General features: G+C 41.3%; 2 protein-coding genes across 2 annotated transcripts; one reads left to right on the top strand and one right to left on the bottom strand.

Annotated features, from left to right (window-relative positions):
- Nucleotides 1-2695: 2695 nt before the first annotated feature.
- Nucleotides 2696-56633, top strand: LOC134588917 (BTB/POZ domain-containing protein KCTD20-like). The gene is made up of 8 exons (XM_063444301.1): nt 2696-2752; nt 38801-38973; nt 42907-43150; nt 48843-48945; nt 50586-50706; nt 51546-51743; nt 52306-52416; nt 56036-56633. The coding sequence occupies exons 1-8, from the start codon at nt 2742-2744 to the stop codon at nt 56323-56325; spliced, it is 1251 nt and encodes a 416-aa protein (XP_063300371.1). The 5' UTR covers nt 2696-2741; the 3' UTR covers nt 56326-56633.
- A 22970-nt stretch (nt 56634-79603) lies between these two features.
- LOC134607876 (serine/threonine-protein kinase 38) lies at nt 79604-140950 on the bottom strand. Its single transcript, XM_063450458.1, has 14 exons — nt 140808-140950; nt 128887-129019; nt 125298-125349; nt 122112-122234; nt 119649-119732; nt 105788-105911; nt 103276-103430; nt 101278-101380; nt 97227-97288; nt 94976-95093; nt 89452-89575; nt 88335-88430; nt 84583-84677; nt 79604-80226 (listed from the first exon to the last, which is right to left on the bottom strand). Exons 2-14 carry the CDS (start codon nt 129015-129017, stop codon nt 80096-80098), a joined length of 1398 nt encoding a protein of 465 aa, XP_063306528.1. The 5' UTR covers nt 129018-129019; nt 140808-140950; the 3' UTR covers nt 79604-80095.
- Nucleotides 140951-144179: the final 3229 nt, after the last annotated feature.

Genomic DNA, 144179 nt, shown 5'->3' with positions numbered 1-144179 from the left:
ACACACACACACACACATACACATTCTAACACCAACACACACTCTAACACACTAACACTAACACACACTCTCTAACACACACACTAACACACACACACACACTCACTAACACACACACACTAACACACACACACACTAACACATACACTCTAACACACACACACACTAACACACACACACACTAACACACACACTCTAACACACACTCACACTCTAACACACACACACACTAACACACACACACACTCTAACATACACACTCTAACACTAACACACACACTCTAACACACACATACTCTAACACACACACACTCTAACACACACACACACTAACACACACACTCTAACACACACCGACTCACACTAACACACACACACACTAACACACACACACACACTAACACACACACACACACTCTAACACTAACACACACACACTCTAACACACACTTTTTTTTTTAAATTAATCCCCCCAGCCTCCCTACCTTTGGCGTCCAGTGGTGTCACCCGGCGGGCAGGCTGGGGAGCGCGCAAGGGAGCACTCTCCCCTGAGTGCTTCCTGTTCAGCTCCCTCGTGCACCGCGTACTGATGCCGGAGCCGTAAGATTACCTCATCTTCCGGCTCTGGTATCAGTGTGGTGCGGGAGGGAGCTGAAGAGGGAGCACACAGGGGAGAGTGCTCCCTCGCGTGCCCACCAGTTTTTTTTACCTACCGAAAAAAGCTGAAAGCACTAAATTGGTCTATCAGCCAAATTTACTAATACTAAGTAAAGATTACTTAGTATTAGTAAATTCTTTCCCTACTTGCTATACCGCGAGTAGGGGCATGTCTAGTAAACAGTGAGCAGCCTATGGCTGCTCACTGTTAAAAAAAAAAACCTGAGCGGCGGGTGGGGGCCCTAAATTATAATAAGGGGTAGGACGTATTGTTGGTTATGGCTGAGGTATGAGTTGCAGGGGTAGTTGGTAGCTGGATGAGGGAGCAGGGCGTTGGGACCGTCTGGTATCAGCATACTAGTCTGCCCATTTGGCGGCTTCAGCGAGGCTCTTGGGCTTCCTATCCCTCACCTATTCCTGTGTTTCGGTGGAGAGTCTGTTAAGGAAGTGTTCCAGCAGGAACAGCTGAAGAATCTCCTTGGGGGACTTTGCGTACTGCGAGTCCACCCAATTCAGGGCAGCTCGGTGGATTCAGCATGCCACTCTGTATGGGAGTCCTTCTCCCCTCTTCTTATACCTCTGAACTTCTGCCGGTATGCCTCCGGGATTATGGCATACCTAGCCAGTAGGACCTCTTTCACCGCATCATAGTCACGGATCTGGTATCCAGGTACTGCTTGGTATGCCTCCGCCGCCCTTCCGGTCAGCTTACTGGCCAGGATGGAGACCCGATCTGCGGGACTGACTTCTAGCAGTAGGCACTACCGCTCAAAGTCCTGCAGGATGTCTTCAATTCCCTCTTCTGCTTCCCTGAACTCCTTGAAGGCATTATGGGACAACTTCAGTTTCTGGGCAGGGGTGGGCAGCCCTTCTCTTGTCCTTTGTTTCTCTGGTTGTGTAGGGGTCGCCCCTTACTTCTGAGTCAGGACGAAGGCTTGGGTCTCAGAGATGAGCTTGGCCAGGAGTTCCGCTGAGGGAGTCTCTTTGAATAGGGCCAAGCGCTGTCTTATTTCTTTGTCGAAGGCAATCAGGTCGGCTTTGTTACGGTTGCTGGCCAATTTCCCCATTGAGGAGGGGAATGGATTCCCTGTGTGGTGGCCCTCCCGTACAGGGAGCAGGCAGTTTAGACGAACACACAGAGTAAACCACAGTAGCACGATAGGGAAAATACACGAAAGGGAGGGAGAACCCCCGCCTGCAAGACAGTACACACACAACAGGGAACCCAGGGAAATTAACAGTTTAGCGGCAGTCATGCTACACTTAGTGCTTCCATCTTGGTTCCCTGTCAGTCAATATAATATGAACAGCCACATATCAGTAAACATAGAGAGAAGAGGAGGAGAAACAATAAGTGTTATCTATTAAGAGCAATTCTGGGGCAAACAAATAAAACAAAAACAGAAAACTCCCATCTAATTCGTGTTTAAAGTGGACAGCATGGAAAGTGATTTAGAGCCCATGGACTTATTGGTTTACTGTTTATTTTGAGTTACTTAATAGTATTCTAATGCTCTACTTAATCCATGTATTTAGTAATTTGTGAGGTCTTAAAATGTAAATCAAATTTAGTAAACCAGACACGCATATCCTGGAACTGGACGCCTCCATCTTAGATGCCAACATCTCCATCCTAGCTATCATTATTAAAAATATTGCCCTTTGCTGCCACTGGACATAGTTAACAGAACGTTTCTACCTCTCATTTGCATTGTATGCTCTGGTTCTGTTAGGACAGAACTGGGTTGTGATGTCACTTGCTAAATCTTTCATAAACATTTTAATTTAATAAAACACAGCATCAAATGACTAAGGTTACCCCAACTTAAAGGTAATTTTGTATTCCTTGCTGCAAACACCAGAAAAGTGTTGGCTCTTCTTTAAAAAGTTGTTTATTTTATTCCTGTCTCTTTAGATAGCTAACTGCGGGAGCTAGGACTTTTCTTTTGACATCCTGGCAACATGTTGTCTGTGGGTTGTTAATTGGGAGGAGTATAAATGTAAACAGCTCAAGCATTTCACTCACAGGGCTCTTAATGGTTTGATTGCTTCTCAGTTACCAGCATGAGTGCAGCAACACAGACATGGATAAACAGTGAGTACGGTACATGAACATGGGTCAGCTTAACCCTAGATTGGAAAAAACCAATGCTGCTTTATTATTGTTACAATTAAAATAGGTGTAAAATGTCTGTGCTGTCTTTTTATAGAGTGTTAAAGCGGATTCTTGTTATCTAGTGCTACTAACAACCAAAATAAAGTGTTTGTGTGTGTTAATAGAAATGTGAGTTGACAGACAGAGAGGGAAACAAAGAAAGAACAAACAAAAGAAAGAAAGATAATGTGTGTGTTCCATTTTAGTTGTTCAGCACAAGTTACTGTTTAGTGAATAAATCCCTATGTATATATTTGTTTGAATAGGAGAATGAGTATTTCTGGTTCTAAATGATAAACATAAAAATCTTTAGCCTATTTACTACCTAGTTTTATACACTTTAAAAGAAAACAAAAAAAAACTATTTAATTTTGAATATGTTATGCGTTAAATAAATATTCAGGTGATAAAATGTTTTGGAGATTATGCGATACTTCAGACTGGTTCTGCTATTTTATCTTATAAGAACACATACAATTGTCGCAAACAGAACAACTAACAAAATACTATATATGGACTTATTGTCAGCAAATGAGTATTTGTAAGGGGACTAATTCAATTTTTGGAGCTGTGTTTTTTGGAAATGCATTATCTGTATGACACCGCATGTGCAGAAAGTACAGTTGCCTGGCATAAAACAGGAATCTGTGCTATATAAGTTAAAGCAGACTGCTATTGCATCTTATACATATGCCCCCTTTCAATTCTTGGATATTGGATTGCAATCGTTTTACCTTGTGAGAATAAAGAACTTTGTTAAAAAATGCCATCACAAAATACATGCTCAATTACAATGGGACATGAGTTTAGTAACATATTAAACTTCATAAATCAGGTTTCACATTTTAAACCAATAGACTTTCTATCAAAATACAACTAGGCCATTAAAGGGACACTATAGACACCCAAACCACTTTATCTCAATGTCCCACTTAGTCCTGCAATGTAAATCATTTGACTGCCACTTGACTGCCTCTAGTGGTTTTCAATCAGACAGCCACTATAGGCACTTCCTGGTGGTTAGGCGACTTTACTAGTGGTTAGTCACATAACTGAAGCTGAACATCCTCATGCTCTGCACGAGGACATTCAGCATCAGTTAAATCCCCATAGAAAAGCATTGATGTAATGCCTTATGCACACACAGCGCATGGTGAGAATGCACATTTGTGACATTGATGGACGTTGAGTGATGTTGATGGACATCGCCGCTGGAATCGAGTCAGTGTTAAAAGCGTTTTTTAACCCTTGCAGTGCTGGGGTGGTGGGGAGGGGAAAGGGTGTGGAGGGAACTATACTATAAGGAATACAACTTTGTATTCCTTACACTATAGAATACTTTTAAGTGCACCCATTCATTTTACAAATCAGCTGGTAAAGCCTTCCTTGAGCAGAATTTAGAATACAGAAATTGAGTGCACCAGTCATTCATATTATCACTATAACATGTAAAGCCCATACAACAGTGACATCACATATGTGACACCCATCGTCTGTATAGTTAAAGCTATACATCATAGTGCAGTCATAGTGAAGATCCATACTGTAAAGACAATATGTTGGTTTCTGAAAGATGACTCCACATTTTAAAACATCTGTAGCAAGGCACACATGGCCCTACTTACCTTTTGTAATGTATAACAGTAAAGCAATAAGAGTGGTCTGTACCAAAAGAGCCGCACACAACATGCTAACTTCTATCATGGGCTGGTGAGGAGACATCGTCTGCAGGGCCAGATTAAGAGCCCATTTGGCCTGGTGCTGACAATTATGTTGGGGCTATTTACAAAATCCTATTGACCAAAAACACTAAAACAGTCCTACCTCCTAAGCGTCATGAATCTGATGGAGATGGTGCTGGAGGGAAACTCATAGAATGCAGCTATGAGAAAACACATACCCTATGCTAAACTCATGCTTTCATCTTTCAAGTAAACCCATACCCCCTAACAGCAGTGTCCAGTAAAGCAGGAAGTTTATGGATGGGATTAAAGGGTGGGCCACTGATACAAATCACATAACCAGGGGCGAACATACACAAAAATGGAGCATGTCTGTGTTCCCATGTCTCCCAGTCCCATATTGTCTGTGTCCCCATGTCTCCCAGTATTCCCATGTCACTAGGGGACATTGGGAGACATGGGACACTGAGATACTAGGAATACTGGGAGACATGGGGACACTGGGAGACATGGGGACACTGGGTGACTTTAAGACATGAGGGGGCACTGGGAGATATGGGGAACTGAGACACTGTGATACATAGGGGACACTGTGATATATACAGGACACTGGAGACTTGATAAAGACTTGGGTACAGGTCAAAACATTGCGGGGTCCAATAAACCTGCTTAAATCTATCACAGTGAGTGCCTGAGATTTTTTTCTTTTATACTAGGGGACACTGAGACACTTGGGGGCACTGTGAGAAATGGGGACACTGGGAGACTAGAGGATTCTGAGAGACTAGGGGACACTGAGACACTAAGGACACTGAGACACTACGGACACAGAGACACCAGGGATACTGGGAGGCATGGGGCACTGAGACACTCTGATACAAAAGGGACACTGTGATACATAGGGGACACTGGAAACTTGATCAAGACCTAGGTACAGGTCGAAACATTGCGGTGTCCAATAAACCTGCTTAAATCTATCACAGTGAGTGCCTGAGATGTTTTCTTTTATACTAGGGGACACTGAGACACTAGGAGACATGGGGACACTGGGAGACATTGGGACACAGACACTGGGAGATTAGGGAACTTTGGGAGACTAGGAAACACTCAGACACTAGGGACACTGGCACACTACCGACACTGAGAGACACCAGGGACACCGGGAGACATGGGGATACTGAGATACGAGGGACACTGGCTGGGAGACATGGGGACACTGGGAGTGCCCCATGTCTCCCAGGTCTCAAAGTCGCCCAGTGTCCCCATGTTTTCCTGTGTCCCCCAGTGTCTCCATGTCTCTCAGTGTCCCCTAGTGTTTCTGAGTTCCCATGTCGCCCAGTATCCCAATGTCTCAGCATCCCCAAGTCTCTCACTGTCCCCATGTCTCGCAGGCTTATCTCTGCCTCTCTTCACACAAACAGCGACCCCTACTGGTCGGCGCTGGTATTGCAGAATAATCTCTGTTTATACTGAGACAGACATTTGTATTGCCGGTATTAATGCAATACCGGCACCGGCTAGGCAGCCTCAAATACCTGAGAAATACTTCTGAGAAATATCTGGCAACCCTAAGAAATACCTGAGAAATACCTGGCAACCCTAAGAGTAGTGTGTAAAAAAAAAAAAAAATCAATGGGCCTGGGCCTGGAGCCATTGGCGGATCCAGGGGGGGGGCAACGGGGCAATTGCCCCCCCCGAGAAAATATTGCTGCCCGAGGCTCTCCCATGCCGGCCCATGCAAGGCTGGTGCTATCCAAGCACCAGCCCTGCTGATTGCCTTCACGTACCGGAGGGGAGATCAGTGATCTCCCTCCCCGGCCCACAGGCAGATTGCTGGGCGGCCGGCAGGGGAGGGAGGGAGAGAGAGAGAGCTCTTACCTACAGCTCCGCCGGGTTCTCCTCTCGCGAGCACGGAGCGTTACCATGGCAACGCTCCGTTCTCGCGAGAGTGAACTCTAGCCTGAGCTGCAGGTTAGAGTTCACTCCCCCACTAGAACCACCAGGGAATGGAAGAGAAAGCAATGTCTCCCCCTCCCTCAGCAAAGGTAAGAAGGGAGGGGGGACATTAGCTATATTTAGTTATTTAATAATTTTAAAAAAATATATTTAATCTGCCCCCCTACACACTGCACCACACACAGCCCCCCCTTACACACAAATATACAGCCCCCCCTTACACACAAATATACAGCCCCCCCCTTACACACAAATATACAGCCCCCCCTTACACACAAATATACAGCCCCCCCTTACACACAAATATACAGCCCCCCCTTACACACAAATATACAGCCCCCCCTTACACACAAATATACAGCCCCCCCCTTACACACAAATATACAGCCCCCCCCCTTACACACAAATATACAGCCCCCCCTTACACACAAATATACAGCCCCCCCCTTACACACAAATATACAGCCCCCCCTTACACACAAATATACAGCCCCCCCTTACACACAAATATACAGCCCCCCCATACACACAAATATACAGCCCCCCCTTACACACAAATATACAGCCCCCCCTTACACACAAATATACAGCCCCCCCCTTACACACAAATATACAGCCCCCCCTTACACACAAATATACAGCCCCCCATTACACACAAATATACAGCCCCCCCTTACACACAAATATACAGCCCCCCCTTACACACAAATATACAGCCCCCCCCTTACACACAAATATACAGCCCCCCTCTTACACACACAGCCTCCCTCTTACATACACAGCCCCCCTCTTACATACACAGCCCCCCTCTTACATACACAGCCCCCCTTACATACACAGCCCCCCTTACATACACAGCCCCCCCTTATATACACAGCCCCCCTTACATACACACACCCCCTTACACACAAATATACAGCCCCCTTTTACACACACACACTCCCCCTCTTACACACACAGCCCCCCTCTTACATACACTGCCTCCCTCTTACACACACAGCCCCCCTCTTACACACACAGCCCCCCTCTTACACACACAGCCCCCCTTACATACACAGCCCCCCTTACACACACAGCCCCCCCTTACACACACAGCCCCCCTTACACACACAGCCCCCCCTTACACACACAGCCCCCCCTTACATACACAGCCCCCCCTTACATACACAACCCCCATTACATACACAACCCCCTCTTACATACACAGCCCCCCTCTTACATACACAGCCCCCTTACATACACAGTCCCCTTACACACACACAGCCCCCCCCTTACACACACACACAGCCCCCCCTTACACATACATAGCCCCCCTCTTACATACACAGCCCCCCTTACACACACACACAGCCCCCCCTTACACACATCCCCCAATACACACATAGCCCCCAATACACTCACTGCCCCCCATACACACAGCACCCCTCACACAAAAACACACTGCGCAACTCACACACAAACACACTGCTCCCAATACACACACTGCTCCCAATATACAAATTGCTACCCCATACATACACTGCACTCCTCTCACAAACGCACTACCCTTCCATACACATACTGCGACCCTCACACACACTGCACCCCTCAAACACATACACACTACAACCCCTATCCCGGCAGACCTGGGTAAGTTATCAAACATTTTTTTAAACGGTTTGACTACTTACTCTGGGAGGGCGCCACAGCAACTCCTGGCACCAAAACCACTACAGAGAGCTGTAGTGGTTATTGTGCCTGGATTGTTTCTTAAAATAATCTGCCAGTGCCCCTCCCGAGATTAGCTTCTGGATCCGCCACTGCCTGGAGCTGCAGCTCCATCAGCCCCTATGTTAATCCGGCCCTGATTGTCTGTTCTTCTCATTGCATTGCACAAAATCATCTAGCTGGAAGCTTTGTTCCAGTGTTGTTGTTATTATATTTCTTTTCATGTTTTAATATAATTTTTGTTGTTTTTAATCTATTTGTATTTTTCAAAAGTATTAAAAAAATAAAAAATTTTTTTACAAATAAGTAATACAAATGTTTAGTTTCAAGAGAAAGCAAACTTTATGTAAAAGCCAATGTTGGCAAGTAGCTAAGCTGCAATTGGCCACCTTGTACTTTAAACAGGTTATTAGAAGGGAGGAACCCTTCGACACTGTGAATTATACAGAAAGGCATTCAGTTCTTCCAACCACACTGCTACAAGTAACAAAAAAAAAAGAGAAATCATTGCGTTTCATAGAAACATAGTCATCTTGAAACAGTGGGTTTTCTGTTCAGCCCATGGAACATGAAGTAATGTTTTTATTCCACAATTACGTTTGCAAAGAGTGAACAAACTATGTACTTAATGTACTAAATAAACGATGGCATTGAGCAACCTTTACACAACCATTAACATTTAAACATCTTGTTTGGTGTAAAGCATACAGTGTACCAAAATGTTGAGAAAACTGGTAACAATATTTAAGGTCAATTGTGAGGACAGAATTATAGATCTCAGAATTCACCCTAAATATTCTTACCAATTTTGTTATAGAAATATTTAAAGCACAATAGCTAACATGAGTTGTAGCGGTTCTGGTGCTGTAAGTCCATGGATGGTGCTCCCTCTCCCCCTTATTTTTTATTGAACATTTTTGGGTAATTTGACAAATCCTGAGACTCCAATACACTATGCCATCATTACATTTGATAGAAGCAATTGCTGGTGTGTTTATCACAGACAGAGCTGATGCTCCAACAAAACTGACCCAGCACTAGACTGACAAGATATTGAATTCTAATAAAAAACAGAGAGTGGGAGAGTCTAAGAACCTAAACACTATTAAATAAAACAAACAAGTAAATGTATTATTATTATTATTATTATTACGGTATTTTTTTTTTTAACGTAACAGTGTTCCCTTAACCCCTTAAAGACACAGCTTCAGAAGCTTGTCTTACCCTTAAGGACACAAGCCATTTTTTGCATTTTTTGCTGTTTGTGTTCAACCTCAATTTGCATCTCTCTCATTTATTGCACCAACACATGTTATATACCGTTTTTAGAGGACAAAAAGGGCTTTAATTTGATGTCACATATACATATATAAATTCTCATTAATTAAAAATAGAATAGCCCAAAAAGGTGGAAAAACAAAAAAAAATTTTTTTTCACACTTTAGGCAATATTAATGTGTGCATAATATGTCCAGCTTAGGAAAAGTAATTCAAAATAAATTCATTTATGTGTCTTGATTTATAGAGTACATCATATGTATAGGATTTCAGACAATTGTGAAAGTTACAGGTCACAAAATACAAGGAATAAAATAAAATGTCAATGGGAAACCATTTTAGAAGTTGGTATGTTTGTCTTGTAAGTTTAGTAGCCATCACAAAAAACAAAATTGGCACACAAAAATATATATTTATATAAAGTAGACATCACAAGCCTAACCTAAGGTAAGGTTTAGTCTTTTACGTAGCCATTCCATCGCTTATCTCTGCTAAATATTGGAGTAAAATTGTGTATTTTCTCTTTTTTAGCATATACACATATAACAAAGTTTTTTTAATGTGTATTTCACAAAGCTAATGTGTGCTATTCCTGTACAGAACCCCATATTGTGTTCAGATACATCTGCTGAGTACATCGATACCCCCATCGTATGCCTTTGGCACTATTCTGTGAAGCTACAATGCCATAATAGAGACAAGGCTATTTCAGTTTCTATAGTTAGAATTTTCCTAGATTGATTTGATGGGCCTATATCTCTTTTTGTGGCATTCTAGAAGTCTAAATGTTATAATAAACCCACAAAGGGCTTCCATTTGAGAAATCAGGCACTCCAGGGTATCTTACATGGTGTATATTGTGCCTTAACCTGTCACCATTTTTTCACCAATTTATGTTAATGTTTGTGGTAAGGAAACAAAATGAAATTTTTTACATACATGTTGCATTTTTGCTGAGTATTTTTTACAATTGATATGTGCCACTGTCATAAAATCCCCCAAAATAATGCTCAGTTACTATAACAAAACAATAAGCCCAATGTATGACCTAGACACTTTTCTGTGAAGTTTCAGTGCTGTAAAAGGGACGTGACAAGTTCAGGTTTTTAAGTGTGAATTTTCATTGATGGTTTTGATGGCTTTATGTTCCGTTCTGGAGCACTTCAGAAAGCAACATATTCCAACTACACCATAAAGGCATACATTTTATTTTGGAGTATTTTTGCAGGCTATGTATTTCAACTATCCCATAAAGGCATACCATTTCTTAAAGAAGACATCCCAGTGTATTTCAAAAGGCATATTTTGAACCTTAGCATGGGACCATTTTTCCGCTAGCTTGTACCAAGTGTACTTGTAGTAAGCATTGTTCCTGCCTTTTTGACACACATGGTGAGTTTGCACAGTATATTTTGCATATCGTATGTGTGCAATGGCTGTATCATATTTCATATGTTGTTCAGCTATGTCATCTGCGTACAACAAAACCCCCATATGTAGCTTTGCCAGGTATATGTGGATGCTGTAGGGACACATTTGAGACGCAGCCATTCAGTTTTTTTCTAACTTTGAAGTTTTACGCTGTGTCCATGTTTCATTTCGGGGTAGTTTAGCTGGTTGGTTATTCAAACTTCCCCACAAACACATACTATTTATTAAAGAACACACCCTGGGGTAATTCAAAAGGCATATTTTGAACCTTAGCGTGGGATCATTTTTTTGCTAGTTTGTTCCAGGTGTAGTGGTAATGAGCATTATTAAGGTGTTTTTTTTTTACTTTTTGAAACTTTGTTTACTTTTTAAAACTTGTTTTTAAACTTTTTTTTTATTTTATTTTTTACTTTTTTAAACTTTCTTAAAACTTTTTTACACTTTTAATATTGTTAGAAACATTTTTTTACTGTTAACCCCTAGCACCCTAGAACCCCTTAACCCTAGAAAAATTTATAATTTTAAAATATTTCAATTAATTAATTAAATAAATTGAACCCTTGAGGGTTAAAAAAATAATAATAAAAGTTAACCCTCAGGACTTAAAAAAGGACAATTAAATAAATTTTGTATGGGGTAAGACATTTAAGAATGTCTTAGATTCTAAGATGTGCCAGTAGTCAACACCACCAGTTGCATCAGACAGACTATTTATGTAGGTCCCTGAACTATTCCTATGTTTTAGTCACCCTGTGCCCAATATAGGTTAATTGTCTGTGTATAATGTGTTTGTTTATGGTTAAAGGAAAACTATAGGGTCAGGAACGCAAACGTGTTTCTCACCCTATAGTCTTAAAAATACCGATGAGGTGGCTTGCCCCCCCTTAGCTCCATTAGAAGGGGTTAAAACATACCTTATTTCCAGCGCTGCGCAGGACCGCCGGCACTGGCCCCACCCCCAATCCACCTCCTTGGCAGTATCATCAGAATTTACAATTTTTTGCCAATACAATACTTTCCCTACGGGAAAGCATAGGATTGGCTGAAATCGACAAGGAGGCAGGAAGGGGCAGGGCCAAATTCAGTTTTAGCCAATCAGCTTTAAACTTTCTTAACTTTTTTACACTTTTAATATTGTTAGAAACTTTTTTTTTACTGTTAACCCCTAACTAGCAGTAAGCAACACTAACAATAAATTCCCACCCAAGCTAGAAAAATTTATAATTTTAAAATATTTCAATTAATTAATTAAATTAATTGAACCCTTGAGGGTTAAACAAATAATAATAAAAGTTAACCCTCAGGGCTTAAAAAAAAAAAATCTGATAAAAATACAGATCACAGTGTTCACCGTATGCAGTGATCAACTGGCAGGGAAGGGGTTATTTTTTATTAGGACTGGGTAAAGGGGGGGGGGGGGGATTTTTGTAAACTTTTTTTAAACCTTATTAAACCTTTTAAAAAAAACGCTTTTTTTTTAATTTGTAAAGCTTTTTTAAAAACTTTTTTTTAATGTTAACCCCTAGCTAGTCTAACACTAAATTCCCCAATTCCCCACTAACGTGCACCCACCCTAGCTAGCTATATATACATACATATATATATATATATATATATATATATATATATATATATATATATATATATATATATATATATATATATATAATAAAATAACTTTAACTCCTGAGGGGGTTTAAAAAAAAAAAAAAAAGATTTTTTGCAGGGAGAAGATTATTGCTGATCCGTCTCCCTGCACAGAACATGGAAGCACAGGGAGGTGGACCAGGAGTCCCTGCAGCACATGTGCTTGCTCTGACAGCCTGTCAGAGCAATCACAGTTGCAGGGATAGCGCGATCGGGTGCTCCCGGTCTGCCTCGAATACCGCTGCAATCTGGGGTTAATTTTGGCGCATGATGGACCCAGTCCGTCATCTGTCGTTAAGTGCTTCCTCAGCATGACCGGCCGGGTCTGTCATCCATCATTAAGAGGTTAAAGAACTACACTCGTTTGCACAACAGAAACAGACCCAGACTATATGAATTGCCAAAAAACATGTAAAGATTTATCGGGTCTGCTAATAGCAGAGGGACTTATTTGCTGATAATGGGAACACCCCACTTTGAGCATAAGAGGCCAATCACTCAGTCAGTTATTGGGTCACTGTAATGCTTCACAGAGATGCTGAGGTTGTGGAGAGCTTGATAGAGATCCACACAAGAGATCCAAGCAACCCATTTATCAAGTGATTCCTGTTGCTCACCTCTGTCAGGTAGGGCCATGTTCAGTGGCCCCAGACTGACCAATGAGCAGAAAGTGAGTGCTGCATACAACCACATTGACTATCTCAGAATACGAGGGGATTCCAAGATAGCCTGCTAGAGAGGGAGAAACCAAAGGTCTGATAAGACCCCAGTGGGGTCTCTCCGCATGCCCCCTGCTGACAGTGATCTGTGCTGGGCTCTGCCTGTTGCCCAGCATCGACCACTAAGTGATCATCAGAGACAGCATGCACGTGCTGCAGCATGAGAGAGAGATCTCCCACAGAGTGCTCTATACTGTGTAAGCTGGGAAATTCCTCTGCTCATATCAGTACTGACATCGGCAAAGGGAATGCCTCTGAGTTAGGATTAGCATTAAGGTTAGAATTAACTTTAGAGTTAGGGTCGGTGTAGGGTTAGTGTTAGTGTTGTTACAGGGTTTGTGTTAACTGCCAAAAAATTAACTGAAATCCTAGACATATAGGCATTTAACAATCAGGACTGATATGTGAGGTTGTTTCTTTAGTTGTTTTTGATGTATGAACATTACTATTATAAGTAGAACTGTGAAAGCTGTTCCTGTCCTTTAAAAAAATTATATATACTGTAACAAACCACCTCTTTAACAGGTAGGGCTGTCACAGACCTTGCAGTAACCACCGCCTTCTAGGGTATATAAAGTCCAGGACACAGTCAGCTCGATTTTCCTTTTTTTCTTTATTCAATAAGAAAACAGGTGCTTTAAATAATAACAAAAACAAACAAAATCCCTTGCTCTTACTTGAGCTCTTACTAGACAGGAAATTGCTATCTGCAATTGGGCGGCTTTCCCACTTACCAATTTTCCAAACAAAAGCAATGCCTTTGCAATGAACACAGTTGTCATTCACTCTCCTAGCTGTCTTTTTCTCCCTCACTCTGCAGCAGGCTGCCCTCTTCATTTAAAGGTCTGTCTACTAATTGACTAGCTACAGGTGAGTGTCAATTTAGTTAACTCTTAAGTCAGACCTAAATTGTGGTTTGTTACACAGCAACTAATGCTGTTGGAGCATTGGCCCACCCTACTCTCCAAATACTCCACCCCAGGGACCCATACCATGTTTTGCAGAACCTCAGCAATGTAGATTGCAAACACTAACATCTTCCCTGGGGCATTTAACTGAAAATTCTCAGGTTGCAGTTTAGCAAATCAGGCCTGATGTATCTTCCATCAACCACAATGCCACTTTTACGCTCACATATCCTCCCCCCCAGCTCATACCTATTGGTTTGAGCGACCATGGAACTCAGAGAGTGTACCCTCGACAGCCCATCAGCATTACCCTGTCGCAGACCAGCCCTGTGTTCCACAGTGAAATTAAAAGATTGTAAACTCAAAAACCACCTGGTTACTCTGGAGTTATTTTCTTTGTTCTGATACATCCATGTCAGAGGAGCATGGTCCGTTATCAAGCGGAACTTTCTGCCCAGCAGATAGTATTTTAGAGAGTCTAATGCCCACTTAATGGCAAGACACTCTTTCTCAACAATAGAGTAGTTCTTCTCGTGTGGGTTTAACTTCCTGCTCAAAAAAAATATAGGGTGTTCTTCACCCTGGTATTCCTGTGAAAGAACAGCCCCCAAGCCAATATCAGAAGCATATGTCTGAACTATAAAGTCCCTGGAAAAATCCGGGGTCACCAAGACAGATAGCTTCCTTCAGACTCTTAAAAGCCTCTTCCGCTTCAGGGCACCACTTAACTATGACCAGGGATTTGGCTTTAATAAGGTCTGTTAGAGGTGCAGCCATGGTAGCAATATCTGGGATGAACCGCCTATAATATCCAATTAAACCCAAAAATGCCTTTACTTGTTTCTTTGTAAGGGGCTGTGGCCATTTTTGTATGGCTTCTACTTTGGCTTCCTGTGGTTTAACCAAACCCCTCCCAATAGAATAACCTAAGTACTTTGCTTCCTCTAAACCAATTGTACACTTGGAAGGGTTGGCAGTTAAGCCTGCTGAGCGGACGGCATCAAGCACCGCTTGAACTTTGGGGAGGTGGGATTCCCAGTCTGTACTGTGGATGACGACATCGTCCAAATATGCCGCAGCATAACGAACATGAGGTCTAAGAATTCTGTCCATTATTCGTTGGAATGTGGCAGGTGCCCCATGTAACCCAAATAGCAATACAGTGTACTGAAATAGGCCACTGGGTGTTTAAAAGGCTGTCTTTTCTTTGGCTCTTTCGGTGAGAGGGACCTGCCAGTAACCCAGGGTTGTTAGATAACAAGCTTTACCCAGTCTTTCTATTAACTCATCAACTCTGGGCATTGGGTAGGCATCAGATTTTGAGATGGCATTTAACTTGCGGTAGTAATTACAGAACCTCCATGTGCCATCAGGTTTTGGCACCAATACAATAGGACTACTCCAGTTACTCTGGGATTCTTCAATGACTCCAAGTTTTAACATGCTCTCAACTTCTAAGTTTATAACCTCCCTCCGGGCCTCAGGAATTCTATAGGGCTTGAGATTAACTATTTTCCCCGGTTCGGTTATTATGTCATGTTTGATCACTTTAGTCTTTCCTGGAACTACCGAGAAAACATCCCTATTTCTTCTGATAAAATCTCTGACCTCTTGCTTTTGATGCACAGACAGAGTCTCAGATACGTTCACCTCTGGCTCTACTATAGGGGGGTCTGAAGGTTTTAAAGCAATCAGGATCTCCCTGTCCTTCCATGGCTTTAACAGATTTATATGATACAACTGTTCAGGCTTTCTTCTCCCTGGTTGTCTGACTTTATAATTGACATCACTCACTTTTTCTATTATTTCATAGGGTCCATGCCAAGTCGCAAGGAACTTATTCTCCACAGTAGGGACCAGAACCAATACCCTGTCTCCAGGTTGGAACACTCTGACTCTAGCATTACGGTTATAGCTGCTTTTCTGAGCCTGCTGGGCTTCCAGCATGTGTTCCCTGACAATAGGCAAGATGGTGGCCATTCTATCCTGCATTTGAGCTATATGCTCAATTACACTCCTGTGGGGAGTAGTCTCCTGTTCCCAGGTCTCCTTAGCAATATCTAATATTCCCCTGGGATGTCTTCCGTATAACAATTCAAAAGGAGAGAAGCCCGTGGAGGCCTGTGGAACTTCCCTAATGGAAAACAGTAGATATGGCAATAAAAAATCCCAGTTCCTTCCATCTGCATCAATTACCTTGCGTAGCATACTCTTAAGGGTTTTGTTGAACCTCTCTACTAAACCATCAGTCTGTGGGTGATATACTGAGGTCTTAAGATGTTAAACCTGCACAACTCTTTTGTGACTCTGGACATGAACGGTGTCCTCTGATCTGTCAGGATTTCTTTAGGGATACCCACCCTACTGAACATCAACATAAGTTCCTTAGCTATTACCTTTGAAGAGGTATTACGCAAAGGAATGGCCTCAGGGTAGCGAGTTGCATAGTCCAAGATGACTAATATATATTGGTGTCCCCTAGCAGACCTTACCAGTGGCCCCACTAAGTCCATAGCGATCCTTTCAAAAGGCACATCAATTATGGGTAAGGGTACAAGTGGACTACGAAAAGTCTTGAAAGGAGCCCTGTACTGGCACTCTGGGCACGAAGAGCAATAGTTTGTAATAGCAGTAAACACTCCAGGCCAATAAAACCTTCTAAGGACTCTCTCTCTAGTCTTTTCGACTCCCAAGTGTCCCCCTAATACGTGGCTGTGAGCCAACTTTAGTACTATATTTTGGTAAGTCTGAGGAACCAACAGCTGCTTAATGACGTCTGAATCCCTTTTTTCTACACGGTACATTAGGTCATTTTGTACTTCAAAATAGGGGAACGGTAGGGCTTCTCCTGGCTGATTAGCAACCCCGTTTACAACTTTAATATCATTTCTAGCTGTCACTAAAGTGGGATCTTCCCACTGAGCACTTTTAAAATTACCTGTACTAATTCCAATATCAATTAGTTCCTTATCCTTGTCTGTAGTATTAGTAGGCTCCTCACTAGTTTGAGCTGGGTTATCTCCTATTAATACTGGTTTAGGGCAGTACTTTCTCCTTTTTCTTATTTTTCCGTCACAGTGGTCAAAACCCAAGTCCATATCGGAAAAAGGGAATACATTATCCTCGGCTGATTGACTAATTTCTGATCAATTTTGTTCCCTCTTTTGTACAGCTGCCCATAATTCTAGAAAATGAGGAAAGTCTCTACCGATCACTACCTCATGGGCCAATCTAGGTACAACACCCACTCTGTACTTTAAATCCCCATACTGGGTTCCAATATTTACTTCCGTAATGGGGTATTCTTTTTTATCACCGTGAACACAGATAATGCCTATTTTCTGTACATGATCGGGTTTTACCCAAGGTATTATAGACTCTGTTACCAACGTTACCATACTGCCTGAATCAAGTAATGCTTTAGACATTTTTCCGTTCACAGTCACACAGCATTTATGCGGGTTATCATCATAGTCATTGGTAACAGTACCATAACAGTTAAACAAACATGAACGGGCTCCCTCATCTTTGCCCATATTGCATTCCATAGGTTCATCCCCCAATGGACAGTCTTTGGCCATATGACCAGCCTCTTTGCACCTGAAACATTTGACAGTGAAATCTGTCCACCAATCAGTTCCTCTCCCAGGCCTATTAGACCTGGATGCCCCCCTGGTGTTTTGTATATAGAGCTGCCGCTCTTCAGCTCCCCTTAAACCTTGAACAGTCTTACCAGGTCTTGCCGAATCATGGGGCTTAGGATTGCGCAGGTTTTCCTTTGAAGTAGGACATAGCAGTTCTCCTGCAGCCACATATCTTTCTACCAAGGCAATCAGTTGGTCAGCGGTATGGGGGTCACTTTGGCTGACCCAGCGACGTAGGGCAGCTGGTAAACCACGCAAAAACCGGTCCATAACTAAGGTTTCCACAATGTGGCTAGCTGAATGGATTTCAGGTTGTAGCCATTTCCGTGCAAGGTGTATGAGGTCAAACATTTGGGAGCGTGCGGCTTTGCCTGAAGAATATGACTATGAGTGGAACCTTTGGGCACGTACTGCAGAGGTTACACCCAGTCGTGCCAAGATTTCAGCTTTCAATTTGCTGTAGTTACTTGCCTCGGCTGGTTCTAGGTCATAATATGCTTTCTGTGGTTCTCCACTTAGGAACGGTGCCAGTATGCTTGCCCACTCACCAGCCGGCCATCCCTCTCTCTCAGCAGTGCGCTCAAATGCCAGAAGGTACGCCTCTACATCATCAGATGTGGTCATTTTCTGAAGATAGTGGCTCGCCCGAATCGCCTTTGGCTGACCCTGGTATCCTCCATCAGGGTCTCCATTCAATTTTCCAGAGATAGCTCGGATTTCCTGTTGTAGCCCCTGGGTGACTTTTTGCTGCTCCTCACGGGCTATTTTAAACATCTCCGCTTGTGTCACAACAAGCTGTTTCACCAAGGACTCCATTTGTGTTTTGGCCAGGACTGTTTTCTGCAGCTCTCCTGTTAGTCTCCTGTTGCACAGAGGTGGACTGGATCAGAGCCTTGATAACATCCTCCATGTTGAGCTTTAACTGACTCCTACCCTCAGGCTTACGTGGTTGCCCGCATCCTCCACCATATGTAACAAACCACTTCTTTAACAGGTAGGGCTGTCACAGACCTTGCAGTAACCACCGCCTTCTAGGGTATATAAAGTTCAGGACACAGTCAGCTCGATTTTCCTTTTTTTCTTTATTCAATAAGAAAACAGGTGCTTTAAATAATAACAAAAACAAACAAAATCCCTTGCTCTTACTTGAGCTCTTACTAGACAGGAAATTGCTATTTGCAATTGGGTGGCTTTCCCACTTACCAATTTTCCAAACAAAAGCAATGCCTTTGCAATGAACACAGTTGTCATTCACTCTCCTAGCTGTCTTTTTCTCCCTCACTCTGCAGCAGGCTGCCCTCTTCATTTAAAGGTCTGTCTACTAATTGACTAGCTACAGGTGAGTGTCAATTTAGTTAACTCTTAAGTCAGACCTAAATTGTGGTTTGTTACACAGCAACTAATGCTGTTGGAGCATTGGCCCACCCTACTCTCCAAATACTCCGCCCCAGGGACCCATACCATGTTTTGCAGAACCTCAGCAATGTAGATTGCAAACACTAACATCTTCCCTGGGGCATTTAACTGAAAATTCTCAGGTTGCAGTTTAGCAAATCAGGCCTGATGTATCTTCCATCAACCACAATGCCACTTTTACGCTCACAATACTATATATGGGTGCACTTAAATAGAAACATACCAATAATTCTAGGTTTGTTTTAATTCAAAGGTTGGACATTTGCCTCCGTCTTACAGGATTAAGGCTGTGGTGAGATAAAAATGACCAGGACTTAAAACATACCTGCCCGTCCATCCAGCAGCTAAAAGATAAAGTACAACAGTTTTATGTATATGATAGGATGTCCACAGACACTGCTCATGCAACCACAAAATTAAGGGAGACGTGAGGGGGTGTGAGAGAACTGGTATAACGGAGGGGGACATAATGTGGAGTAGGGGAAGGCGGGGGAGAGAAGAGGGAGACAAGAGGGGGACGCAACCACACATAGGGTGCTACTCCCTGATTGATGTAAAACGGGGTAAATGGTAGATGCCTAGTACTACTCTAACTAGTTCATGCCTTTATGTATGGTTTTGTAAATACCTTTGTTACGTTTGATTTATGTTCTTATCTTATGAAGGCCCCAGAATGGATTTAACTAATTCCCAACTTTTCTACTGTATGTAGTCCTCAGTTGCTCCTCCTATGCTATATCATCATACTGTGTCGATGACTGTATACATGTCCTTATTAACTGAGTTGTAACTATGTACTGGATACATATCTATGAAAACCTTCAATAAAATACAATTGATAAATAGAGATGTTCCGAAGAGTTCGCTGGCGAATAGTTCCTGGCGAACATAGGTTGTTCACGTTCGCCATGGATGGCGAACATATGCGATGTTCGGTCCGCCCACTATTCATCATCATTGAGTAAACTTTGACCCTGTACCTCACAGTCAGCAGACACATTCCATCCAATCTGTAGCAGACCCTCCCTCCCAGACTCTCCCACCTCCTGGACAGCATCCATTTTAGATTCATTCGGAAGCTGCATTCTTTTTTTTTTTTTTTGACAGAAGTGTGTTATATTTGAGCATGCTAGGCTGAACGTGTGTATATCATGGCTAGTTGCACTGAGGGTTTAGTATATAGCAGTACATTGTTGTGAAAGATGGCTGTCATGTTTAGGGTGTAGCTTGCACGTTATCAACTGTGTATTTATACCAGCAGCTCCACCACTAGTTATAAATCAAGTGTGAGTTGCCCCATGAGATGAGACTAGTGAATAACATAATACATGAACGGTTAAGGTAAAGGCATGTAAGGAACTACGACAATAAACTCTTTAGGAGGTGAAATAATGACATGTTTAAACGCTTGCTACTTTACGATTAGTTAATGTGCAGAGACCAGTTCATGTGATCAAAGGCATGGTGTGGAGGATCGGCTATAGTGGGACATGCTTGGCAGGCTGCTGTTTACTGCTTGTGCTCATCCGATCCCTTCTGGGCGCCAGGTGCAGACCCTGGGAGTCCCTGATACCTGGAACAACAAAGGCAAGTATCTGGCTGAGTGCCGGGTTCGCGGCTTGAGGTGGTGGAAGCTTGTTTTGTTGGTTGGTCGGATCTGTCCCGGTGGTGCTTCACGTCCGATGCGGGATTGCGGTGGCTTAAGGTGGAGGCGAGTGCTTGACGTGGGGCTGGCTCTGCATTTCTGTTTGTGCCTCCGGTCCCGTCTTCGACGCCTTTTGCGTTGGTGGATTTTAATGGGGACTGCTTCGCTTAGCTGTGGTGGAGTAGGCATGTGCATGGGGAAAATTTTCGGTTCGGTTCGGCATTCCGAAATTCGGAATTTTCGCAATTCGGGACTTCGGCAATTCGGCATTTCAACACTTCGGCAACTTCGGAACTTCAGCACTTCAGCACTTCGGAACTTCGTCACTTCGGCAGTTCGACACCGGAAATTCAGCATCTTCGGAACTTCGTCACTTCAGCACTTTGGAACTTCGGCACTTTGGAACTTCGGCACTTTGGAACTTCGGCACTTCGGAACTTCGGCAACTTCGGCACTTCGAAACTTCGGCATTTCGGAACTTCGGAATTTCGGGACTTTGGCACTTTTATTGCAGCCGCTTAGTAAGATAACTCCCTAATTCCCACGGTATTAGGGAGTTATCTACCAAAAAGCTGAAAGACCTAAATTGGTCTTTCAGACAAATTTACTAATACTATGTAAAAATGACTTAGTATTAGTAAATGTTGCCCCTACTCGCTATACCACGAGTAGGGGCATGTCTATTAAACAGTGAGCAGCCTGTGGCTGCTCACTGTTTAAAAAAATAAATAAAAATAGGCTCCCCCCCGGCGGGAGGGGGCCCTAAAGTAAAACGATGGGGGGGACCTATTGTCCTCCCCCGGCCCCCACCCCTGAACGGTGGGTGGGGACTCTAAATACTAATAAGGGGGGGACCTAATGTCCTCCCCCCTGGTCCCCACCCCTGAGCGGCGGGTGGGGGCCCCAAATTGGTATAAGGGGGGACCTCCCCCCCGGCCCCCACCCTAAGCAGTGGGTGGGGGCCCTATAGTAAAATAAGGGGGGATGACCTAATGTCCTCCCCCTGACCCCCACCCCTGAGCGACGGGTGGGGGCCCTAAATCCTAAAAAGGGGGGGACCTAAGGTCCTCCCCCCTGACCCCCACCCCTGAGCGGCGGGTGGGGGCCCTAAATACTAATAAAGGGGGGGACCTAATGTCCTCCCCCCTGGCCCCCACCCCTGAGCAGTGGGTATGGGCCCTGAAAAAATGAAAATGCCCCCCCAGGTGACTAGAGGTCCAAAAATCCCTAGTCACCCCCTCCCCCCCAAAAAAATTATCCCCCTACCTACCCCCCTCAGGCTGCTCACTGTTTAATAGACATGCCCCTACTCACGGTATAGCGATTAGGGGCATAATTTACTAATACTAAGTAATCTTTACTTAGTATTAGTAAATTTGGCTGAGAGACGAATTTAGGTCTTTCAGCCTTTTAGTAGATAGCTCCCTAATACCGTGGGAATTAGGGAGTTATCTACTTATGATGTAGAATTATTAAAAAAAACCTTTATTAAACCTGTATTAAATTTCTCCATTAACTCCATCTAACTTCATTATATGACAAATTTTCCTAACAGCATGTAGAATATTAGACAGAGAATGTATTTTCTAGAAGGATATGACTAACACCGGAATTATCAAGTTCCTGTAATATGTAACAAAGTATACCATAGCTAGCCCATGCTAATGAAATGTTAATTTACTAAAAAGCCTGAGAAACTAACCTTGAAGCTAAACGGTGCCAAGTACTCAAAATGGCTGGCTGCCAGATTCCCCCTCCCATCAAGTGAGCCTCGTGCTAATCAACAATGGCGACTGAATCTCATGTCTCATCCTTGTCAGAAATGACGACATCCCATGATGGGAGGATGCCCCACTAGCTACTCAAACCCCTAAGCCAATTACTAATATAGATGGGAGGGCATTTAACTGACCACTTAATACATAGACCAATTAATGATGTTTATTTGTTGTTATCTTGATATTCTATGATGATGTAATATTGCCTTTAAAAGGGTCTGCATACCCGTTTTTTAACCAGATGCCATTAAATTTTCTGAAGTTCTTTTTAACCTGAACTCCATGTGTCAGTGTGAATTTACTTCTGCGTATACGCAATTTAATCATCTCAGATTTGGACAGGAACAGATAGACATTCAAACATATTTGTTTGCTTAAATTAATCTATGTCAATTTGGCGCATCCAACGTGGAGGCTTTGGGTTATGACCTATCTGGCAGCCGTCCAAGAAGACCTGGGTAGATGAATCCTAGGGGAAGGAAGGAGATTGATCACCTCTGAATACACGGTGGAGACTGCAGCAGGCCCGGTATGTTTCTTTTCCCCTTTGATTTATCTGTTCAAGTGTCTGTGACTGCTGCCAAGAGGACATCAAAGACAGGTAATATCTTGCCCAGAGAACCTATACCTTATTTGTTAATACTTTTTACCTGCATTTTGACTATCTGTTGCCTGGGTGTGTTTGTATTGGTCTGTCTCTAGCTTAAGTGCCCGGGTAGAGTGTTTGTCTGTTTACCCCTTTTTGGGATAAAGGGGGGTGGACCTGTGGTAGTTTGCCTGGGGGTCCTTTGTTTGTCTGTTTGCCCCTTTTGGGATAAAGGGGGGTGGGCCTGTGGGTGTTTTCCTGTGGATCCTCTGTTGCCTGTTTACCCCTTTTAGGAGCCACGTGGCTGTGGCTGCAGGGAAAAAGGGGGGTGGACCTGTGGAAGTTTTCCTGGGGGTCTTCTTTGCCTGTTTACCTCTTTTAGGTGCTGGGTAGCTGCAGCAGTAAGGAAAAAGAGGAGGGGGGAGTCTGTGGAAGGGTGTAGACTCATTGCTTCCTGGGGATTCCCCATGGTGTCACTTTGATAGCCTAGCTAGCCTCATTGTGCACATAGCTCTGCTTGCAGAGAGGTGGTACCCTCCAGCTTCGAGCGCTGAGGCTGGTGGCATTCCAATTTTATTTGTGGTGCGTGGATTCGGGCAGGCATTGCTGTCTCCATCACCACGGGGTAGTGAGACTTACGGGTGGGTTCGTAGGGGCGCTACGAGGGTGAGGATAGTGGTGGCCACACTTAGTGGACCGCTGTAACGGGGGAGGCATACGGATCTCGGGCCGGTGTTAGCTGTTTTCCGTGGCCGCTGGTAGTGAGACTTGAGGAAGTAATTCTCCGAGCGGGGACACTACGAGGTTGAGGGAGGTGGCTTTGGCCACATGAGTAAAGGAAAGGGATTACTGTTGAATTTATTTGAACTGTGATGCATGCACTGTATTTCAATTGAATTGTTGTCTTAATTGGGAGTCATTCAAACTCCTGTGTCTGTCTCTACTTTCACTTTACTTTTACTTTTACTATACTTCCTGTGTTATTTACACTTTCCACTCCTATTTCTCTTGTGAGAGAAGTGATTGGTCACACACTTCTCACCTCGCTCCAATCCGTGGCTACCTCGGGTAGGCGGAATTAGTGACTAGTCTATGTTTTGGGAAGACGCACTTGGGGACCCACCCCTTAAAGTGGCAGTCGAGCATTGTAGACACTCTGTTTAAAACCTTCTTTCCTCTATATCTGGGACGCCTTTTATAGGGGGGGAATGGGACAGGGATTATAAAAGCCCAGTAAGGGCTGGTTAGCGTGTGATCTAGTTGAAGACAGAGAGGGTGAAGAGATAGTTAAGGGAGTTGAAAAGATTGCTAAGGTGTGTAAGATTGCTGTGCCTTCATGTGGTAGATTACAGCCAGAAAGCTGGCGTAGATTACTGAAAGAGAAGAAAGGCAAGCTTACAGATAATGCTTTACTGGTACAGAGTAGCAAGAGCTATTCAGCAGGAAGGTTGGGTTGAGGAAGAACTAGATCACAAAGGGTTAAGAATGTATGTATATCATAATAATTGTGTTACTGGAAGGCTCTCCCAGCCAGAGCCCTGTCATGGCGTCCAGGAGGTGACCACTCCCATCATCCCGTCAGTAATGACCGAAATGTAGCTGGCCACGGTCACCGTCCCCATCCAATCTTAAATGCTGTGGGGTTTTTGTATTTTGTGTTAGCCATTAGATGGTAGAAGCCCACCCTAGTAGAGGGTTGGGGTTTTGTATTGAGTTTCACTGAGAGTATTACTAAATGTTGTGTTTTTGTGTCTCTTTGCTTTTGCAATAATTGTAATGCAACTATCCTTCTGTCTTGTTACTGTCCTTCCAGCATTGACATGGTTAAAGAGATTCATGCTTACAGTCTCTCTCTCTCTTGTTCCTCTCTCCCACTTCCCCCGCCTCTCCCTCCTTGCCTTCTGTGAGACGCGAGGGGGGGGGGAGTGAGGGGGGTGACATGCGTGCGATTCAGTTTGTGTCTCATCAGTGTTAGCAATGGAATTTTTGCTAGAAAATATTCTAATTGTGTATTTTGTTATTCCAATAGAAATTGATGGGATGGTCAAGGAGTGAATCTGATGCAAGAATTAGAAGTTGTTAAGTTAGTATTGTAAGGGTACATGTTTTGTAGAGACAGCTTTACGGGCTGTTAAATGTATAATGTTTTCAACTGTCTTATTTAATCCGTCAAGTCTGTCCATAGTTTAGTATTTCATTTTGCCGAACAGAATGTTGCTTCTCTGATTTATTTTATTAGGCTATAATTTAGTGTAAAGCTGAAACGCCCTAAAAGAAAATGGCCCCTAGAACAAAAGAAGGTTGTCCTTAAGTGACATCAGTCCTGGCTCCTGCCCTTACTTCTGCCCTTACCATATAAGTGAGGTAATTTCCGCCCATATATCGTGTCACTTCATGGCTGACGAGACCTACTCCTATCAAGCTTATCCTATCTTAAGACATGCTGCCTTCCTTAAATCCCACATATTATGAACAGGAAAGTTATAATTACAAAAGGGAAAAGCCAGAGAGTTTCAATAATTTAATTTAATGGTAATACAATTAAGGATTGGTCTCAAAATTTTTTAATCTAATTGAAAAGGAACCAGTAAACATTACAAGCCTAACTATTAACAAATGGATAAGGTGGGAGTGTGTTCCAATCTGTCTTTATTGGATAATGTTTGCCTCCAAGATTAAAGACTGACTAACATAATTTTTGTTGTAAGCCCAGATATTTTATTATTGCATATGCATAGAAGTTGAGACTTTGGGCATTATAGTGTATTGATTCTAGATCTGTTACTAGCAGCAAGTGCTTTACATAGAAACATGGAATGTGACGGCAGATAAGAACCATTCGGCCCATCTAGTCTGCCCTGTTTTATAAATGCTTTCATTAGTCCCTGGCATTATCTTATAGTTAGGATAGCCTTATGCCTATCCCACGCATGCTTAACCCCTTAAGGACACATGACATGTGTGACATGTCATGATTCCCTTTTATTCCAGAAGCTTGGTCCTTAAGGGGTTAAACTCTTTTACTGTGTTAACCTCTACCACTCCAGTTGGAAGGCTATTCCATGCATCCACTACCCTCTCAGTAAAGTAATACTTCCTGATATTATTTTTAAACCTTTGTCCCTCTATTTTAAGACTATGTCCCCTTGTTGTGGTAGTTTTCCTTCTTTTAAATATAGTCTCCACTTTTACTGTGTTGTTTCCTTTTATGTATTTAAATGCCTTTATCATATTTCCCCTGTCTCGTCTTTCCACCAAGCTATACATGTTAAGATCCTTTAACCTTTCCTGGTAAGTTTTATCCTACAATCCGTGAACCAGTTTAGTAGCCCTTCTTTGAACTCTCTCTAAGGTATCCATATCCTTCTGAGGATATGGTCTCCAGTACTGTATACAGTACTCCAAGTGAGGTCTCACCAGTGTTCTGTACAATGGCATGAGCATTTCCCTCTTTCTACTGCTAATACCTCTCCCTATGCAACCAAGCATTCTGCTAGCATTTCCGAATGTCCGAATTGCCCGAAATTCGTCCGAATTCATATTCGGACCGAAACAAATTGCACATGTCTATGGTGGAGCTTGTTATTTGCTTCCAAAATTGATTAAAGAGTCTGTCCAGCTTAGACTCAATATCCTGCCATGCTTTGCTGGTACCAGGAGGACACGCGGCTGCCGCCATATTGGGAGAGTCGCAGATGAGTATGTCAGCCTGGGCGGCTGTGCTCTGTGCGTCCATTAGCTCCAGACAGCCTCTCAGGGGTGGACCGAGATAACCCCCACCGGTCCGAGGGGGGGTTACGGAGCTCCTGCCGGGAAGTAGCTGCTCCTGGGCATCCCAGGATCGGGAGATCGGCCGCCTCTCCCGCCCGGTGAGCACCAGGCCACACTTGCCACGCGGAGGTAAGTAAGACTCTGTTGAGTTGCTGACCGCTATTAAGCATGTCGGGTCGGTCAGGTAGGAGCAACATTGCTGGGTCATCCTTCTGGGGTGAAATTTGCTTGTTGATAGCTGCTTAAAGTGAGATATTGAGGGAGCTCACATGAAGTGCGTCTTTCCTCCATGACAGCTAGGACCCGCCCCCCGGAAGCTGCATTCTTAGTGAGAGGAGGGACAGTGTAGCTGCTGCTGATTTAATAGGGAAATCGATAGCTAGGCTAGTGTATTCAGTGTCCACTACAGTCCTGAAGGACTCATCTGATCTCTGCTGTAAGGACAGCACCCCAAAAAGCTCTTTTTAGGGCTAGAACATCAGTCTGCTTTTTTTTTTTCTGTGTAATCTAATTGCAGTTGCCTGCCTGCCAGCGTCTGTGTCAGGCTCACAGCGTATACTGTGCCCACTTGCCCAGTGCCACCACTCATATCTGGTGTAACAGTAGTGTACATTAAAAAAAAATAGAAATTTGACTGTGAAATAATAGCAGTCAGTTTCCTTCACACGTGTGCGTTTCAGGGCCTGCCAGGGCACAGTGTCACACCAGTGCAACTCATATCTGGTGTAACAGTAGTGTACATTAAAACAAAAAACTAGAAATTTGACTGTGAAATAATAGCAGTCAGTTTCCTTCACACGTGTGCGTTTCAGGGCCTGCCAGGGCACAGTGTCACACCAGTGCAACTCATATCTGGTGTAACAGTAGTGTACATTTAAAAAAAATAAATAAATTGACTGTAATAGATTGAATAGCAGTTAGTTGTCTGCAAGCGTATGTGTCAGGCCTACAGCGTCTACTCTGCCAACTTCTGCCAGTGCACAGTGCCACTCATATCTGTTGTCACAGTAGCTTGCACGCATAGTACCACTAATCGCAAAAAAAATGACAGGCAGAGGCAGGCCACCCCGCAGGGGCCATCGTGGTCGTGGTGCTGTGATTCCCTTTGGCCCTAGAATAATGCCCAGTGTTCAGAGGCCACGTACCCTGAACTCGAAAAGTTCTGAGGACATAGTTGACTGGCTAACACAGGACACCCAATCTTCTACAGCTTCCGCTCGGAACCTTGACGCACCATCCTCCTCCAGCTTAGCTTCGGGCACCTCTCAAGTTACCACTCGCCCGCCTGCCGCCACCACCAACACTAGCACCACAGCCGCTTCACTTGATCTGTCAGAGGAGTTATTTACACATGAGTTGGAAGAAATGAGTGATGCGCAACCATTATTGCCAGAGGATGTGTCTCAGTCAGGCAGCATTACACACATGGACATACGGTGTGATGATGATGTTGTACCCGCTGCTGCTTCCTTTGCTGAGTTGTCAGATACAAGTGAAGCGGTTGATGATGACGATGCGTCCGTGGATGTCACGTGGGTGCCCGCTAGAAGAGAAGAAGAACAGGGGGAAAGTTCAGATGGGGAGACAGAGAGGAGGAGGAGACGAGTTGGAAGCAGGGGAGGTCGTCGCAAGGAGCTAGTGGCACAGTCAGACAGCATGCATCGGCACCCGGGGTCAGCCAGACAGCACGCCAATCAACGCATGCTGTTGCCACCACCAGAATGCCGTCATTGCAGAGCTCAGCAGTGTGGCATTTTTTTGGTGTGTCTGCCTCTGACAACAGTTTGCAGTGTTTGCGGTGTTCGCGGTGCGTTAAACGGGGAGTTTGGTCTGTCACTGTGAAGCGGGCATAACCCTTACACTACCTGATCGATACAACATCATACCTGATGTTTGTTGTATAATCCTTCTCTCACCACCAATACTTCCAATTGGTATCCTTTTGAGAGAAATCCACTCTGCGTTGTGTATTAATAGTGAATGTAATATCCCCGTGTCACTCTTCCAAGAACTAACATATATCCTTATCCCCTTGCCCAGATAAATATATGACTAGCACTACTAAGGTATTCTACTCAATATTACAAATAAACAGCCAACACCATAGTTCTTACCAGAGAGAAATCTTTACTTAGAATCTGCCCAGTTAAATATTACAGAAGAAGAATGGTACAGAGTTATAGTATTACAGAGTTACAATACATTCATAACACTCATACATTCCATCTATCTAATAATATCGGCTACATTGTGTATGTGCTGTGAGATGTTGTGTGCAGCATATGTGTCTTACCAAAAACCTAATCTAATGTGATGTCAGTATCTTCTATTTTTAAAGGAATTGGTTCCTATGTTGTAAATAGCAAACTCCTCAGCTCAATTGATATGTAAATGTGATTTACTTTCCCAAGGCCCAAAATTTTATCTATCCTGTTATTTTGCCACAAAGGAAGTGAGGATAAAGATGCTGCTGGAGAGAAATTTTAAATTTTCCCAGGATGGTGTTGTAACATGCAGCCCCCATCAGACTGGATTACGTAATACAGTTGACCCAGCAATTAACATAAGAATTATAAATTCTCAGGACTGTCCAACTACCACCCTGTGGCCAGAGCATGGCCTTTTCTTACAACCAACACAAACTGTTGCGTATACTGATGTATCTTATGTAACATTACCATTATTGTTAAATTTTCATTATTTAATATACCAGAGAGTTGCCCAGAGATGATGAAAGAATAGTTTAAAAATGTATTACAAGCACATATTAATCTATTCTGGGATGCAACACAAGGGCTCCAGTTTAGAGAGAGAGAAAAAAGGGATCTGGATACTGATATAATCTCAGGACTCAGTTTGGGAACATCAATTTGGAATAGGGCAGACATAGAGGGTCTTAACTCACGAGAACAAAATTATGTTAATGGGTTGCAGCAAATTATGCTTAAAGAGGGACGAGTGGATTTTAACACTCTAGCTGAAACTGATGTCACAATACAGAACATTCACACAGTTGCTGCAGATTTGCAGTGGATTAATATATTGGTGAATGCTCTCAGAGAATCAGTTAATAACAATAATGTATCTAAAGCTATGGTATGTGGTATAGTTGTAAATTTATTAGACGAACATCTAAATTTAGGCCTCCAAGAAATAAAACGAGGGGAATGACCCAGAATAATCAATTCTACCCTAGTCTTTGATCTGGTTAGGGAATATGGCATAGATTGTCAGAATGTAGACCTTTCCAAAATTAAAGGTCTGCAGAGTTGGTGCAATAAGTGAAAATTAGGAAAAAAAAGGTAATTCCATTAATAATTGACATTCCAGTTTGGACAGAACAGCCTGTACCTGTTTATAAGATGACTATGTTTGGTGAGTTGGAAGTGGCTAATCGCATTAATGTTTTAAAGCAATTCCTTCCACAAACTCGCTTAGTACTAAAAGAAGAACAGTTCTGGAAAGTTATCAACCCCAGTTGCTGTGACAGACGTGGTAATGCTTGGCTTTGTTCCTGTGTATTAGAACCACTAGTCCAGGCAGATGGGTGCATGGTGGAAAACTCAGGGAGCTGCCCTGTTCACCTTCACAAACCCATAAATGGTTGGAAAAGAGTGGTGCACGGACAGGGTCCCATGATCTGCGCACTGGGAGTATCTTCAGTTCTGTGGCAGCAAACCATGCAATGTAGGGTACCCCCAACAGCATGGTGTGTTAATCTTACCTATGGCTCCATTAAAGTGGGCAAGGAGGTCATAAGAGCCAATATCCAACTCACACAAAGATCTATGGACGTGGTACAGGAAGATCTAGGAAATTGGAATAAAATGGCTCCCTAACTTTTTAAGAAAATCCCACCACTTAATGTAGATTTGGATACATTATTTAAAAGAAATAATCGAAGGGTTGTGCAATTGCAAGAGCTGGTGAAGGAAAATGTAGCCAGCCTTAATGATTTAACAAATAGTTTTCAAGAGCCCTGGTGGAGCATACCCTACAATACTTACACACACCCAGGATTAAGAACTGCTTCTGTAGTATTTGTTTGTCTACAATTTGTTTTAATCTGATCTCTATTCATTTTATATTGCTGTTGGAGGAAAGAACTAAAAAAAAAAAAATCCATACAAAGCAGGAGAAATTAGAGCTCACATCCATTTTAGGGATATACAATATATGTGTGGGTTCATGTCTTGCCTTGATTTTTTTTTTAATATACAGAAATCAGAGTGGGTGGCGGGGTTGTATGTGAATAATCTCCTTATTAGATCTTATTCAAGTGGGGGAGTGTTGGGGAAAATATTATATATATATATATATATATATCTGTTTAATATGTGCTTGATTAAGTCTGTGTGTATGGGAGGTCAGGAATTATCTTCAAAGGGAGTTTCTGTTTAGATAGTTGGAAAGATACAGCACCTGAAAGGCACCGATCACATTTACATATCAACTAGTCTTCAAAGGAGTCTCTATCTAGGAAAACACACCTTAGGTTAGAGACAAAGGGATGGCTGGGAGAGTTAACACTTAAATAAAATAACAGGATAGATAACATTTTGGGCCTTGGGAAAGTAAATCACATTTACATATCAATTGAGCTGAGGAGTTTGCTATTTACAACATAGGAACCAATTCCTTTAAAAATAGAAGATACTGACATCACATTAGATTAGGTTTTTGGTAAGACACATATGCTGCACACAACATCTCACAGCACATACACAATGTAGCCGATATTATTAGATAGATGGAATGTATGAGTGTTATGAATGTATTGTAACTCTGTAATACTATAACTCTGTACCATTCTTCTTCTGTAATATTTAATTGGGCAGATTCTAAGTAAAGATTTCTCTCTGGTAAGAACTATGGTGTTGGCTGTTTATTTGTAATATCGGGTAGAATACCTTAGTAGTGCTAGTCATATATTTATCTGGACAAGGGGATAAAGATATATGTTAGTTCTTGGAAGAGGTGACACAGGGATATTACATTCACTATTAATACACAACGCAGAGTGGATTTCTCTCAAAAGGATACCAATTGGAAGTATTGGTGGTGAGAGAAGGATTATACAACAATGTTTTAAAGCACGTTATTCCAAACAATTTAGGAATGTTAGGTGATTTATGCCCTTCATGGATTAAAACCAGACTCTGCATCAACTATGTAATTTTCCATGGGAGTTTTGCCATGGATCCCCCTCCGGCATGCCACAGACCAGGTGTTAGTCCCCTTGAAACAACTTTTCCATCACTATTGTGACCAGAGAGTCCCTGTGGGTTGTAAAATTCACATGCCCATTGAAGTCTATGGCGGTTCGCCCGGTTCGCCCGTTCGCGAACATTTGCGGAAATTTGCGTTCGCCGTTTGCGAACGGAAAATTTTATGTTCGTGACATCTCTATTGATAAATAAAAAAATGACCAGGACTTGCACTTACTGAGCCTGCGGGTGCTTTCACATTTGGTCAGTGGGGACTTAAAGTTGGCCAGTAGTGGAGTTGCCATTAATCATTCTGTCTGATTTTAGGAATGACTGAATTGTTTAGAACAGTGTTTCCCAACCCAGTCCTCAAGGCACACCTACCAGTCCAGGATTTAAGGATTACCCAGTTTTGTCTAAGGTGTTTTTAGAAAAAAAAAGAAAAAAACACCTTAGACACAACTGGGTCACCCCTAAATCCTGGATTGGTAGGTGTGCCTTGAGGACTGGGTTGGGAAACACTGGTTTAGAACATGTTCATCAATCCGACTCATATGGCTGCTAAAGGGATAACATTTCTTTAGCAAAACAGCTGCTATGTTCCAGGGTGTGCAATGCTTTCAAGCAATAAAAGAGCAGAAATAGAAATCAGTCATTTTCTCTCAGTGAATGTGAACATATTTTTTTTTAATAAACTTTACGCATTGTCAAGTGGAAAGACAGTCGTAATGCTACCATGATTATTGTTAGAGATGCTTCCTGGGTCATGGCTGCCTAAAATGCATCCAAACATTCAGTATCTCCTCCCTCTGCATGCAGACACTGAACTTTCCTCATAGAGATTAATTGATTCAATTCATCTCTATAGGGAGATGCTGATTGGCCGGGGCTTTGTTTGAATCATGCTGGCTCTGCCCCTGATCTGCCTCCTTGTCAGTCTCAGTCAATCCTATGGGGAAGCATTGTGATTGGATCAGGCTACCACTTCTGATAATGTCAGCAGACAGCTTGTTTTTCTGAGTCTAACAGCATGCAGAGTTACAACTTCAGGCTTGAATACAGTAAGATTTTTATTATATTTATGGAGGCATGAGGGGCCCAGGGGGGCTAGATGGTGGTTTTAACACTATAGGGTCAGGAATACATGTTTGTGTTCCTGACCCTATAGTGATTCTTTAACGTTTCTAAAATAAATTTTGTATGGGGTAAGACATTTAAGAATGTCTTAGATTCTAAGATGTGCAGTAGTCAACACCACCAGTTGCTTCAGACAGACTATTTATGTAGGTCCCTGAACTATTCCTATGTTTTAGTCACCCTGTGCCCATTATAGGTTAATTGTCTGTGTATAATGTGTTTGTTTATGGTTAAAGGAACACTATAGGGTCAGGAACACAAACGTGTTTCTCACCCCATAGTCTTAAAAATACAGATCAGGTGGCTTGCCCCCTCTTAGCTCCATTAGAAGGGGTTAAAACATACCTTATTTCCAGCGCTGGGCAGGACCGCCGGCGCTGGCCCCACCCCCAATCCACCTCCTTGGCAGCATCATCAGAATTTAACATTTTTAGTCAATACAATACTTTCCCTATGGGAAAGCATTGGATTGGCTGAAATTGGCAAGGAGGCGGGAAGGGGCAGGGCCAAATGCAGTTTTAGCCAATCAGCTCCTCCTCATAGAGATGTATTGAATCAATGGATCTTTATGAGGAAAAGTCAGTGTCTCCACGGCAGTGCTGCTTACTGTGCAGCACTGCCCCAGCAAGCACTTTCAGTGGCCATCTAAGGAGTGGCCACAGGAGGTATTCCTATGGGGCAATATAAACAATGCTTTTTCTCTGAAAAGGCAGTGTTTGCATGAAGATTTCTGAAGGGAATGATTATACTCACCAGAACAAATAAAATAAGCTGTAGTTGTTCTGGTGACTATAGTGTCCCTTTAAATGTTTTGTCTGCTCTCCTGTACTGCTGATGATTGCTACCAACTAGGTGGATTTGGCTATGGAGCTTGTATAGCACCCTCTGTTGGTAGCAACAGCAATATGCACTACCTGAATAGCGAGGGTTGTTAATTTGCATATTCAGGTAAATTAGCATATTGCTAATCCAGCAGACAGGAGAGATATTTTTTTGTTAAATAGTGTCTTCTCCGCCCCTCTATGAATATATTATTAGGTCATTATAATTCCCTGTATGTTTTCTGACATGTTTTGGTTATTTGTATTTTATTAAATTTGTCACAGCAAGCTTGATGTTATAGGCAAATGGGCTAAACCCAAGTAAAAAATAAAGCTATGTATGTTAGCTCCCTTTGGAACTTGTGTGGATTTTTACGGATCCCAGTAACAGAGTCTTCGAACCTGTTGGCTGGCTCCAGAATCCTTCTACCCCTGTGATAAATCAAGGAGGGGACGATACCTGCCTGGAAGAAGAGCTGCAGCGGAATAGGCAGGGGGGATGATACCTGCTTTGAAGGAAAGCAGCAGAGGGGAGGGAATGATACCTCCCTGGGAGAAGAGTCTGGTCGAATGGAAGAGTTCCGGAGAGATCCCAGTCAAGCTTCAACGACTGGGGCAGAAACATACCAGGTTCCCTCCCACACAGCTAGGAAACGGGTTGGGCGAAGGCACATAAGATATTTACGAATCTTTTGTCCATTAAATTTGTGACTTTCATTGACAGTCACTGCCTGCTCTTGCCTCCAGAAGCTCATGTGCGGAACTAAGTTCATTGGTGGAGGGAGCTGCTCATCGGCTGATAGGAGAAAGACTAATGTTTTCCACCAATGATCTGGCCCTGCATGGAAGGGCTTAGCTCAGTGGAGCTAACAAAACCTGCAATAGCTTCTGGCACCACACAGGCATTAATGGTGCCTGGTGGACTCAAGGTACATTGTCAAACCTCACACAAACAGTCTGCCCACTAATTCTGAGAGGGCTCTAGTGCAGCTGGCTGGAGTGTTTCTGATACTTGGGGTATACGTAAGTGACCTACATGCAGGATATGTCAGCCATTACTGAGGTACTTTGAAGTAGCAATATCTACTTATATCTGTAAAATCACTGTGTTAATTATTGGACAGTAAAGTTAAATTCACAATAAAACCGTTGATTTTGTGTTAAAGAAGCTTTTTGTGGTAAAACCGATGCATGAAAAATGTAGAAATGCCTGTTCAGATATACCCTTGGGTGTCATTATTTTAAATACATACATACATAAATATGATTTCTCAGAATTACTGTGTTACTTTTCCCAATGTCCGACTTCAGATATGCAAGTAATGTACAACTGTGGTTTTTACATTTGTTTAAATCTGTGGAGAGTTTCATTATGGTTGATCTCACCATAACTTACTTAGTACTTAAATAGATAAAGACATACTATAAATAGATAAGCAGACAGACATTTTTACATAATACACTTTTTTAATATGGATTTCTTCAAATGGATAGAATAAAGCTTGGAAACTCTAAAGTGCATGTCCCACATGTGTCTTTCAAACCTACGCAGGTTGTGGATTTGTGCACTTGGGTATACCTCCCAACATTGGGAGGTATGATAACAAAAAGGAGGGTGGGTATATAGGGGGTGTGCCAGTAATGCTACTTGTGTCACTGGTGAAGGATTAAACGCACCTGAAAAGGAGGTGGGGTGGTCCAAAATGGGGCCTGTCTGCCTGTTGTGCATACCTCCTTGATTGACACAAAAATCTATGTTGAAGATCAGACTTTTTTCTATCTATGATTAACATTCCTCCATTACATGAAGCCCTCGTGTATGCATTTGATAGTGGAATAGTAGGGAGCCTAGAGCACTCTTCTAGCTACATACCTCCCAGGTTTTCCCTATTTAGGAGGAACAGTCCCTATTTTGGGCCCAAATCCTTCTATCCTGCTTTTCTATCATAATGTCACACTTTTCTAGGAGCTCCATATTGTTGGTGTAGAAAAAAAAGGAAATGATGATACAGTGTTGACTTTGAAGGCAGCAGAGCTCTGTAACTTGGATACCCTAACAATCCAAGATGTTCTGCCCATATAAAATTCTGGTGCTTGCTTACAAGTCCCTACATAATGCTGCTCTAACCTAACTATCCTCCCTAATACACAAGGCCCCTACGCTCTGCCAAAGACCTACGTCTATCCTCTGTCCTTACTCCCACCTCTGATGCTCGCCTCCAAGATTTCTCCAGGGCTGCACCTCTTCTGTAGAACTCCCTTCCTTTCTCCGTAAGACTTTCACCCAGTCTCCACTTATTAAAAAAATCATTGAAAACTCACTTCTTCAAAAAAGCATATAAATTAAACTGATAGCAGGTTTTAATCCCCCACCTCCCCATGACTTCTCTCCTGCAACTGTCAAAAATTACCTACCAAGCCCTCAGTGAATACTTTTTTAACAACCTACTTCGTACCCCTACTTTTACCCTTTGTGTCACTATACCCCACTCCCTCTAGAATCTAAGCTTATTGAGCAGGGCCCTCCACCCCTCTGTTCCTGTGGTTACAATTACATGTATGTTAGTCCACCCATTGCACAGCGCTACGGAATCTGATGGCGCTATATATATAAAAAAATAATAATAATATTGTTGGTGTGACTTAGTGTATAACTGAGCTCCACAACAATAATACTCACAGTAATGTGTCTTTAAACTACAATAAATGTGTTTAGAAATTAGTCTTTTTACATAAGATGCATGGTTCATGCTCTATATTACATTTTAGTTGTATAAATAAGTAAGTCACCTACAATTTCTCAGAACAGATCCACACAGGGCTGCAATCCCACTCACACCATTAGCATTAGAGTATTCATCTTTGCCTATTTAAAATGTTGGGAGATGTGTAGCTATAAAGTGGAAGAAGGAGCTCATCGACAGCCATAGCTCCTCCGACTTGGCATTAAATTCCTGATCTCACTTTGGTTGAAATGACGCACTGTGTAGGTCATTTAGCTGGACCTTCCATCATATTAAGAAATCTTGGGGACTTTTTGGGTGGGCAAAGAGGTGGGTGTCATAATCTTGGGGATCCATGTTTCTGCACAGACAGTGAGAGAACTGGAAGGAGGTTATCCTGGTTCCTCCATCTATACTATGGGATCCCAGAGACCTCCATTAAGATTTTTATTACATTGCCATCATGACTTATCACCAGTCATTTGCAAATTGTCATGGGATTAATTCCTGGTTGATTCCTATGTTACGTGACCTTATTTTAAGGATTACTGAGTTTGGTTTATTTGTTAATTTAGAGAATTTGTTACTATGGCAAATCTAGCCCTTGTTCAATAACCTTATAGATAAACACAGAAAATGCTCCTGTCTTTACAATAGATTATTTTCTATATAATTTATAGCTGCATACTATTTTGTATGCACATGATAGATTGAAAAAATAATCAATATTTTGACTTCCGGGCCTTGCTGGCATGTGGTGGTGACTAGCCCGGTAGGGTAAGGGGTCACGGGACACGCGCAACCCCGTTTAAGAGTAAGCGAGGAAGATTCTCCTGACCCAACAATCCTACACTCGCCCTTGAGGGACACCCGAACAAGTGGAGCAGGAAGGGAACTTAACTTGGTGTATGCTCATGTGACTTCTGTTTATGACTCGGATGTGTTCCCTGCACAGAGTACCCACTCCTAGAGCTGCACTATGGTTCAGCCTGATTTATACATTTTGTATTGTTTTGCTTTTGTTTTGCCTGTGCCCCGTCTATGAATAAAGGCCCCGACTCACTTTACCTGCTGTCTTGCTGGCTCCAGGTGATGACTCAGTTCTTAATTCTTCTTGAAAGCCCAGATGGCTGTTCACCCCGAACACGGTCTACATCCCCAGGAGGATGCTTGTTTGGACTCTCTCCAGCCTGGTTGCCTGGATTGGAGGGGATAGTGTACTTTGTGTACCTGTTCTTGTTAAGGCCTGGGCATAGAGGTGTGGGCCATCTTGTTAAGGCTGCTATTAAAATGGTTTTTTGTTGTGCTGTGTCCAAGGTATGCATCATCTCGTACATTATTCTTATGTTCAGTTAGATGCATAATTGGTGATCACTTGCATGTTTTATTCTGTTTCAAGTCTAGCTATTATTATTATTTTATTTCTTTAAAATGTGCACATAGTTTACTATATGTAGGCTATGATGTCAGATATTTAACCAGATATATATTTTGCCTTGTATTAATATATTAAAATATGTGATGGTATCACTTGACAATAAAAATTTAAATTAAACGGTATAGATATGTATATACGTTTTTTTACTATATCAATACTATACTTTTAGTATATTAATGAACATGGTAAAGAAGTAATGAAAAATGAATCCTAACTGTTACATCGCAGTTATGCAAAGGGTTTCATTTTTTCTTTTTAAGCAAGTTCTGTTAAGAGATACGATTACATAGCATCATTGGTACATAATAACACTTATAATAAAAATAATAAGTAAAATAAAACTGCTAAAGTATAAGCAAACCAGATGTCATAAAAGTCCCAGAAACCTAGTAATGAATGGCCAATTGTTGATACGGGGTTTCTGGCACGTGTAACTCACCCATACCACCAGGATATTCTTGGAAATGTTTTTCATTTTAATTCCTTTCCCTTAGGACTTGTTCGCTGCCAGTAAAAAAGCATGTGGTCTGGAGAACCAGGATGAGCACAAATAGTTCTGAAAGTGAAAATGAAGACCAGGCTAAGCAGGAACTCCCCCGTCCTAGTAATTCTAGTGGAGCTCTGTGTAACCGAACGCTGAGTTGCTGCTCTGGTCAGAAGAAGAATGGTATGTAATATGTTACTGTGCAGTGATCCTTTCGATACCGGGAACTCATTGAATGTATTGCTCACTTAACTATCACATTTATTTCCACATTTGTTTTTAAGTAAGATTCTTTAGTTAGCAGAGTTTTCATTCCAAAACAGAAACACAAAGAAATAAAAAGTTATCATCAGAATATCATCCAAATTAAAGGCACATAAAGAAAAGAGTACAAACAAAAAATAAATAAAACAAAAAAACAATAAGTAATGAAGGTAAAGGGGAAGAAAATATATTTACTCTTCTGACTCCATAATGACAGCAGTTTTGGCAAGCCTGAAAAGTCAGCTGTCATTAAATGAATAACACATTAAAAGGACACTCTAGGTAATGTAAACACTACATCTCGTGGTAGTGGTTATGTTACAATTAGTTACTGGGTGGTGTTTTCCGGTTCTTTCTCAAACTGTTTAGCTGCTGTCTAAAAAAAAAGTGGGGCCCTTGCCAGCTCCTACGGACTGTACACCTCCTCTAATGCTGAATTTAGAGTGAAGCATTATCAATGACATACCTTAGTGTTAGCTGAAAGTGCTGGGCTCCCAAACAGTTTATTAACAAATTGCTTGCAGGCGCCCAGTATGGCCACTATTACAGCTTAGTGTCTCTCTGTGCCATCTCCAAGCCATCTTTACACTTGGCACCACCCACTGGACATCTCTAAATAGGGGCCCGGTTAGGCTCTGTGGCCCTTTAATAATGTGACATGCCTCTGTCAGACCAGCAGTGCTGGGAAGAGGTAAGTTCTGGTCATTCTTCCCAGCTTACACAGAGAGCCACGTAAGCTTGGAGGAGGCACAGAGAGGAGGGAGAGAGCCTGCACTAGCCCCAGACTCTCATAAACAGACAGAGTCACTGCTGTACCCAAAAGCTATGGAAAAAGGAGGGTGGATAATAATATGGAAATCTACACACACCCTGCATTATAAACTCCAACATGGAATACAAATACACCATTACAAACGGCAAGACCACACACAAACACCAACAATACATACAAACACGCCTCTTCAATCAAATGGCAGCACTAAATACTAATACACTCCTGCATTCAAACACCAGAAATTGTATACACTGCACACAGATATACAGCTATATTCACACACACACACACACAAATATACCTACACCTGCAACAGCGGGCAAAGCATTGCGGGAGTTGCACAACACTTCAGGGTCTACCTTTTGCCCCATTTTTGCACTTCTGGATGAGGCCTAACAATTCCTTGCACCAGGGCCGTGAGGTATAATTTTACTAGTGATTATATTGCTTAGAGTGCCCTATTAAAAAATAAAACAACTTTGAGTTTGGGTCGATACTGGTTTTGCCTGTTTAGAGTACATTAAAGGAACACTATAGTGCAGGTGTAGGCAACCTTTTTGTAGTACTGTGCCAAAACAAGATCTTGAAGTCTCTTGGCATGCCAGTCCTTTCTTATTAATAATTGAGATGTGTATGTTGCCGTATTCTGCTTGTGTTATATATGGGCACTGCAGTTGCTTCATCTTTGTGTGTATGTGGGCTGTTGTATATATTGTATATGTTCATGATTAGTTTCTGATATTGTGTAGGATACATATGAATGTTGACTGTGTATGGGGGCTGCTTGTAGACTTGTGTGTGTGAGAGGTTGCTTATGGAGTTGTGTGCATGCATGTGGATTGTCAGTAGAGTTGTGTTTATAGGGATTGAGTGTGTGTTTGTGTGTGGGCTGTTTGTATTATTGGTATGTGGGGGAATCTTCTGCATATCTGTGTATGGGGTCCAGTGAGAACCAGGCTGGCCAGATGCAGGTCAAGGAGCTCTACTCCAGTGCGGATTCCCTTTCACAAGAGCTGGGAGGAAGTGATCTGAGATCACTTCCTATATTTGTAGCAATGCGTTCAGTTTGCACTATCATATATCTGAAGTACCACTGGTACTCCTAGGAGGCCAGAGCCTGTTTGTCTCTGGCAGCCTTGAGTGCCATGCAAAAGCACCTCGAGTGCCAGGCATGGCACACATGCCATAGATTGCTGACCCCTGCTATAGTGTTAGAAATATAAACATGCATTCCTAACAATATAGTACTGGATTAAATAATTAGGTTATTATTTAATAACTCTCTGTGGAGATAAAATGTAATTTACTTAAGATTTTTCCATCATTCCGCCGGTCTTGTAGTGGCTGGTCCCACCTCCAAAGCTGAGGTCATCGATCTTGATGACCTCAGCCAATCTAATGCTGTCCCATAGGAAAGCATGTGCAGTAAAATGCACCAATTGACCCCTTTCTTCCCCAAAATGTATCTCATCATTGCCCTGCAATGAACCACTCCCTTTCCTACACTAGATTTGCATATTGTACTGCATTTAACCCCTTCCTGCTGACTCAGAACCATTAATTTCCCTGCCATTATCACCTTTCTTTCCTACATTAGATCTCTAAAAACTACAATTTACATCCCTGTAAATATTTCCTCTCTCCTTTGCCATACACATACAGATACATTCAGAATATGTTCACAAACTTATAAAGACAACTGCTCCCACAGACATACATTCACAATATCACTCTCATTTATGCAGACACATGCACTATCCACCATTGCAAACACGTTGTCACACTTACATAGTAATACAGACATGCACTAATTCATATGTGGCAGATAGTAACTGGGTATGAGAGCACAACTTTTTATTTCACCTATCTCAATAGCACGCTGTCTTCTGCTCGGGTTGTGTTTCCTGTAAACTGTTACAAGCAGAGTGGGTTGCAATAGAAAAAATTATAATGAAGATTAAAGGCATCAAGAGGCCTTTCTGGTTTCTGGTATTTTATCTTGGTAGCTTGGGGGACGAGGGAGCACATGCCATGGTACTCCCCCCCCCTGGATCCACCAGTGATCTTGCCAGTCTTGATGTGCCAAAAGAGTATATCTAATCTAATAGAGGAGATGATATCTGAAGACTCTTTGCACCATAGGAAGTACTTGGAAAGTTTAATAAATATGTAAAGTTTTCCAAGGGTCCTTGGTGGCAAGGAAATCTTTGAAAAAGTTAGGTTGTTAATATATAACTGTAAAATACTGATAAAAAAGCAAAAAGAACCAAGCCTGGGGGTTTTAATTTAACAATTGTTTTCACTTTTGAGACAAAGGTAGAAGGGGGAAAATAGAGGTGCTAGAACAATGTAATATTCACCTGCAATAAAAAATGCGTACAAAGTAGGTTATAGAAAACAAAAAGGTTCATGTGATAACCAAAAATTGGCTTAGTAAAGTGAGCTTGCAGTGCAGAGGAGATGGAGAAAGGTGTATTGGAGGTGAAGTGTGGTGTAGCCATAGTAGAATAGAAGTTAGCAGGCGTGTAGTCAAGGCCCAGATGGGTGACTGACCAACTGGAGCCTATAATGTAGAAAAAAAAAGCCAACAATTTAGAGGAGGCGGGGGGAGGGGGGAAGGGGGAAAGTGCTAATAACAGGCCAACAATTACATTTTAAATTACCTTATAATATTCACTATTAAAATGTAAAAAACGGACATACTAACCCATAATCTTAGCTAATTAGGATCATTTAAACATGGTCATCCCAGCTTTGATTAAGAATATTTAGATGCAAATCTCAAGTAAAATGTGGGTTTCCATCATGTTTATAGTGCACTTTGCTTGTTTGATAACAAATAATGCATTCCAACACTATATCAATATTCTTATTTTATTCATCACGGATTGAGAGATTTGTTTTTTCTATCATTATTTTTTTTATCTCCTACCAATGCGGTATTAAATTATTTAAATAATCTTAAAATGTCCCATATTTATTGCTGGATACTACTTTAACATAACAAGTTATTGACAATAGCTAGACATCATATCCCAAAATACTTAATGACATCTTTTGGCCTTTGTTATTTCTAGAAGCTCTACGCCTACCTCTATGTGTTAAGATTAAGAGAAAACCCTGGGATTCAGACATTGATTCTACAGACATACATCTCGCAGAGCGAAGAACTGATTATGAAGCCGCAGAAAAAAATGGATTCTGTCAGGTTACATCCAGTTACAGTGAAGATGAAGATAACATCACATTGGTTGTGGATAATGTAAAGTTTAGTGTTAATCCACAGATTTTTTCTTCTTACCCAGACACCTTGTTAGGAAGGTAGGTACTATACATAACGAATAGTACAGTCGAAGTAAATGACCCAGATGGTCAATTACCAAGAATGTATAGGTTGAAGGGCATTAGGGCATAACCCAAAGGAGTAATAAATAGAGAAGAGGCTGAAATGGGTTAAACTTAAACAGTGCTCCCAAATACAGTTTCTATACCCTGAATACAACGGCTCCCCTAGTATAGAGCAGTAATTTGCTAGTCTTAGGAGCCTAAATAGAACTAAAAAAATCATACATTTTATTGAACAGAATACAGTGTAGCTTGATAAGGGAGTGAATAACGGTAATCCCTTTGATAGAGTAACGTGCATTCACTTGCACTTGTAAATGTAGCTTTGATGGCATCAACACTGGCAATTAAGTTGCTTCTTATGGTAATGGGGACTCTAAAAGTCAATAATATACAAAGAGGGTGCGAAAAAGCATTTGGAGTGGAAGACGGCAATATTAGCGATCTCCACGCTCCGTCGGCACCCTAGTATATAGCCTACCTTAATGCAGTGAGAATGGGCAGTTTAATAGGTCCGGCCGGACACTTATAAAGAAAAACATAAATCTCTTATGTCCTATACACTGCCTACAGTTTCCCCGTAAGGAGCATTTGTCAGTAATAAGGATTTGGTCATTGAATACTCAGATAGAAAGGAAGGTGCTCGGTGGAGTCAGTGTACCATATATGGGTATACTGCTCTTTTTATCGCCAGCCTAAGTAGATAACGAAAATTCCAGCAATTCCCAGTATGTCAGTAGCCCGCACCCTACGAGTATAGATCTCTAAAGTAAACCAGTTCCTGAATATTACAAGTTATAGAAGTCCCCAAAACCAGACCCAAAATAGTGTTAAAAGCGGATATCCTCATTAAAGTACATAGTGTACAAGGTTAAACTCAACGTGTGTTTCGGCGCTAACCTGCGCCTTTGTCAAGAGCTAACCAGTTATGACCAATTAATGAGAACAATCTTAACCTAAGGTTTACCTCCGAATTTGGTGGAAAATCTCTTAATTTTCTAGACTTGACAGTCTCAATTGACAAGCAAAGGTCTATCCAGACAACACATTATAAAAAACCAACAGCGTCCAATAGCCTCCTGACCTGGGATAGTTTCCATCCTAAGCCCTTAAAACAAGGTATACCTATTGGGCAATACCTTAGGGCACGCAGGAACTGTAGTACTATCCAGAAATTTAAAATCCAAGCTAATATCCTGCGACAACAATTCAAACACAAAGGTTATCCTAACCGTTGTTTGAAAAAGGCATACAGGAGAGCTTTGGAGTCTGATAGAAAGACACTTTTGACCGATAATAAACTACCTACACCCACTAACCCTCCTCCACGTCTTATTGCAACCTACGACACAGGATGGGAGAAAGTGAAATCTGGGATCCAGAGGTTTTGGCCCCTCCTAACTGGTGACACCCATCTAAAAAAGATCCTAGGTCCCAGAGTGGAAATGACAGCACGAAGAGGAAAAAATCTAAGAGACATCCTAGGTCCCAGAGTGGAAATGACAGCACGAAGAGGAAAAAATCTAAGAGACCTCTTAGTTCCTAGCCATTTCCAATCACAATGCAGCAATACGAAGACATGGCTAAGCACTCCAATTGTTGGTTCTTTCCAATGTGGGCGACGTGTCACCTGTAAGTATATCAAACGGGATTCTAAAATGACAGTGAGAATAAACAATTTTTTAATATCACCTCATTTTTTAACTGCAAAACCGCAGGCTTAGTGTACTTACTTACCTGCGAATGTGATTGCAAGTACGTAGGCAAAACCTTTCGCCCTTTCAAAGAAAGGATCAAGGAACACGTCAGGTCACCTAAACTTAGCATTGTATCTTCAATAGCTCGCCACCTAAGAGAACACCATTCAGACAAATCACACGGCTTACGGTTTTGTGGTCTAGAATTGGTGAAACGAGATAAAGAAGAGGTGACTATGACAGGTTCCTTAGACAGCGCGAAAGCTTCTGGATTTACCGTCTTAAAACCTTACAACCCAACGGGCTAAATGAAGGTTTATCCTTTGCACCCTTTATCTAAATACTTTTGAGTATATAGTGTATGATCTGTGGAATTGAGAACATTCATAGAATGGATCATTTATCTGAGTGGCCAGTTTATATTTATATTTGTTGTAATCCATTTGTATGTAGTGAATTTGCTTTCAGCAATATCACATCTTACTCATTATACATCTGGCTTGTACAACTTACCATACTGTTTTAGTCCCATCAATACTGACTACTCTGGATACCAAGGACAATGATCTGTGTTTTATTTACAACCTATAATCCACCTTTTATTTATCCATCCTATACTCAGTCTTTAAAACTATACACATCTATTAATCAGCTTAATTTGTTTTCCACAAATGAACTATATACATACATATACTATTGATCCCCTGGTTTGGGACCTACAATATGTTAGACCTCTCTCTGGCACTGTGGGGGTTAAACTCCCCTCATGCCGAAATGAGTTTATCGTCACTCCCCTAGCCCCCCCCAATATTAGTGCCGTCTAAAGACTACTATGACGTCACGGGAAAAGGGGCCGGCAGTACAGGGTTTAAAATGTGGCGCTTTTTTCATAATTGGTTCCCACTTGACAAAGGCGTAGGTTAGCGCCGAAATGCGCGTTGAGTTTAACCTTGTACACTATGTACTTTAATTAGGATATCCGCTTTTAACACTATTTTGGGTCTGGTTTTGGGGACTTCTATAACTTGTAATATTCAGGAACTGGTTTACTTTAGAGATCTATACTCGTAGGGTGCGGGCTACTGACATACTGGGAATTGCTGGAATTTTCGTTATCTACTTAGGCTGGCGATAAAAAGAGCAGTATACCCATATATGGTACACTGACTCCACCGAGCACCTTCCTTTCTATCTGAGTATTCAATGACCAAATCCTTATTACTGACAAATGCTCCTTACGGGGAAACTGTAGGCAGTGTATAGGACATAAGAGATTTATGTTTTTCTTTATAAGTGTCCGGCCGGACCTATTAAACTGCCCATTCTCACTGCATTAAGGTAGGCTATATACTAGGGTGCCGACGGAGCGTGGAGATCGCTAATATTGCCGTCTTCCACTCCAAATGCTTTTTTGCACCCTCTTTGTATATTATTGACTTTTAGAGTCCCCATTACCATAAGAAGCAACTTAATTGCCAGTGTTGATGACATCAAAGCTACATTTACAAGTGCAAGTGTATGCACGTTACTCTATCAAAGGGATTACCGTTATTCACTCCCTTATCAAGCTACACTGTATTCTGTTTAGTTTACAACTTATACAAAACATTGTTGCTATAGGTAACTTTGTTCATCCTATCAACTATAGCCTTTATCTTTTCTAACCCCAAGAGTGATTATACATTCTGTGATTATATCACAGTTTAGCGGATTTACCCCTTCTTTCACTACTCTTTGTAAATATCACTGTTTATACTTATTTTCTATCTCTATTTTTATGATAGATTTGTCTTTTTTCCTTTTTTCTTCCCCTAAGGGGGTCCAATAAAATGTATGATTTTTTAGTTCTATTTAGGCTCCTAAGACTAGCAAATTACTGCTCCATACTAGGGGAGACGTTGTACAGCGCTACGGAATTTGTTGGCGCTATATAAATAATAAAATAATAATAATAATAATAATAGAGACTGTATTTGGGAGTACTGTTTCAGTTTAACCCATTTCAGCCTCTTCTCTATTTACTATACATAACTAAATGTTTTGAAATTTTGAATATATACCAAACTGTGCCTTACTTAATAGAGATATTAGGTAGCAGGGGATAAGTGATACAAAGGATTGGGAGGGCGAAGTCTCCTATTTAGATTGATCTTCCCAACAATTGGCTCTCTCAATTTATACAAAGGATGCCTAGTAGGGGAGGTTGCTCCAATTTTCATAGTTAACATTTCTGTTCTTTGAGTAGGATTGGGAAAGGGGGTATTTATGTCAGCTAGTATTCCCTAGAATGTAAGTTTGTTTGAACAGGACTGTTCTTGTATTTCCAACTTGTCTTTGAATGTTCATTCATCCATTGTACAGCACTGCAGAATTTGTTGGCGCTTTATAAATAATAATAATATGCTACCTATGTCAGCATACAGTCATGGGAAAAAGAGTACACCCTCTTTGAATTCTATGGTTTTACAAATCAGGACATATTAACAATAATCCGTTCCTTAGCAGGTCTTAATATTGTGGTAAATACAACCTCGGATGAACAAAAAAACATGACATATTACATCATTGTGCCAAAATTGAGAAACCATGTGTGAAAAACTAAGCACACCCTCACTGCTTCCATAGGAATTAAGAGGCTAAATAGCAGACAGGTGCTGCTAATCAAATGCCCTTGATTAATTGCTCTTCAGCAAGTGTGACCACCTCTATAAAAAAGATGTTTTAACAGTTTGCTGGTCTGGAGCATTCTGGTATGTGTTAAAAAAATGCCAAGGAGGAAAGTCATCAGCAATGATCTTAGAGAAGCAATTGTTGCTGCCCATCAAACTGGGAAGTGTTATAAGGCCATCTCATTCTACAGTGAGAGAGATTATTCAAAAGTGAAGACCATTTAAGACAGTTGCTAATCTTCCCAGCAGTGGACGTCTCAGCAAATTTACCCAAAGGTCAGACGTTGCAGTGCTCAGAGAACTGCCTCAGTTAGTATGTTAAATGTTAAAGTTTCTGACAGTACAATTAGAAGAAGACTGAACAAATATGGCTTGTTTAGAAGGGTTGCCAGGAAAAAAGCCTTTTCTCTCTAAAAAGAACATCGCAGCATGACTTATGTTTGCAAAGTTGCATCTGAACAAACCACAAAACCTTTGGAACACTATCATTTGGACAGACGAGACCAAAGCGGAGATGTTTGCCCATAATGCACACCGCCAAATCTGGTGAAAATCAAACACAGCATATCAGCACAAACACCTCATGTCAAGCACGGTGGTGGAGGGTGATGATTTGGGCTTGTTTTGCAGCCACAGGAGCTGGGAATCTTGTAGTCATTGAGTTGACCATAAACTCATCTGTATTCCAAAGTATTCTAGAGTCGAATGGGAGATCATCCGTCAGACAGCTAAAGCTTGGCCAACATTGGGTGATGCAACAGGACAATGATCCAAGCACACCAGCAATTCTGCAAAAGAATGGCTGAAAAATAAAAGTATCAAAGTGTTGCAATGAGTCAAAGTCCAGACCTCAACCTGATTGAAATGCTGTGATGGGACCTTCAGAGAGCTATGCATAAACAAATGCCAGCAAACCTCAAGGAACTGAAGGAACCTTGTAAAGAAGAGTGGGCCAAAATACGTCCACAATGATGTGAGAGACTGATAAAGTCATACATAAAACGATTCTTTCAAGTGATAGCTGCTGAAGGTGGTTCTACAAGCTATTGAATTATAGGGGGTACTTAGCAATTCACACATGGCCTCTCCAATTTGGCTTAATTTTTGTTAAATAAATCATGATAGTGTGTTGTTCATCTGAAGTTGTTTTTAACTAATTTTAAGGCATAGGTGATTGTTATTATGTTCTGATATGTAAAACCATAGAAGTCAAAAAGCTATTTTCCCATCACTGTACCATGTCACTTTGTTCTAATATTGTACCATGCTATCATTGATTCTAAACAATGTAATATTTTTCAGAATGTTCGGAACTGGAATAAGATATAATATTACTCGTCCGAATAAAACAGGACAATTTGAAATTGCTGAGGGAATTAGCCCACATGTTTTCTGTGCAGTCTTGGTATGTAGAAATATTTTAAATATAGTGTATATTGACAAAACAAATCCTACATGTATAATTAGTTTTTTTCCAATGTCATCCCTAAACAATCATGACTTGGCAATGGTGCGCAAACCACAGAAAGTCACTTAATATTCCACCTCCTTTAGCAGGGTTGCATGTGCATGCTGTTGTGATGAAGCTACTATAGCGCATTAACCGTTCACTGTGCCTAGGAGTGCAGGACTGAGATAGTCAGCTGAACGCTGTCAGTCATTAAGCGCATCACTGTACATTTAGGCCGGTATCATTGGCTGAGAGTGCCAGCCAATGAGTATAGCCATGTATGGCCAGACCTAGCTCAGTGTCAGGACTTTTCAACCACAGGGAGGTGTCAGTGGGTGCCCATTGAGACTCAGGTAAGTTGTCAAGCTGTTCTTAAACAGTTCAAATTCTTACTCTGGGAGGGTGTACTACTGGCACCATAACAGTTACAGTTGACTGGAGTAGTTCGGGTACTTGGAGTGTTCCTTTTAAGACTGACCTGGGAGGCTGTCACTCTGTATTTTTGAGATAAGTATTGATTCTCACTCTTTGGGCATATTCAGTGCCTATATATTGGTTTTATATGTTTTTTACATGTAGGGTGGCTGTAACTGTTGTGTCTCGGCTGACTTTGTGTGTGTTTCAGGTGACAGCATGTGTGTTTATGTGTGTGATGACAGTGTGTTGTTTAAATTTAGAGTGGCTGTATGTATTGTAGCTGTGTATTGCTGGGCCTGGGTACAGTGAGAGACGTGTAATAGTAGCTGTGAGTGTTGTACGTGGCTGTTTGTGGGTTGATACGTTTGATATTTGTTACTGTGTGGTTATCTGTGGGTAGCTGTGGTAAGTGTGTGTAGCTGTTAATGATGTGTGCTGCTGTGCGTGGGTAGCAATGAGTGATGTGTGCTGCTGTGTGTCGATTGTCATGGTTGATGTGTGTTGTTCTGTGTGGGTAACTGTGAGTGAAGTGTGTGTGTGTAGATGTGATGTGCATGTGTGGCTGTGTGTGTGTGTGTGTGTAAATGAGTGTGAACATGTAAGGAGACTGTGTTTGTTCCAGCTACCCACAATTACAATGAATTTTAAAAAAAATGATAAGTAAAATTGCCATTTTTGCCACACTCCTTTGCTTGCTGTTGGGTGAGGTTTGTTGATATTTTCACCAATGACAGTGTCAATGTCCAATCCTTGGGAGCACAATGGGTCAATGTCTGTTTCCTTTTGGCCCAGTGTGGTCTGCACCTCTGACTGTAAATGCTACTTCTGGTTTGATACTTCGAGGGAGCAAGGGTGTATTCCCCTGAGGTGCAGGCCACAAGTCTTTTGATATTCCTTCTGGATCATGTAGCAGCTGGGGCCTCCCTCTAAGAGCCACTGCTCCAGATGTACTAGGATGTGCCTAAGGGCACACTGGGTATATGATGTGTACACACCTATCAATATATTCAATTTAATCAAATTATGTTTATCCTACTGTATTATAATTCATTGCTATATTAATTTCATAAGGACTAAATTGTACTCCCAAATATGTCATTGTAGACACATGTTTGTACTAATGGGTCTAAGTTCTCTTGTAATTTTTATTATTGCTTTTTTTTTAAATAAAAAATTAGGACTACTATAAAAATGGCTTTATTCAGTGCCCTGATCACGTGTCAATCCCTGAGCTCAGAGAAGCCTGTGATTATCTCTGTATCAATTTTGACTGCAACACTATTCGATGTCATGACTTGAGTAAGTATGTTATGCAGTGGTTAGGAAAAAAATATGACTTTTGTTCTTTCTATAAACACAGATACTGAAATTTAGATATGGAAATTGCAAGTTCATGTAAGCGGATCAATGATGTTTACATATGAATACAGTTCACTCCTTGTAATATTTCTCCTATAATTTCCAAAATATAACTTAATTCTGGAAATTTTAACAGTCAGGACTAATAAGGAAAATTCAAATTTGAGTTATTTTTATTTGGTGCACAAGTTGTTCAGAAATTATTAGCAAAGCTGTGAAACAAATGTGTTTATTTACATTTTTTTTGTAATTATTTAATACATTATTGACGTATAATAATATGTTGTACATACATACAGGGTATCAAAAGAAAACGCTATATATCCTTTAAAGGACCACTCCAGGCACCATAACATCTTAATCACAACGAAGTTGCTTTGGTGCAACGAGGTCCCAGGGTCCATCTTATCTTAAGGGGCTAAACCATCTACCTAGAAGACATCATCTGATTGCTCTCAATCTCCAGTTCTTCTGTTGGTCCAATGCTGCAATTTTAAAAAGGTTGGACTGGGTGCCACGGACAGATTTAAAGCATCAGCTGATGCTCTCTGCCTATCACTAGTTCCTCATTCATAATACAGAGTAAAAAAGGTTTTTACTGCGTTATCTGAATAGGAATCTAGTAATAGGCTGATAGTGTCAGTTAATGTTCTCAGCCTATCAGCGGCACCCTGTCGTAAGATTCCTGATTCACAACTATTTGTTAAATATAGGGATAATAAAACCTATTTAAATTTTTTGGGGAAATTGACAGTTTTCCATCAATGTTCCCAATGCAGGGGCTTTGTTACATGAGCTGTCAAATGATGGAGCATATTCACAATTTGGAAACTTTCTAGAAGAGTTTATTCTGCCTGTAATGGTTTGCTGTGCCAATCGAGGAGAAAGAGAGTGCCATATTGTAGTGCTAACTGAAGAGGACATCGTGGAATGGGATGAAGAACATCCTTCACCAATGGGAGGAGAGAATTCACAAAGTAACTGTGGTAACACTTTTAAATAGAACAAAAATATCTAGGAGTAGTGGGAATCTCTATATGGAATGGGAGGTATGGCCATCGGATGGGTGGGTGTGCAGGCAAGAAGGTGGAGATGACCTTGGATGGTCAGTCAGGTTGTGGCCAGTCCATATTATAAGAGGGGGTCCATGTGAAAAGGAGTGCTGTCAGCCTGGTTTAAATGAATTCTAAAATTACATTTTAGAGAAGATTTATCAGTTTCCTGTTTTAATAGGTGGTCTAAAGTACTAAAACTTGGGAAATCACCACGGAAACCAGCGAACCAGGAGGCAAATTCCATTGGTGACTTCCTTTTTACATATTTGCACAAGTTTTTAGAACTGAGCATTTTGATAAACCTCCTCCAATGGGTGTAAACTGTTGCACAGTGAAACACAAAAAATGGAAATCAGATAAATATATATATGCAATTTTGTTCATATGTTGCAGAAATGTTTGTTGGATTGACAATATTTATGAATATTTATAATAAAAATATTCCTTTTGTAACTGTGATTTAATTTTTTTTTTTTTTTTGCAGTTCTTTATAGTACTAAGCTGTACAGATTTTTTAAATACATTGAAAATCGTGATGTTGCCAAAGCTGTCCTGAAAGAACGTGGCATGAAAAATATTCGAATTGGAATAGAAGGTACCTAATAGTATTTGAACTTGTATTACATAAATGCATATTGGTAATGTATTTACATTATACAAAAATCAGTATGTTACAATGAAATGTTGCCATTTCAGTATTAATTTTGCAAATGATCTCAAAATACCATTCCTATATATAAGCATTTTGCTACAGAAAAATAAAATACAGCTATATAGCTGCTTATTCTACCATCAAAATTTGACCTAATGATAATTTGTACACAAGAGTCTTTGTCTTACCTTAAAATCCAGCATCAGTAAGTGATCAATAACATTTCCTGAATTTCATCCAGATTTGCATGACAGTTATAAAATCCATAAAAATTAAATTGTCACAGTCTTCTGAAATCACAAGCTGTTTTGCCCCTGTCACTGTCTCTTAAAGTGTTAATTCAAAGACCATGAACACTTCTGCTTTTACAAGTGATCATGTTGGTAGGCGTCTGTATACTTGAAATTCTGCGCATACTGGAACTACAGGAGTCGCTAAGGTTGCAATTGCAACAAGGCTCTCTGCGTTCCGATTGTCACAGGGAGCCCAGAAGGGGCCTGACCAGCAGGTGTCTACTCTGCTGAAATATACAGAGTCCAGGGGTGGACACTTGGTGGTGAGGGAACTATGATCTCTGTGCTTTTCTTGCTTTTGCTGCCTTGTGTGTTCTGTGGTCATACCAGGAGTCAGGATATGACGTCACTCTGGCCCCGGTATTACTAATTGGCGTGCGAGGGAGCAGAGCATGGAGAAGACAGCAGCTCCACACGGGACGCCAGGTAGAGGGCCCACACCTGCTCTCCCAAAGGTAGGGAGGCTTGATGGACCTCAAAAAAATAAACTAAAAAAGAGAACACTATAAATAAAATTAATTTGTGAAAGAAAGTGTCTTTGTGTGAGTGTTTCAACACAGTGTGTGTCTGTCAGTGAGTGTACAATTGGGTGTCTGGACGTTTGTGTGCCTCAGTGTGTGTCAAATCAGTGACAATTAATATTGGTAAAAATTGGAACAGTGGGATTGTAATCACTTGGTTAACAGTTTATCAGCATCTGATAACATGTCAATAAATATGTGGTTTGGTAGTTGATGGCATATACATTAGGCCTGATTTACTGAACAGCAGTCTGAGGTTTGAGAGTTAAATGTCCCAGGGAGAGATGTTAGGTTTGCAAGATGCATCACTGGTACTCTGCAAACCAAGGTATGGGTCCCTGGAGCGGAGCACTTGGAGAGCAGGGTGGGCCAGTGCTCCAATAGCATCAGCTGCTAAGTAACAGTCGGACCAGAACTTTTATTTTGCTTAATAGTTTCATTTATGTCTAATTGCACCTCACCTGTATCTGATCAATTAGCTAGCAGGCTTTAAAAAAGAAGGGATCAGCATGCTGCAGAGTGAGGAGGAAAAGCCAGAGGAATGGTGTCTTGCAGTTATACTTTTTGTAAATTGGCAAGTGGGAAAGCCACCCAATTCCAGATAGAGATTTGCTGTGTATAGTAAGTGCTCAAGCAAGAGCAAGGAATTTTGTATTGTTTATTTTTCATTTTGGAACACCTGTATATATATTTCACTGAATAAATCTGAAAAACTGAGCTGGATGTGTACTGGGCTTTCATTACCCTTGAAGGCTGTGGTTACAAGATATGTGACAAAATCCTACCTCGAAAAGAGGTGGTGTGTTACAACGTACATTTGTTTAATTCCGAATTCCGGAATTCTGGAAATCGGAAGCATCTGAATTGCTACTTAACGAAATAGACCCAAAATGAAAGATTTCATAAAGAATCAAGGAGAACTTTTACGGATCCATTAATTTTCATAAGGACAGCAAATTATGGATTTATCTGTTAAAGGAACACTTAACGCTGCAGTCCTGAAGCTCCTTACCAATTCCTTCCCCTCCATCTGTCTGCAAAAAAGAAAATTATAAACAAATTACTCACCCTGCCATGACCTCCACCTTGGGTTGTGTCACCCTGGAGGCATGCCTCCTGGACAGCGGGCCAACCAAATGCTTCTCATAGAGAAGCATGGGTAAAATAGGTGCATGCACAGCGCTCACCGTGATGCACATACAATTTCTCCAAAGAGAAATATTGTACTCTATGAATCTCTATGGCCGATCGTGATGGCACTACGCATGCCCAGGTGATGTCAGGGTATAAGAGCTGGGGAGTAAGATGCTCTCTTACCCAGTTAGCTTAGAGGTGTGTCTTAAATCCGCGTTTTTAAGCCTTCTGCTTAGTATAATATTGGGTATGGAGGGTAGGACAGGAGTTGCAGATGCAGACAGTATAACGACTTCAATAAGATGAAGTTGTTAAAGTGTCTACAGTGCGCCTTTAAGCAACTGAAACAGCAAAATTGTCTTTTTCCCCCCTTTATTTTTACATTTCAGCCGTTTAGTAGATATCTCCCTAATTTGGCATTGTTACCTGAGATTGCCATAATTAAGGGTACCAAATTAGGGACTTATTTACCAAACAACTTAAATAGCAAAATTAAGAAAAGGGTTTTATTTTGCTCGTTCAGCACATCGCACCCTAATTTAGTATCCTTATGTGGGATTGCCATAATAACGAAACAAATTTTCAGCCATGCACAAGACTCATAAACACTGAGTATAAAATTCTAATTTCTCTATTTGTTACGTCTTTCTTTTATTTCTCAACGACAAAGTAAGAAATACTGTGGCAACACATGGGCAGTGTCTAATCATTTTTTTAAAAAAAAATTTAAACACATGGGTTGGTCCTCAATACTTCTTAATAACCAGTATGATGCCTGTAGCAGTCTTCCCTTCTGGTTAATAAAGGTGCTGGGTGGCACCCCTTACCTTTTTTATTTAACCACACTCTAAATTATTTAATTATTCATTTTCTGGACTTAATTCCTGAAATATTCCTGAACTAGTTATCCCTAATTTGGGGATCAATCTACTCTATTTCAATGATAATTTTCAGTTTCCACTCAATATTTGGAATACATTGAATATTTTTGTATTTATTCCATCCATTTCTGTGAGTTTTACTTAATTTCTGTCTAAGCCTACCTACAAACACTTATGTTTATTTTATGTTCTGTTCTGTTCTATTCTGCTTGTCCTGTTATCATTAGGCTTATATTGCCTAAGAGGTAAACTGAAGATCAGATTATTAATGTAGTAATGTTCCTGGCAAAATATGAGAAATATTCTCTGAAACTGACCAAGGAATTGCAAATTCTCCAGCTACAGTTGTCCCAATTTCTGATAATTCCAGTTTTAATGAACAGCCTTGTGAGTGTTTATTACATTGAGCAGTTAGTGTTAATATTTTACAAATTATATACTAAAACAAGGAAATATTACGTTATAAGTTAATTTATATGATTCTAAATCAGGGATAGGCAACCTTCAGCATTCCAGATGTTGTGGACTACATCCCCCATAATGCTCTTACACCCATAATGCTGGCAAAGCATCATGGGAGGTGTAGTCCAAAACATCTGGATGGCTGAAGGTTGCCTATGACTATTCTAAATCAACATCACATGTGGTTTATCAGTCTCAAAAAGCATCATCAAAAGTCAATATTTCGTCTGCCCATAGATATAAATATATTATTTGTAATGTTTTTTCCTAGGCTTTCCAACAAATAAAGAAAAAGTAAAATGGAGACCTGGAGGTAAAACCGAGGTTATCTACAATTATGTGCAACGTCCTTTTATTCAGTTGTCTTGGGAAAAAGAGGAAGGAAAAAGCCGTCATGTCGATTTCCAGTGTGTGACCAGCAAAATGGTTTCTACCTTATCAGTAACTGTAGCTAATATTTCAGAACATTCAGATGTTGTCATCAATCACCCTCCCAAAGTGGATGAACTTGACAAGTTAAAAAAATCCATTGGCTCGAATGAAATGTTGAAACAACTCTAGTGCTGTTGATATAAGAAAGGGAAAACAAATCTATAGCAATTTGTAATTTTTCCTTACAAATAGGAATTTGTTCATGACCTTAAGCAGTCACTTAAATTTCTAACTGGATCAGGTAGCACTTATTAATATTTAATATTATTGTATACACTATCTAATAGAGCCTGATAGATTTTGCTCAACAAAAACTAAATGTTATCTTTATAGATGTTTGTTGATTTTAATAGCACAACCTGTAAATATATTGCAAATGCTTACTGATGTGCATAATCATTTTAGATTTAAATGGACCAACAATTCTATTTCTTAATGTTTTGGCATTATCCTTCTTTTTTTTTTTTTTTTTTTTTCAATTCTTTATTTTTGACGTGCAAATACATAGTACAAGCAGACGAGAGGTGCCCCAATAGCAGTCCTCAGGCTTTTCCACGTGGAACATGTGGGGTACATGAATATCAAGCACATTTTTTATATTGTTATCAGGCGTAAACAATTGGATTTAAACATAGAGTGAAGGTATATGAACGTTAGATCGTTGCGAAAGCCATACTAGAAGCCACATAATTAGTGCGGTGATGTGTCATTAGTTTTACAAAAAGCCTTTCATTTTAGTAGTAACAACATATTGGACTAATCACAATGCTGTATCATACATATTCGGTGGCATTAGGTATTTCTGCACATTCCAAACACATATGCAAAAGGTGCCACTGGTAGGCATCAACACAAACATACATTTTATATTCAGGTTATCTGACGGTGTGCAATTCGTTGAAAACAATAGTCGAGGATCATTAGAATAAATATTTAGGCAATGCGTGTAAACAGGGAGGTACATGTTTAGTCTAGCATGTTGTTAGAAAATTAGAGTATTTAACGAACATTAACAATTTTAGTAGGGGGGCTTACGTTTTGCGCGGATAAAACAGGCTCATAGGACAGGCTAAAAGAAATGCTAATAAAAGAATATGAAATGTTAAACGGTATGTTTGACATTGGCATTTCGTTATAAAACATGCTAGGTATACGATTCAACTATACTTAATAGTAGTTTGCCATGCTTAAGTAAGGAGACAATTGCGCGTTTTACATTTTTAAATGGAAGTTTAACAGAATTACATTAGTAACAGGTGAATTAAAACAGAGTGCCGCTAAAGGTCAATGAGCCTACAATCCAAATAACGTTTAAGCATAAGCTGGCTATACTTTAGTGTATATGTGTGGACACATAGTTGGGTACATTCGGTCATTGTTAAGGGTATGCAGGTCGTCGTTAAGTGATGCTCTATGCTTATAACTCTCTATTAATCTTTACATTTAAGGGGAACAAGCTTAGTCTAGTAGTTAGTCTCCCATTGCAGGGATGCTGGTTAGTACATGCTTACATTCTTAAGGTGATCGATATTGCAAGGTAAAGCAACTGGCAGGCGATGTATATTAAAGCTAAAGGAACTGAACAACAGAATCTAATACATTTGAAATAATAATAACAGGAGCTTATCATTAAGAACCGTGTGCTCTACAGGAACCTCACAAGCTCGGCTCTGCTGTCGTCTAGTTCAGTGACCACTCGTCCACCGTTTAAAGGTAGTCCATGGGTAGTGTCGTTAAGCCAATGTCAGTGGGTGGGAGACCGACAGTGGGTGGATGCCCCAGACCGGAGCATGTGATGATGGCTTTGTGGCTGCTCAACCTCCCATCTGATCATGCAGTTGTGGGTGGAAGAAGCACTTAGGAAGAAGTGGGTTCGGTAGCAGGTGAACGGTCCATGGTTCAGATCAGAGCCGTCACCCCACTCCCAGGCACGGAAACTGGAAGGCATTGTCCAAGGGGAGAGCCGGGCTATGGCTCTGTGTAACAGCTTTCTCACCCCCGAACCCGTGAAGGGTCTGAGTTGTACTTCCATCCTCCATTGTGTTGTTCTCTGTAAAGGAAGCTCGGGAGTCAGGGAGTCCCGTGTGGTGGTCGGATGTGTCCGGTGCCGCAAGGTGGGTGGCAGAGAGGAGGCGATGGCTGGACCCACTCTGGCTCAGGCTAGAGGAATAGATGGCGCCCGAGGGGTTTGTCGCTTTTTCCCGCCATCTCCTGTTGCGGTACGTAGTATTTGGGTCTTTGGTTGCTGGGACCACTGATTGAGGGGTAGTTTGGGCCGTGTTCTGTGGCTTTTGAGCGTGCGTTTCGGTATTCAAGGGGCCCGGCACTGGTTCTCGCCTTTTTGAGCTTCGGCTCTGATGCAGGCTGGAGGTCGCCCTGGCGCTGTGAGGGGGGTCCCACTGTAGGGCGCGTCGGGTGGTCGGGCGTATCCACGCCGCCACCTCTCTCATCGCCTGCCTGTAGGGTTGTCTCCTGGCTTTGAGTAATGCCCAGAAATAGGTGCGTAGCCGGTCAAAGAAGGCCCCTGTGTGCTTAGGCGGTTTAACATTTGCGTGCTTGAGCCCAGGCCGCGTCCGCGCCGCCATCTTGGTTGGGCCTACGAGGTCCCGTTGGATTGAGGATTTCGTTGCTTGGCCTGTTGTGCTTGTGGGGGTGATCGACCCCTGCGAGGACCGGGATGACCCCCGCCGGTCCAAAGGGGGGGGTAGCAGGGCTGCGATAGGTTTCCGCTTAGAAGCTTGACCCGCGCCAAGAGATCGGCCGCCTCTCCCGTCCCTCAGGCTCGGCTCTGGCATAGGCCGCGCGGTCAGTCTAAGTTGTGTCGCGGCACACCGGTGCCGGACAGATGTCATTTTGGTCCTGGTGCCTTCCTTCGTTTGGTGCCGGTCCCTGTTTGCCGGTAAAGTATATATTTCGGTTGGTAGCTTAGCAAGTTTGCCCTTTGCTGCAGGAGCTCTTAAGATGTGCGACCGGCCATGTTGGCTGTCAGGCCCCGCCCCCTGGCATTATCCTTCTTTTTAGTAAAGGTTTTGATTGTTTTCATTTTCTCATCTAACTTTCCTTTTAAAATTCTTAATTGGCTACCCCTCTGACATATTATAGAGACATTATAGTCACCAGAACAACTGCAGCTTAATGTAGTTGTTCTAGTGAGTATAGTCAGTCCCTGCAGGCCTTTTTCTGTAAACACTGTCTTTTTACATTACAGTCTAGCTCTAGGGACACCTCCAGAAGTGCTTCCTGGAGCAGTACTGCACAGGGTGTTGCACTGACACTCATTGTCTCCATCGTCTGCATGGAGACACTGAACTTTCCTCATAGAGATGCATTGATTCAATGCATCTCTATGAGGAGATGCTGATTGGCCAAGGTACGGTTTGGCCCCACCCTCAGCCCGCCTCCTTGGCTGAGATAATCAGAATTGACAATCTCAGCAAATCCAATGTTTCCCTATGGGGAAGCATTGTGATTGGCTGATATCATCACTTATGATGATGCCAGCCAAGAAGGCTGATCAGGGGCAGGGGCAGGGGCAGAGCCAGCACCAGCAGACTGGAATAAATGTAAGATTTTATGATAGTGGAGCAGGGGGCTAGATAGTGGTCCATTATTTTTTTTGTTTTGTTTCTTGCTAATCTAGTTTTAATTTTTCCTTTCTTATATTTGTTTAGAGTACACATTCGTAACCTGAGATTTTCCACTTATTCACAAATATGGTTCATCTCTTGCCAGTGTAATCTATAAAGATGCCTTTTGCCTTATACAGTTGGCTTTGTTAAAATGCAGCATTTTTGAGTGCCTATATTAAATATTTTTAACTTATATCAAATTACACCTTGGTGATGTAGTAAACGTGAGTGTTTTATTGTGCAGTTGTGCTTATATCTTGGACCATGATATAAAGCTTTTCATGGGTTGAGTGAGAACTGGCGGCATGAGCTATCAATCTGACATTTAGTATCAACAGCATGGTAAAAAGAGAGTGTTTTAAATTATATATGAAAAAAAATAATTATGTATAAATATATTTTTGATGTCAGTTACTCAAATAGACATCTGACTCTGATCTTCTCTGCTGTCTGGAGGGAGTTTCTGACCTTCAGCTAGAGATACCAGATGAACTAGGTCGTCTGGATTATATACGGGCAAAATGACACTCCAACAAGTTTTTCAGCCAAACACATTGCTAAGAGGATCATAAAATCCAGCACATACATTGACAGTACAATGGGTCTTGCTGAAGAGTTCAGGGACTTTTCATGTGGAACCATCCAAAGAATGCTGACTTTGTCCCAAGTCAGTTTGACAAATGTCTGCCTGGGTAAACTGTATTATTTATGTGAAGAAGCTTTGAGGAGCAACAATCCAGCCATGAAATTGTAGACCACACACAGAGCGGAGGTATCGAGTGCTAAAACTTGTAGCGCATAAATATCACCGGTTGCATCATTCACTATAGAGGTCCAAATTGACTAAGAGTCAACATCCGCACAAGAACCTTATAAGTTTTACATTATGGTTTTCCGTGGCTGAGCAGCTGTACTCAAGTTTCGCATTTACATACGCAAAGTTTGGTGAAGTAGGAATAATTATCTGGGACTGTTTTTCAGGGTTTGACTAGGCTCCTTAGTTTCAGTGATTGATCATCTAAATACATGATGCAAAGACATTTAGACAATTGGGAGCTTCCAACTTTGTAGTGACAGTTTGTGGTCCTTTCCTATGATTATGGTACTTCAAGTACTCCTTTATGAATTTTTAGAATGTATGACCCATGCACTACTACTTTTTAAATCACTTATCACTAAAGAGGATTTGACACATTTCTATTTTGAAATCTGAATGTTAATACATTTTGATATTTTGGACTGAACAGTCACACTCACTGATTTGACACTCATGGACAGACACACACATTCTCTCACACACTCACAATTATAATTTTATTATTTTTAGGTCCACCCAGCCTCCCTACCTTTGGGCGCTGCTTATTCATGCTGGGCCAAGTGACATCGTAACCCGGCTCCCAGCATCATTGCAGGTCGTGCGAGGGAGCAGTGTTGGAAGAGAACACAGCCCCTTCTCTGCCTGGCTACAGCTGCCCATAGAATGCTGTATTTGGGCAGAGTAGGCAGCTGCCATTCAGATAAGCAGGTGCCTACCCTGCCTTATGGTATAGCCTCCTGGGGAGCCTGAAGGTGGCCAGCTGGCAAGCTCTGGGCGTACCTCCTGGGATACACGTACCACAGGTTCAAAAACCAGAACCAACTTCACATTGCAGCTAACATGTGCATGTTGGGCCATGATTCCACATTTGTTTATTCAACATTCATTAAAAAATAAAAAAAAATAACAAATGGTGTTTACAAATTAAAATGACATGCCAGCACTTGAAGTCCACATAATTTATATGCAAATGGGAACTGAAATCTCCAGTAGTTGTCACAGAATTTACAGTTATTTGTTCACTTAAAGTTCTTCATCCTCTATGATGGTTAAATAATTAGGTCTATTAGGTGGAGCTAACCGCTGAGCTGAATGGTCGCATACTAGCTTAGCTCTCCTATCCGGTGTGCGGAATCCATTGTAATCGGTCGAAATCAGCGATCATGGGACACATTAAAACGTCCACATCAACACAGCAAACACCAGCAAGACCCTGGTGGGCAAATCTGGAGCTTTAACAAAATATTTCCATGACAACGCGGACCTCCATGCCAGCCAGCTAGGCCCCAATATGGCACCGGAATCACCACGATCGGATACGCCGCCATCTAGCTCGGGGGGTTCCGAGGCCTCCGGCCACCACGTAGACATGGAGGTGAGAGACATGCTGAGAAATATGGCCTCCAAACAAGTACTGGCAAGCATGCTAGGAAAATTTGAGGTAGCATTCCAAACTAAATTAGATGCCATAGGGGCTGACATTCGCCATGTGGGATATAGGGTAAGCGCCCTGGAAGATACCAGGGACATGATTTACACACAACTGCACTCCCTACAAAACACAGTAGCTGCATAAAACACTAATTTGACAACTATCCAAAGGTCAATTGATGATTTAGATCAGTGTTTCCCAACCCAGTCCTCAAGGCACACCTACCAGTCCAGGATTTAAGGATTACCCAGTTTTGTCTAAGGTGTTTTTTCTTTTTTTTCTAAAAACACCTTAGACAAAACTGGGTAATCCTTAAATCCTGGACTGGTAGGTGTGCCTTGAGGACTGGGTTGGGAAACACTGATCTAGATGAACCCAGTCCTCAAGTAACCCCTGCCAGTCCAGGATTCAGGGATTAATCCCTAAATACTGGACTGGTTGGGGGTACTTGACGACTACACTGATCTAGATAATAGAGGGAGGCGAAGAAACCTCAGGATTAGGGGGCTCCCCGAAACCGACTAGGATGATGCTGAAAGAGCTTTTTAACTTGATCTTACACAAACCTCCAGACTCCTCAATACTACTGGACCGGGCCCATCGCACCCTGCTCCCCAGAGGAGTGTCGGCGGATAAAGCACAGGAAGTAATGTGCAGGCTTCATTACTTCCACTGCAAGAAAGACATATTGGCAGCTCTACTAAACTCATCTCAGCTGCTATTGTTCCACAATGTCCCTATCACTATATATCCAGACTTGTCCTGGCTTACACGACAAGGAGGAAGAGCACTGAGACCAATAACAGACCAGCTCAGGGCCAGAAAAATACGTTACCAGTGGGCTTCCCTTTTGCCTTAAGCGCCACATACAAGAATGCTCAACATACCATTCACACTGTTCAAGACATGCTGGTCTTTCAACAGGCAATGGACTTACCAACATCTTCAATCAGCGACTGGTATGGCCCGGTTCTGACACCTGAAAGGCCACAACTCCCGCAAAGCCAGAGGTGGTAACAGGAAGCAAAGAAAAGGCAGACAGATGCAATAGAGGACATTTCGAACACGAGCGCATCGACCAGTTGATAGACCCGGAGGAATGCACCATTTCATATGACGGACAGTTGATGGACCTTACTGAGGGGTACACAACCATGGTTTACCCTAATGTACCGATATATTTTGACACTAGTTACTGTGGACGTCTTATGACTCAAGCCAGAGAAATTAATACCCAGCCATTGATGCACTGGTGTTTCGAAAGTTATATGTATTATGTATGTGTTTATACTTGCCTGGGAATGCATCACTTGCGGGGAGATAGGCCATCACAGGGCTCAACCACTGCAATCTCAATTTATCTTTCTATCCCATTTTATTCACAACCACACTCCTCCTAAGCTCTCTGACATGGTTACCCATAGTTATATATTATTATTATTTTTTTTTTTTTTTATTTAAGTTATACATCAATATACTACAAACAAACCTCACCCTTAATCACTCCTGAAAGAGTTGCATAAGGATTCTTACTGGGAATAGATGGTTCCTGCGACCATATAGATACATGCCATCTATTCTCTTTAACTCCAACCCCACCGCACACCCTGTACACGAACCCTTACATCCCCTCATCCCCTACCTTTCTATAGGTATTGAACCTTTCCTGCAGTGACAGAGAGGTTCTCAGTCCACTGAACAAGTGGGACTTGAGACAGCCACCGAGGGTTCACCCAACGCCCTTTAGTGTCAGGGACACATTACATAACACTTCAGTTATATTTTTCATTATTTATCTGTATATAGTTGTATTTTGATTTTTCTTTCTGTTCACATTTGATTGTGATCTGCTGGGGGAGGGGAACACACCTCCCACCCCAATCTCAACAGGTGGCCACCCTCCGAGTCATAACTCTTAATGTTCAAGAAATAAATTCTCCGGAAAAACGCTCCTTCACTTTAACAGAGTTTCATAAGTTGAAGGATGACATAGCCTTTGTTCAAGAAACCCACTTTCGAAAAGAAGCGGCTCAAAATTTTCATAACCGTAAATATCCAATTAGCTATTTTGCCCATTACTCAGAGGCAAAGGCTCGTGGGGTTGCCATTCTATTTTTATGCACAGGTGCCGTTCACTTATGTCGACCACAAGACAGATGACTTGGGAAGATTTTTTACCAGTGAAAGGCCAAAATATGGTTACATTTGTAAATATATATTTGCCTAATAGGAAACAATGTAAAGCGCTCAAGAAATATATGCATATAGTGGAGAGTCTCATGGAGGGCGACTTTAATGTCTCACTTGACTCAGTCCTAGATACGACATCTAAAACATCCACTCAATTAACATCTGTACGTAAACAATTCTCACACTTCTTGCAGCTATGGGACTACAGGCGAATCACGCATCCGAACATGAGAGACTATTCCTACTACTCGCATGTCACATACATACTCAAGACTAGACATTTTTTTTTTCCCCACACAGATTTCTACACTTAGTCAGCTCATGCTCATATGGCTCAATGACATGGTCAGACTATGTGCCTATGTCTTGCCATTCAGACCCATTCTCTGCCACTGAGATCCTATCAGTGGAAGTTGAACAATCTATTACTTAATGAACAGGGCATTACTTCACAAATACACACCTCAATCCAACACTACTTTGAGGACAACATAGGAACAGACACTTCACAAAAGACCACATGGAGGCACACAAATGTGATGGCGCTATATGAATAATATAATAATAATAATAATGTACATGCTTGAGGGTGGTTGGCCGCACTGGAGGGCCATTTTTACGACCGACTGAGAAAGTGGCCAGACATGGGAGCGGCCATCAACCAGGTTACGGCTTAGGCCTTGGCAATGTACTTATGCATGATATTGCAATAAAGTGGTGGTACCAGGGTGCGCCGTAAGATTCGGTGCATCACTTTAATATGTCGCTCGTTTGAACTTACATTGCGTAGTTTCACCTAATAACATATAACTATATTACTACTTCTACATGACATTGATGTAAATATTAAGTTGATTCATTGACAATGTTGCAATATATACCTTTTCCTGTACAATGTCACTACCATCTTGTACAATAAAAATAATTATATATATATATATATATATATATATATATAAGAATTAGGTCTAGAGTCCATACAGACCCGATAAGAAGTTATGAAGTAAAAAAATACCGAAGCACAAAGTCGGGGGAGTATTCGCTGCTTGGGCTGTGTTACGTGTGGGCATATGACACCATCCCATACTTTTCAGCACCCACATAAGAAGAAAACCTTCCAGATACGGCATACCATCACTTGTAAGACTCCGTATGTGGTTTATAAGTTGTCTTGCCCCTGTGGACTTTCTTATATCGGTAAAACTGAGACACCCCTATGTGAAAGAATCAGGGGACACAGATCGAGTATACGGGTGGCCTACCGTGATGGTACATCTGACCAACCAGTTGCCAAGCACTTTCTCGCCCTCCAACATCCGCTTTCAGCACTTACGTTTTTGGCAATAGACCATATTCAAACCCTTCTCTGCTAACATTGCTGTTATTTACCGTCCCCCTGGTTCCCCTCTTCTCTTCCTTGACCACTTTGCTGCCTGGCTACCCTATTTCCTCTCTTCTAACATTCCATCCCTAATTCTCGGGGACTTCAATATTCCTATAAACCCACCTTTGACCTCTGCAGCCACTAAACTACTTTCAATTACTTCCTCCCTCGGGCTATCGCAGTGGGCAAATTCTCCCACCCATGTAGCTGGCAATACCCTTGACCTAATCTTCACTTATGCATGTACAGTATCTAATATCTGCAACACTCCATATCCACTCTCTGATCACCACCTCTTATCATTTGCTCTCACATACCCCCTCACCCAAAAACCTCAGCCTAACCCCCCTCAACTCAGGAGGGACCTTAATTCTCTTGATCTCCAACAGTTGTCAGCTGACATTGATTCTCAACTGCTGTCCATCCCTTCCCTCTCCTGTCCTTCACGGGCCATCTCCATATATAACTCTACTCTTACATCTGCCTTGAACACTGCAGCACCACTCCAAACAAGCACCTCGAGGAGGACCCGCCCCCAACCATGGCATACTAAATCAACGTGCTACCTGCAAAGATGCTCCCGTTGTGCTGAACGCTCCTGGAGGAAGTCCCGCACCCAGGCAGACTTTCTCCATTATAGATTCATATTGTGTTCATACAGTGAAGCAAAACAGTCCTATTTTTCAGTCCCTTGCCAAACAGTCCTATTTTTCCGCTCTCATTAGTTCATGTTCCCGCAACCCCAGGCGTCTCTTTCACACCTTTAATTCTCTTCTTCGCCCTGCTGTGGCCACCCCCAAAACTAACCTTACTGCTGATAACTTTGCATGTTACTTCACTGACAAGATTGAACAGCTAAGGAAAGAATTCTCCCCTCCTTGCCTTTCTGTTTCTCAATCACACATAGATCATGCCTTTCCTACCCTTCAGACATTCTCCCCAGCTACTGACCAAGAGGTGGCTGCTCTTCTTTGCTCCTCTCGCCCCACCACTTGCCCGCTCGATCCTGTCCCATCTCACCTTATTAGATCTCTCTCCACTTGTCTCGTGCCTTCTCTAACACACATCTTCAACTGCTCGCTCTCTTCTGGCATCGTCCCTGCTGACCTTAAACATGCCACTGTAGTACCTATACTAAAAAAAAACATCCCTCGACCCATCCACCCCCTCTAACTACCGTCCCATATCTCTGCTCCCTTTTTCCTCAAAGCTTCTGGAAAGACTTGTCTTTACCCGTGTGTCTCATTTCCTCAATTCCAACTCTCTCCTTGACCCCCTTCAATCTGGCTTCCGCCCTTTCCACTCTACAGAGACTGCCCTTATCAAAGTTACTAACGACCTAATCGCAGCTAAATCCAAAGGCCACTACTCCATACTAATTCTTCTTGACCTCTCAGCGGCCTTTGACACCGTTGATCATGCTCTCCTTCTTCAAACTCTTCAATCGCTTGGTCTCTGTGACTCTGTCCTCTCGTGGTTTTCCTCTTATCTCTCCCAACGCTCATTCAGTGTCTCTTTTTCTAATGATACCTCCTCCCCTTGCCCTGTCTCGGTTGGAGTTCCCCAAGGCTCCGTCCTTGGTCCCCTTCTATTTTCTCTTTATACTGCCTCTCTTGGCAAACTTATTACCTCTTTTGGATTTCACTACCACCTGTACGCTGATGACACCCAGCTATATCTCTCCTCCCCGGACCTCTCCCCTGCCGTCCTGCAACGTGTCACTGCTTGCCTTTCTTCCATCTCTGACTGGATGTCATCCCGCTTTCTGAAACTCAATCTCTCAAAAACTGAGCTCCTTGTCTTTCCTCCTCCTAATACTGGTCCTCCTCTTTCCCTCTCCCTCCAAGTTTGTGGTACCAACATCAGTCCACCCTTGCAAGCGCGCTGTCTTGGCGTCATACTTGACTCTGGTCTCACCTTTGAGCCTCACATCCAGCATGTTGCCAAATCCTGTAGATTCCATCTTAAAAATATAGCCCGCATCCGCCCCTTTCTTGCACCAGATACTACCAAGGAGCTTGTCCATGCTCTGGTAATTTCCCGCATGGATTATTGTAACCCTCTCCTGATTGGTCTTCCCAATAGCCGTACTGCACCCTTACAGTCTGTAATGAATGCTGCTGCTAGATTGATTTTCCTCTCTAGTCGTTTCTCTCACACCTCACCCCTCTGCCAGTCCTTACATTGGCTTCCTGTATGCTATAGGAGTCAATTCAAGGTACTAACTCACACCTATAAAGCACTGAACAACTCTAGCCCCTCTTATATCTCCTCACAGATCCATAGGTATGTCCCTTCTCGGTCTCTCCGCTCTGCCCGTGACCACCTCCTGTCCGTTGTCCGCACCCGTACGGCCAACTCGCGCTTGCAGGACTTCTCGCGGGCGGCTCCCTTCCTATGGAATAGCCTGCCTACCGCCATCAGACTCTCCCCTAGTCTTGCATCTTTTAAGAAGTGCCTTAAAACCCATCTCTTTAGGAAAGCTTATGGCCTCCAAGACTAACCCTTACCTCACATACCGGTCTCTTGCCCTCTCCTAAAGGGCAGCTCACCTTATTTGATTGTAAATTCCTGTCCTAATGTGTTTTACACCCCACCTCCTATAGAATGTAAGCTCGTTTGAGCAGGGTCCTCTTCAACCTATTGTTCCTGTAAGTTTATTTGTAATTGTCCTATTTATAGTTAAATCCCCTCTCATAATATTGTAAAGCGCTACGGAATCTGTTGGCGCTATATAAATGGCAATAATAAATAATAAATAAATATTCCACTGCCAAATCGTGGGGGTGATAGAGGTAAACTTCTCCTGATTCGAGAGACATTCTGGGTATATACACTGGACACTATAGCCCCGAGAGGACTGAATGAAATTATTTTGTATCATTCATTCATATAAGTCACTTGTAACATACGTTTTCATAATTTTTTATTTTAACAAATGTTTTGTGAGATTTACTTTTTAACATCCTTTAGTATTATTTGACTTTTTATCTTTATATATGCCTCTCTCTCTTTTGCCTCTGTTTAAGATGCCCTAATCTATATAATGGATTTACTCTGTGCACTTTAGAATATTATACTTGAATGCCACTATTACTTTCATATACATTATGGCAACACTTGAATTCATTGATCTATTCACTATGCACTTTCATCATTGCACTTTTGCAATTAAAGATCCCAGAATTAAAGATCCCAGATGGGCTTTATTTCTCGCTGTTCTTTTACACAAACGCTTATATTTGCACATTTTATGCGGACTCCATGCTTTAAATTATGGCTGTTGTCTGTCTCTTTAAATATGAATTAAGCTGTGACTGACACAAATTCTAATGTGGTTACTTTGAAGGAGTATAGATAGTTGCCCGCTTTATTTCTATATATGTTGATTCTTTTAGGCATAATATACATTGCACTTTAAACTGCACTTGATTTATGTTGTGGCACGTATTTCGGACTCTTCACAGTATTCACGTCGTGACCAGGTTGCCATGGTGACCGGGCTTGTTTCCGGTTCCCATGGCAACGTACGTTACGTAGTCACGTTTTCGAGGGGAGGAGCACGCACACGCATGCGCACTGGGGACTCTGGGACGCATCAGAAAGTGTATACACCTGGGGTAAGCTAATTTTCTAATGATTTCTTTCCTTTATATATGTTTCTTTGTTCTGTGTATGGCTAGTGTTCCTGATGAAAGTCCCAGGAGAGGACTGAAACGTTGAGCTGCTATTTTTAAATATGTTTAAATAAAATCTACAGATTTTAACCCTTCAACAAAAACGTGAGTGCTGGTCATACCTTGTATTTGGAGATATATATATATATATATATATATATATATAAATTAGGTCTAGAGGCCTTTGAAAGGGGAATAAGAGAAGGAGGTAAGTTCCAGAACTAATTGGTCATGCAGATTTGATCTTCGTAACACAACGCAGCTCTGTGTATGTAAAACTGTGCACAACCTTTACAAGAAGTACATGTTCATTTTTTTTGCTATTCAAATCAATGGTTTTGAAAAGTAAATAAAAAGTTACAAGTGAATATTATACCTTATCCCTATAGTGTTTGTTAGGTATGAGAAAAACATAAAATTAGTAATCCACACTGCTCTTTCCTAGAACTGAGTGCCTCCATACTGGCTCCCTGCCAACCACTGCTCTACGTTCTACCCATTTCGGTCATCAAACACAGTAAGGATTCTGTTTCTTCTTCTGCAACATAAAGTGTGCCCTGGATGTGACTGGAGTCCTGGACTGAACTAGATTGTGATGTCAGTTGCCAAGTCTTTAATGATTGAATGTAAATACAGCATCCAATGAGGGGTGAACAAGTTATAGATTATTTAGATTTATCATACCCTGCAATTTCCAGAGAGGTGACATCTCCTCTCAGATAAAGAGAAGGCCCGCTTTAACATCAAATATATAAAAGTGTAGACTGTAGATGGAGTTGAACAAAGCTTCAGCCCTGTTTAGTAACAAATACCATCTACAGGTACATACATAGACAAGAGGGGAAATTGTTTAATTTTTTGCTTACCAGTGGTTGAAATTAGCCAATACAGCAAACTGAAACCTGTTGACTAAACCAATGTTTATAGACTTTAAGATGAAGGAGGCAACAAGGCTCCTTCCTAAATATGTTCATTTGTTCAATGGTGCAAATAGAGAATTAGCATCATCTAACAGCCACATGTCAAAGCAGGGAATATCATAACAGCCCTCCACAATTTTATCAAATAACTCCCATCTATAATTAGCAGAAGTCAGTCTGATAGATAACATGTAAAACATAGCCTAATGTCACTAGGAGTACTTATAGCATATTCTAAATGCATGAACATATTGGAATAATCTGAACAAATGTAGCACACTTACATTACAATTTGTTCAGTAAACCTGAAAAAGAAAGTCATGGAATTTGTACTTTAATGGGACACTATAGTAATCAGAAGAATTACAGCTTATTGTATTTGTTCTGGTGAGTATAATTCAGTTTAAGGCAGTGTTTACATTATAGCCTAATGATACCTTCATTGGCCTCTTCTCAGATGGCTGCTGGAGGTGCTTCTTTGGGCAATGCTGCACACTGTGCAGTACTGCCATTCAGTGTCTCCACCCACTGTATGCAGACACTGAGCTTTCCTCATAGTGATGCATTAATTCAATATATCTCTACGAGGAGATGCTGATTGGCAAGGGCTGTGTTTGGCTTGTGCTGGCTCTGCCCCTGATCTACCGCCTTGACAGTCTCAGCCAATCTGTTACCGAGTAAACTAACAGAAGCCAAACACAGAGAGATGGATGCAGGTCTTCAGGAAGTAAGAAGTCTTTATTAACATAGCGATCAGGCCTCAGATGAACTATCGTTCCAAAACAGATCTGAAAGACCAATACATGGTGTACATTCCTTTTATAGTACTATAACTCCTCCCATTAATAGCTACGCCCACATATACCTTTAACCAATCGATGAGCAGAGTATAGACTTGTTCATCTGGTCAGACCACATGGCTCATCCAAGACAAAGGAGAAATAAGCGCAATTTCAGTTCCTGCATTCCTGCACATGCTCAGTACATTGATGACAATATCCTAGCTACGTGTAGCTAACTAACTGACACAACATACACATATGCCACGTGGAAATCTCTGCCTACTATATTTACATTCACTGAAATTCCACCACAAATCCTATTGGAAAGCATTGTGATTGGCTCAGAATAACATTTCTGATTATGTCAGCCAAGCAGGCTGAACAGGGGGCATAGGCAGCAGCTGCAGACTTGAATACAAGTAAGATGTTACTATATTTAGGGAGGCAAGGAGGAGCAGGCTAGATAGTGGTTTTAACACTACAGGGTCAGGAATACATGTTTGTTTTCCTGACCCTATAGTGTTACATTAAATTTAAAGCTTACTCCAATCAAATGACCACTTCTGCTTTTTTTTTTTTTTTTTAAAAGAGGGGTGACCTAAAAAATAATGCCCAAGCCAATCCTCATGGCCCACCAACAGTCCATGTCTTGTTAGTATCTCCACTGAAATAAAAAAGGGGAATACATACAATACTACAATTGAACTACAATCCCCATGACTCCTTGCATTAAATAGATAGAGAATCATGGAAGTTGTAGTCATGGGAGTCAGCAACATCTGGGGGCCAGAATTTGGAGAACCATTATATGACGGAACAGTCAGCGTTCAAAATGTGTCCATTTTGGTGGCAGCAATCTTTACTGTATTTGCATTATAAGTACTATATTAATTAATTCAACTGATTTGGGGGAAAATAATATGTCCTGCCTGCTTCGAAAAGAGAGGTTGGAGCAGGTTTGTCAAAACTACAACTCCCTTAACTCTCTACCAGACTCAGGAGATCAAATATGGGGTTAAGTTTGACAAACCTACACTAACATTTTTTTAACACTACATACAGAAGCTTGAGATACCCCCTTCCCCAACCAATGGGGAATCAATGATTCAAGTCATGTCAGGATGACTGCCCCAAGATGTAAACAACTGTAATGACAGACTTAAATTCAATTTGTACAAATCATCTGTGTATCAGTCACTATCCCCTATACATTATTTATTTAATGAATATATGGTTTTATCACAGTGTTATTAGCAGCTTTCCCTCGGTGCCCCTGGTTCGGCACTTTCCCTTCTCACGAATGGAACCGAACGCTAGCTCCCTGGCAGCTGTTTGCATGAACAAACCCACAAAAGGTCCTCAGCAATACTTAGCAGACCGTTATGGAAATAATTTCGGCATAAGGACCTCGTGGTTCCCGGTCACCTCATCTGTAATTAGCCGCGAATGTTATGGGACTGTTTTCGACTAGGTGACCTTGCGGTTCCCGGACAACTTGATCCATGGTTTTGAACCACCAGGAGAGCACTTTTTGGAGGGAAGGTGCCTGAGACTAAGAGGAACATAAAACGCTCTGGAACTATTTTGGGCTATGACCACGTGTGCGGCCAGTCATAACTTTGCCCCAGTGGCGTTGTCCTAAACTTCATGGATATGAGCGCTATTTGGATCATCAGATCAAGGCTTTTTGGGGATGTGGGATATGCAATTATGTTTTTATCATGTTTTGGGGGTACTTTTATGTTTTTGTGTTTGGCTCTCTGTTCCTGGGAGATAATCGGCTTACAGTCTTTAACTCAATAATCTCCCAGGCCCAGAGATTCCTGGGTGGGGCTTGTATTGTATTGTTTGGAGACCTACTGTTGGGGTCTATGCATAAAAAGGCTTAGTTTGGCTAATTAAAATCAGTTGTAATCCCAGAAATATGTTGTCTAGTTACTGGGAGGGGAAATGACTATTCACTACTCAGCATTTGGTTCCAGCTTGTGGAGGATTCAGCGGTGAAAGTCCTTGTAAGGACTATAGCTCCCAGGACTGTGTATTGTCCAATCCCTCACAGGAAATAGAGCTAGTCCCCTATCTTGCTCCAGAAGGATCCCAGTCAAGCGGCAGCGACTGGGGCAGAAACGCTGAGGTCCCCGGTTCCAGCTAAGAAGCGATTCTTGGCGGAGGTACCCAGCTGGGGTACAGGGAGCTCCGCTACAAGTTGGAGCTTAACCACTTTTACAAGCCTTTGCCCAGTTTATACATCTTGCTACAATATTCATAGATCAAAATCTGCTTACTTACAGTCCTACAGACTGACGTCCTATTTCCAAGATGCTGTATGTGATCGGTGATGAAATGGAGGGGCATCCATCTCCGGGTCTTGGTGGAGGGTCTGGAAAGTGTCCCCTTTGCTGTGAGCCCTGCTGGTCTGGGATAATGTAGCAGACCGGTAGTCAGGGGCTGTGTGGAGCTTGACTCAAGACGATGGGAGATATTTGGAGCCACTTGTAAATGTATGCTGAAACTTTATTGGCCAAATGGAGGTGCAGGAGGCTGCTGGCCAAGGAACCCTGTGGACATGGGAAGGAGGGGCAAGCTGTTCAGGTGGATTTCCAAGTGTCCCCTATGTCATAAATGGTTCCACAAAGTGCCTGAACTAGCTTACACAATTCTGCTAATTTCATGCTGTGCGTTTCACCGGTGAAGAAGGAAGACTATCACATGTCGGTGGAGCTGCTCACTAAATTCTCTAATGTGGTCCTCTGGCTTTCTTACCTTGCTGTGCATATAGTTTGCTGTTCTCTTGCCTCCTTTACATTCGGGGAAGAGGCTGAATAGTTTAATTTGATTTAGGTTGCTTTTATTACTTTTGTATTCTTGTCCACTAGCCGCACATTCTAGAATTCAGATAATCTGGTTTGTCCCGGGATATCTTTTGCTTGCTCACCGGGACACACCGTTATTAGATCTTCACGCAGGCTATTTACATAGCTGAAAAAAAGACTTGCGTCCATCAAATTCAGCCTCCCTCACATTTTTGCTGTTGATCCAAAAGAAGGCAAAAAACTGTTTGAAGCACTTCCAATTTTGCGACAAACTAGGGGAAAAAATCCTTCTTGATCCCAGAATGGCAGTCAGATTGATCCTTGGATCAAGAAGCTATTACCCTACATTGAAAAATATTATCCTTAAATACTCTGTTTTTGCAAGTATGCATCTACTGTTGCATCTACTGTTGTTACTGTTTAAACATCTGTATGGACTCTGATAAAAAACACTTCTTCAGGCAGAGAATACAATATCCTTATTGCTCTTATTGTAAAACAAAAAAACAAAAAAACTTTTGTCTTAGATTAAATCTCCTTTCTTCCAGCCTAAATGTGTGACCTCGTGTCCTATGTATAGCCCTGTTTATGTATAGATTTCCAGATAATGGTTTGTACTGCCCCCGAATATATTTGTATGTTATTATATCCCTTTGCAGGCGACGTTTTTCTAAACTAAACTAAAGAGGTTTACATTTGTTATCCTTCCATTATAGCTGATATGTTCCATTCCTTTTATTATTTTTGTAGCCCACCTCTGCACTTTTTTTCTAGTGCCATAATAGCCTTCTTTATAACAGATGCCCAAAATTGCACAGCATATTCAATATGTTGTCTTGCCAGCGATTTATAAAGAGGCAAAATTATATTCTCATCCTGAGAATGAATGCCCTTTTTCATGCATGATAATACCTTACTGGCCTTAGCCACTGCTGATTGACATTGCACATTGTTGCATAGTTTGTTGTCTATAACAATTCCCAAGTCCCTTTCATGTGTTCTCTAATTTGCTTCCATTAAGGGTATACGTTGCTTGTGCATTCTTTACGCCGAAGTGCTTAACTTAGCATTTTTCAACATTAAATTTCATCTGCCATTTGAGTGCCCAGTCCCCCAGTCGATCTAAATCCCTCTGCAGCAAAGTAATATCTTGCTCACATTGTATTACTTTACAGATTTTTATGTCATCTGCAAACACTTAAACATGAGTTTCGATGCTTTTTTCAAGATCATTTATAAACATGTTAAAAAGAAGGGGTACCAGAACAGAACCCTGAGGGTAACCACTTGCCAACTCTGTCCAGCTTGAAAATTTACCATTAATGACAACTCTTTGTACTCTATTGTTAAGCCAATGTTCTACCCAAGAACAAGAATTTGCATCTAGACCAATGTCTTCGAGTTTGAACACTAATCTATTGTGTGGAACTGTATCAAATGCCTTGGCAAAATTCAAATAGATCACATCCACTGCAACACCCTGATCTATACTTCTACTTACTTCTTCGTAAAATGCAATCAAGTTAATTTGACATGACGTGTGCTTCATAAAACCGTGCTGATTTTTGCTGATAACCATGTACTGCTCAAAGAATTTGTGAATATTATCCCATAATAACCTTTCAAATACCTTTACAGCCACAGAAGTTAAGCTCACATGTCTATAATTTCCAGGCAAGGGTTTTGAACCCTTTTTGAATATAGGAACCACATCTGCCTTCCTCCAATACTCCGGAACACTTCCTGAAAGAAAAGAATCTTGAAAGATTAAAAACAGAGGTTATTTCTTTTCACGACCCATATTCTATCCTTTTCTTCTGCTTCTTTTCTCTCTCCTTTGCACTCTTTCCCATTTGGCTACTCAATCCTTCTCTATGGCATATGACTTCACAACTTACACAATATTTTATTGTTACTTTAATATGGCAATGCCTAAGGTCTTCCTACTGTAAATATGTCTATGTGCCCTATTCTTAAGCCATATTTATAGAGCCAAGTTTGGTCTACAAACTTATGTCCCTGTGGATTGGCCTATATTGGAAAGACCGACCTACCGTTAAGGGAACGGATCAGGAATCATAGGTCTATTATAAGAACTGCATAGAGGGATAACAAAACAGAACTTCCGGTGGCGAAACCTTTTTTGGAACTGAAGCATACATTACATCCCTGAAATTGATGGCCATTGATCATGTTCCTCCCCCAGGAAGAGGTGGTGATCGCAAAAGAATGCTTTTCCAGGCACTGTATTGGATAAGAACTTGAATGAGAAGTATACACTGTCTGCCTTTCTATAGTATGATATAATTATGGAATATGTTAAATGTCCCCCGTAGCCTGACTAATACTGGAGTGGGGTGATTGGGGGGGAGGAGAAATACTTCCTGCAGGGTGCTCCAGAAACGGAGGGCCAATCACTGACGACAGGTCTTCAAGTTTCCACTGCCTAGTTTCAAATAAAAACTGCATTTTAGAAGAAACCTCAGGATATTTTTTTTTTTCATTCATTCACTTTGTGCCCATTATAGGTGCAGGGTGTGTGCAAAATATTTAGTGTGCTCTCCTGTCCTGCTGATGATGATTGCTATCAACTAGGTCAATTTGACTATGGCGCGTGTATAGTGCCATCTGTTGGTAGCAATGGTTGTGTGCACCACCTGAATAGCAAGACTTGGTACTTTGCATATTCAGGTAGATTTGCATTTTCAAATTCTGCAGACAGGAGTGATTTTGTGTAAGTTATGGTCTTTCCCACCCCTTTTTCAATATATTAGGTTATTAAAAGTTCCTGTATGTTTTCTGATATCGTTTAGTTAATTGTATTTGTCACAGCAAGGTTAATGTAATGAACTAGTCCAGAGTAAAAATAAAGAATGTTATGTTAGTTCCTTTTGGCTGGCTGCACGATCCCTCTAGCCCTGGGAAAAATAAATAAATAAATCAATAGAGCTAGACCTGGGAGCCACAAGTGCCTTTATAAACGCTATAGCAATCACATTGCAGGCAGAGGTGGATACCTGCCTGGAGATGGGCTGCAGCAGAATAGGCAGAGTGGATGATACTTACGTGGAAGGAGAGCTACAGTTTGGGCGCGTGGAAAGCTCCAGAGACCCCCAGTCACTGGGGTTGAAGAGTTCCAGGCTCCCTCCACAACGGCTAGGAAGCGGATTGGGCAGAGGTACTCGTTTGGAGTACAGGAGCTCAGCCATAGTGAGGCTGAGGATCTTGCCAATGTCAAGGAATAGTCCAATTATTGGTTCATATTTTATTTTAATAGTAGTACTGCTCTTGATCTCCTGAGAAATCCATTGCAAAAGCAAGATAGTTGTACTGTATTATTATTAAGTCAGGTTATTACACATTGGAACATTCATATTAAAAGGGAGTAGAGTCAAACATCTGCCAAGAATTAACTAAACTAATAGTAGGAGAGTGCAAACAGAAAATAATGCACAGAATATGCAACACTGTCTATTTTAGCCAGCAGCTCCATTATTGTACTAATAAAACAATTCTAAAAGATGCTGTACCACCCACAGAATAAACTATACAATATTGTATCATTAAACATCATGTCTGACATTCCAATGACAAAAATATGCACAAAAATAAAGAAAATTCCTCTGGATAAGCATGTGCCATTTTTATTTTCTCTGGGCTTGTTAAAAGATTTTGTTGTAGAAGAAGAAATAAAACATGACCTTTTAGAAAGATTTTTATGTTAAAGCTTTTGGAAACTAATAAAATGAGATTACAAGATCTGTCATTTGCTTAACTTGTTAGGGTAATCCTTTAATATTTTGTGTACGCTGCACACCAAATTTAAAGAGATACTATAGTCACCAGAACAGCTACAGCTTAATGTAGTTCTGATGAGTACAGTCAGTCCCTGCAGGCTTTTTGCAGTAAACACTGACTTTACAGAGAAAATGCAATGTTTACATAACTAGGCTGACACCTCTAGCGGCAACTTCTCAGATGGTCACTAGAGGTGCTTTCTGGCTCTGCATGGAAATGCTGAGCTTTCCCCATAGAGATGCATTAATTCAACGAATCTCTAAGAGAAGATGCTGATTGGCCAGGGCTGTATTTGGCTTCAGCACCCACCTCCTTGGCGAAGATCATCAGAATTGACGATCTCAGCCAATCCAATGCATTCCTAAGTGAAAGCATTGTGATTGGCTGAGATGATAAATTCTGATGATGTCAGCCAAGGAGTCAGGGCAGCGTGAGTGCCAGCAGATGCACACATTGCTCGAAATAAGGTAAGTTTTCTAATTATTTAAGGGGGTAAAGGGGGTATTTTTTTTTTTTTTTTTAATACTATAGGTTCAGGAGTACACTTTTGTGTTCCTGACCTTATAATGTTCCTTTAAGGTTAGAATGACTCTAAACTCGACTACTGAAATGAACCAGTTTAAGCATTAATAGAGGTTCATTACAACATTTGGGCACTGATGCTCAAATTAGACCGTTCAGAATTCATTGCAGTACTTAAGTGACAAACAAATACATTGGCATACAAATAATACATGCAAATCTTGTAAATGTTGGCAAAAGGTTTTTTTTCGATGACTTATATACACAGAGTTACAAAGAGTTATAGACAAAAGCAATGAATCGAAACACTCACACCAAGTTCAGATAGCATTTAAAATGTTTGTGACAACATAAAATTCATTGTTATGAAATAGATTGGGGAGAAGTTTAAACATGCACGCTAATATTCTGGGACTTTTAGCATTATTAGCATGAAAAGGCCTTGCTTTTTAGAGAAAGCAAGTAATGAAATTTACACAGAGCTATGCAAGAGAAAATAAAAATTGTTCAATTTGCAAACAAAAACTTTTTATGACTCTTCATGGCTGCATGCTGTTTTTCAGCCAATCAGTAAAAAGGTGAATTAAAGCCATGGTCACTGACCAAAAATAGTGCGAGAAATACATATCTGGGCACACATAGGCTCTATCCAAGATGCATACTTTATTTAGAACCTGTTCCACTCTGAATAACATCTGCATCTTGGGAAGAGCCTACGTGTGCCCAGATATGGATTGTTCATTCTGGAATATACTGAGGGAATTAAAGGTTCCATTATCTGACTGGCACCACAGAGCTGCTCCATTTACCTGATTGGCGAGTGCCATACCCAGTTTGGATTTCTGTGACCAAAAAAACGAGCGGAGAATTAATGGCAGTCCTCTTGTTTGATTGTTATTATATGCAGATTTCCCACAGTAATATGTAAAAATAATTATGTTTCACAACATTTACATGCATATTTAAACTTCTATAAATGTACTTTCTTAAATAATCCAAACTTTCAATAAATCATTCCTGTCCCTTTAAATTAAAACCCTAATCATCCAATTTTAATAGAGGGTTGCAATGATCTGTTATAAATACAACAAGCAGCATGAATTTTCTAATACTTATGTACTATCATAAAATTAAATCCCAGCAGTCCCTTTTCAGAGATAAGGCACCATATTAGTTTAATGCTTAAAAATAAAAAAACAAGAAAAAACAAATAAAGCAAAGAGTTCACTACTTTATAGCGGATGAAAATCCTCAAAGCAAAACTGTAGAAAATGCTAACACTTCTGTTTCAGGTTTTTTCATAACTTGAACATGCGTCTTGTAAGGCAACTGTAAATAAATAAAATAAAACATTTTTCACATGCTTCCAAAAGACTCTTCCTTCTTACAATCTCCAGGAATGACAAAAAGTATAACAAACAGCAACAAAATCAGGCACTCTAATCAGGGCATACTACTCTTTAATGCATTAAATAGTATCGTAATGCTAAATGTTCATAGTAGAATCAAAAAGCACTCATTTTCCCCCACACACAAAACACCCTTTTGCAGAGGATCCGTGAGAAATCTCCCATCCTGGTGAAATTATTTCACATTCATCTATGGAAGCAATTGGAGATATAACTGAAAAGTTTCTCAAATACTATAAAAAGCTCTAGCAGATGCAAGACTGATCTAAAAACTTGTGCATTTTGCATGATCAACAGTCAAAAGAAAAAAGGTGTTATCAAGGGACACGTGTCTGTTTTTGCAAGATGAATCCCTTGTTCCATGAAAATGACAGTTTTCCCAGAAACGTACAATATAAAAATAAGAAATTCGGGATAGATTGAGTGTCTTGTTGGTGTCCTTCTTAGTATAAAAGCACCCACATGCTCCAAAAGTTCAGGGCAATGAAAGAATAATAACAAAAAAAAGTCCCACTTTGAAAACGCTTCATTTCCTCGGTTTAATAAAAGTTGGAAGAGCTCCTCTAGCTGTAAGTCCTTCAAAACGTTTATATGTGTAGTTAATAAAGACCCAATCCTTGTTTTTGAAATCTGTATCAGGATGGCTGCTTGCAACACCTAAAAACCAAAGGGACATAATGAAGATTGACATTTCAATGAGATATGCTTATATTTTCTGCTGAAGACAAACAATACAGAACACTATAATAGGACCTTTTCTATTACACACTATCAACTATTTTGTCCTATATAAAACAGGAAAACAAAAAACACCTTACATTTTTAATGCTAACCATCAAATTATCAAGTCCATTAAACTGTTTAGCACAGGTATAGAAGCAAAATATGGTCTATAATTGGATAACACAGAATTGGTTAAATTAAAGTACACCATATCTACTAGCATAGTCAAATTCTTGCTAGCATAGCTCCATTTCTAGGTAATGGGAAACTATAATCACCAAAACATCTTTAGCTTGCCTCTGAAGTTTTACTGCTTAATACTCTGCCATTTAGGACTAAAATCACTTTTATTCCTGTTCATGCAGTCCTAGCCACACCTCCCCTAGCTGTGACTGACATAGCCTGAATGAAAACAAGATGGTTTCATTTTAAATCAGATGTAACTTACTTTAAATGTTTTTATCTCTTCTCCTGCTCTGTAATTGAACTTTAATTACCGTATATACTCGAGTATAAGCCGACCCGAATATAAGCCGAGGCCCCTAATTTTATCCCAAAAAACTGGGAAAACTTATTGACTCGAGTATAAGACTAGGGTGGGAAATGCAGCAGCTACTGGTAAATTTCTAAATAAAATTAGATCCTAAAAAAAATATATTAATTGAATATTTATTTACAGTGTGTGTATAATGAATGCAGTGTGTGCGTATGTGTGTGTGTATGAGTGCAGCGTGTGTGTATGAGTGCAGTGTGTGTGTGCATGAATGCAGTGTGTGTGTGCATGAATGCAGTGTGTGTGTGTGTGCATGAATGCAGTGTGTGAATGCAGTGTGTGCAGGGCCGGTGCAAGGATATTTGCCGCCGTAGGCAAAAAAATTTTTGCCGCCCCCTCCCCCCCCCATATGTCCTGACTTCCCCTCCTCCTCCCTCAGTGGTCCTTACCTCCCCACCCCCGTGTTCCTTCACTCCCCCCCCCCAGTGGTCCTGACTCACCCCTCCCCTAGTGGTCCTTACCCTCCCCTCCCCTAGTGGTCCTTACTTCCCCCTCCCCTCCCATAGTGGTCCTTATCCCACCCCCTCCCTCTCATAGTGGTCCTTATCCCCCTTCTCCCTCCCATAGTGTTCCTTATCCCCCCCATCCCTCCCATAGTGGTCCATATACCCCCCCCTCCCTCCCATAATGGTCCTTATACCCCCCCTCCCTCCCATAGTGGTTCTTATCCCACCCCCTCCCATAGTGGTCCTTATACCCCCCCTCCCTCCCATAGTGGTCCTTATACCCCCCTCCCTCCAATAGTGGTCCTTATACCCCCCTCCCTCCAATAGTGGTCCTTATCCCCCCCCTCCCTCCCATAGTGGTCCTTATCCCCCCCTCCCTCCCATAGTGGTCCTTATACCCCCCCTCCCTCCCATAGTGGTCCTTATCCCCCCCCTCCCTCCCATAGTGGTCCTTACCCCCCCCCCCCTCCCTCCCATAGTGGTCCTTACCCCCCCCCCCTCCCTCCCATAGTGGTCCTTATACCCCCCCTCCTTCCCATAGCGGTCCTTATACCCCCCTCCCTCCCATAGTGGTCCTTAACCCACCCCCTCCCTTCCATAGTGGTCCTTATACCCCCCCCCCCTCCCATAGTGGTCCTTATACCCCTTTTTTTTTATTATTAATTTTTTTTTATTATTTTATTTATATTTTTTTTTTCGTCCCCCCTCCCTGCTTGATATATGGCAGGGAGGGGGGCTCTCCTTCCCTTGTGGTCCAGTGGCAGTTCAGTGGGGGGAGAGGGGGGCTGGCAGAGCTGTACTTACCTTTCCTGCAGCTCCTGTCAGCTCTCTCCTCCTCTGCGCCGTCCGTTCTGCTCTTCTGTCAGCTCCCAGTGTAAATCTCGCGAGAGCCGCGGCTCTCGCGAGACTTACACTGGGAGCTGACCGAGGTGCTGAACGGACGGCGCAGAGGAGGAGAGAGCTGACAGGAGCTGCAGGAAAGGTAAGTACAGCTCTGCCAGCCCCCCTCTCCCCCCAGTCTGTATTATGGCAATGCAAATTGCCATAATACAGACTCTGACTCGAGTATAAGCCGAGTTGGGGTTTTTCAGCCCAAAAAATGGGCTGAAAAACTCGGCTTATACTCGAGTATATACGGTACATAAAAGAGGCCCCTGCAGGGCCTAGCAAGCTATTAATAGAGTAGGAGATAAATTCGAAATTAAACGGAATTTGCAGTAAACATTAGATGACTCTTTGCAGGAAGTGTTAAGGAAGGCTGTGTAAGTCACTTGCAGGGAGGTGTGGCTAGGGCTGCATAAACATGAGACTGCATGGGGCATGATCTATACACAAAAACTACTTAATTAAGATGAAGTTGTTTTTGTAAACTATAGTGTCCTTTAAAAGAACAAAGATGTGCCAGGACTGTCAAAATAAAGACATTACAAAACCTTTGTCCTAAAGGAGAATTTTTTTTTTTTTACATTGGACAGCTTCCTCTGTGAGAATATCACATACATGCAGAACTGCTGAAGAAGGCTCACAAGCTTTCAAAGTCTATTGGTTGGAATCCAATTACTATATGGCAGCTTTTACCAGAAGAATATATACACACCTGAAGTCTGTGGATAGTTAATACAATGTTAAACAAAATTCTACACAACAGTCAAGCCATAAGACTTGCTTTTCCCACAGGAATCACAAATTTGCAGTGATATGTAACGCAAAGTATTCTGGGTGGGCATATGCAAATTAGTTAAACAACATGTATGCGTCATTCCATTTTAAGCATGGACTCCTTTGATTCTGTGTTTGTTGTATACAACAGCTTTGAAACACAACTTAGGAAAAGATGCATTGTATTAACTATCGACAGACTTCAGGTGGAAGGTGTTTTCAATCACAATTTTTCCCCACCATACCTTTTTTGTTTTTTGCTTCATAAGCACTGCCAAGCCTCAATGGCCAGCCAGTAACCAACCTCATGCTGATGATTTCAATAAAACAGCTGTCCATGAGTGGTTCACTGGTTTTGCATCTTTTTCTAAGTTGTGTTTGAAAGCTGTTGTATACAGCAAACACAGACTCAATGGAATCCATGTTAAATATGGAATGAGGCAAAAATGTGATTCTTTGTTAAACTAACTTTTCCGGTGGGAAAAACAAGTCTTATGGCTTGACTGGTGTGCAGATTTTTGTTTAGCATTGTATTGTTAATAAAAAAATAAATATAATAATAATAATAATAATAATAAATATATATATATATATATATATATAATATGTATTTTATTTGTGGCAATTATGTTATTCCTGATAATTTAAGCCAGAATGTAAGGAACCATTTGCCAACTAAAAACAGATAATACTTTAATACTTTTAATAAAGAGTTATTTCTCTAATGAGATTATTACATACACTCGTCGATTCATTTAGGACCAGAAATATGTGCAATGTATTGCAAACAAATGAGTTAAAAAGAAATCTTCTATATTCAATAACTTTATGACACAGGGATTATTTGGTTGGTTTATCTCTGTTGAATAGTATCAATAAGGATTAAGAGTGTTTGAAATATTAAGCCTCATTTGAACTTAACTTAAAATCCACCCTACTTTCATCTTGCAGAATGAGGGCAAACTAAGGTTATATAACCGTCAGATAATAAAAAACAACACCAAAGATCTATTTCCATTTCAGAAGAAAATTTAAAGTGATAGGGAAAAAAAAAAAAAAAAAAAAAAAGAGATGGATACAGATCAAACAAGTTAGGAAGATATATAGATCTCGTGGATCACCAAAACAAAAGATTATATATTCAAAGAATTTTTGCTTAAGACACAAAAGAAGCGAACATGGCCCCCCCCCCCCCAACCCCCTCCCCCCAATAAATAAACACACAACAGATTTAATTTAGAGGATAGGTTAAGGAATGCAGCGACCATACACCCTTTGAAGGGCCAAGTCCAAGGTCGATGGGGGACGACAAGACAGCCAAGTTGCCCAGAACAATGTATGTCAATTGTACAAAACAATGTCTAGATAAATTCTTAATATACAGAGTTACACCATGCCCGATTTGTAACCCCACTATGATTTTATATTCTTTGATGAACAATATTTCATGTTCTAATGCTATTACATGCACAGGTTTAAGAATTCAATACAAATACATTTTTTTTCTTTTTTAAGTGCCCCCAAATTTGTATTTATCAGTATAACTTGATAAATCGCCCCCTTTTGAACACAATATAGACTACATATCTAATACTGCTAGATCACAACTCTAAAAACTTCTCTTCAACTTACCCATGGGTTTAAGAATATCAGATTCTGGAAATTCATCAAAGTTCGAAGTGTCGTCAATGCTTTTTATTTCAATAGGAATTGCAGCTGGTCTTTCCCTAAACGGAGTGAAAACAAATGAAAAAAAAAAAAATGAAATAAAAATAAAATATCAACAGAAAGGACTAAAATATTGATAAAGTGTGTGTGTGTGTGTGTGTATATATATATATATATATATATATATATATATACACACACACAATGAACAAACAAACGTATGAAAGGAATGGTGATGACAAGAGATTTTTTTTTCTTTTTCTTAAAACTGCTATGCTATATCACGGAAACTGTTCTTGCTCCGCAAACTTAACCTTTTTTCTAAAACATTGTGTTTTCTTTATTTATATGTTACATGGATATTCACCATTCACAGCTATATGTTTTAGGAAACAGGACTGGCGAGTGCTGTATTCAGAAGCTATTGCGCCAAGGTTCTTCTACAGATTAGCAGCAATCAATTTCTGTTCACTGTACCACTCCTCAGAATGGGTTGGGGCACCATAAACTAGTTTCATACTATTTACACAATACATTCATATAGGTATTGGGCTTTTGGCTTTTACACGGGTTTTACTTTGAACTTTTTTTTATTTAATATATACAGACATGAAGCATACATTTTGAGCAGTACAGTTGGAGAGACATCTAGTGGTGGATATTTGAAAAACCAATTAACGCCCCCCCCAAAAAAATAGTTCCTTAAAGGGACACTATAGTCACCAGAAAAAGTACAGCTTAATGTAGTTGTTCTGGAGAGTATAATAGCTCCCTTCAGGCATTTTTATGTAAACACTGCCTTTTCAGAGAAAAGGCAGTGTTTACATTGCCCCTAGGGACACCTCCAAGTGACCACTCCTCAGATGACCACTGGAGGGGCTTCGTGGCTCAGGGCTGCACAGTAGACAGCCCTGCTGTTCAGCGTACCCACGCTCTGCATGGGGACGCAGAATTTTCCTCATAGAGATGCATTGATTCAATGCATCTCTATGAGGTAGTGTTGATTGGCCAAAATTGTGTTTGGCCCCGCCCCCTTGCTGATTTTAGCCAATCCAATGCTTTCCCCGTGGGATACAAGTACACAGTGTCATATCAAGGAGTTCTAAACAGGGCGGATTTGATTTACATTAAGTCAATTTAAATCACTAGTCAGTAAGGCTTTGTTCAAGTCATAATATGTAAGAGTAAAGACTTTTGTGCTGATTTTATATTTCTAATATTTGCAACCAAATTAAGATTTCATATTTAGAATAAAAAAAAGTTTCATATCAGAACTAATTTTGTTACAAACCATTAGAAATACATAGTGCACACTGCAATGATTTCAGAATTGTCTATCTACAGTTACATAGGCTAATCGTTCAATATTTGAACATTTTTTAAATTTTTATTTACCTAAAATAATATATTATAAAGCATAAATATTCCTGTATTTGGTTACAATAACTTAAAAAAATAAAAACAGAAAACGTGAACTGCAATCATTATCCCTCCTACCTAGATCCCCCTGGGGGCCAAGCCTTCTCTAATGCTGGGCGACACACTGGCTTCTGTGCAGCTGTAGATCAATATGTCGATCCCATTAATCCCAGATTGGCTGGAGGTGTGAGCTGAGCACGCTCAGCCAATGGTTTACCCATTGAGCGACAAATATGCACAGAACTATTATGGAGTCTGGTACTCTGGTATTCTGAGCTGGCTACTGAAATACTAAAGACACTGCTGGAAGTGGACAACAATATAAAATGTGCAGAGTTTTGTATTGAAAAGCAAACTCCAAGCACCATGACCACTTCACTGAAGGGGTCACAATGCTTGGAGTAATCCTTTATGGTTAAGCTATTCATTGTACATAGATTTGCAGAACAACAACAGGATTAAGATCTTTTTCTGAACTTTGTATGTTTACTTTATAAAATTTTTGCTCTAAAAAAGTGTATTTTATCTCTTCAGACACAAGTTCACTTAACTTGGATTAAATAAATTAATTTACTAAAAATGTAAATATTGCTTGAATATATAAAGCTGCATGCTACTTAACCAATTCATATTTCATGCTGAATAACCTTTGAACTATAAATGTATTTTAAAGAGATGGCTATCTATAGACAGATTTTTCATTCAAAAAGTATTTTATTATAAGAATTCAAATTTAAAATTAAAAAAAATATATTTAAATCCACCCCTCCCTCAAAATCTTTATATATTTTTTTAAATTTTTAATCAGCAATTTTTATCCACCCTGGTTATTATTCAGCCATTAGCTCACTTAAGATGCTGTATAGCATGAGGATTTAAAGCAATGCATGGACTTTTATCATTATTATTACTTTAAGCACAATCCATACAATTAATTAAAAAACAGAACTTTGTTAAATCGAGCCTGCAATAGGTATCTACAGATCTGATTGTGATGAATGTACAGAATACGGTTGGACCATAAAATATAGAAGTATTTGTTTTGATTTGTGATAACATGCCATCTCCAAATGCCTAGAACAGCCTGAGGAAGTCTGCTTGGCTTTTCATGGATACAAAGGTCACTATTCAACAGCAGGAAATACTTTGTTTGTTTTTTTTTATCATAGGTACCATAAACACCGATTCATTATTTCAACTTGTGGTAATATTCTGTAGCAATATAATGGTTTATCTTTGCGTTCCTTGTAATTATTTCTACTATTATAATGCGTAGGGCTGTATAATTATCCATTTATATGGATATTAAAATCACAAAAAAATGCATATAGTGATTTTTAGAATAGTCCATGCAGAGGCTGCTAACTTAGTGAAAAGAGATTTAAAAAAAAAAAAAAAGAAAGAAAAAAAAAAAAGACCTATTTCTGAGCAAAAAAGAATTGCTCAGAAACAAAAATTTAGAAGGTGCTTTTAACTACCGTATTTATCGGCGTATAACACGCACAGGCGTATAACACGCACCTCATTTTTAGAAAGAAATTCCAGGAAATTTCCCCCCTCATCCCATAGTATTCCCCCCCCTCATCCCATAGTATTCCCCCCTCATCCCATAGTGTCCCCCCTTTCCATAGTATTCTCCCCCCTTTCCATAGTATTCTCCCCCCTCCCATAGTATTCCCCCCTCCTCCCATAGTATTCCCCCCCTCCTCCCATAGTATTCTCCCCCCTCCCCTCCCATAGTATTCTCCCCCCCTCCCCTCCCATAGTATTCTCCCCCCCTCCCCTCCCATAGTATTCTCCCCCCCTCCCCTCCCATAGTATTCTCCCCTCTCCCCTCCCATAGTATTCTCCCCCCTCCCCTCCCATAGTGTACTTTCCTCCCCCTCCCCTCCCATAGTGTACTTTCCTCCCCCTCCCCTCCCCTCCCATAGTGTACTTTCCTCCCCTCCCATAATTACTTACCTGTCCTGAAGCGTGGGCCGGCTTCACACCGTGCACCGCGGAACAGGAACTTTAATTTAAGGTTCCGGTTTCCGGCGGGACTGAAAGGAAGTGTGCACACTATTGTGCACACTTCCTTTCAGTCCCGCCGGAAACCGGAACCTTAAATTAAAGTTCCTGTACCGCGGTGCGCGCTGTGAAGCCGGCCCACGCTTCAGGACAGGTAAGTAATTATGGGATATCGGCGTATAACACGCACCCACGATTTTCCCCCTATTTTCAGGGGAAAAAAGTGCGTGTTATACGCCGATAAATACGGTATATAGATTAAAATAAAATTCACTATTCATTCTTACCTTATATGTTCCCAATCAACAGCTTCAAAGAAAGGGTTGGCCTTTATCTCTTCTACACCTGGGGCACCAATTCTTTGCTCCCATTCACAGCAGAAACTGAAGAACACATATGTTATTAGAAGGATTAAATGCACTGGTGTTTTTAATTGATCAATATGTTTCATTCAGACATTTAATGGTTTATTTGCTAAACAGTAAATTATGGTGATCAATAATGTGTCCGTAATTTCAGTAAACCTGCAAACCCTAGTGAACAATAATGAAATAAACATGTATTATTTAAACCTGTTCGCAGGACCCATTAAAGATCACAATTTCATAACAACCCTGCTACAGCACAATGTATGGAATAGGAAGGAAACACCTGCACATCAGCCGGGGTACCTTCATATCTTGGTCTGCTGGTCCAGAACAGAAGCTGGAGATGGCATGAATCACCCATCCACGGTTTTGTTTTTTGTTGTTTAATTCATTATGGACTACACAAAATAAAGATACTTCTACAGCGTTATAAACAGAGTTTCTCAGCCAATCCTATTCTGCAGAAAACTGTACACATATCCTCGTAAACCACTATCCAGCAGCTTCTATCAGCCTGCTGAATAACATCACTCTTTGTTTCATAGATTAAACTTTTTTTTTTTCACACTTGCACAGCTGTGATTGCAATGGAAGCCAAGAGTGAATAATAATTTGAGGGATACAATTGGCTGCGGCTATCATTAACCATAAAAAGACAGGTAGTTATGTTTCATAAAATGCCCACCTGGACCTGGTTTATTCTGTCTGCCCACCTTTTTATAACCCTTCTGTCATGATGCACAATGACCTAAACTTCAAAGGTTAGCTTTTATCAAGTCTCATTCTACATAAAGTGCAGACATATATAACACTACTATTCAGATTGTAATCAGTAAGGGTCTAAGTGATTTCCTTTTATCTATTAACACCCAAGAACACCTAGCTCTAGTATTACATTAGTGAGAAAATATCTTAATATTACAGTTTGAAAGGTCAAAAATGACTAGGAAAATAAAATGCATTGGAAATCTGCTCTGAAAACCAGGTTTCTTCCATCAGAAAGGCAAGTATGATTGATGATCAGACAGACACTTACCGTAAAATAAGATCCTTCGCTTTTTCGGATATAGGGACTTCAGGTGGGAATGTTAATGTCTCTTTCCAGTTCATTACTTTTTTGTATGTTTCTTGTGGTGTCTCCGAACAAAAAGGAGGATAACCTTTAAAAATAAAATATCGGTAAAGTGGAATTCTTTAACACTAAAAAGGTTATATGTTTTAAGGAGCCATATTTTTTTTTTTTTTTTTTTTTTTTTTTTTTTAATTCTTTATTTTGGTTCTGCACTGATTGAACAAACAGCCGGCGTGGGCCACAACAGCGACATCTGGTAGAGTAGGTAAACATTGGCATAATATGTTACGGCATTAGATATACAGGCACATTTTTTTTTATATTATTTGAAAAGTAGTTCAGGATCACGTTTATTTTTAACTATGGTAATATACTACGCTTGACATGAAGAAAGCTAGATGAGTAGATTGCTAAAAAACGATAGGTACTGATTGTAGACATGTTTTGATGAGGAATACAGTATAATATTCGAGAAGAGTATACCACCCCAGACCGCCCCCTATGCACATGAGCAACACATTATGGGTATGGCAGTATGATAAGACAGGTTTGCCACGCCACCACAGTGAATGCTGACATTTCGAGAAGCAGGAGACTGTGGCATGTACTGCACATTTTTAAAAAGGATAAACTGGTTAATGCATATTATGTCACTTAAAGCGGCACTGTCATGCCGAACTTACCTTTCCTCAATCTCTTCCTCTTCTCCGCCTCTCTCAGGATCTGTTATTCTTTTCTTCCATTCTTCTTTAGTTTTCTTTAAAATTATAAGACAAAGTAGGGACTCTTTGCCTTATGGAGGATTCCTCCGCTTGACCAGCTCTGACCAGCGGAGGAGCAAAGTGTGCTTCATTTCCGCTGGTCAGAGCAATTTTCCCATGATCCCTAGCTTTCCTCCCAGTTCTCACAATACTTCCTGTCAGTATTGCCGAAAGTCCTGTCACTTAGACAGAACGCCGGCAAAACTGCCGAATTGCATCCTAACAGAATGAGAAGAGTTTCTCCATTGGTGTTAGGATGCAATTCGGTACTTTGTTCGTATCGGAATTTCATTCTAATGAATGAAACTCCGATCCTATTCATTGCTGTGGCTGCATCTTGCAGCCGCTTAGTAGATAACTCCCTAATTCCCACGGTATAAGGGAGCTATCTACTAAAAGGCTGAAAGACCTGAATTGGTCTTGAAGCCAAATGTACTAATACTAAGTAAAGATTACTTAGTATTAGTAAATAATATGCCCCTACTCGCTATACCGCGAGTAGGGGCATGTCTAGTAAGCAGTGAGCAGCCTGTGGCTGCTCACTGTAAAAAAAAAAAAAAAAAAAAAAAAAAAAAACACCTAATAAACCCCCCCCCCCCCCCGCGCGGGGGTTAAAGATGGGGGGGACCTACTGTCCTCCCCCCTGGCCCCCACCCCTGCGCGGTGGGTGGGGGCCCTAATAAAATAAGGGGGGGGGACCTACTGTCCTCCCCCCCTGGCCCCCACCCCTGCGCTGTGGGTGGGGGCCCTAATAAAATAATAAGGGGGGACCTACTGTCCTCCCCCCCTGGCCCCCACCCCTGCGCTGTGGGTGGGGGCCCTAATAAAATAATAAGGGGGGGTGACCTACTGTCCTCCCCCCTGGCCCCCACCCCTGCGCGGTGGGTGGGGGCCCTAATAAAATAATAAGGGGGGGTGACCTACTGTCCTCCCCCCCGGCCCCCACCCCTGCGCGGTGGGTGGGGGCCCTAATAAAATAATAAGGGGGGGTGACCTACTGTCCTCCCCCCTGGCCCCCACCCCTGCGCGGTGGGTGGGGCCCTAATAAAATAATAAGGGGGGGGGGACCTACTGTCCTCCCCCCCCCTGGCCTCCACCCCTGAGCGGTGGGTGGGGGCCCTAAATGAACCCCCCCCCCATCAAGGTGACTAGGGGTCCCAAGCCCCTAGTCACCCCCCCCCCCACCCAATACATTCTATCCCCTACCTACCCCCCTCACCCTAAAAATAGTGAGGGGGGAATAAAATAACTAACCTGTAAAAAAAATAATTAAACTTACCATTTGACGTCTTCTTTTTTCTAAATTCTTCTTTCTTCAGCCCCCAAAAAAGCCAAATAAAAATCCATCATACCCGTCGCACTTTTAAAAAAAACAAAAAAAAACCGAGCGCAAAAAAAAATTAATCCATGTTCACCCATGGAGGGCACGCCGCGTACTGAGCTCCGCAGGGCGGGTCAAGGCTTATATAGCCTTGCCCCGCCCTGCAATTAGGCTTAGAACACACTGATTGGTTGGTTTAAGCCAATCAGACTGCTCTATGTCATTTTACACAGCGTGGGAAAATTCTAAATAACTTTCCCACGCTGTGTAAAATGACAGATCACTGTGTTTGGATGGTTTTCAAGCCATCCAATCACAGTGCTCTGTGTCATTTTACAAGCGTGGGAAAATTCCAAAGAACTTTCCCATGCTTGTAAAATGACACAGAGCACTGTGATAGGATGGATTTCAAGCCATCCAATCACAGTGCTCTGTGTCATTTTACAAATTCCAAAGAACTTTCCCAAGCTTGTAAAATTACACAGAGCACTGTGATTGGATGGCTTGAAAACCATCCTATCACAGTGCTCTGTGTCATTTTACAAGCGTGGGAAAGTTCTTTGGAATTTTCCCACGCTTGTAAAATGACACAGAGCACTCTGATTGGCTTAAACCAACCAATCAGTGTGTTCTAAGCCTAATTGCAGGGCGGGGCAAGGCTATATAAGCCTTGATCCACCCTGCGGAGCTCAGTACGCGGCGTGCCCTCCATGGGTGAACATGGATTAATTATTTTTTTGCGCTCGTTTTTTTTTTTTTTTTTTTTTTTTAAAGTGCGACGGGTATGATGGATTTTTATTTGGCCTTTTTGGGGGCTGAAGAAAGAAGAATTTAGAAAAAAGAAGACGTCAAATGGTAAGTTTAATTATTTTTTTTTACAGGTTAGTTATTTTATTCCCCCCTCACTATTTTTAGGGTGAGGGGGTAGGTAGGGGTTAGAATGTTTTGGGGTGGGGTGGGGTGACTAGGGGCTTGGGACCCCTAGTCACCTTGATGGGGGGGGGTTCATTTAGGGCCCCCACCCACCGCTCAGGGGTGGGGGCCAGGGGGGAGGACAGTAGGTCCCCCCCCTTATTGTTTTATTAGGGCCCCCACCCACCGCGCAGGGGTGGGGGCCAGGGGGGAGGACAGTAGGTCCCCCCCCCCTATCTTTATTTAGGGCCCCCACCCACCGCTCAGGGGTGGGGGCCAGGGGGGAGGACAGTAGGTCCCCCCCTTATTATTTTATTAGGGCCCCCACCCACCGCGCAGGGGTGGGGGCCAGGGGGGAGGACAGTAGGTCCCCCCCCATATCTTTATTTAGGGCCCCCACCCACCGCGCAGGGGTGGGGGCCAGGGGGGAGGACAGTAGGTCCCCCCCCCCTATCTTTATTTAGGGCCCCCACCCAGCGCTCAGGGGTGGGGGCCAGGGGGGAGGAAAGTAGGTCCCCCCCCCTTATTATTTTATTAGGGCCCCCACCCACCGCGCAGGGGTGGGGGCCAGGGGGGGGGGGGGGGAGGACAGTAGGCCCCCCCCCCCTTATTATTTTATTAGGGCCCCCACCCACCGCGCAGGGGTGGGGGCCGGGGGGGAGGACAGTAGGTCCCCCCCCCTTATTGTTTTATTAGGGCCCCCACACACCGCGCAGGGGTGGGGGCCGGGGGGGGGGGAGGACAGTAGGTCCCCCCCCCCCCCTTATTATTTTATTACCATTTATGTTTGGCTGCTCACTGTTTAGTGGACATGCCCCTACTCGCGGTATAGCGAGTAGGGGCATTGGGGAGATTTTAATCTCCCTTGTGCTATTATGGGGGTCATATTGACCCCCATAGAGTGAGGGGGGGACCTGGGGGGCTTATGAAGTGGTGGGGAGCACAGCTCCCCACCGCTTCTGTCTTTACATATTACAAGGAGGGAGCTGCACGTCGGTAGCTCCCTCCTTGTAATAAACTGATCGAACAAACGAACACTGATACTCAGTGTTAGTTTGTTCGTCTGATTTTTTCTATTCATTCATTCGTCTGTCTGATGAATGAATGAATAGATGAAATTCCCGTTCGCATGTCCAGGTGTTTCACTGGGCATGTGCGGGAATCTCACAGTCTGTGTAGTGTGGGTAGATGACGTGTCCCACAGGGACTTCACCTACCCACACAAAGATGGCGGCGCCCTGAATAAAGATCGGGGCAGAAGATACAGATTTAAAAATAGGTAATCTGGGGGGCTTAGGGGCATTTGGGGGTCAATTGGATGTAGTGGAGGCGGGTTAAAAAAAAAAACGGGATTCGGCATGACAGTGCCGCTTTAACAAGAGATCAGTAAGCCTGGCTATCACAAGGCAATATAGTTCAACAAATAGGCACAGATGTATAGTATGACTGGCAATAGTGCTGCACATATTATAATCAATAGGCATGTCTTGTGAGCCAGAAGATTGATAGGCAGTATCTAGTAGGCATTTAGTTATTAAGGAGAGGAGCACTGGTGGCATAACAAGTCCAGCAACAAAACATAGAGATTGGTAGCGAAAGGGAGCTGGGTCAACCGCGCACATCTCCTGCACTAAAATATAACGCCGTTAGCCTATCCCCTCAACAGTTGTTTCACAGTCCCACATAGCTTGATTGTGCAGGCTTGCTGCGATGGTCCAGAGCTTGTCGTGCCCTCTGCCTCATGCTTGAGTCGGGGTCTGGTTCTTGTCACCTTTCGCCGTCCGTAGTGTCTGCAGCCGACGCTGAGTCTCCACCGTCTCCATCTGCTGGCAGCGTGGATCAGCGATGTCGCACATGGTCTCAGCCATCTTAGGTGCGGGCCCTGAGCCTGTGTAATGGCCGGGCGTCCCTGCCGGATCTCCACTGCCCCGCTGTGAGTGCGGCTGAGGGGCGAGGACCGGGATCACCCCCCCGGTCCAGAGGGGGGAGGTAACAGGGCCGGGTCCGCCGTGAGATGAGTTGCCGTTCCAGCTCCGTTAGGCAGGATAGTGGGGCGGCGGCCGTCCACCCCACTCACCGCCGGCTAATTCCCGCTGTGAGTCGCGGGTATTTCACCTCCGAGGGACTGAAACTACCGGAGCCAGCCTCTCCTCGGATCCGGTAGCCTTTGTGCGTCGTGGGTCGCAGTGGTAGGTATCTGTGGTCGTTGTAGAGGTTATATTTCCAGCTTTATTGTATGTAGTTTGCAGGAGCCGAGCTTCCCTGCGACCAGCCATCTTGGCGGCCCGGCCCGGCCCCCCTTAAGGAGCCATATTTAACCCCTTAAGGACCAAACTTCTGGAATAAAAGGGAATCATGACGTGTCACACACGTCATGTGTCCTTAAGGGGTTAAACACATTTTGTTTATGTTCAGATTATGAAAATAAAACAATGAGCAGATTAATCTATGCAGAATCAGATCTCATGGAACTCAGTGTCTCACATGGACTTACCAATCAACATCTCATACATGATGACCCCTAATGACCACCAGTCACACAGTTTATTGTAACCAGTCTGCAAGAAAACTTCCGGTGCAATGTAGTCTGGTGTTCCAACTGTAGAAAATGCCTACAAGACAAAATGAAATGTCTTTAAACATGCCTACACTGGGGTGTCCCAAACATTTTAAATTAGAATTTAGGTTTATTCATTAAATCAATCAAAAGGTGGCATGCTTCATACTCTACACATATTGGAGAGCACAGACCATATAGCTATTGACAAGGCTGCATGAATAATGCAGAGAGACATACACACAAGATATAGAAATACAAATTCAAAACCACGTAGTGACAGAGGACCATATAGGACCCGAAACATTGACATCTTTTACAACATCTGACAGATCAAACACACATTTTTTTTATAGAAGTTACATGAGTGCCCATTTTCTTATGTTTTGTGGATTGTGTACTGCCTGTTTTTGGAGCACCCGGCCATAGAAGAAATACAAGTTGATACTGGGTTTTCTTTTGTCACTCAGATAGCTGTTTGTACTTGTTTCTTACTCCATACTTTATACAATATGTTTTAATATATATAAGAAATTTCTTTTTAAATGTATGGATAAAAAGATTACCAGCAGGGGCTATTTCAGCAACAAGAATGCCCGCCATTTCCGCTTCTCTATCAAAATAGGGCATAAGGACATTTTACAATAAGGTACAATTATATAAAAAGATGCAATATAATATACAATATAAGTGTGAAAAAGCTGTGCGGTTGTACTTAAAGAAAATCTAGTTGGAAATATTGCGTCTTCTATCTGGGGTTAAAGCAAGAGAAACCCTGCCCCAAGGGTGGTTTGTCTAAACCATGGGTCGTCAACCTGGTCCCTACCGCCCATTAGTGGGCGTTTCAGGATTCCAGGTGGGCAGTAGGGATTTCCTAATTTTGCGGGCGGGCGGGTGCGAGCCGGCGGTACCCCTGCGACCAGGTACCGCCATCACTACTTGCAGAAAACCGCCGGGGCCGCATATGGAGGGGTCCATCGGGTGGCCCATGCTGTCAGGGCCACCCGATGGATGTGGATTGTAAGAGGGCCCGGTAAGCGCTGGGCACTTTAAGAGCGCGACCGGGCCCCCTGTGATTACATCACAGAGCTGGGAGGAAGTGATTCCACGGTCACTCCTCCCAGCTAACACACAGACCACGCGAGAGGAAGGAGGAGTGGGAACTCGGACTCCCATCCACCTGAGCCACCACTGGACCCCAGTGAAAGTCACCTTTCTGCACCTTATGGTAGGAAACAGGAGGGTGACTTAAATATAATGTGTGTGTTTGTTTATCGGTCTTTGTCTGTGCCTGCCTGCGCGTCTGCCTGTGCGTCTGTGTGTGTCTGTATGTGAAATGAGAAAATCATTATGTGCAAACAGAGAAGTCGTCTGAATATCACTGAAAGAGGAGACCTTCGTTTGTTCCTTACGAAAATCGAACCAGATGTCAAATATTTAGTCTTGCAGCATCAACCTCAAGGATCTCATAAATCACTAGTAAAGGTAATTTCAATTTACTTTATTGTTTTCTCATTAAACTTTATAAAGTTAAAAACATTATAAACATGCATTAAGTAGAAATAAAAACAAATGTACATACATTTAGTTTTTTTAAAAACACCCTTCTTTCTAAAAAATATTCTGCACTTGCGCGAAAACTGGTGGGCGGTAAGGAAATTTTTTCAACCAAAAAGATGCATTAGTTTGCGGTAGGTAGAAAAAGGTTGACTACCACTGGTCTAAACCTTGGTTTATAAATAAAGGCTCAGTTGATCTCACAAAGTAGCCACTCCGTTCCTTGTTACAGGGGCAGTGGGGTCGTAGATAATGATGTGCCTTGTAGCAGTGGCATGATAGCCTCAATAATTTCTGCCTTGTCATATGGACCTACTCCATGTTCTGGATTGGTTGGGATTTACCCAGTAAGACCAGTGAACAAAGCACTTGCATAGTCTAGAAGGGTGGAGATGAAAATATATATTATGTAGAAAAATAACTTTTCAGTGTGGACCCACATAATAACTAAATTCTGATGTGTTCCCCTAAAGAAATTACATCCACATGTCCCCCAAGTAGAATGCCTTCTCACATGTTCCAAGCAAGGACAAGGTTTATTGGTACAAATAAAAATGAGACAGGGTGTCCTTTTATAAAACTGTCCCTACTACTCCTGAACTACAAGCCACACGTCCAGCAAGCATCCTACCAGTTGACGTCTGTTTCTTTTCCATGTTTCTGCTTTCCTCTTGGAATTCATGTTTTGAAAATCTGAAAAGTAAAACATTAAAAAAATAATAATGAATAATCATTATAGGCTTAACAAAGATATGACCGATTGTACAAGAAAGAAAGAAAGAAAGAAACATCTAATCAACCCAACCTAATTTAGCAGCAGGAAATTACTCCCTAAATGTGCAGCATGACCAGTAAGCCATGAAAAAAAGAGCGTGGGCATGAAGGGGTTAACGGAACACTCCAAGGATTATTTATAACCAATACAGAGCACTGTAGCAGTTATGTCACCAGGAGTGTCCTGGTGTTCCCCCAATTAAAGTAATAAACTGTTTGGTAATGGTTTGAATTCTTACCTAGGGGCTGCCTGGAGCTGATCCTTGCCTCCTCTCTACTCTAGACACTCAGCTCTAAGATAAGCATGGCGTTGGTAAAGTGTAACCAGCTCATGGTTTCAGCCAGGGAGGCGGCACTGCCCTACATGGCTTAACTCAGGAGAGTCAATGTAAGAGCTTCTGGCTCTCACTTTCTGCTGAAAGGAAGCAGTGAGTGGTGCCTGTCAATTTCAAGTATGAAGTCAAACAGTTACTAAACTGTTCAACCATCTACACTGGGTGGCAGCACAGCTCTCAAGGCACTATAACCAAAATAGAGCACAGAGCACTGGAACACTAAATCTCTAGATTTACCAACTCAACACCAAACCGACGCCAAAATACGATCTGCAGCAAAAGATGTAATCACTAAACCTCAACTAAAGACAGACACACACATAGTTAATTTGGAAACTTGATAAATTGCCTTCAAGGAATTCACGTCAGACAGATGTTAATCTTTTCATTATAGTGCTTAATACACAAAATAATTATACCCTGGAATGTTCTTTGATCACAATCTATTATTCACTTTACATACCGAAAAACTAACCTTTATCTCAAACTGAGTATTCTAAATAAGGCCTGATCGTACCATAATAAAATGGATTGTGCTGATGTTCACTAATGCTGCCTCCTTCTCCAAATTTCATTATTTTACTTCTTTCTTACCAGCAATTAAAATGGAGCTTGGTCGAGCAGCTTACTCCTCTAGAGCACTGCATCAATGGAATAATTTTCTAAAGAATTGAAATTTGCCACCAGTCTGAATTCTCCAAAAAATAAAAAAATCTTCATTCATCTACTTTCATTTAAAAAGCAACTGCATATTACTGTACAAGTCTAATACTGTACATGTATTTTATAAGAATGCTTCAAGACATACTTAAAACAAAAGAAATCTCAATGTAATCTCGAAAAATTATAATTGTGCAAAAGTTCATTTATTTCAGTAATGCAACGTAAAAGGGGAAACTAATATATGAGATAGACGCATTACATGCAAAGCAAGATAGTTCAAGCCGTGATTTGTCATAAGTGCGATGATTATGGCTTGCAGTTCATGAAAACCCCAAATCCACAATCTCAGTAAATTAAAATATTACATGCAATCAATAAAACAAGGAGTGTAATAGAACAATATCGGACCTCTGAAAAGTATAAGCATGCATATGGACTTGGTTTGGGCCCCTTTTGCAGCAATTACTGCCTCAATGTGGTGTGGCATGGAAGCTATCAGCCTGTGGCACTGAGGCGTTATGGAAGACCAGGATGCTTCAATAGCGGCCTTTAGCTCTTCTGCATTGTTTGGTCTCATGTCTCATCTTTCTCTTGGCAATGCCCCATAGATTCTCTATTTGTTCAGGTCAGGCGAGTTTGCTGGCCAATCAAGCACAGTAATCCCACGGTCATTGAACCAGGCTTTGGTGCTTTTGGCAGTGTGGGCAGGTGCCAAGTCCTGGTGGAAAATGAAGTCAGCATCCCCATAAAGCTTGTCTGCGGAAGGAAGCATGAAGTGCTCCAAAATGTCCTGGTAGGCGGCTGCATTGACCCTGGACTTTAAGAAGCACAGTGGACCAACACCAGCGGTTGATATGGCTCCCCTGTGGAAACTTCACACTGGACCTCAAGCATCTTGCAGTGTGTGCCTCTCCATTCTTCCTCCAGACTCTGGGACCTTGGTTTCCAAATGAGATGCAAAAGTTGCGCTCATCAGAAAAGAGGACTTTGGACCACTGAGCAACAGACCAGGTCTGTTTTTCTTTAGCCCAGGTAAGACGCTTCAGATGTTGTGTGTTGTTCAGGAGCGGCTTGACAAGATGAATACGACATCTGAAGCCCATGTCCAGGATCCGTCTGTGTGTAGTGGCTCTTGATGCACTGACTCCAGCCTCAGTCTACTCCTTGTGAAAATCCCCAACACTTTTGAATGGCCTTTTCCTGACAATCCTCTCCAGGCTGCGGTCATCACTGCTGCTTGTGCACCTTTTTCTACCACACTTTTCCCTTCCACATAACTTTCTCTTAATGTGCTTTGATACAGCACTTTGGGAACATCCAACTTCCTTTGCAATTACCTTTTGAGGCTTTCCCTCCTTATGGAGGGTGTCAATGATCGTTTTCTGCACAACTGTCAGGTCAGCAGTAAGTCTCCTACTGAACCAGAGAGAGACCATTTAAAGGCTCAGAAAACCTTTGCAGATGTTATGGCTTACTTTAGAGTGGGATACTGAGCCTAGAATATTGCACCTTTTCACAATATTCTAATTTACGGAGATTGTGGATTTGGGGTTTTCATGAGCTGTAAGCCATAATCATCGCACTTATGACAAATCATGGCTTGAACTATCTTGTTTTGCATGTAATGCGTCAATCTCATATATTAGTTTCCCCTTTTACGTTGCATTACTGAAGTAAATGAACTTTTGCATGATATTTAAATTTTTAAAGTATCACCTGTATTATCCTTCATGGTAAAATATTTTATATATACACTGCATTTACTCGAATCTAATGTGCACCTTTTTTGAAAAATGTTTTCCCAAAATGTTAATGGGCATTAGATTTGATAGCACGTTACAATCTGGAAAATTTTCTTGCGAATTCAAACAGGCGAATTTCATGCCTGAAAGAGGGCTTAAGAAAGAATAGACTTAAAACAAAATACAGAACATCAACTTAAGAATCCATAAGTAATTCTGTAGCAGACCACAAATTAAGAGAATCCTTCAGATGTTCCAAATATGATAAAGGGAGAGTTTTTGAATGAAAGAATATAACCCAATACTATAAGACAGTTCCTTTTGAAAGGAACCCTCCTATTGATAAATGGCACAAAGCTCAACTTTAAGCGTTTATTTGCAAATTAAACCCAAACAGGAGAAAAAGCACAGCCATATGCTTTAACCCTTGCAAGTTTGGAGGCACTCCATGAGCTGTGCAGAAGTGAGGCACATGCATTATCCCACAGAGCAGAAAGAAGAGTATGCGATTCACTGAAAGCAAGACCTCTTGCAATGATTAGAGAGGGTAGGGTCATCCAATCTTAATTCAAGTTAAAGGGATTCTATAGTGTTAGGAATACAAAGCTGCATTACTTACACTATAGCTCCACTCTGCTGTGCCCCCACATCACTCCCCTCTCCCCTTTATTGTACTCATCCAATTCCAGCGCCAATCTACCTTGGCGATGGGTAAGCGCTCCACCTGCTCCAACACCACCGGACAGGGAAAGAGAGCATTTCACCTCCCCCTCAGGAAAGCTTTGCTGCAACTCTTTCCTATGGGGATTTAACTTACACTGGATGTCCTCACGCAGAGCAAACCTAGCAAGCAGAAAGCGCCTCTAGTGGCTGCCTGACAGCCATTAAAGGCAGTCTTAGCCCAGCAATGTAATTATTGCAGTTTATCTGGAACTGCAATGATATACATTGCAGGACTAAAGGGGGCTGGGACAATGCGCCCATACCACTTCAATAAACTGAAGTGGTCTGGCAGCCTACAGTGTCCCTTTAATGGCAACGTTTGATAGGAAACAAGCAAAGAATATGAGGTCTAGTAATTGTGAGATAAATAAATGTAAGGGGAAAACATTCTTTACCCTGGAGTGCACAATATATTCCTGCAAGAGGTTTTGGGCTATATACTTACTAAAATCACTTGGCAAGCTGTGGTTTAAATTCCTGTAAAAGTCAGTCCGATGAGCCTTCTTAAGGCCCGTACAGAGCCCAAAATCTGATAGCTTTACGTGACCCTAAATTAAGAAAGGAAAGGCATATTGAGTTTGTATGATAGGTTGCACACTGTTCTGTGCCTAACAATTACAAGATGAAAATTATATATTAAGTTGACATCTTAATATTTTGTGTAACAAAATTTTCATAACTGCCTGGTTTTGAAGAAAAAATATTCGCCGACATATAATATTCGCCGACATATAATACTAAAGATCCAACACTCTGATGATGCATTACTCATGTGTGCACTAGGCATCATGTGCAAACTATGCTTAAAAGAAACACTAAAGGGTTAGGAACACAAAAATGTATTCCTGACACTATAGGTTTAAAACCACCATCTAGCACCCTCCCTCCCCTCTAGCCCCACTTTCACTAAATATAGTACAATCTTGCCTTTACTCCAGTATGCTGCTGCTGGCTCTGCCCTTGGTCTGCCTGCTTGACTGACTTCATGCGAAGTGGAGATATGAAGCAATGGATTGGCTGAGATTGTCAAGGAGGCAGAGTTGGCACAAGCCAAAAAACATCCCTGGCCAGTCAGCATATCACAGACATGCATTGAATCAATGCATCTCTGAAGAAAGCTCAGTGTCTCCATGCAGAAGGTTGAGACAATGAATGGCAGCACTGACCCAGGAAACACCTATAGTAGCCATCTGAGGAATGACCAGTGGAGGTATCCCTAGGCTGTAATGTAAACACTATCTTTTCTCTGAAAACATTGTTGACTGCAAAAAGTCTGAAGGGAATGTTTCTACTCACCAGAAAAAAAATACAAAAAGCTGTAGTTATTCTAGTGACTATAGTTTCCATTTAAAGGGAATTCATTTTTTGATTTTTTTTATGGTGCAAGGAGGTCCCAGGCTCTGTTATTACTGAAGGAGTTAAAACATTAATGATTGGCATTCCTTTAACCATATTATGTAATATTAGAACATTTGAACTACTAGATATTATTAAAACGTGTATATTTAAGACAAAATAGTATTAGGGTAGAAGTTTTATTTTAGTGAGAAGAGCACCTCCTCTAACATCATTTTTATTGAATCTTTATCTGTACAGTTGACCAGGGTTAGACGGGTTAATCCATAAGCCAACTGTATTTTATAGGTACCTGTAGCCATGGGGAATTCCTATACTAGTTAGACAGAACAAAGCAAGTGTATGTAGTCCCACTTGTAACAGATCTCAGTGGGATTTAACCCCTTAAGGACACATGACATGTGTGACATATCATGATTCCCTTTTATTCCAGAAGTTTGGTCCTTAAGGGGTTAAAGAGGTTTAAAATGGACACTTTAAGCACATTGCAGTTTCATTGCTTTGTTTCTGCAGAATGGCAATGTTTGCAATTTGCTGAAACAGGTCTTAACTTGTTGCCAACCAGCCACTTCATCTTTAAGACCTTCATCTTTAAGACCTTAAATTTCAAAGGTTTTTCACATTTGGTATCATTACACACAGAATGGCAATACCAAATACAGCTAATGCTTATTAAATAGAAGCATTGCGTTCAATGCTAGACTCATTGGGAATCACTGGATTGGCAAATCATACAATAGTTTCTTAATACTTCAATGGAATGGAAAATTGATCATTATGATTGATCTCACTGTGTGAAGATGGGGCTGCAGAGAGGTCCCAGTGATGGATTACAGAGGTTTTTTGGAGAGAGATATATAAATAAATGAATTGTTAATGGCAATCATCATGGGGCATAGCTGACAGTTGCACCCAGTAGATGACTAGTTCTTTACACATGGTTGTACCCAGAGCCCTGTGTTACTGAAAGTAAACCTGATGCCAGCTTTCTTTCACTTTTTATCTAATGATTCATACGGCGCTACAATCCAGGTAAAGGTACAATCCAGGTAACATGAATCAAATCATACCGGGCTTCTGTGATTACCTTACTATCCAGTAATAGGTTATCTGGTTTGATGTCCCTGTGGATAAATCCCAGCTGATGGATAGAATCAATCGCCAATACAGTCTCGGCTATATAAAACTGAGTTTCTTCTTCCGTTAGTGTGTCTTTCTTCATTAACAATGTCATCATATCACCTATGTAAAGAAGGGGAAGAACAAAAAAAAATCTTAATAGAAAGAAACTCCCAGCAATGTTAAAACATACCAATCACCAGCAAATCCTTATCTCTTACTCAAAGCATAGTAACATCAGCACTGGTCTACTTTCATTATGTGTCATGCAGGTGATCACACATAAGTCAACAACCACGCAGAGCTTCAAGCCATGCTTACAATGGTTTTCTTTATAAAAAAAAAATAAAAAAAAAACCCACGAATATTCCTTTACTGAAAGCACTGTGTGCTAACCAATGGACAGCTTTGTGTTGCCAACACATCTCCTTAACTAGAACAGCAAAGAAACTTGACCGTTTCTGTTTTAAACACTTATTTGGAGGATACAATATAATTGTTTCATAACAAAAGATGCTATTCGTAAACTGAAATGGACACAATAGTCGCAAGAACAACTATAGCTTTAAGTAATTGTTCTGGTGTGTTTAGTATGTCCCTGCATTCGTTTTAGTGTAAACACTGCCTTTCCAGAGGTGCTACCTGGGTCAGTTCTGCATCTCAATGCAGAGCATGAATGGTCCCCCATAGATATGCATTTATTCAATGCATCTCTAAGAGGAGATGTTGATTGGAGGAGCGAGGTGTTTTGCTGTGCATGCGCAATAGCCTCCCAATGCTTTCATAAGGGAAAGCATTTGATTGGCTGATATAATCAAATCTGACATATCTTTGTGGCGCAGGAAAAAAGGTGAATAAACTAAAAAAATAATTTTAGAACTATAATGTCAGAAATGCACATTTGTATTCATGATACTATAGTGTTACTTTAAAAACAAGCCTACCAGTTTTACTTGTGCTTTAATATATCTAGCTATATGTTAGAGTTAAAGGAACACACCAGACACCATTACAACTCAATCTTAAGTACTTGTTATGAGGATTAGGGGTCCTGGGTGCAGTCTTACAATAAGGATTAAACCATTTACAAACAATTTTTAACACCACATTTGTGTTCGTGGCACCGGTCTTGGATTGGTCGCCGATACCCTCAGCCTATCACTAGCTTCCCACCGAAAACTGTGTGAGAAAGGTACACACTTTTGTAAACCGTTTAACCTGTTAAGGTAATACAGAGCCAACGACCCCAAAGCATCACAACAATTTCGCCATATCGATCTCTTAAAGGAACACTATAGTCACCTAAATTACTTTAGCTAAATAAAGCAGTTTTAGTGTATAGATCATTCCCCTGAAATTTCACTGCTCAATCCACTGTCATTTAGGAGTTAAATCACTTTGTTTCTGTTTCTGCAGCCCTAGCCACACCTCCCCTGGCTATGATTGACAGAGCCTGCATGAAAAAAAAAACTGGTTTCACTTTCAAACAGATGTAATTTACCTTAAATAATTGTATCTCAATCTCTAAATTGAACTTTAATCACATACAGGAGGCTCTTGCAAGGTCTAGCAAGCTATTAACATAGCAGGGGATAAGAAAATCTTAATAAAACAGAACTTGCAACAAAGAAAGCCTAAATAGGGCTCTCTTTACAGGAAGTGTTTATGGAAGGCTGTGCAAGTCACATGCAGGGAGGTGTGACTAGGGTTCATAAACAAAGGGATTTAACTCCTAAATGGCAGAGGATTGAGCAGTGAGGCTGCAGGGGCATGTTCTATACACCAAAACTTCTTCATTAAGCTAAAGTTGTTTAGGTGACTATAGTGTCCCTTTAATATATTCAGAACGAAAAAAAACATTTAACATTTTTCTCAAATCAAGACAATTTTGGGGACTGCATTGATAGTTTCCTATGAAGGGCAACATATAAGCAGAAAAGTGTGAGAAGAAGAAAAAAAAAAAAAAAAGCATAAAATAAACTCTATAATCAAAATGGTTAAACAGATTGTTCTAAAATGTTTATATTCTGGAGCAGTTGTAACAGCAGAGTTGCCCTTTTCAGCTTTATTATTCTTCTTCCTCCGGACATACCACTATCCATCAAGTTGAAAAGTTCCAGTTTTGCTTGATCGCTCCACAGAACAGAATCCCAAAACGTCTTCGGCTTATTTATATGATTTTGAGCATATTGGAGCAGACTTTTCTTATTCTTTTGGGTCAGTAGTGTTGTGCGTCTTGTATTTCAGGCATATAAATATTCTGTGTTTAGAATGTGCCTTACTGTGCTCAATGAAACCTCAGTGCCCGTTGCCACCAAGTCTTGCTGCAGGTTTGTAAATTTTGACAATAAACCTGATTTTTACATTTTGATTGCAACTGTATATTACTTTCTACAATTGCACATTTCACAAAGTATGTTTTTGTAGAGGATACTGGTTTGGTTTATTAATAATCATTTACAGTCTGCTAAAGTAAGTACCTCCAGGTAGAAACTCCATGATAAGATAAAGGTTGAGCTTGTCTTGAAAGCTATAAAACATTTTCACCACCCATAAACTGTCTGCTTCCACTAGAATATCTCGCTCTGCTCGGATGTGTCCAACCTGAAATACACAGAATTTTAAAAGGTAAACGCATATGGTAGTTACAAAAAGCAAAAATGGAATTAGATGGAAATGTGTTAATCTGAAAAAAAAAAAAAAAAAGCAAGATTACCTTAAACTACACAGCTTGTAGAAGTATAAAGTATTTCAAGAGAAACAAGAAACAAAACAACGAGAATCCACCTTTCTTAAAACATTTTTAAGTTAAATTAGAATTGCATTTTTATAAATCATAAAAAAAAACAAAATTTAGTCTGCTGATGGATATCAGGGATAATCGTATATTGCCTCCAGTACTTGTACAACTCTGTAATTTTTTGCCTGACATGCATTATGCAAGTAATCGAGGCACAGAAGAGTTCTAGTAAAAGGTCCTTTTTTTTGTTTGATTTGTTTATGCATTGGGGCTAAATTCTAAAGCGAACACATTCACCCAAGTCTGATAGGAGTGTAAGCATAGGGCTACGTATGCAAACATTTAAAAAACCCATAAAAAGATAGCATAGTTATGTCACTTAAGAGTTTTTCCCATTTATTATACAATAGGTTCAAATCTTTTGTTGCAATTCTGAAATTGTGTTACAATTACAGTGAGATTTGCAGAGTTAATATACTAGCCTAGGCATATGCAACCTTTGGCACTCCAAATGATTTGAACTACACCTCCCATGATGCTTTGCCAGCATTATGGGTGTACGAGCATTATGGGGTATGTAGTCTAAAGCATCTGGAGTGCCGAAGGTTGCCTATCCCACATAAAAAAAAAAAAAAAAAAACTGTTGTAGCAGCAAAAAATAATTGCTTTTGGGGGCGGAGCCTAACTGCCGGGACAAGCAGACGCACAATTCTGAAGCTCCGAGCAAACTACGAGAAATAGCGCCTAATTACAGAATTTATCGCCCCCACGGACGAACATACGAACGAGGGAATACTCCTAGCCTCATGGGACGGAAAAATAAAAAAACAACGGTGGACAGACCTGCTCCAGGACGGACAATCGGAGACATGTGGCGGCAAGCACGCGACACGGGAGAATCTAACATGGCGGCCCTCCACGGAGGCTGCTCAGATTTCTACTCGGATGGCTGCTCTGAAGACGCGGAGGATGATTACCTCGCAACTCCAGCCCCTAAGCAAACGGCGGCACCTAACAAAACTGGAGCAGACAAGGACGCAGACCTGGTAACTACCGGGGTGTTGAAGGCATTACTGTCAGACCTGCAGAGAAACATCCTCACGGATGTCAACGCATTGAGAGGCGAGCTGCAGGGCCTGACAGGCCGAATATAAACGCTGGAGGTCTCATCCCAGGATAGCCAACAACACATAGCCTCACTACAGACGGCTGTACAGGATCTGCAGCGACAGAACCTTCTGCATGAACGGCGTTTTGCCGCCCAGGAGGATACTAGAAGGAGATATAACTTAAAGGTCAGAGGGGTCCCGGGAAGAGCTGCCGGAGAAAGAATTACCGCAGACACTCCAACGAATGTTCGCAGCCATCCTACCCGCCAGCCAAGCTAAGTCCATCACACCCACGGACTTTTTCCGGATCCCCAAACCTCCCGGGGCTCCGGCCATGGCCACGAGGGATACCATAATTACCTTTGGGTCTGGGAAGGACAAGTCAGCGATCCTCGCTGCCCTCCGAGATAAAACCCCACTGCAGTTCGAAAACATGCAACTGACCTTCTACGCCGACCTGTCTGGGGCAACCCTGGCATGGCGCAGGTCACTCCGGCCTCTCACGACCCTGCTCCAGTGCAACCACATACGTTACCGCTGGCGACCCTCCCAAATACTCCTCGTACAGCAAGGAGACACAACGCACCAAATTCAAGACGCCCGAGACACAGCAACCCTCCTACAAACCTTGGGCCTACCACAGGTCCCACACACCCAAGAGAGACCTCAAGACCTTACCCCCCAAAACCGCAACTGGGACCCGGCACGAATTCCCACATTCGTACCCAGAAATACTACACCGGACTCTTACGCCTTGATTACTACTTAAAACAAAGGGTACAAGCATTCTCACTCACTTGCACGGCACCAAGACCGCCCTGGAGGGCCTGATGCTCTTGGATGTTCCGTTGGACTGCCACCCATCTGTTGTACCCCGGTTATTTGACTCATAGACCACACAAGTTATCCCAGATTGCAGGCCCTTAATACCAAGTCACGAAGCGGCAAACCCGACAACCTATGGGCCCCAATCCCGCAGACAATTATCATTTACTCCCGGACAGCATCATATCTGAAACGCACCGTGGCCACAACTCGCCACAACGAAGACCCACTCCACCCAGCTTGGGGCACGTCCTAGACTCCCCTACCGTGGAAGCGACCCACACTCGCTGATCAGGTTATGGTGCTTACGCACGCTTAAACCGGGACTCAAAAGTCTGTTTAATTGTTTTATATGTTTTACCGCTCCCCTTGCACACACCATGTTAGCGACAGCATCAGGCATTGGTACAGAAACGCAGACCCTCCCCTAAAATATTACGCCCATCCTGCTAGGCCTTGGCATGACCCGAGACGTACATATCTGTCTTAAGCAATGGGCAGATAAATAGGCCACTAACTTGCAAGGCCAAAATTAGTGCAACAACGCTACAAAGACGGCGAGAGGGGGACACAAGCCAGGAATAGAGTGGCGAACACAAGAGGGTAATAGTTCTCAAGCTATAACCACTCTCTGTTCCCTATGGCCGGACCCGAGTTAGCTCCACTTGCTTACAGCCGTTACATTTCTATAGATGACACTAATACATACTAGACCCTGCATACCACGACAAAAAGCTTGTTCCCAGACCTAGCACGGCTACTTAAGTGGCGGGCCCGAATCCTGCCAGCACTGGATATAGAGGGGAGAACCCTCCACACGACCTCATATGGGGAGTCTCAACATAATCTGCTCCCACGATAACCTAACACCCAGCCCCAGAGAGCTAAGGCATATCCCACTTAGACTAAACACCCGTACATACCCATTATAGCACCGACCCGTTCCTGTAAAGCTAATTACGCAGACACTTACCAATAGAGTTTAACCTTGACAATGTGTGACTAACAGCTGACAGTCCCGCATCCCCTGGTTCGTAGAGGGGATAACGGTAAAACGACGATTGCCCGATCCTTATAACACAAGCACAGACAGCTCAAACTCACTTAACAACGTGTACCTACTCTCTACCAGTGTCGTATCCCACCCTTGGCACTATGATTGCCGATATATGACTGGCGCCGGCGCCTCCTATTATGGGCACTGATAGTCTGAACAGGCTTAATAACACCTGACTAAACATTATCGGATTTCTATTTTATAATACACCAGAGGTTAAGAGTTCATTGCCTACTCCTCCTATCCTTAGCGCAGACAGACCTCGCATATCCTATAAACTGAAAATGTATGACTAATCTCTACCAGTTCTAAAACTTGTATCTTGCAATGTGCTAACAGCAATGCGACTCTTATCTACCCCTACTAACATACGCACAGACAGAATAATCTTGATTTCTAACCACATACTCACAGACCCACACTTTGCATATCACATATGTTTTACAAGATATAAAAATGTGCAGATATATTGCTTGCCATGTTTGAAAATGTTTGTTTGAATATGCGTGAAGTTGCTGTTGTGGCAACGCACGTACGTTGTTAAAGCATGCACAACAAAAATAAAGAATTTAAAAAAAAAAAAAAAAATAATTGCTTTAAAATTATTAATATTTTAGACTCTAGAGAACAGTCCAGGGACATTTTAGGAACCAAACCTTTGTGCAAGCTCAAATATATATATATATGTATATATATATATATATATATATATATATATATATATATATATATATATATATATATATATATATATATATATTTTTTTTATTAAATAAGAGACTTTATTTGGTGGCAGATGTACATTAGACATATCAACTGACAAATTCTGTATTACCAAGTTATGAATCACACATGATGTTCCACAAAGGAATGACAAATGAACAAGCTTATAAAATATCATTCCTAAAACACATTCTTACACATTTCCTGGCCATTGTGTGGTTTTGGCAAAACAGCTTAGCAAACGATAGTTGTGGAATAAACTGCCCATGGGCTTGATAATTTGCAAGATTAACAACTAATGGCAATAATATGACAATTCAAATCCATAGACCACACACAAAAGCATAACTCTGAAACAGGAAGTACATGCAAGCAGCACATACAATAGTCCAATGTACAATGCTGCATAATACAATGGGCCAACATATACAGCAGATTGTCAAGGACATTCCTTACATAATTTCCCGATAGGTTACAAAATAATATTTACTCTATTTCGTACTTTCAGTACAGCCTAGTTTATTATTATTATTATCTGTACAGCATCAGCATACTATGGAGAACAGTAGAGTAGGTGGAGTAACAACAAATAATTGTAACAAGATACGTTGGACCTTCAGGAAGAGAAAGTGGCGAGGATCCTGTTCAAATGAGCTTATATTATGAAAGGTAATAAGTGAATAAGTGAAATTCACTGAGACATGTAGACACCACTTAAAGGACCACTCTAGTGCCAGGAAAGCCTACTCGTTTTCCTGGCACTAGAGTGCCCTGAGGGTGCCCCCACCCTCAGGGACCCCCTCCCGCCCAGCTCTGGAAAGGGGAAAAGGGTTAAAACTTACCTTTTTCCAGCGCTGGGCGGGGAGCTCTCCTCCTCCTCTCCGCCTCCGTTCCTCCCCGTCGGCTGAATGCGCACGCGCGGCAAGAGCTGCGCGCGCATTCAGCCGGTCACATAGGAAAGCATTCATAATGCTTTCCTATGGACGCTTGCGTGCTCTCACTGTGATTTTCACAGTGAGAATCACGCAAGCGCCTCTAGTGGCTGTCAGTGAGACAGCCACTAGAGGATTAGGGGGAAGGCTTAACTAATTGATAAACATAGCAGTTTCTCTGAAACTGCTATGTTTATAAAACAATTGGTTAACCCTAGCTGGACCTGGCACCCAGACCACTTCATTAAGCTGAAGTGGTCTGGGTGCCTAGAGTGGTCCTTTAAGGACATCCTCAAATAACCTGTTAGATAAATTTCAAAGACCCGTTTTCTAGAGGACCTCCAATTTGCTATGATTATTTGTTTTATATTTTGCTCTTTTACATATTTCATGGCAGTCATTGAATGTTTTTTTTCTTTCACATAAGAAAAGCATAGCCTCAACAAATTGATTAAGCAAATATGGAAAAAAGGGAGGCACAGGTAGTGTCAGGATAATGGCAAATACAAAAAATAACACACAGAAATTGTAAAATGTAACTAACCCATATGGAGTTTAAAAAAAAACAAAAAAAAAAACACACCACTATGGGCAGCCAGTTCACTTCATATTAAAGAAACACTCCACTACACAATTATCAAAAAATAAATAAAACATTTTTAAAAATCTTTAGTAGATATATCCAAAAAGAAAACTTTTTCATTGGAGTTATTATCTAACACACTTTCTGTGCTGTCCAATCACAGACTTCCCAGTACAGCTCAATAGGAAGTCTTTGCAAGGCAGGTGCACTGGTTGCTGCCTCTTGAGTTCAGCTCAAAAAGGAAACCAAACCAGGAAGTAACATTACATGTTGTCTGATTGACAGCCAGGGGGTGTAACCAGTACCAAAAAAAACCCAAAACATTTCTATTGAAATCTGCACTTTCAAAAATTGGGGAAAAAAAATAGAACACTTTTCACACAAAGATTTCCTGTAAGCATAAGTTGTTTAGGAGTCTTAAGTGTCCCTTTAATGTAGTCTGGGTGCCATTTGCCCATCCAACCATATATTAGCTGTGCAGCTGAAAACACTTGTGAAAACACTGTGTAAATGCTTTAATTGCAGTGTGAATCTGCCTCTATAGTAGAATAACTTAGGAGAAATAGTGGAATAAATTCTATTTCTATGAGGCCATCTGATCGGTGGATAGCTGCATTTTGCTGCACATGCACCCAAGCCTCCCAATGCTTTCCTATGGGATTGGCTGAGATCACCGATCTTGCTGATCTCAGCCAGAGATGTGGGACCAGCCATTGAGAGAAACATGGCATGGGAAATAAGGCAATCTTGAGGGGTAAAAAACTATGGTAATCTATACAGCATAGCACCCTCTGCCAACCTTACAGTGTAAAAAATTATAGCCAGCTATACTTACCAGTGTGGTAAACTAACAATTCAGGCTCATTGAGACTTGTAAACCGTAAGAGTGCTGACTAACATGGAGGGAACTGCAATGTGATAGAGGTAACAAAACAATTAATCATCAGGTTTACCCAAAATCCACAGCAGATCTCATAATTCCTTAAAGGGATTCTCCAGTGCGAGGAAAACATTTGTAGTGCCCTTCTCCTCCCACCCCCCAATCCAAAAATTGCTGAAGGGGTTAAAACCCATTCAGTGACTTACCGGAGTCTAGCGCCAGGTCAGGCTCCGCCTACTCTCCTGACGTCGGTGGGGGAGACCTAATGCACATTCAATGCTTTCCTATGGGGATTTCGGCAACGCTGGAGGTGCACAAAAGGCGTGAGGACGTCCAGCGTCGCTTAAAACACTTTTCGTGTTCTATGAATACGGAAGTCCCTCTAGTGGCTGTCTAATAGACAGCCACTAGAGGAGAACTTAACCCTGCAATGTAAATATTGCAGTTGCAGGGTTAAGGGTAGTGGGAGTTGGCACCCAGACCACTCCAATGGGCAGAGGTTGTCTGGGTGCCTGGAGTATCCCTTTAAGATTCGATAGAATACCCGCTGATGTTGGGTTTTAATGCTAAACTATATTATAACATATTGGCTACCAAGAAGAAGCTCCTTTTGTGAGTTGCTCATCGGTTTGCCTAGAGCTCTGCCTGCCTACAATAATTTACATGACTGACCCAGATACATGGATATAGGTGCTGCGCAAACTTATATGGAAGGTGACAATATTGAGGGACCACAATTTCATGACAATGACGAATAACATGCTGACATGTCAAAAAATATTTTCTAAAGGCTGTTAGATTGCAGCTACAGAACCAGAAAGGATTGGCAAAAATGTTTTAAATTTTTGTGAAGAAATGTTCATCCACTGTTCTTGTGGAAACCCAGTATGTCTGCAATGTTTAAGGATACCAGTTTGACACCTCTGATGTAAGTGTACCCCCTGGTGTAGATTTCTTATTCAGATAGGCCTTCTGCTCCAATAACTTGTATGCCACACTTTACAGTTTGGTACATACACGTGAGCCAAGATTAATTGGAGCATTTCCCTCTTGTAATGCTGAGGAAGAAGCAGTGGAGATTAAGTGGTCTGAGTGCCTCCAGCGTCCCTTTAATAACACAAATAACTTATGTAAAATAAGTGTGTTTTTTTTTTTTTCCAGAGAGTTCTTTTTAAAACCACTGTACTGAAACACATGAAGATTAGGCAGGAGACAAGATATCCTTACTGCCAATTTGATTCTCAGAAGACAAACAATGACTGGAGTGAGTAGTCAGGTTATCAGCACCTGCATCTGTGGTGTAATTACATAAACCTGTTTCTTGCACTCGTTTTCCATCTGTGAGTATGTCCAGTGAGCTGACGTTGAACACAAAAAAAAACCAAACACAAATATTTAAAAATAGCAAAAACAAAAATAGCCATCTCAAAATCTTTGACCTGCGATGAAGAAGATAAAATAATGGTAGTAACCATGCCTAGCGGGTAAGCCTGTTTTTCTTTATCTCTCTCTGCATTCTAATTTAATACGGTGACTATGTAGAGGTGAGCGTGGTCAAAGCCAATTTTTTGTTTTCTGAGCAGCATGTTGTGTTGATAAAGTACTTAACACCAAGGAATGTTAAACATCACTTACAGGTATGGAGTTGACTTTGTAAATGTCTATTTTTATGGCCTATGCCCTAGAACAAGCAGTTTATGGAAGGTTGCTTAGAAATATCAATTACCGAACCAGTTTTTAAAGCGCCAAAACACTTTCACGCTCTGCTACTAACTTAAATACAACTGACCTTTGTGCTGCTAAGTTGCTTTCAAAGAGACACAGCGCTATAATTACATTGCTTCCTTGTAGGTACACGTCTTCCAATTCACTATAGATGCTACACCACAACAGCAATGCTACTGCTGGCAGGAACATGCAGGGAGCTGTGCCTAAGCAATTAATGTTTAGCACAGCTTACTAGCTGCTCATGTTGAAAGATGTGTGACATAATACCCTGCAGTGTAAGATACGCAGAAAAAAATGCGAATTACTTCATAAAGTACAGCTTCGTGCAACTACTCTCTCGCCAATACACACCATGAATGAGACGGTCCATTGAGAACGGTGAACAAACAGAGAAAAGGATTTCAAATAAAGAGATGGGTAAGGGAATGGGGGCAAAGGGATCTGGGCCTGGAATTGTCACAGAGCACTATTCTCTAACAAGTCAAACGGTTAAACATGTTGCTTCCTCTCTGAGGCAGCGTATAACATAGCAAGTGACATGGGATTAGGTAGCATTTAGCACATACACCATTGCATTTACCGTCCATATGAACACATCTACACTCCATTATGTAAAACACAAAAAGGTAAAAGTGCACACAGAAAGATGGAGGTAGTTACCGGTATTATAATATAATGGTTGGTAACTGATAATAAATATCCCCTCCTTTTATACGAAGAATATATTCAGTATTGTGTAGAAAAATATGCCTATACAAAAAATATAAACACAGAACAAAACCATAGTGTAATCTGTATATAATTCACAATAAAGCAGGAATTTTGATCTGAAATCACTCACTTTTCTGAGCCGTTTAGAAGTAGGCTCGAAACATATACAGCTTTTATGTCACTTAATAGAACAGATTTTCTCCTCCCTTCAAGCGAGTTCTCCAATTGTTGAAATAACCCTCTAGTGGAAAGTTGGAGTCAGGAGTATCAGAATATATAAAAGATTTATTTTCCATAAAACAAAACAAAAAAATTGCACGCGTTTCAACCATCTGCTACTGGTCTTCCTCAGGTGCTGTTCAACATTACAATGGACAATGCCGTTTATATGGGGAATAACATGGAAGCTTAATCACATCATTTTCTACACATGTAGCACAAATTTACACTCATTTCCTTATATGGTCCGGACTCCATTATGTGCAAAATGTGAATAAAAACCTTTTGCTCCTGGCTTAGAGGAAAATACAACATATTGTCCTTTTTGCCATCCAGCTTTGCACCCTATTACAAGAAAACTTTACTCATTCGCCATCATCCAGTGAAACATGGACTCTGGGTCTCTGGCTTTAATTGCTTTGCATTACAGGAGTTAATATAATTATTTGAATTTGTTTGTATATTGGTCTGTGAATTGTAATTTAAGAAACATAAGTACAAAATAACTGGGGTTATTTAGCAATTCAGGAAAAGGTGGTCTAGGAAACTCCTTATTTTAGCCCAAATTAGCTACATGGAAAAGAAAATCTCCAGGTTCGCTTTTTTTTTAATTGTGTAATATTTTTATCCTATTTAGTTCCATTCTTGCAATTTCAAGTGTATCAAATAATCTCATATAGCTACTGTATTCTAACATTTGCAGTTGATGTTACATAGGAATAATCCAATATTTTGCTTGTCTAGAATATGAAATGGCTGTGCAAGTTATAATATATATATAGATCGTAGTAATACAAACATTATATTCCAGGCAGGGGTGACCTAACGTTAGCTTTAAAGATGAACTCACTTCAGAGGAAAAAAAAAAAATTCTTCAAGTATCTTTCCTCATCCCTATTTGAAATATGTATTTATTTTAAAAACCTCTAAAAACTAAATGTACACTGAATAAAATTATAAACGCAACACTAGTTTTTGCCCCCACTTTTTCTATGTACACAAAAGGCCTATTTCTCAAATATTGTTCACAAGTCTGTCTAAATCTGCGTTAGCGAGCACGTCTCCTTTGCTGAGATAGTCCATCCACCTCACAGCTGCACATTTTAGAGTGGCCTTTTATTGTGGCCTGCCTAAGGCACAGCTGTGCAATATCAGCATCTTGATATGCCACACCTGTGAGGTGGATGGATTAATTCGGCAAAGGAGAAGTGCTCACTAACACAGATTTAGACAGACTTGTGAAAAATATTTGAGAGAAATGGGCCTTTTGTGTACATAGAAAAAGTCTTAGATGTTTGAGTTCAGCTCATGAAAAATGGGGACAAAAACAAGTGTTGCTTTTATAGTTTTGTTCAGTGTAGATATCCACACCTTTATCCTGTAACTGGGTGTCTCCCATCTTATATCACTGTCAATATTATAAGATCTGTGCTTTGCACCTGGCAGTCCGTTTACAGAGAAAAGGAGAATTCAAACAATATTTCTAGTTTTCCTTGTCACTTGCAATGTTTGCCTTGTCAGAAATGCATTAGAATGTACCATAATTGGCTAAACCTTTTATATAAATGTAAAAGAAAATCAGAGCACCAAATGAGAAAAAATAACCTGAAATAATAGGTACTTTATTCAATGGTGTAAAATCCCCTGAAGTGGAAGTTCCCCTCCAATCCCCCCTCAAAATATGCTGCTTTCTCAAAATGAAGTTTCTTTGATTTAAAAAATAAATCTATCTTCAAACTCCAGTATACAGAAGCAAGGGGACGTAGATTGAACATTATAATGTAATTTCCGTCTAAGGGGTGATTATATCTCCTGTTTTGTCTTGGAAGAGAACAGTTTGTGTTGTGAAACATTCAATGAGAAGACATATGTTAGGCGGTTACACCCATCTTACCACTTCCTTTTCATCAGTAAGCTCCCAAAACATTACTGCACACACTGTACACTTCACACAGAAGCCCAACTCATGGTGAAAGAGGAAATGTGAATTTAATGCCAAATGACACTTTGTCAATTCACAAACATACACATGCTCTATAAAATTTATCCATGGACTTATAACTTAAAAGGTCACACACCAAGGAGCCCAAGTGCAAGAATACATCTCTTCCCACGAAACACAATTTTTTATTTTAAATATTTTCGTGGTTTTGTTTGGTTTGAGGGAGCAGATGTACCTCATCTCCACCCATTTAACTAACATTTCCCGGAGAATGATGAGGAGCAGCTAGAGAAAGAATGGACAGCAATTTCAATTACATTCATGAAACACACAAATGGACATACTTGACAGTTAATAAAAACTACCAGGTGGCACGCGTGCGTGTTTTTAATTAGAAATAAGTCAACTAAACTACACATCCTATTTATTCCCAATGAAAATAACAGAAGGGACAGGACTGCCCGAGAGAACAGCAGGCAGCACAGTAGAAGCTGGAAAGCCTTGGCATTTGCAGCAAAAGTATTACTTTTAAAATGGGGTAAAAATAAACAGATGATCGGGCACACAATAAAATTGGCACGGAAGCTTTATTCCTATTGAGCTTTTCCTAGCTTAAAGGGACACTATGGTCATCAGTGCAACTACATGTATTCCTGACCCTATAGAGTTAACACAACCATCTAGCCCCCCTGGGCCCCTCATGCCTCCATAAATATAGTAAAAAATCTTACTGTATTCAAGCCAGAAGCTGTAAATCTGCATGCTGTTAGACTCAGGAAAAACAAGCAGTCTGCTGACATGTGAGCCTGATCCGATCACAGTGCTTCCCCATAGGATTGACTGAGACTGACAAAGAGGCAGATCAGGGGCAAAGCCAGCATTCAAACACAGCCCTGGCCAATCAGCATCTCATCATAGAGATGAATTGAATCAATGAATCTCTATGAGGAAAGTTCAATGTCTGCATGCAGTGGGAGGAGTTACTGAATCACAGGATGCTGTGCACAGTGCTGCCCTGTGCTCTGCTGACAGCAGATCTGAGTGGATGGAGGCATATCATGCCTCCATCAACTCAGAAGTCCCTCTGGTTCACTCTGAGTGACTGCAACTGGAGGTGTTCCTAGCTTTCAATGTAAACACTGTATTTTCTCAGAAAATACAGTGTTTACATGAGAAAGGCTGCAGGGAACTATAGTTCTCACCTGAACAACCTCATAAAGCTGAAGTTGTTCAGGTGACTATAGTGTCCCTTTAAGAAAGCATATCTAATGAGCTGAAACATTGATGCTAAACACTCAGTAATTGAGATAAAGTGGTCTGGGTGACTATAGTGTTCCTTTAAATTTATTTTGTGTGTCAGGGCAAGTAGGTTTGGTTACCACTTTAATAGCGTGGTCAAGTATTTTTTTTTTTTTTTTTTTTTTTTATACTGGTTTTCTTTTACATTTCTACACCCATGATGTCCCAGAATAATCTAGTCCTGAGTTTGCACATATAGCAACAACAAATCTGTAGCTGTGCTGTAGGGGGTGTTTCTATCAGATAAATAATTTTTTCTTGACATTATTGCAGAACTTGTAGCTTGCCGTGATCTGAATTAAACTAAGCTGATAAACAAGTTCGCAAGAAAGGGCACGTTAAAAACTCACTTTCAGATTGTAAACAGGCTCTACAAACCTTCTCTATCAGTGTGTCAGGATCTACTGGCACTATAGAAATAAATGAATGATTTAGTAATTATACTGAACTTAGAAAAAAAATTATATCCACAATGAAAAAAACAGGCGTATCTTTTTAATCATTTACTAGGGAAAATGGCATTCAAATGCTTAAATGGAAACTCCACTAGCCGAATATAAAATAAATAAAAATCACTGTTTGGTAGATATACACCAAATGGAATCTATTGAATTATGCATCTTTTCATTGAGGGCAAATCTAAAGACTGTCTGCAAAACCTGCCGATCTCTCTTCTGCAGCCTTTGAAAACCTTCCCTTTCTAACACTGACCATTCACAGACCTTCCAAGGCAGGTGATGTGTGCAATTGCGGCCACTTGAGTTTAGGGTCACTGAGCTTACCAAACCAGAAAGTAACAGAACCTGCTGAACAGCATATATTTGCGCATTTTTTATTTTTCACCCTGCGTTCTAATGAATTGTAATAATGATTTATTTTTTTACCTTTCTATCTCACCCATTTGGTATATCATTAAGAAACCTATGTGTATATAACTAATAGAAATTTCACACAAAATATCAAGCCAACAGTCAGCTACATTCCGTGTCTACTAAAAAGGATGACCACGCTACCCAACATTTCAGATTGACAAAGTAAAATAAATTTAATTTTAGTAGTGTGGCACCAAAATAATGACACTTGAGAGGTATGGCAGACTAGATACTGTCAGTTACATTTAACTGATCATTTTAATATTGGCTAATAAATAATTTATAATTAAATACAAGACTAACAATGAAAATGCTATATCTAAACAAAGACCATAAAAAGTAGCTTTACAGAATATTTTCATGTTTAACAGAAGCTGAGCAAAGAATGGAACAGCAAAGTTTCAGCTATACATTTGAGCCTCCCTCAAGCCACTGGTACAGTGAGAATGTTATGGCTTGAAATAGGCTCAAATGTAGAGCCAAAATATTGGCACTTCTAATAAAAGTCTGCTTTGAATAACATGCGTTTTCCCAGACACCTTTTTGCTCTGCTGTATGGATGGGAGGTTTAACTACGCCAGTCTGTAGGACACAAAAGTAAAATTCCCACTATAATTTAAACATGTGCAGTTGCTCAATTGCTGTTTCTGTTACAGAAGCTGAAGATATAAAAAACTGTAACTAAGAGGGAGAATCAGTATCACCTAGACGGACAGATTACCTGTTCTTTTTCCAGCATGTCCGATTTACGTAATATTTTCATTGCATATACATGTCCAGTGTCTTTCTTTTGAACCAGTCTGACCTACAATAAAGAAAGGAGATAAAGGAACCATTACGTGTAAGGAAGTAGACTGCAGGCCATTAACAGACATGAAACAGATTGAGCAATTCACAACATTTCTGAGGTTTAAACGTTACCGGTCATTTCTTTGCAGTTTCTAATTTCTTCACCCTAGTTAATGTTACCAAATCGCTTACTAGGGTTAGTAGTGTAACCAAGGCAAGCAAAAAAAATGCACTTACCTGGCATCACCCTATGATGCCCCAGGCATGCTCACGTGTGTTTGGGAACATAGAAAATTGCCATAAGTGCACAGGCATCTGGTCATTGCTTCCATGGTACCATATGTGCACAAGCAAACAAAATACCATAAAAATTGGAAACTTTTAGCAACAACTCTTTAAAGGGACATTCATTTGGCAAACGCGACCAAAAGTAATATTCACAGATATTTTGCATGGGAGGTTCAGATTTGCGCAGTTTGCCATCGTTCCAAACTGGCACTCTATGCGTAATATGTATTGTATGAAAATTAAAGCAATGGCTTCCCTGACCTATTATTGTTCGTATTTACTATACATTGAAATTATTTAGCAGGGCTTTACAATTACTTTTGCATGTATCTTGTGTGAAGCACCAGCCACTGGTTTAATAATTGGCATTACATGGTAAAAAATGTTTTGGGTTTGTTAAGGGTTTTCACATCATCCATTTATCACTTTTGCGCTACAACAGTGTTTCTAAGTTGAGTAAAATAACATTGAAAATTATTTTATTTAACTTTATTTTTCTTTATGTGCTTAAGTATTCAAACTGCATGAGTTAAATCAAAGAAAGAAAATACTTAAAATTTAGAATGCGGACAAACAAGTTACATAATCGATTATCAAATGTGAATCCATTAAAGAAAAAATGTGCATATTTTGGAATAAATCACTTTGACAGTCTGCTTTCTATATGTGATAGATGGTTTCTACAGTTTAGAAATTATTTTCTTGCACTCTTTCACAAAGATAGTACAGATAACAGCAAGCCACCAGTACAGTGCAAGAAACAAATAATAAAAAACTGCAATAAAAAGGTGCTAGACTTAAAGATATCTGATCCCAATCAGTCTGCACAAAATCAACTAATCCTGTATATTGAGAGAATCCATGCTGAGTGGCATATATACATACACACTGATTTATTCATATTCTTTACATTTTCCTTTTACATAGACCCCAAAAAAAAAAAAAAAGTGCTTTTTGCAAGTTATAAACCAATGTTAGTGCCCCCGATATAATAACTCTTTTGTTGAGTGCAGATTCTCCCTCTTATTATACATGCTTAGCACTATGCCCCAAGTCAAAAGCTCTCTAGCAAAGGATGCCAAGGCACATGCATACGTGTCTGCACCTCTGTGAGGCTAGTACGCAGCTAGAGCTTGAAGTAATAGATGTAATAAAAATGCTAAATATCTGCTCATCTGTACATTTACCGACTCCCTTTATTAATCATATTAGAAGTCACCACGTAACTTTCATATATAAATGTATACAACTATCCCTTTAAAATTCACTAAATAAAACATGAAATGTGAATTTTAATGACTGCTTGCATCAGTAAAATTATGAAAAGGATTCACTTATGATCATTAATTTGGCACCACTGAGCCCACATTGACTTCAAGGGATACTCGGGCCGAGAGAACTTTAGCAATTCCCCAGCTTATATGCATGCATAAAATAACAGCAATGTAGAGATTAATATTAAAGTGTTACTCCAAGCCGCATTAGTGGTTATGATGCCAGGAGTACTCTGGCGCAGCCACCTGTAATGTTGCTAAACATATTGCCCCCTTCCCGGGGTCCCTGAGGCTACTGCCTAACCAGAATATGCTCTTAGGGCTTCTGCAAAGCTGTAGAAGCTGATCCAGTCTACATTCATGAAGACCATCAGCTCATCGCTTTCAGCCAACAAATGCAATCAGAAATAACATTAGCCAGCCTGACACTTCCGGAAGTGGCGTTAATGCAACAGTGTGTTTTAAAGTGAGACTCTGCACATAGACTTGAGGAACCGTAACGATTTCAAACCGCTGAAATTGTCATATTGCTTGAAGTGACACTAATTAAAACAGCAAAGCTCTATAACCATTTCAGCATGAATGAGCAAGTGTATTTTACATATACTCTTACTTAAGGTTCAACTTGATTAACTTCAGTCTCTTTTTAACGAATATAACTTTGTAACTTACTCCAAACACACAGCATCATTTATGAAGGTTACTACACTTTAACAAAAGTGACCAAGTGGTATATGCTTATTAGCTTGTAAAGAATCCCAGCCATATGTTCACATGGCCTGTGAGCAAGTAGTTCACACAACATGAGCATTAACGCATGCATGCTACCATACCTCTCCAAAAGCTCCTCTGCCAATCACTTTAAGAGACTCAAAATCCTCCAGTCCTAGCCTCGTTCTTTTGAGTCGTAGAAATTCAGTCTCTTTTCGTGCATGTGCTGACCTTCGCATTTTTTTCTACCAAAAAATAAATAAAATTAAAAATGGATTTCTTATATATTATTAAGGTAATATATGAAAATGTACTATAGCGTAACCCCAAAGTATAAAATGTGCTATCACCAAGAGTGTGCCTCACTCACTCAGCAATAAATACAGTAAAGAAGCATATTAGCTAATATGGCTTAAAAAGCAACATAAGCTAAAAAGGTGCAATAGCACATATAGTAGCAACTTATAGAATAGAGGATACAACCTGTATAACAGGACGTGATCTTGAACAGATCTAAAGGATAATAAATAATATATGGTGAAGTATGTATGAAAAGAATAGTAATATCCAGGAGGTAGAGAACTTACAAAAAGGTATTGATGGTCTGCGCTTATCTCCCTTTAAGGGTGTCTGTTTGTAGGAACGAACATTTTCTTCAAATATGAGATTCTCAATGGATACAAAGAGAAATATACATAGAATAGTAGTGTTTAAAATGTTATAAATTTATTGCACTGATTGCACTTACATTCAGGTTGCAATCAGCAAGCATATCTCCACTAACAAGTGGACCAAGATGACAAGATGGATCTATGCTGAAGGTGGAACAATGGCTGATCACACCACATAAAGTGCTAAAAAAAAAAAAAAAATATATATATATATATATATATATAAATAATACAATGGTAAAGTAAAAAAATAATAAATAAAAGTCCTTTTCAATACTCAATCCAACGCGTTTCGTCAATGTTGACTTCTTCAAGGGTTTGGAGGTGATAAGAGACATATTTGTTCAAAAACAGACTATATGTCCCACACAGATTGATTTTTTTATTGGCATGTAGTGGAGATATGCTTGCTGATTGCGACCCCAATGCTTTGTGGTAAAACTCTGCACCAATCAGTGTGGCAGCAGCAGCCACTTTAAAACTGTATTTTCTTTAATATGTATGTACCACTTTAAGAACCAAGGGTATGCGTGTGTAAAATGTGTTACAGGTCTATGGCGTTCGCATGCGGGCGGCATAAAAACCCGTCGGCATTCATGTAATCGTTCCACGAACAGTGAATTCCATCTCTGTTCGTGAAATGAACAAACTGCCGAATGGAGACCACCCTCAGGAAGTCGTGTGGCTCTCATTAAGGATTGCAACATTGTTGCAATCGGTAAATTAAGAGGATTCAGGGTGGCCGTCGTTCAGCTACCGACCACGCGGCGGTCGGCCATCTTGGATCCTTTGTTAGCCCAGCGGTATTTGGTCGTCGAGCGCCTGGAACTAAAATCGGCTATTCGGCGGCACGAATACTGCTTGACTTCCAAGCCGTTGGGGAGCCCCGGTCCTTCGGTAAAGTGGTTCCCTGCAGTTATTCGGTAGTTTAAATGTAACTTGAATGTAATGTTGGTTTCGTGCGGCGTTCAGTTATTTATGCTGGGATCTGAGCGGTACTTTCACGAATTGTGCGCTCAGACCCCAGCTTTCTACCGAACGTCCATTCGTATAAATCAAACGAATATTATAAAAGTTATGCATTTTAATGTAAATTATATGTCCTGCTGCACCGAGGGATAGTCCACTTAACTGTATATTCTAGTGGGAGTAACCCTCGTGTGCAGCAGGGGCTGCTGGGAGAAATATCCAGATTGTTCAGTTTCCCATGTAGTCCCCTATTGTATAACCCCTGAATTGTCTGTAGGGAAACCCCTTGCATGGGAAATCCCATAAATACTGGAAGTGTGTGATTAAAACCTCAGTTGACCTCCAAGCTATTTGTCGTCTAGTTCTTGGAGGGAAGGGATTGTAACTACACTACCTGTCTTGTACCTGTTTGGATTGCCTTTCCTGTCTACCAGCGGAGATACCTTGGATAATACCTCTACTCCGCTACAATCAGCATCTCCTCATGCATTGAATGGAGACGCTGAACGTAGGTAGGACCTCTATTGGCCGTCTGAGTGATTGTCCCCAGATGTGTTACTAAGCAGCAATGTAAACACTGCCTTTTCTATAAAAAGGCAGCGTTTACCAGTGCCAAGACTGCAGGGACATACAATAGACTCCAGAACCATTACATTAAGCTGTAGTGGTTCTGGTGACTATAGTGTCCCTTTAACTTAAATATATTACTCTTGCTCACTCCTAATCTGTTCTACCGTTTTTGTTTTATTTTTAATATTAGGGACTATTTGGCCATAGTAATTTCTCACCACTTGGAAAAAGGCAGAGCTACCTTTGTTACCTTGGTTACCATCACATTTTTTTTTTTAAATTAACTTAAAGAGGCTTAATCATATGCAACTGTTTTTTTTTTTTGTTTTCTTTTTTATCGTTTCCCCAAAACCTATATATCCTACCATACCCCACAATGTGGCAAGATAGCTTGGAAAAGCTCTTAAATGACTGGGCTCCGATCCTATCCGGTGCCATCTGCAGAAGCCTGGCAGTGAGGTGTGGTCACTGCATTCTTCTGCCCTTCCTTCCCCCTTATTTCTGATCTTGCGCATGCCCAAGGTAATAGAAAGTGGGCATGTGCAATAAAAAAAATAAATAAATAAAATAAAAAGGGGGGAGATGGATACCAAGATTAGAGAGGACAGAGGATGGAATTGATGAAGAGGTGGAATTGTGAGAAAATGGGACTTGACAAATCTTGACAAAGGAAGTGGTGCTTGCAATATATAAGACAATTCCTAATTTGAGTTACGCATTTCACAAGAAAATGATAAAAGAAGAACAGATTTGGAGAGAGAAAGAAGAGGAAGCAATTGGAGAAAGATAAGTTTGTCGTGAGAGAGCCACTTTCACAATTGCATTCTTCTGATTTTTAAAGATATGCATTTCTAATAAATAGAAATACTGACACACGATTACAAAATGTAGACCAGAGTTTAGCCTATATATTACAACATTGTGGTAATTTGTGTCATTTTCTTTAACAAACATAGAAGAAAAAAAAAGTAGCTCTTGCAAGTCAATGCATCTTTTGGACACTGATGTTATCAGAACTAAGTAAAAGATGTTCCTTAATACAAGGATGCTTATATTTAATTAATGTGATACAATATTGTGAGTATATCATTCTATTACCTCTTCATCTCGTAAGCCTTCCTCTTCCATTACTTTTTCTAGCCTCTTCTGCCTAAAAAAAATAAATAAATAAATTAATATCAGTTATGGAGATGTACAGATAATTGGTGGGGAGGGAACCATCATCACAATAAAAAAAAATTGAAATAATGGAAAATATTGAGACACCCTCAGTGCTGCACCGCCTTTTATTACCACCTCAGGAGGCGTCACTTCTACACCAATCATCCAATTCAATGCTCCTAATAGAGGGGCATTGTGGATAGGTTGTGCATGCAAGGCAAGCAACTTCTCATTGGAAAGCATTGAATTCAGAGCTTTCCTATGAGTTGCATTTGATGTCCAACGTCCTCATTGATGGCAAATGTCACATGGCCAAGTTTCACTTGGTTGTTGCACAGGAAGCACCATTAGTGGCTGGAAGAAAGACACCAGAGTTGTTTAACTCTTCAACACAAACATTGCTGATTCTAAAAAAAAACAAAAGAAAACAGCCATGTTTTAAGTTGCAGAGTTAAAGGGACACTCTGCCCATTGGAGTGGTCTGGGTGCCAACTCCCACTACCCTTAACCCTACAAGTGTAATTATTGCAGTTTTCATAAACTGCAATATTAACCTTGCAGGGTTAAGCCCTCCTCTAGTGGCTGCCTACTCGATAGCCACTAGAGGACACTTCAGTGTTCATAGAACACAGAAAGTGTGCTATAACGTCGCTGGACGTCCTCACGCTATGTGAGGACCACCAGCGTCGCTGAGATCCCCATAGGAAAGCATTAAAAGCATTATTCAATGCTTTCCTATGAGGAGGTCTAATGCGCGTGCGCGGCATTGCCGCACATGCACATTAGGTCCCCCCCGGCCCGCGCTTGCTCAATAGGTCTCTCCCCGCGCTTGCTCAATAGGACCCTGACCCAGCGCCGAGGGACATCAGCGCTGCATACAGGTAAGTCACTGAAGGGGTTTTAACCTCTTCAGCGACATGGGATGGGGGGTGGGAGGGAGAGGGGACCTGCAGTGCCAGGAAAACGGTTTGTTTTCCTGGCAGCGGAGAGTCCGCTTCATTATGTAGGATACATTTCCTGGGTGGCGCACCAAAACAACATGCACATAATTAAATAGAGAAAATAAAAAAATGCTACGGAATACGGTTTTAAACAACTTTTTTTAAATCAATGCTGGATTCTGATCCAAAAGACCAGATAAAAATAAATTCTATGTATCTCTGCATATTACACTTTGCCTATATATATTTGCAGGGCTACAGAGGTTTGAATTCTCTAGCATTCTCTAGCATGTACTAACAAACTGCCCGGAACAGCTAGCAAGGAGAAAATGTGTAAAACTCTACACTTTCCAATACAAAGAATTCATAAAACCTATCTGTTGCATGCCTCCAATATGTACCATTTACTGTTGAGCAGCAATGTACTAAACACCGTCAAGACCCACCAACAGTCCAGGTTTTGTCAGTATCTCCATAGGAATAAAACAGGGTATACATAAATCCTGGATTTTTGGTGGGCCATGAGGACTGGTTTGGGAACCACTGTATTAGAATCACACACACACTTAATTGTTATCTACAACAAAGTAAAGAGCCATTAAAGTAATGAAGGATCTTTGCATATTAATTGCTGAATTTACTACACACGCTCAAGGTGCTAAAAGGGCTCACTACTGCAGAAGGATTTTGAAAGCGGCTTTGTATTCTGCTTATAGCTCTTAATGACGTCAGCACATTCCTTCCCCATCCAGTGAAAACATTAATGTTTAGAACACATTCATGCCATGCCCATTATGAAAGAGTAGCAGAAAACTCACAGCTAGGGCTGCATCTAGCCAAATCATGGCAGAAATGTGAAGACAAAATGTGCATGAAAAGAGACATTTGATTAGAAAGTGGGGCTTTAACGCCAATTCTATAGCTTTAACTTTATTTTATTTTTTTTTTAACATACAGTATTAGAATTTTAAAAGCCAGCCTCTGTTTAATAACACACTCCCTGCCATAGTCGATATGCATGTCAATATTTGTATTTTGCATTTATGACTCTTAACTAGAAAACAGACCGGTCTGTCATTTGCAGATCTCTTCGTTAACATATAGACACAAAAACACAGTGAGACAAAAGAAACTGCATTGAATATTTAGTGCACAGGATACAATAGAGGCAGGCCTTCCAGTCGTTTGATGGCTGGCTAGGGAACATTATGTTACAGTAGAATCTGACATTATCCACATGGTCTTTGTCTACCACTAATATAACATTATCTAGCTATATTAATTTGTTGTAAGTGTACATGGTACATTTTTACAATGAACAAAAGGACTACAACATCATTCATTGAGCAACATGCCATGTGTATATAGCAAGTACTTATGCATAAGGAAAAGGTGGAACATTCCTAAAAACAGAGGAATAAGATCTTAAAGAAGCATACAACTGCAAGCCCCCCATATGATACAGTTGTATTCACAAACATTTTAATAAGTAGGTCATAACATCACATAAAACAGGAGAGGTGAGACTCATTCTAGGCATTCAAGTCCAATTCTACAAACAATCAGTCACCAGTCTTCGATTTCCAACTGGATGGCTCCTAACTTCCTTAAATTCAACCAGTCCAAAACAGAACTTCTGGTCTTTCCTCCCTCAAGTGTTGCTACTCCCGTGTGTCTCCCTCCAAGTCAACGGCACTACCATCACCTCTACCTCACAGCCTGGGTGTTCTATTTGACTCCAACCTCTCTTTTACCCCAATCAATCGCCAAATTCTTTCGCTTCCATCTCAAAAACATAGCGCGCATTTAACCCCGGATGCAGCTAAGGTGCTGGTCCATGCTCTTGTTCTCTCTCGCCTTGACTACTGCAATAACCTTCTCAGTGGTCTTACGTGTTCCCAGATTGCACCGCTGCAATCTATAATGAATGCGGCGGCGAGGCTCATTTTCCTGTCCGCTTGCACCTTCCACGCCTCCCCGCTCTCAGTCCCTGCATTGGCTTCCAGTTAGATATAGGGCTCAATTTAAGATTGTGGTGCTTGCTTACAAGTCCCTACATAATGCTGCTCCAACCTCCTATCCTCTCTAATACACAAGTATGTCCCGTCGAGGCCCCTGCGCTCTGCCAAAGACCTACGTATATCCTCTGTCCATACTCCCACCTCTAATGCTCGCCTCCACAATATCTCCAGGGCTGCACCTCTTCTGTGGAACTCCCTTCCCTTCTCTGTCTTTCGCCCAGTCTCCACTCAAAAACTCACTTCTTCAAGAAAGCATATCAATTAAACTGTTAGCAGGCTTTTATCCCCCACCCCCCATGACTCCTCACCTGCAACGGTCAAAAATTACCTACTAAGCCCTCAGTGAATACTTTTCTAACAACCTACTTCGTACCCCTACTTTTACCCTTTGTGTCACTATACCCCACTCCCTCTAGAGTGGGAGCTCATTGAGCAGGGCCCTCTACCTCTCTGTTCTTGTACGTCCAGTTGTCTGGTTACAATTACATGTCTGTTAGTCCACCCATTTTACAGCGCTACGGAATCTGATGGCGCTATAAAAATAATAATGGCAATTGTGTGTACCTTAGTTCCCGTTCTTCGTGTTGGGTGATGAGGTTACTGTAGAAGTTTTCCAATGTCATTTTAGTCATGGTGACTCGCTCCTTTGTGTGATTGCTCATAGGGAAGCATGGGGTCTGTTCAGTCATTGCCATTGCTGCAAAGACAAAAATAAATAAAATAATCATTCACAAAAAAAAAATAAAAAAAAAATGAGTAGGTCTTTGTTTAAACACAAAACAATCACAAATGGTTATCTACTGACCTATACTCTTATTTTCAGATGATCGGTTATTTTTTCTGACCGACAATGTGCTTTTCTAAATCCTATGACAGGGATTGCTAATCTGAGCCCTCAAACTGTTCGTGGTATCCATTTACAGAGTGCCCAGTTGACAACTTGCCTGGCCCTTGCTGCCACCTATTGCTACCCTGTTGCTGGAAGTTCCTCAATGCAGTTTTCAGATTCCTTCAGTGACCCAAACCCTGCAATGTAGGTCATTGGCTGCGTCTGTCGAGCTGAGCACACTGTCAATGTATGAGGCCAGGACAAATTTTAGTTGCAAGAGCTTCTGAAAGTATGGTAGGTGGCAGCAGTCACCCATTGGGACTCAGGTAAGTTGTTAAACTTGTTTAAAAGGTTTAATTCTTTACTCTGGGAGGAGCACTCCTAACACAATAACAACTACAGGGAGCTGTAGAGGTTATGTTTTTTGGAGTGTTCCTTGAAATAAACATTAGCAAACACAAAAAAAAAATAAAAAAAAAATTAGAAAAGCTTCCACAATATTTATCTTCAGAATGTGAATGTCACCCAGAAAAGGAGCTCTGTACTCTATCTCCCTCACTGAGCACTTCCCTGACACAGTCTTTCCTGGGTTTCTACGCATGCGAGTGCTGATAACACCAAGGCTAAGTTTACTTTTACATAGCATTTTATTTTTACATGTTTTTACTTTCACATTTGATACAGTGAGTCACGCACATATACATTGGCATCATAACGAATAAGCGTCGTATTACATTTAGTACAAATAGCCATTCACTAATCACTGAACTCAATTCATTGAGTTGAGGTGGATTTTTTTCTTTTAAATCTATTATTTTCATTTACTTACTTAAAAAAAAAAAAAAAAAAAAATGATGTAGCCCAAGTTGCATGATCTATAAGGTTTTCCTGGACACGTCACTCATAAATGCATCTCCACAGAATGAAGAAAATATACACTGTATAATGGAACTCTATATATTAATCAATTCCCAAAGAAAAAAATATTTATTCTACCTCCTGCAGCTTAGCAACTGTGAATACTGGGGAGCAGCAGGTATCAAGCGATGACTAGCAGACCAGGCAACCTGCTTCCATTGCTCCGTTGTCCAGTACCGATGCTCACATCCCCATTGAAGGCAGTGGACAAGAGTTATCATGGGCACTCTGTGGCTACGCAGCCCAGTACGCAGCAAAACGTGATGCACCGTGTATTACGACACCTTTCTATCGTGGCCAGCATTATGTTTCTCAGCAATTTGAACTACAGTAGCTCTTCTGTGTAATCAGACCAGACGGGCTAGCCTTCACTCCCCAAGTGCATCTATGAGACTTGTGCGCCCATGACCCCGACACCAGTTCTCCAGTTGTCCTTCTTTGCTTTACTTTTGGTAGGTACTACCCATTGCATACCAGGAACACAGAAGAAGACTACATTTTGTAGATGCTCTCATCCAGTAATCTAGCCAAGTCCCTTGTCCAAGTCACTCAGATCTTTTCGCTTGCATTGCATTGTTCCTGCATCCAACACATGAAATTCAAGGACTACTCACTTTCTGACAACTATATCGCACCCTTTGACAGGCACTATTGCAATAATATAATCAATGGTTTAGTGATGTGGCTGATCGGTGTAAACAGCTACATTAAACAAACAATATATATGTAGTATAAGTCTTTTAACTACTTAAGGACCACATGACGGTCTATGCCATCATACAAAGCAGGGCTTTAATGCCCAGTGATGGCAAAGACCGTTGTGGAAAAAGTACCAGCAAGGATTTAAACCCTGCTGGTATCAATGAATCCTGGTTACCTTTTGACACCTGAAGGCCCCCTCTTTATCAGCTTGGGCCAGAATTAGTGTCCCCAGACTGAGCTATGATCTGTTTGCAGAGCTCAAAGTGAGTGCTCCAATCAGGGATTTAAATGTAAAATTAAATTCCCATTGTTATAATGCAGTGTGAACAGGGTTAAATTAATAGACACCTGAGGCTCCCCTCTGTCAGCTGGGGTTATTTTTAGTGGTCCCAGACTTTTTGATGAGCTGCACACAGTGCTTAAAGTCAGCATTGCATATAGTCATTTAAATCTATAGAGCACACTGCAGCTGAATGTGTCTTAGGCATAGAATTATGGTATGGTTTCTGATTAAGGGTTTACCATTAGATTTAGGGTTAGGTATAGGATTAAAGGGAAACTCCAGTGCCAGGAAAACAATCAGTTTTCCTGGCACTGGAGGGTCCCTCTCCCTCCCACCCACCAATCCCCAGTTACTGAAGGGGTGAAAACCCCTTCAGTCAGTCACTTACCTGAGGCAGCGGCGATGTCCCTCGTCGCTGCCTCCTCCTCCGCGCCGCTCCTCCCTGTGATTCCGTCGGCCGGTGGGCGAGACTGATTCCGCCCACCGGCCGAGGAGACCTAATGTGCATGCACGGCAAATCCACGCATGCGCATTAGCGCTCCCCATAGGAAAGCATTGAAAACAAATTTCAATGCTTTCCTATGGGGATTTGAGCGACGCTGGAGGTCATCACACAGCGTGAGGACGTCCAGCGACGCTCTAGCAAGGAAAATCCTTACTACAAACCAGGAAGTGACCTCTAGTGGCTGTCTAGTAGACAGCCACTAGAGGTGGAGTTAACCCTGCAAGGTAATTATTGCAGTTTATAAAAAAAAACTGCAATAATTACACTTGCAGGGTTAGGAGTAGTGGGAGTTGGCACCCAGACCACTCCAATGAGCAGAAGTGGTCTGGGTGCCTGGAGTGTCCCTTTAAGGATTTAGTCTGGTACTTTGCAAAGTTATACAAATGTGGTACTGTACTCAGGAGATGTTGCCGAGTACAACTAAAATAATTTTATTTCAATGGGACACATGATTTTTTTTGTTTTTATTTAAATTTTCTTTTGTAAAAGCATACTGTAACGGATCACCTGGCACCCCGACTGGGTACCTCCGTTGAAGGATGCTCCTAGCGCTTCCTGAGGACTCCAAGCACTGCAGCAGACACCATAACCACCATAGACTCCTTTCAGAAAGCAAGGCAGGAACAAGCTCTTACAAGAGCTTATTAGTGATTTAGCAAGGGAGTATGACAAGCATAGCAATCCCTTGTAGCCTATTCCCCCAATAAGAAACAGCACTCCAAATTGAGGGTGAAGTAGAACTCAGTTTCTTAATGACACACTCTGCTTTTATGCAATTCTCCCGTGCAAGGGAGACGCCCACAGACAATTATGAATTACCCAATTACACACATCTCCTCACCTTAGCCTGGGAGGCAACACAATTAGATGTACAGTTTAAAACACACTTTTCACCCAACTTTTATAACTCTAAAACTATACATCCAATGTTAATAAAAGTCACATATAGAGATGTCGCGAGCATAAAATTTTCCGTTCGCGAACGGCGAACACGAACTTCCGCAAATGTTCGCGAATGGGCGAACCGCCATAGACTTCAATAGGCAGGCGAATTTTAAAACCCACAGGGACTCTTTCTGGAAAAGTTGTTTTAAGGGGACTAACACCTGGACTGTGGCATGCCGGAGGGGGATCCATGGCAAAACTCCCATGGAAAATTACATAGTTCATGCAGTCTGGTTTTAATCCATAAAGGGCATAAATCACCTAACATTCCTAAATTGTTTGGAATAACGTGCTTTAAAACATCAGGTATGATGTTGTATAGATCAGGTAGTGTAAGGGTTACGCCCGCTTCACAGTGACAGACCAAACTCCCCGTTTAACGCACCGCAAACAACCGCAAACAGTCCATTTGCACAACCGACAACTCCCAATTTGCACAAGGTTGGATACCAAGCTAGCCATGTCCCGTTCCTTGTCCTCACTGATGTCATTGAAGGTCTCTTCCTCCACCCAGCCACGTACAACACCAAGGGTCCCCGAAAGGTGACAACAAGCCCCCTGTATTATTTTTTTTAAATGTACACTACTGTTACACCAGATATGAGTTGCACTGGTGTGACACTGTGCCCTGGCAGGTGTGAAGGAAACTGACTGCTATTATTTCACAGTCAAAAAATGCTTTTTTTTTTTAAATGCAAGCTATTGTGACACCAGATATGAATGGTGGCACTGGGCAAGTGGGCACAGTATACGCTGTGAGCCTGACACACACGCTGGCAGGCAGGCAACTGCAATTAGATTACACAGGAAAAAAAAAAAAAAAGAAAAAGCAGACTGATGTTCTAGCCCTAAAAAGGGCTTTTTGGGGTGCTGTCCTTACAGCAGAGATCAGATGAGTCCTTCAGGACTGTAGTGGACACTGAATACACTAGCCTAGCTATCGGTTTCCCTATTAAATCAGCAACCGCTACACTGTCCCTCCTCTCACTAAGAATGCAGCTTCCGGGGGGCGGGGCCTAGCTGTCATGGAGGAAAGACGCACTTCGTGTGAGCTCCCTCAATATCTCACTTTAAGCAGCTATCAACAAGCAAATTTCACCCCAGAAGGGGATGACCCAGCAATGTTGCTCCTACCTGACCGACCCGACATGCTTAATAGCGGTCAGCAACTCGACAGAGTCTTCCTTACCTCCGCGTGGCAAGTGTGGCCTGGTGCTCACCGGGCGGGAGAGGCGGCCGATCTCCCGATCTTGGGATGCCCAGGAGCAGCTACTTCCCGGCAGAGCTCCGTTACCCCTCCCCCCCCCCCCCCCCTCGGACCGGTGGGGGTTATCCCGGTCCACCCCTGAGAGGCTGTCTGGAGCTAATGGGACGCACAGAGCACAGCCGCCCAGGCTGACATACTCATCTGCGACTCTCCCAATATGGCGGCAGCCGCGTGTCCTCCTGGTACCAGCAAAGCATGGCAGGATATTGAGTCTAAGCTGGACAGACTCTTTAATCAATTTTGGAAGCAAATAACAAGCAGGAATCCCCCAACAAGCTCCACCACAGCCTCAACAAGCTCCACCACAGCTAAGCGAAGCAGTCCCCATTAAAATCCACCAACGCAAAAGGCGTTGAAGACGGGACCGGAGGCACAAACAGAAATAAAGAGCCTGCCCCACGTCAAGCACTCACCTCCACCTTAAGCCACCACAATCCCGCATCGGACGTGAAGCACCACCGGTGCAGATCCGACCACCCGACAAAACAAGCTTCCACCACCTCAAGCCGCGAACCCGGCACTCAGCCAGAGACTTGCCTTTGTTGTTCCAGGTATCAGGGACTCCCAGGGTCTGCACCTGGCGCCCAGAAGGGATCGGATGAGCACAATCCGTAAACAGCAGCCTGCCAAGCATGTCCCACTATAGCCGATCCTCCACACCATGCCTTTGATCACATGAACTGCTCTCTGCACATTAACTAATCGTAAAGTAGCAAGCGTTTAAACATGTCATTATTTCACCTCCTAAAGAGTTTATTGTCGTAGTTCCTTACATGCCTTTACCTTAACTGTTCATGTATTATGTTATTCACTAGTCCAGTGTTTCCCAACCCAGTCCTCAAGGCACACCTACCAGTCCAGGATTTAAGGATTACCCAGTTTTGTCTAAGGTGTTTTTAGAGAAAAAAAAAGAAAAAACACCTTAGACACAACTGGGTCACCCCTAAATCCTGGACTGGTAGGTAGGTGTGCCTTGAGGACTGGGTTGGGAAACACTGCACTAGTCTCATCTCATGGGGCGACTCACACTTGATTTATAACTAGTGGTGGAGCTGCTGATATAAATACACAGTTGATAACGTGCAAGCTACACCCTAAACAAGACAGCCATCTTTCACAACAATGTACTGCTATATACTCATACCCTCAGTGCAACTAGCCATGATATACGCACGTTCAGCCTAGCATGCTCAAATATAACACACTTCGGTCTAAAAAAAAAAAAAAAAGAATTATAAAAAAAAAAAAAAAAAAAAAAAGAATGCAGCTTCAGAATTAATCTAAATTGTATGCTATCTAGGAGGTGGGAGGGTCTGGGGGGAGGGTCTGCTGCTGATTGGCTGGAATGTGTCTGCTGACTGTGAGGTACAGGGTAAAAGTTTACTCAATGATGACGAATAGGGGGCGGACCGAACATCGCATATGTTTGCCGTCCATGGCGAACAAGCTATGTTCGCCAGGAACTATTCGCCAGCGAACCGTTCGGGACACCTCTAGTCACATATTATTAATCAGCATATTTCAAATACAAACATACCCAAAAATCATTCAAAGCCGTTCGGGAGATTTATATAAAAGTCACCTTTGACCGACCGCAAGCACATTTTCATGCCCAAAACAGTTCCAGAGAATCAGGCTGTGCGGCCGGTCTATTTCCCATGTTAAAGTCAGTTTAAACAGACGAACGACAACCATTCGAACTGTCGAATGCATTAGTTCCAGGGAAGATAAAACTTTAGCGGTTTTTTCGTGACGTTCTGTAACCGATTTTAGTTCCATGAGTTTGACTGCACACACCGCTAAATGCATTCGAATGAATCAAAATGGCCGCTGCCACGTGTTTGGTTTTCTAATGGCGGCCACTTCGATTGCATCCTAAGTGCCATGCCAAAACTGCAGGTCCTTTCCCAAAGTACTTAAAGGGCCAGAAACAGCACAATAAAAATCCACTATGCCCAAATACAGTTATTAAAGGGCCATACACAGTCCAATACAAGTCCATAAGCCCCAAATCAGTTCCTTAAAGGGCAATACATCCCAGGGGCCATAGTCACATGGCAGGAGGTTGACAATCAGTCTTCTCCAATGCCCAGTGGCGAGGTTGGTTTTGCCACACACACACACAATAGAATGGATATGCAATATTGTAAAAATGAATACTACAAACTTTGTGAAAAAAGTTGTAATGGGAAAAACTGAAATCATTAGGTCGCTTATATGGAGTTTCACAGAGTAGTGGCGAACATTGGTAGTGTTGTATGCAAAAGATGATGTAGTGGAATACAATATGGGGTTTTGTACAGTAGTAGCACAGATCAGGTTTCAGAAATATATATATATATATATATTTCTGTGTGTTCACTTCAACTTCATAGTTTTTGCAGAATTAGTAAAGAAATAACTTAATTTACAATCATTGGTAAAAGTAGGGTCTGGGAAGGTAATGCAATGGTATGTCAAAGGTTTATGTATTGTGGTTCATTCATTAAATTCCAAATGCTGTTCCACTGCCTGCTAAATCAAATGTAGTACATTCAACTAATTACAAAGTGGTCATTTCAACAAAATTTGTGCTTTCATTTCATGCTGCTAGTCGATTGTGTATTGAAATTAGTCACAATCAGCTGGTCTAAAAATAAATTTGATTCATTCAGTTGACTACATTCTCCCAATACATAGAGATTTTCATCTAGAACTCTAAAATCCCCCCAATGATACTCCCAACCTCTCAATCTTATAAATGATACCCCAACCCTACTCTTACTTTAGCTGTGTCTGTTTTGCTGGGGAGGGGAGGGGGGTTCTGCAACAAAATTTGGTTGCAGCTATTTTCAAATTGAACAATGCAGTAATGAGATTCATTTGAAAATAACGGGTATCCATTCAGCTTAAAGGGACACTCCAGGCACCCAGACCACTTCTGCTCATTGGAGTGGTCTGGGTGCCAACTCCCACTACTCTTAACCCTGCAACTGTAATTATTGCAGAGTTTTCATAAACTGCAATAATTACATTGCAGGGTTAACTCCACCTCTAGTGGCGGTCTACTAGACAGCCACTAGAGGGCACTTCCGCATTTATAGCAAAGAATTTCTTTGCTAGAGCATCGCTGGACGTCCTCACATTTTTTCAATGCTTTCCTATGGGAAGACCTAATGCGCATGTGCAGCAATGCCGCGCATGCGCATTAGGTTACCTCAGCCGGCTGACGTGATTACAGGGAGGAGCGACGCCAACCTGAAACCACTGCCGAGGGACATCGGCGGGGTCTTAGGTAAGTGACGTGAAGGTGTTTTCACCCCTTCAGCTACCGGGGATGGGAGGTGGCAGGGAGAGGGGACCTGTAGTGCCAGGAAAACGGATTGTTTTCCTGGCACTGGAGTTTCCCTTTAAATCAGCTGTGCAGACTGAAGATGGCAGTAGCCACAAGTGACAGCTTCAGGTAAGTACAACTCCTGTACTTTGCCAGAACCCTAAGGCCACCAGACATGTCACAGATATGCATAGACCCCCGTAAAAGAGAGATCTGCATTAGGATACTTGATGTGCCCTGCTGCAGCCAGCCACAAACACGTACGTCTCTGCTGAAGCAAGAATGAAAGGTAGATGACAGTAGGGATTTTTGCTAGGGGAAGGACATTCATCAGGGAATAAGAGGGGTGAAAATACAAATGGGTAGTTAATATAGATGGAGGAATGGAAGTGATGATAGACTGAAGAATATATTAGTGTATATGTGGTTGGTGAAGATGAGTAAATAAATATGTGGAAAACAAGAAGGATTGATATTTTAGGTATGAAGAAAAAAAAAAATGTAGAAAACATTATTGATGCAAGCCATAGAAATGTGTTTGTTTGCAACGCAGCTGTGGGGGACAAAAGTTGGAGTTTTAACACGTCTGTTTTGATAACTTCAGGAAATTAGTATTTTTTTGCTTATCTTTTTGAATACCTTCCAACAGTCCTGGATTCAGCAGGACAGTTCTGCTTTGGGGCTCATATTCGGTCGCCCGAGTTATTTACGTTTATCCCACAAACAGAAAATTGTCCTGAGAAGGATCAGTGTGAATATATCAGACGCGTTTACGCTGGGCCATGTAAACTCAGGGCATTGAGTCTGAGAGTGTGCTTTACACACGTGCAGCCCTGATTGTGACTAGCCACTAGAGCAGTCAGTCAGTCAGTCAGTATAGTGTGCTCACATGCCAGCCTGACACCGTGCCTTTTTTATGGTTAGCCTGCCCCATCCCAACCCCTTCTACCATGCTCATAAACCTTCCTGCATTCCTTTCACCCAATGTTGGGAGGTATGTTATTGTTTAGTTTGCGTTTTGTTATAAATACTTTTGAATGTCTAGTGGCTGAGGTCCGTCAGGGACTTTTCTATAAGAGCCAGAAAAACTGTCTACAAGACAGGGTTTAACTCACTGGCTAAGGGGAATCAGTTGACACTTTCAGCCAATGAGCTTGCCTACACTTAAAGGTTTACCTAAAGAAAGCCAATGGAAATTCTTAGCATTAACGTTCGGCTCTCAGTACCAGAAGGGAAGAAGTAGAGAGGCATTCAGCAAACCCCAAGAAAAAAAAGTCAATTATGTAACAATCAAGTTCACAAGGCATTGCTCAACTGGCAGAATAACCACTACAGTGTGCTGTAGTGGTTATGGTGTTTGGAGTGTTCCTTTAAAAAGTAACTTCTATCAGATTACAACAAACCGTGATTGCTGTGAAGAGGGAGGCAAAAGGAGTTGCAACACTGTCAGAAAATAAAAATATATATATATATATATATATATATATATATATATATATATATATATATATATATATATATGTATATATATATATATTTATTTTTTTCCCACCTAAATAGAAAGTTTTTTTTAATGACAGGGACTTTGAGTACTGTGAAAAGAAATATATAGCATTAAATATATGTTACCTGAACATAAAGTTTACTTTTCTATAAAATAACGAGTTATTAAGAGAACCTACAGCATGTCCACTCTAGCGGTTATCCAAACTAAAGTCAGGAAAATTGCCTAATACAGCAGATAGGGACAAAAATAACACTGTGAACGGGCATTCATTTTGTATTCAAGTATATCTTAAAACACCCCAATACTACACGTTTTAACCATACTTTAAATGTAAAAAAAAAAAAACTTAGAAAATCTCCTGTATGTCCTATGAAAAGATCAAAGTATGCTTGAAGGAAGTCAAAGCCAGCTCCATCGAAATAAATTAGGACCACTACGACACATTAAAATCAAACTATTCTTTTTAATGTAGACTGAAACAGCTGTCAGTCCCCCCCTAAACTCCAAACACCAATCAGTGGCACTATTTAACTGTCATATTGTCCAGGCGATGTCACAAGTCCCATAAAGACAATAAATCCCCAAAAATGTAACTCATTCAAAATCAATGGCACAACAGACCTGAGGATTTTTGAACCATGGTACTGAAGGTATATATCATTGTGAAATAAAGCCCAATACACAAATCTTCTCACGGATTTCAATGTAAAGTTTTACAACTCTATCATTATGAGGAACAGTAAGTTTGAGTAATAAAAAAAAAAAAGCTGCAACTGTTGACAAAACACAGAGCTGCAACTTTGTTTTCACAGCATTCCAAACAATGTGCGCTCACACCTAATTTGGGTGTTAATTACCTGCATTCTGTTTTGTAAGGACTCATACATCATAATATAAATAACATTTATTTTTATTTTTTTACTGCACTTCTACATATTCAACCAAGGCACTCTTAAGGTGACAATTCACAGAATTTACAAATCAGATAAGACGTGTCTATTCTTACCAAAACGCCTAAGTCATATTACAGTTTCCCTTAATACCTTTCAAAGGAATCATTGTCTATATACTAAACACACATCCTGTGAAACTATGAGTGTATTAGTGTATATGTAAATTTATTAATGTGCCTAGTGAAGGGTGACTTCCAGGTATTAACTACCAAACACACTACGCTGATACTAGAAGAAGAAAAAAAAAAAAAAAACCAGACTAGATTGTTTTATGATTACTACATTATATTTATTTACACGAATATACAATTATTGTAGCACAAATCATTCAATGTGACCGCTCTCTTTCAATATTAAAGTATTATTTGGGAACAAACTAGGAGTGTTGTTTTTTTTGTGTGTCTGTTTACATCAATTGCAATTTCTGGGGGAAAGAATTTAAGGCAAATACAGGCTGAAACCACTGTAACGTGTGTGTGTGTGTGTGTGTGTGTGTGTGTGTGTGTGTGTGTGTGTGTGTGTGTGTGTGTGTGTGTGTGTGTGTGTGTGTGTGTGTGTGTGTGTGTGTGTGTGTGTGTGTGTGTGTGTGTGTGTGTGTGTGTGTGTGTGTGTGTGTGTGTGTGTGTGTGTGTGTGTGTGTGTGTGTGTGTGTGTGTGTGTGTGTGTGTGTGTGTGTGTGTGTGTGTGTGTGTGTGTGTGTGTGTGTGTGTGTGTGTGTGTGTGTGTGTGTGTGTGTGTGTGTGTGTGTGTGTGTGTGTGTGTGTGTGTGTGTGTGTGTGTGTGTGTGTGTGTGTGTGTGTGTGTGTGTGTGTGTGTGTGTGTGTGTGTGTGTGTGTGTGTGTGTGTGACCATGTCCTGACCCTGTTATGGAGAACCTTAGCACTCTTGGTGTTTATATAAACTACACTCCCAACAATGCTCAGCCAGCCTGAAGGTTAGCCATCATTGCTTTATCTTGATATGACACCCCATTGCCAGGAGTAAGGGGAAGGAGATCTCACCCACACAAAACACAAAGTTGGAGACAGTTGCACCAGGCATGACACGTACTTCCTTATAAAGGGCAGCAATGTCAATAAGGAATAGCAGGGCCTCTCTATATACAGTTTGCACAAAGCCAGTTCACCCCTTAATGATGTCAGCTTGGTACAGCCCACCTCGCAGGTTTTTTTTATTTCTTGGGGGAAACCATGCCGTTGAAAGGGAGGGCCATAAAAGCAGGTTAACAAGTAAAGATAACAAGAGAAGTTCAGTCCGCCTCACCTTCCCGCTGTGTCCTCGGCCCGTCGGACGGGACGAGAGGCCGCCCGGTGCCCTCACTCACAGTCCGAGCAATGCGAAAATAACCCAAGGAAATACCTGTCCAACAGTCACCAGGCAAGCCTCAAAGAAGTTACAGTACATCAGTGCCGTGGCTGGAGCTGGCCACTGGTGCGCGATGGCGTCATCACGCGAACGTCGAATGAAGCGCCTTAACGTGAAGGCGGCGCCATTTTTGTTTAGGGCAAAAAAAAAGAAAAAAAGGAGGCATGGGCATGTATTCAGTGCAAATCGAAATTAATTGAATTCAAATCTGAATATAAAAATTGAGAGTGAGGGAATAAGATAAAATACTGCAACTCAGCGGCAGACACGTGGCTAGTTTAGAGTGAATCTTGCTGTTCAGATTACATTTTGGAGTATGGAGTCTAAATAATACTGTGCTGTACTATTACTGTCACTACTAAGGAAGTCACACCCTTCAATAAAACAGTGAAAATCACCTATAACTTGTGTTAACTTTTTTTTCCTTCTTGATGTGATGCTCCCTATTCTCTTAAAATTGTATATTTAAAGGGAAATTATAGCAGACACCATCTCCTGCGTCAACCCCCTACGCACACCGCAACACCACGCCTCCTATATGCGTGCCGCCACCACACGCCCCCCACTACACATACACATAGCCACCAAACATGTATGAAAGAGGACACAACATTTTATTATATAGTATGGAGATGGTTAAGGCACTCCATGTTCAGAAAAGGTAAATTTATTAGAACCCACAGCAACGTTTCGAACTTGCGGTGTTTGTCGAACTTGACAAAGACCGCAAGGTCGAAACTTTGCTGTGGGTTCTAATAAATTTGCCTCTTCTGAACCTGGAGTGGCTGAACCATCTTTATACTATATGCTATTGTCATTGGAACCTGGTGCTTGGTCCTTGTTTAGTTGCACCCTGGCTCAGATTGATGGGAGTGAGTGCAGTTCCCTATGTATGTTGAAAAGCAACATTTTATTATGACAGAACACAACTATCTAACAACATATTGCTACTATTTACACACACTATTAAGACACATGCACACACACTGACACATACACACTGGCATATAGACACACTCAGATTCACACAATTTGATATACACGCACACTCAGATACACACAGATACACATAAACATACATGGTAAAAATGTTGTATTTGCAGCCACCCTCCTGTTAGCTTACCTTTTATGTCCAGAAGGATGGCTTGATTGAGTCCTGGTGATGGTGGCTGATGCTGATTAGAGTGAGCATGCAGCAGCTCACTTCAGCCTCTCTTCTGCCTCCATGCTGCCTCCAGCCTCTTCCTCCCTGCATTCCTCCCACGTAGCTCTCTGTGAAGTAGATTGTGATTGTGTGTGGAATTCGCGTGGGTTTGATTGTGTTTGGGGGTTGGCTGAGTGTGACTTTGCATGAAGTTCGCTGAGTGTGCTTAAGTGTGGCATTGGCTAATTGTGATTGCGTGTGGAATGATGAAATGATCAGCCGAAGACAATGTGGGTCTGAGGGCTGATTCTGCCCTCAGACCCACATTGTCTTGGGATCCGCTACCATGTGAATGGAAACCTCGTGCAGGACAGTAACACAAACCAGATGGTCTTCAAAACAGGAGCTCTGATAGCTTGGGTCTCCAAGCTTGTCACATTGAAGCCTGGGGACCCTTTCCTCACAGGGACTCCCCCTGGTGTTGGCGTATTCAGAAATCCACCTATTTTCCTTAAAATAAAGCTTCATCCTGCCTCCAGGAAGTACCTGTATTTGGAACCTGGGGTAAAGGAGTAGCCAGCGGCGATACTGAACGGACTGTATTCCAATCAGAAAGGTGACAGAAGGAGTGGGAGGTGATATGCCAAGTGGCTGTTTAATGTGAAGATTGTGAAATAAAGATTATATCCGATTTACTGCTGTGATTTGGTCCTTGTTAAAGGAGATACCAAAAGTGCAAATAGTTAGAGCCGACTTCACTGCTCTCTACCTGTGAGTGGGATTCTATCTAAACTATGTTACACTATATCTCTCCCTTCTGTTTTTATTTATATTATGTACATTATGAATATTGGAGAGAATTACCCAAGCTGAACCAAGTGGGTCTATCAGTGTAAGTGCTCCCTTATTACATTGAGAGCACGGATATATATATTTTTTGCACCTTTTATATATTTGTTTGCACAATATATAAATATCACAATTTGCATGATTTTTGCACAATAATTTCTTCTTTTTTTATTACCAGGCACTTAAAATAAGTTTTTATATCACGCTTTGTGATTATTGTCAAATATTGCACATTTTGTCTTAAAGACACAGCGCACCCTCTTTTATGAATTTGTGTTGTTTTAAGTGTTTTTGAGCTATTGCACTTTGTAAGGGGGCTGCTTTTATTCACCTAGTAAGTGTTGTTCTTAACAAAGATATTTTAGATATCTTTTAGACATTTGGTTAGCGCCTATTTTACTTGTTTCTCTTGGTGTACATATTGACTAAGAGTGATTGTGTTTTGGGATTGGCTGAGTTTAATTTGTGTATGAGAACTGTCAGAGAAAATACAGTAAAAAGAACAGCGCACACACAAACAAAAATACAGTTTTACATTTAACACAGCCAATTAAAATCACCTATCTTGGCAAATAAATATGTGGATTCAGTACCACCATATGGCCATTGGGGTACTGTGACGCTTAACACAATACGGCCACATGGTGCAACTGAATCCCTATATTTTTTTTGCTAAGAGATATAATTTTCAATAGCCTTGTTAAATGAAAATGCCGTTTTGGCCAATCACACACTCACACTAACACACACACTCACACACACTAACACACGCACACACACTCTAACACACACACACACACACTCTAACACACACACATACACACACACTAACACACACACACACTCTAACACACACTCACACTAACACACACACTCACACACACTAACACACACACACTCTAACACACACACACTCACACACACACAGTAACACACTCACACTAACACACACTCTCACACACACTAACACACGCACACTCACACACACACACTCTAACACACACACACACACACATACACACACACTAACACACACACACACTCACACTAACACACACTCACACACACTCACTCACACACACTAACATACACACACACTCTAACACACACACACTCTAACACACTCACACACACGTTTTTAAAAAAAATGTAATCCCCCCAGCCTCCCTACCTTTGGGAGAGCTGAGGGGATTCCCTGAGGTCCAGTGGTGTCATCTGGCGGGCAGGCTGGCGCGCGCGTGAGGGAGCACTCTCCCCTGAGTGCTTCCTATTCAGCT

This window comes from Pelobates fuscus, chromosome 1 (assembly GCF_036172605.1).
Source record: "Pelobates fuscus isolate aPelFus1 chromosome 1, aPelFus1.pri, whole genome shotgun sequence".
Classification (NCBI taxonomy): domain Eukaryota; kingdom Metazoa; phylum Chordata; class Amphibia; order Anura; family Pelobatidae; genus Pelobates; species Pelobates fuscus.
Note: the sequence above shows the minus strand (reverse complement) of the source record. Positions and strands in the feature narration are given on the sequence as shown.

Excerpts from the sequence above, each read along its gene's own strand:
- LOC134588917 (XM_063444301.1), top strand. Across the intron at positions 43,151-48,842 it reads CCAGACACCTTGTTAGGAAG|AATGTTCGGAACTGGAATAA; the intron begins GTAGGTACTATA and ends AATATTTTTCAG. Across the intron at positions 51,744-52,305 it reads GGGAGGAGAGAATTCACAAA|TTCTTTATAGTACTAAGCTG; the intron begins GTAACTGTGGTA and ends TTTTTTTTGCAG.
- LOC134607876 (XM_063450458.1), bottom strand. The coding sequence starts at position 129,017 with ATGGCAATGACTGAACAGACCCCATGCTTCCCTATGAGCAATCACACA. Across the intron at positions 95,094-97,226 it reads AAAGAAACAGACGTCAACTG|GCATTTTCTACAGTTGGAAC; the intron begins GTAGGATGCTTG and ends TTTGTCTTGTAG. Across the intron at positions 89,576-94,975 it reads CATGTATGAGATGTTGATTG|GTTATCCTCCTTTTTGTTCG; the intron begins GTAAGTCCATGT and ends TTATTTTTAAAG.